This window comes from Falco cherrug, chromosome 3, assembly GCF_023634085.1.
Source record: "Falco cherrug isolate bFalChe1 chromosome 3, bFalChe1.pri, whole genome shotgun sequence".
NCBI classification, from domain to species: Eukaryota; Metazoa; Chordata; class Aves; order Falconiformes; family Falconidae; genus Falco; species Falco cherrug.
Window position 1 is genome coordinate 76225228 of NC_073699.1, and position 144179 is coordinate 76369406.

The window sequence follows — 144179 nt, forward strand, 5'->3', positions numbered from 1 at the left end:
CCACTTTTTGATAGCCTTCTACTAGCTTTGAGTATGTTTCCTGACATACTGCCGATAAAGCTTGTGAACAACTGTGAAGTATTTCCAAATAGGCTGTTACAAATAATTCTGAATAACTGTCATTCAGCAAGCTTTTACAGACGTTGTTGCCTCCTTAGAAAAAAAGAGATTGACTGAGAACATTAAATCAATATAAGCCCAAGCCAATCTTTGGCTTTAGTGTGAGACTGAAAATGGGCCTTCAAGCGTTTTGAACATCTTTGTACTTCCTTCAAGATCTGTGTAGCACAGATCAACCTTGAAAATTCTTGGTCCATTCTAGGTCCTCAATGCTATTACTTGAATATTAACTAGTAGGTCAGATAGAAGAAAATGTTTTTTACTGAAACCATTAACAAGAAAGTTTTACACTGAGGTCTTCCATCTGCCTTCCTGTTCCTTGGCAGCAGTCGGAGTCCCACTGCCCTGTCTCAACATCTAACAGCTGTAAGTAGCTGAAAAAAAATCTTTGTCCAAGAGACTCCTGCTTTGCCAACAATGAACTTCTGCCTTCAAGTCTTGGAGAGAGTTCAAATATCCACGACTTTTGCAAGCTAAAGTGCAGGCCCAGCCCTCCATGTCTACTGTTCCAGAAACATAGAAAATAGGTCCATTTTGTACAAGCAGGTCTACAGCAGGTCTTAGATTTTGTCTTCATCATTTGATACCATACATTAAGAACTGAAGTAGTACCACTGTATTCTAATGTGTCCTCTTTATATATGGAAGTACATGCACTCATAAACAGTAACATGAATTACCACAATAAATCAGGAGCTATTCTGCAAGTCAGAAGAAGTAGGATTATTCTGATTAAACACAGAAATTCTCATCAACACAAACCACTTTAGGTTTCCATGGTTCTCAGAGCTTTAGGGTGTGATTCCTTTCATCGTAAATTAGATGCCTAAAACAGGTCAGATTAATCTCACCTAGCTCTACCTATTTCTCCCTAATGACTCCACAGACAGCCCAAGGTGACTAGTTCAGACACAGACATAAAAAGTTAAGGGAGATTCACCTTATTCAAGATGCCTGCAAGCTACTGATAATCTCTCTCTCTGTAGGATAGCCCAAGAGGTATCACGTGTTTATACTAGGAACCACCTATCCTGTAGAAACTGGTGGAAAAATAATTGGAAATGCTGAGTGATCATAACTTTACACATCCTAAAAGAAAAACAACTTTTTTAAAAATGGAGAAAATAGAACACCTAATCAAAATAGCAAAACAACAAAATCCACCTCCCCACCTCATTTACCTGAAAAGACACATTTAAAAGGCCTTAGTTTGTTAACTTTTACAAAAATAAAACCTGAGAAAGTTTCCCACACAACAGATAGGCAAAATCATTTAAGCTAAAGCACAACACTGGCAGTAAACCAAATACTAATAAACTGACTTTGAACTTGCCTTAGCCAAAAATTAGAAGGCTTCTAATTTTCACAGGAACTCAGCTGGGGAACAACCAGTGTATAACAAGGCAAAGAGCCTTGCCACATTGAAGATGGACTATGACAGCCTTCTCAAAGGGATTTATGTACTACAGCAGCTGTGATGGCAAGAGAAAAGACACGATTATTCAGGATGCCCCTTCCAATCCTATACTCCTAATTTAAGTTTCTACTAAATAGCAGACGTCAAAATGATCAAAGAGCAAATAGCACCAGTGTTAATGTAATTCAAGATCCAACTTTAAATCTTTCCTCTTCTTCCTCCATCTCACGCACATCCGAGTCCCCAGTGCCTTCATCTGACCCTAAGCCACTGGTGCCAAATGGACTAAGCAGCTCTATTATTTTCTTCAAGTAAATCACCTCCACCCGGATACTGAAGAATGAACAAGACAGCTTCTAAACCCTCTCCCATTACAACAGAGAGAGTAGTATACAGCTATACAACAGAAAAGAATTTGAATTCACCCCAGCAGCACCCTTATTCATGCACTATACGATACTGCATTTCAAAGCTGAAGGACCACACAGATAGACCACTCCAGTAAAACACTTCCTTTAGGAAACTAAGAATTATTTTACATATTTATGATAAATAACCACAAGACATAATCTAGAAAACACATCATACTTCCATTTGCAAGACATGCTTATCTCACCAGAAGAGTTTGCCTTTCCCACTCCAACAAAGCTCCACAGCATAAATGAACTCTAGTACTGGCTGGTAGGCACCATCTAAGACCTGGCTGCAATGTGAAGAGGGTTTTTACCTGAGCCTTACAGGAAGGTTCTCCTCCTCTTGGGAGGATAATCAGATATCAGAATTAAGAAAGCAAAACAGCATCACCTGTGGAGGTGGCACTGACACTCAGAGAAATGGAATCCTAAAGAAACTTTCTAGGGAAGCCTGTATACTTTATGAGAGTATATCTTACTTAAGCAAAATAAAAAGCATATAGAACAGCTGCAATGTCTGCACAGGGTGTGAACTACTGTAGGAGTGGAAAAACATAGAAATATTTTAGAAAAAAACAAGAGATGAACATTCATACAGCAACAATTAAAAAAAACCCAACAAACAAAAACCTCAGATCAACTTCCCTCTCTCAAGAGTGGACAGCACCCAAATCCAATGTGGATAGCTCAGGAGAGGGGTGCAATCACACTGCTACTCCTTTTGGCACTCCATGTTGCACCACTTTATACTAGGGAGGGTAAGAGGGAAGGAATTGAGACACCTGTGGCTGCATGAAACCTGCACATTAGGAAGATGCATGTGCAAGGGGTGCTTGTAACAGCAGTAGATGTCCTATATTGCAAAGTGCAGTAAGTACTTCAGTGCTGTCTGGCAGGGAAGAGGGAAGGGTAATGGGTCCAGGGAAGCGTGGGTTGATGCTAGTGGATGCAGGGGAGTTTTGTGTAGTATGTGGTGTTGAGGTTGTTGGTACTGTAAGGGAATGTTTTTATGCAGTGCAGCAAACTCTGGAGAACTATAAAAGTGTTGTGAGGTTATGCAGGGTGAAGATTAGAGAGGCAAAAGCCCAGCTAGAACTCAGGCTGAGCACTGCCATAAAAGATAACAAAAAATGTTTTTATAAATACATTCGAAACCAAAGGAGGGCCAAGGAGAATCTCCATCTTTATTGGATGCAGGTGGGGAACACTGCCACAAAGGATAAGGAAGAGGCTGAGTTACTTAATGCCTTCTTTGCCTCAATCTTTAGTAGTCAGATCAGTTTTTTCCAGGTACCCAACCCCCTGAGTCAAAAGGCAGGGATGGGGAGCAGCATGAAAACCCCATAGTCCAAAGGTAAATGGTCAGTGACCTGCTCCACCATAGACGTGCACATGTCTATGGGGCTGGATGGAATCCCCCCAAGGGTACTGAAGGAGCTGGCAGAATTGCTCACCAAGCCACTTTCATCATTTATCAGCAGTCCTGGCTAACTGAGGAGGTCCCAGTTGACTGAAAGTTAGCAAATGTGACACCCATCTACAAAAAGGTCTGGAAAGAGGATCTGGGGAACTACAGGCCTGTCAGCCTTACCTTGGTACCAGGGAAGGCTATGGAGCTGATCATCCTGAGCACCATCATGCAGCACATGTAGGACAGCCGGGGGATCAGGCCCAGCCAGCATGGGGTTATGAAAGGCAGGTCCCGCTTGACTAACCAGATTTCTTTCTATGACAAGACGACCCACCTAGTGGATGAGGGAAGGCTGTGGATGTTGTCTACCTGGACCTTAGTAAAGCCTTTGACACCATCTCCCACACCCTTCTCCTGGGGAAAATGGCTGCTCATGGCTTGGATGGACGTACTCTACACTGGATTCAAAACTGGCTGGATGGCCAAGCCCAAAGAGTGGTGGTGAATGGAGTTACAGCCAGCTGGCAGCAGGTCACCAGTGGTGTTCCCCAGGGCTCAATGTTGGGGCCAGTCCTGATTAATATCTTTATCGATGATCTGGATGATGGGATCAAGTGCACCCTTGGTAAGTTTGCAGATGACACCAAGCTGGGCAGGCGTGTTGATCTGCTGGAGGGCAGGAAGGCTCTGCAGAGGGATCTGGACAGGCTGGACTGATGGGCCAAGGCCAATTGTATGAGGTTCCACCAGGAGAAGTGCTGGGTCCTGCACCTGGGTCACAACCACCCCACGCAGCGCTACAGGCCTGGGGAAGAGCGGCTGCAAAGCTGCCTGGTGGGAAAGGACCTGGGGGTGCTGGCTGATGGCTGGCTGAACATGGGCCAGCAGTGTGCCCAGGGGGCCAAGGCAGCCAACAGCACCCTGGCTTGTATCAGAAACAGCGTGGCCAGCAGAAGTAGTGAAGTGCTTGTCCCCCTGCACTCAGCACTGGTGAAGCTGCACCTCGAATGCAGCGTTCAGCTTTGGGCCCCTCACTGCAAGAAAGAAATAGAGGTCCTGGAGCACGTCCAGACATGGTCAATGAGGTTGGTGAAGGGTCTGGAGCACAAGTCTTATGAGGAGCAGCTGAGGGAACTGGGGTTGTTTGGTCTGGAGAAGAGAAGGCTCAGAGGAGACCTTATCGCTCTCTACAACTACCTGAAAGGTGGAGGTAGGTCTCTTCTCCCAGATAAGAAGAGATAGGACAGGAGGAAATGGCTCAAGTTGCACCAGGGGAGGTTTAGATTGGATATTAGGAAAAATTTCTTCACTGAAACTGTGGTCAAGCACTGGAACAGGCTGTCCAGGGAGGCGGTGGAATAACCATCCCTAGAAGTGTGAAAAAAAATGTGTAGATCTGGTGCTTAGAGGCGTGGTTTAGTAGTGAACTTGGCAGTCCTGGGTTAATGGTTGGATTTGATGATCTTAAACATCTTTTCCAACCTAAATGATTCTATGAAAAGGTGTTTGAAACTCCTGTTTGGGCCTGATTAAAGAAGTGTCTTCAGGCAGTTACTGAGGGAAAAAGTCATTATTCAATGGAGCAGGAGATGACTCAGGACAGCAGTCATACCCTCTCTTTTTGGTGAACCTAGATGGGTTTCAAAGACCAAAGTCTCATTTTTTTTCAGTTAAACTCTATGATGGGAAAAACTACAGCCATTCAATCCTTGTTGCAGCTGGAGCCTAGACTTAGTGTTCTTGTGAGAAGATGATGGTGGACTATTTGCATGATTTTTTAGTGCAAAGGGAGCAGTATTTGCATAAGTAACCTTTCACCTGATTAAGCAGTAAAAGACTCATGGGACCAAACTGGTGAACCTAAGTAACTTATTGAAAAAGCAAAGAAAAACAGGAGGCAAAAATTAAGTGGCTTTATATGATCCCCTCACAGCTTGAAGCTAGTCCAGAACTTAGTGAAGACTGTACTGACATCAAGGGAACCTCATTACAAAGAAAGAACATGATGTTATAAATGGGAAAGGACAAGTAAAGTATCCCCTCCAAAATGCTGCTGACCCTGGTGAGAAGGTATATACTGACTACATAGGTTATTTCTGAACAAACAATTTTTCCAAAAATACACTGTTTGAAGTTTTCTGAAATATTAAAAAGAATTATTGCTGCTCTTAGCCAAGCTGTTCCTCACTAATTGCAATACAGCTGCTATTAGCCAATTGTCCTGGCTTTTCCAGCTTCCACAGTGATCTGAAACTCTGATAATGTTTTTCATTTTGTTTCTTCTGTAGACAGAGGCAAAAGCATTTCCTTTCCAATAGCATGACACAGGCTACAGACAGCCTGACGCCAAAGCTTTCTGCAGATCAATATATTTAATGCATTTGAAGTCAGTAAATTCTCCCAGGCTAGTCCAGAGTTGCCTGAGGAAAAAGAAAGCCAAAAGACTAAAGAGCAGTGTGGATATGGATTTAATATTCAATATGCTTACTTAACGATCTCTCCATTTTAACAGAAACCCATTTAAGATACCTTAGGTTGTAATTTAGAGTATTTTTCTCAAAAAGGTTTAGTGAGTATGGAGAAAAAATTAATGTATAAAGTGGAGTCAGATACTCTCAAATACAGATTGGCAGGAGGTATGTTTATATGCATAAAGACAAAATGGTGAACAAAACCCAAAGATTGTGGAACAAATATATTATCAACCCCATCATATTAATTCTCTTTCTCCCCATCTCCCAGATTTATTTTCTTCACTTGAATATTGCTCTAGCCACTCTTGCCTTTCCCACAGGCTTTCCTCATTTACTTAAGATACCTCTAATTTTCATTAACCTTCAGTCTTCATTGCTCCAAAGCACCCTTCTTGCCCATCGATGAATTTTTACTGCCTCTTAAATACAACAGCCAGAGGCAATCACACAAGTGAGGAAGCCAGTTGTTCTCCTATCAAACCCATCAGAATTGTTCTCTTTCCATTCAGCCTCAAAAATTCCCCAGGGATTCCCATTCACTCTGCCTTTTTCCTTGCTCCCACTCCACAAAACCATATATCAAAAAAAAAAGGAATAAGTCTCGCTAAAACAGCTGCCATACTTTTCAGTCTTATTTTGGATCCATAAAAAAAATATTATTATATACTAGGCTAGCCTGTAAAACTCTGTAATACCACAGAGCAATTGCTACCTTGCTGTCAATCTTTGAAAGCTGTCAAATAATGGTACCCCAAGTTCACTATTTGCCTTAAAACAGAAACAATTTTATTACTTACAATTGGAAGAGCAACTTAATAAACTTCAGCTCTATGTACATCCTTGGGCTGCCAGAAACAATGAATAAAATAACACCTTCCACCTTAACAAATTATTAACTATGATGCTCAAACATATACTTATTTAAATTTAAATATTAATTATTTCATACTAATATTTCAGCAAGAATGAATGCAATTATTTCATCAAAGCAGATGCAGTGGGAGGTAAGCAAGAAGACTTAGCTGTTACTGCTTTGTGAGAAATAGCCTTTAGTCATTTTTTCTTGTATGGATTAGGTGGTTAGAAAAAGAAATGTTGCCTTTCTGCTACACCAAAACATCTGGCTATGAAGTTCCAGACCACTTGTGTTGGTTTCCTGAATACTAACAGTCCAGGTTAACCCAAACTCAATAATATTTGCAAAGTGTTTATATTAAGTTTTATAGGGATATTGTTGAAAATCTGGGAAGTCAGAATCGGGGTGTATCACACAATCGTCTCTGAGTGCATCCCATTTTATTACAAATTTTTATCCTGGTGTGTTAAAGTGCTGCAAGAAAGTAAGGTCCCTGCCACAAATTCCAGGACCATCTGACTCCAGCAGCTCTTGGGAAGGTCACTCTGTTCCTTTGTAGCAAATATACAAGGGGAACAGGTGAATTATATCATCTGGACTCAGCAGAGCAAAGCAGGAGAGATTTAAAGGAACAGCTTCAGTGTCTGTTTTTTGCATAATGTTGTCTTGTGTTTGAAATGGCAGAAACCAGCTGTGGGCATTTCACCCTGGGACCAGGTCTGCCTGACGGCATGTCAGAGGCGTTGGGCTACAGCCCAGCTCTCTGCATGTGTCTGCTTACCAAGTCAAAGTGCAGATGCACTGCTTCAGCCAGAAGCTTTGCGTGATGCCTAACAAAGTTTCTAAAGAACTCAGTGATCAAAAAAGTGATAATCCCCTCAGAGTAACTGTCCTCCTGAAGGTTCTGAGGCCTCTTGTGTGTTGAGGTTCTTGTGATGGAAAAGTTCAGCCTAGAAGCAAGTAAGCAATTAAAATTTGCACATGCATTCAGATCACAATGCTAACTCTCCTCTGCATAAACTTCTCACTGAATCAACTCTTCCTAGCTGCTTGCCTCAGCTATTCAGCAATGCACAACAGAATATATGCATTTGAGAAAACAACCGCAGTTTCCCTTGTGTCTATTCTTCTTTGTGATCTACAGAAAGCAGGTTTTGCCCATGCTTCTATGACGAAACATAACATCTGCATGCTAAAAAAGCAAAAATATGTACTAAGAGATATAAAAAATGACCTTTCCTACCTCAACAGGACTCCCATCTGAACAGCAAAGTTTCTGTTTTGAACTTGCATTCTCAGTGATCTTAACTGTAACTTCTGTGTCCTACACCACAGGACGCAAACTTTGCACATGATTTCCTGGTCCATGAAAATGTTTATTCTCTCTCTTACATTTAAATATGGCATATGCAATGCTGTAACTTCTTGAAAGTCTAACCAATATAGCTATAAACTCTTCAGAAGGGATAGGCAAGGAAGGAGAGGTGGTGAGCTAGCCCTGTATGTTAGGGAGTGTATTGATTGTCTAGAGCTTAACGATGGTGATGATAAGGTTGAAAGTTTATGGGTAAGCATCAGGGGAAAGGACAACAAGGCAGATATTGCAGTGGGACTCTTGTTATAGACCACCCAACCAGGATGAAGAGGTAAATTAAATCAACAATCTGGATGATGGGATCAAGTGCACCCTTTGTAAGTTTGCAGATGACACCAAGCTGGGCAGGCGTGTTGATCTGCTGGAGGGCAGGAAGGTTCTGCAGAGGGATCTGGACAGGCTGGACTGATGGGCCAAGGCCAATTGTATGAGGTTCCACCAGGAGAAGTGCCGGGTCCTGCACCTGGGGCACAACCACCCCACGCAGCGCTACAGGCCTGGGGAAGAGCGGCTGCAAAGCTGCCTGGTGGGAAAGGACCTGGGGGTGCTGGCTGATGGCTGGCTGAACATGGGCCAGCAGTGTGCCCAGGGGGCCAAGGCAGCCAACAGCACCCTGGCTTGTATCAGAAACAGCGTGGCCAGCAGAAGTAGTGAAGTGCTTGTCCCCCTGCACTCAGCACTGGTGAAGCTGCACCTCGAATGCAGCGTTCAGCTTTGGGCCCCTCACTGCAAGAAAGAAATAGAGGTCCTGGAGCACGTCCAGACATGGTCAATGAGGTTGGTGAAGGGTCTGGAGCACAAGTCTTATGAGGAGCAGCTGAGGGAACTGGGGTTGTTTGGTCTGGAGAAGAGAAGGCTCAGAGGAGACCCTATTGCTTGGTACAGCTACCTGAAAGGAGATTGTAGTGAGGTGGGTGTTGGCCTCCCAAGTTCAAGCAATAGGACAGGAGGAAATGGCTCAAGTTGCACCAGGGGAGGTTCAGATCAGATATTAGGAAATATTTCTTCAATGGAAGTGCGGTCAAGAATTGGAACAGGCTGCCTAGGGAGGTGGTGGAGTCACCATCACTCGGGGTATTTAAAAGGTGTGTAGATGTGGCACTTAGAGGCATGTTTTAGGTGGACTTGGCAGTCCTGGGTTAATGGTTGGACTTGATTTTAAAAGGTATTTTCCAACCTAACCAATTCTGTGATTCTATGATTCTAGTACTGAGTCAGACAGATGACAGAAAAAGTACTCTGCCTGCAATCTTCTGCTCTTTTATATGCCAGCAGAGTAGGCAAAAAATCCTGTATAGTCCATTAGCATATGAACCAGCAGCCAAAATTCCCCTCTGCTGTATATTGGAATGGCTCAACCAGTTGACTTCAAATAACCAGTGTCATTTCATTCCAGCAAAGAATTTGCCCAGGGGTTTCACTAACACTTTTGATCATAAACACTAGAAAGGCAGTAATCCTCAAGCTCAAATAAATTAACACATTAGGTTTCTATAGCTCAGAAGAAGCAAAAGCTCTTTGGTCTACTGTGAAAAGAAAGCATTTTTCTGATACATGAAAAAGACAAAAACCACAACAGCCAGAGTGTTGTCAAAATAAGTGGTTCTAAAATACAAATTATTCACTCCTAAGCACATACAAGGCTAAATATTGTGGATGATAGGACATAGCAATGCTCTTCTGAAAGTTTCTCATGAGGAAGGCAAATGCTGCACTCTTTAAACTCCAACTCGTGCAAGGAAGCTCACTGAAATCACTGGGACCATCCACCTCGCTGTGAGGTGACCTGCACCTGCACTTCCCAGTGCAAGACCTGAAACTTTAACCATCCTAGAGGGTAGGTGATACCACACTTACATTTTGTAACCATAAAATGCATTACATCAAGACACTTTCAACAACAGCAAGAGGTGAATAAAAGGATACAACACAATACTGCAGTAGGCCTAGATTTGTTGCACTTCTTTAATAATTATTCTGAAGGAGAGGTAATGACCAACCACTAATTAATTTGGTCAGATTTGAAGAAAACTGGCAGGAAATTTTGAGGGACCTCTGATTGAAAGGGGAACTGCCACTGCAGGGAAAATTCCAAGCTGCCAATTAAAGTTCTGGTGACTCAGTAGAGTAACAGGAACTTCTCATGCAGGTTACTGGATCTTGAACTAGCTATTATCACTCAAGAAAAAGAATTAAAATCACAAGTTTCATGTGAACAAGTCCTTCCCTAAAACACACATTTGCTCAAAACCCAGCAATATCATCCTCAAAAAATTTCAAGGCAGGCAGTACTGGAGTTATGACTTCTCATAACTTCCTGGAACAGCATGTTCTTGTTGGTTACCTATCTTAAAACATTGTGCCAGAAAAACAAACAAACAAAGAAACAACAAAAAAGAAACAATAGCTGAAAAATATTAGGGCAATGAAAAACTTGCCCAAAAGATAGAGACATACAAAAAAGACAAAATGTATAAAGAAAGACAAAATTGCATAAACATTTATCAAGAAAACTCACTTTCATGCTCTTTTATTCTGCTAGAATTCTGTGAAGATCTCTTCTTCTCAGAAGTGTCTACTGTAGTTGTTGCACAGGATTAAAACAAAAGAACCCCCGTATTTTCATTGAGACAAAGAGTAAGAAGAAACACAGCAATGTTATGCAATAGTGTGGAGATGGGAATTACAATACCTTCAACAGAGCTTAATTGAACTGTATTAATCATTGCTGTGAACTATCAATAAATGCATCTATGAGCCATGTTCAGGTTAAAAGAGTGAAGACAAGGCAAGATCTTCTTTCTTGTCAGTGTAACAGCTCTAGGCGACATTAAATTGGGTATGAATTCAAAATCCCAAGCAGAAATAAAACCCAAGCTATTTCATCCTGCAATAGTCTGGAAAATAAAAGTAGTTCTTGTGTCAAATGGCTCTAAGGGGATAATCTTAGTACCATATGTTGGTAGGAGAAGAAATCTTATTAAAGCGGGTTCTTGGTTAAAAGGTATTTTGGACTACATGCAAATGTAAGTCTGAACGTGAAAACTGTCACCAGAAATTGTTTCTTCAGTGGCTGCTGAAGCTCATTTCTCACTCTGTCTTTGAAGTCCTACACACAACTCCACCTCAGCAACAGGGTGCTTATCTCAAATTCAGGAGCCTTGTGACTCTGAAGCAACACCTAAGCCTCAAAATCTCAGATCTGCTTAGCATACACCTAACAGGCACAGGCATGTTTGCACCCTTCAGAAAACACCCTTGTTTTCTAGGGCACAGCTGGAAAAGGTGGCATCCTGCATTACAGAAGCATACAGCTGGAGCACTCAGAGTGTGAGGTAACTCATTTCCAGGCTCTCCACACCCTGAGGCAGTGTGGAGACAACATTTCCAGCAGAACTACAAGCTCACCTGGAAAACAGGAGTGGGGAATGGCTCATTAGTCCCACTATAGCCCTGCCAGAGTGAAGTCACAAATTTCACAGAGCTGGCAGAAAGCCTTGTGAGACAACAGCACAGCCCAGTGGCTGGGCAACTTGGTAAGGAAAGGAAAAGCCCTCAGTTTCACACAAGCATGAGATCCCACGTAGCTGTTGAGCTGCAATGATGACCATGAAGTCTGATGAGTCCTTTTAAAAAAAAAAACCCTGCTATGGGCACCTACCTCCAGAGAAGAGCCTGGCCTCTGCTCAGCCTTTGCTGTGGGCTATTTCAAGGCAGTTTCTGCTGTGTTTGCAGGTTTTCACCCAATTGTAGCATGCACTAGAGAGGGAGAAGTGTGCCCCAGCCCTGTTTTTATTGAGCCTTCCTGGGATTGGCTATTGAAGACACCTGTTTCAGCCCTAGATGTGACAGCAGAGAAGCACAGAGATTACATCCTGCCCTTTGTTCTTACACATAAGGCATTTCTGGCCCAGCTTTATAAATACTTCACAATTCTCCCACCAACTGCAGTGGGAAGTGTATTGCATCTTCTGTATTTTGATTTAACTCTCCTCTGTACCTTGCAGCTAAGGACAAAAACGTTGTCCTTGTGATAAATTTCCTTACCATAAGATTACAGACACTAACAGCAATGAAGGAAAGAAAAACACTAGAAAAAACAGAAGTGCATTACTTAGACAAAATAATGGAAACCATTAATCACTGCAGTGACAGAACTAAATGTGAAACCTTTAATTATACAGTTAATCATTTACCGACTTCTTATTTTCCCTGTAGTAATGCTCATGAAGCTTCAATAAGATTTGAGTTTGAAGACGATTTTATTTTACAAGTCAATTGCAAAAGCAATACACATAGTAATGGTTTTAAGAATAAAAGTAATACTAACTCTAATCTTCACCTATGTTGACACTTTTACTGAACACCTTTATTGTTCTCAGTCATAGTGGCCCTCACTTAATGGCATCACTGTGTCATTGCATGTCAAGCCCATCTCCATTGCACAGTTATTAAATAAAATAAACTAGAACTAAGGGGGAAATAAGTGGTTCAGAAAGTACACCACTGTATTAAAACAAGAGAGTGTAATTACACTGTTGAAGAAAACAGTGTGTTATTTATGAAGTATGGACAGACCTGTGCCCACTGGCTGTATCTGCTCCAGTGCCTTTTCTGCAAGGAGGCAAGAAGCAGCTGCTAGAGCAGAAAAGTGAAACCTCAGCCCCTGAACACCTTTCCCTAGATTCCAGAGTCCAGCAACAGAAAGCAGGGCTGCTGTTGCTGTTGCCGGCGGGTTCAGAGTGAGCAAGGGAATAACCTGATTTCTGTTAAAATTCTGTGCACCAGCACAGTATTTCAGCACACTCAGAACAGTACTTACAGAAAACAAAACAAAAAATCAAAAACAAAAAGAAAAAATAACAAAGTTCCCCTTCTTCTAACTGGAGAGTAAGGCAAAGCCCAGACAGCCTCCATGTTTACACAGATCACCTCAAAGAACGTACAGTAGGAAAAAGCAGACTTTCATCAAAGTCAAAACATTACTTGTATGCTAAGAAAAACAGCCTAATGTACTAAATACATCATCTAGTAGCAGTTGTAAAGGCACTATTATATGGCTAGATATTGCATTCTGTATCAGAGAGCTCTTGGCAGGAAAGTACTTGTCCTCTGGAGTACCCTTCGTTTTGTTCTATCGTGTTGCAGGCTCTGGCAAGTTGCCTTAAGGTTCCTAGCTGGAGTGAGCTGTCACACAGCTAAAACCATAGTAATTCAGCTGCTCTACATTTTCTTTAAAAAAAGTGTCCACTGGGCCCATGTCTCAGGGAAGATGGGTTTGCTCTACTTATGCAGCTCATGCTTTTTGCCCTGGCACAGAAGGCAGAAGCAGATGAGGCCTTGACAATGTTTAGGGTGCAGAAATGGGCAGGACCAAATGCAGTGGGGAAGCACACAGAGGGAGTTCTGGCCATCCCAATGGAAGAGGACAGCATTTTTATTATGTCTTTTGTAGAGGCACAAACCACCAGATGGAGGACTCTGGGGAAGTCTCCAGGTTTTCTTTGGATTTTCTGCCATGTTAGTCACATGTTTAGATTTGGATCATCTTTTTAAAAAATCAGTCATCCTCTGTACATGGGACTCCTGAATCTGTTGGATTGGCATGTTGGTACTTGACAGACCTACTGGCCCACTGCTATGACTGGAGGAAACACTCCAGACTATGCTGCAGTCTGTGCCTCTACCACTTTTTGGAACAGGCAAACCCAGAAAGAAAAGGGGATCACAGAATTAGGTTCTGCTTATCACAGAAGTTGATACACATTTGCTTTTCAGCTAGGTGATTTTTTCTATTGGTGTTTTGTAAGCAAGAAAAAATTGCCTAGAGAAAGCAGGGAATACAGGCACAGATCTATAGGAGTCTAAGTACAGTCAACACTGGGAAAACTGGTTTTCTTCCTTTCTTCCCTCTTTTGGATGTCTTTTTGCATCATGAGGAGTTTGGACTGATTCAGTAATAGTTAGATACTTCTTTTCCACCCACCCAATTTGAAAAGAGCCTAAGCAGCACAACATGTGTAAAACCCCCACAACACAGCACTGCCTATTCTTTTAAATCCATGTTCCAGGCTTGAACTGCAAATATAGGAGGTATCTGGCTTAATACTTCTCAACAAGTGTGGGTCACCAGTGTCAGAGACCTGGAAACAGGAGACAAGTTTATCACCTGTTTCTCAAAAATTACTGGAGAGGAAATTCCTGAGGCAATGCTTAAAGTAGGATCACTCTTTGTGTACCTGACAACGTAAGACTGAGATTCTGGGACATTTACTCACCCTGCAAGCAAGATGATCTGTTGGTCTTTGGAGTTTTTCTCTCTTCCCTTTCTCTAGTCCACTCATGCATCAGGTCCCTTAGAGTTATGGGACAGCCAAGTAAATTTACGTTTCTTGCTCTGGGTGTAAGATGGTTTCCTGTGACAGAGAGGATATAGAGATCAAATATGGCATATGAAGGCACTGAAACAATCGTTTCTAATCATACTATAATTCAGGTAGTTCCTACCCCCATGCCTCCAACAGTAGACAATACCGAGGAATAAAAATCCCAAGAAATGGTTTCCAAATAAGCAGCCTGGGGGAATTATTGCTTAGGAAGTGCCAGAATCTTTTATGCTGCCCTATTTAGTTGTAGAGAAATAATATGTGAGGAGAGTTTCCGGTGTTTCACTCAATAGTATCTTATATCAATCAATTTTACTAGTTAACTTGGCACATTTCAAATAAGTTTTTCTTTCATCAGTGTTAAATGCCTTCATTTCTAAGGTTTCTATCCCACTGTTCAGGTACTGCAGCAATGACCATGATCACTTCTGAAATATTGATTCAATCCCATCATGCCATGCATACACTCTTTCCTGTACCTTCTGTAAACTATCTTTTCTACTTGTTTTTCAATTCAGAATGTCTTCCTTAAAGATTATTCACTGGTTTTGTGGCATTTTTGAATACCTATAGACTTTTCCTATTTAATGATGAACTGGTCAGACCTAAATGTATTTCAAAATGGTGACCAAACATTTCTGATTCCCTCTTTTCCACTAAGTGAGCTGTGGGAGACCAGTTCAAAGTCAAGCATGATAATCATCTATGGCACTTTTTTGCTCCATTTCCCGCAGAAAATCAGTGCATCTGGTAGAGAAGCGGAAGAGGAGGATTTGGATCACACACATGAATCACGTCATCTATGACCACTGGGCTGCCATGGATCAAATGGAAAAAAGAAAACATGTAAAGCCCCAGACACACTGTACTTTAGAACATCATTAAAAGCAGAAATGGGCAAATGTCTAGCTTTGAGGATTTCAGAGCTCCCCTGAATAATGTTTTTCATTTATCAACTGAATGGCCAAGGTACTGGAATAACTTTAAAAAAAAAAAAAGAAACCAACAAAGACTAAGTAATTATTTTAATTGCTTCACAAAACCTAAAATACAAAGGACTTTCACTAGGGGTAACTTTGGAGATGAGATTGTGAACTTCTCTTCAGAGATTTTTCTATTAAAGGTCATGGGTATCAAAATCTATCATCTCACTTTGCATCAGTTATAAAGCTACTATAAATGAAGTCTTCTGTGTGGCACCTTGTCACTGATTCCCACTCCAGTGTAATCAGCACTGCAGACACAGGAAATTCTTAAAATAAACAGCAGTATTGTCTACTTACTGCACTTAAAATGGAGTCAGTTTTAAGATATTCATTGTAATTGCTCATTGAGCAGATTATTTTATTACTGTTTAGACCAACACAAGTACTATGTCAAAATACAGTGTAACCATGACAATACTGATTCATATTTTATCATTCTCTTTACCACTAAGCAAATTAAATCATTTTGCTGAATTATTTCTTCATAATAACAATATGATAATTTCCAAGCAGCAGTGTTACCATTACTAGTTCTTAGAACTAGTCCAATATCTTCCATGACAATTATAAATACATCAATATATCTTAGATAAAAACAGATCTTACAACTGGGAAATATAGTGCTTATGCTACTGAAGCTGTTAAAGAACGCACAGCGTCTGTTCCAAAGTTCTGGCTAAAAAAAAAATTTCCAGAAAAAAGTGAAAATACTTGGCACCTTCTAAGCAAACATTAAAAAAAAAAAAAAACCTGTAGCAAATTTACTCACATACAAATGAAAAACAATGCTATAAAAAGAAAACCTTGTGGAAGTACAATGCTTTTATATCCTTCAGATTACACTGCTATATCTTGCTGAAAATGATTTAGGGATGTGAGGATGGAAAGGTGAAAATCTAAAAATTAAACTCATCATTTGCATCAATTTTTTTTTACAGTTCAAATGAAAATATGTCTCCTGAAAACCAAGATGGCAAAGAGGCCCAGAAGAGCAAGCTGCTTGCTGAGGACAGCCTCCCCCATGCATAGGAACTTCCCATACTGCCATGTGGAAAGTCATGTAGGCCAGCAGAAGGGCAGTGTGGACAGAGCATGAAGAAGCTGGGAGAGTTACTTGGGAACAGCACAGAACTTCCTTGCTCTGACCTGCTTGGATCAAACTGGGGAAGCCAGACTCGAGCTGAAACTGGTGAGAGACACAAGGGGCAACCAGATGAGCTTCTAGGGGAACATCAGCAGTAAAAGGAAGACTGAGGAACACGTAGTTGGGAGAGGCTGGTGAATCTCCAACCTTGTAGACAGTCCGAACTCAACTGAAAGTGGCCCTGAGCAAAGTTATCTAAGTTTCCCTTGCTTGGACTAGGACATTGTTCATGCCCTCCAGAGGTCTGTTCTAACCAACACGATTCTGTGATTCTATGAAATACTTAATTTGCCTGCAGTTTTCTTCCCTCTGAATAGAAGAAGTGTGGAAGTAAAAAGAAAAAGTAACAATTTATTTCATATTTAATACTTTTCTAGAGAGAAGAGATGCTGAATTTGAATAGAAAATACTGTGAATGGGGTAACACTGTTAGACTGTCACCAACTGCATTTTTTTTTTATTTCACTTTATTACCTATATGATTTTGTAAGCCATTTAGCTTGTTCCGCTTTTTTTCCTTTTACTGAATTAATGCATACTGATACAAGAAGATTAACTGATGACCTAGTTCTCACCTCATTCTTGACTGATCTAGGTAAGCTCCAGGTCTAGGGAGGTGCTGGGATTGATTGGTAGGCAGCTGTCCCTGTGCTACACGCTGTAGCTCACAAGTGACGTTGTTAAGTAGGAATAGACAGGACATGGAGATCTTGAGTCCAGCCTTCACGAAAGAACTTATAAGGGCCTTTCATTTCACCTGATGTTTCCTTCAGCAGAAAGCTTCCGCTGTACCCTGGGATGGCACCAGAGTGTAGGTACTATAATTTTTCTAGGTGCATGCTCCATCTGTTTCTCCCTCTTTTCCTCTTCATGTTTACCCAAGAAAAACCAAGAATTTAGCACCATATACTTTTCAAGCCTGAGTAAGAAGCTTAATTATTCAGACAAAATACCATTGATTTGAAAGTGTCTGAACAAATGAAATTAGGGCTTCCGAGCCTCATTGAGAAGGACAGCCAAGCTTCTCAGGGAATTTCCAATTGTTACTTACAGTTCTTGTTCCTTTCTTTTATTTCAGGGGCATTTGATACAATACAGTGCAACTTCTGGTATTGCATGCACACAGCTTCTTTTGAAATCAGAGGGACTTTGCTTAAGAAGCAGACCTTCAGCTTCCTCTGAATTCAAGAGAAACTTCTGTGCACCTAAAGGCAGTATACAAATCAGGGAAGCTGAACAGAAGTGATAAAAATGAAATGGCAGGGCCGATTAAACATCCACTAAGATGAATGGGACCATATACATCTATGAATGTGTTACTCTTAAACGTAAAGCAAATCTCACACTCCGTCATTGACTTCTTACACCATAAATTCAAGTTTCTCTAATGTCCTTCCACAGGGTCATTTTCCAACAAGTTGTGCCTTTTTTTCTTCAGTCTTTCCAAGCGTAAGCATTTAAGACAATGGACAATCATCTTGCCAGTATTCACTTTTATTACAGTAGGCATGCTACAAAATACAGACCCTGTACACTATGTTTACTGAACATAGGTAGGAAGCAACTTCCCAGGCTATAAATGGACCATCTTACTCATTATGTTATTTGCTATAATATGTGAATACTAACAAGTTGCAGATCCAACAAATATAAAAAAATGGCTACTCAAAAAGCCCTAAAATTAAGTTCTTGACAGATAATAACTGATGCTGTACAACCCTACTTTTATGTTATGAACAATATGTACACTATATTTATGCAGAAGAAACCAGTATTTAAAACTCTTACATCTATCATAAAAATAGATTTTATTACAGAAAACAGTGCCTTCCCATAAGAGATTTACAATTGATTAAAAAGGATGGCTTGTCCTAAAATACTTACATGATTGCATGCAAAGAAAACAGATGGTCTGTGTAACAGTAATTTGATTTCTTCCAGTAAACATTACTCATGGTATAGAAAATGCTTATGTTGATATCTTCCAGAATGATGCGTGTGCTTTGCATCTCTCTTTAAATGAAGCCTGCAATTCTGTTCAAGAAACAGCACAGCAGCTCTGGTTTCCCAACAAATCAAATAAAATCAGGTAGTCTAATGCATCATTCCTTACTTAAGAGCCTGACAACAGAGATTGATTTTAACTTTTCACTCTCCCAAAAGTGCTTAACATAATGCCACACTCCTTTCCCATTTACTGCTTTTGAAACACTTCTTCATACTAGAAAAAGAACACAATCTCCACTTTCACCTCTGCCTAAAAGAAGTAACATAAGCCAAAACATGATGTCTATGCTCTTCTGACTGCATCTAACATTCTTCTCCTTTATATAGCTGCAGGTATATAAGAAGGGAAGAAGACCTTACTGCTAAGTCTCCATCTGTCCACCTCAAATTTTGTTCTGTCTCTTGAGACATACCAAGAATGCTGTTCAGGGAACTTCAGCATCCAAATTTCCCTAAAGTTACACTACTCAAGCTTTATGCCTCCCAAATACTGAATTAAATGCTCTGTGCCTTTATGAGGTGGACAGCCCTTATGAGGTTGACTAAATCACTGAAGTCCTTAGGATGGAACCATGGATAGCAACTCCGTCACTTGTTTCCACAGGATGACCGTCTGGGCTGATAAAGGATTCATGTTGCCTTTTACAGATCTTTTGCACGGGATGAGTACAAGCGGATCTTTCTCAAATGCACAAATTTAACTCCTAAGATAACACCCTTAAATCTGGCCCTAATTTTTATATGGGCTTCACACCCGAGTATGTTCCATCACCTGCAAGTGATAACATTCCTGCTGGGATGTAACCCTATTTGTCATTACCTTGTCTTGTTTGATTACTGTTGCTTCACCTGACTGGCCTGGACTTACCCCAACCAAATGAAGTAAGGGCACAATCCTATTAAATGCCTGCTGGGAACACCCTAAGCTGCTGCTCTTGTCGGTGAGAATTAAGGCTTCTTGGCACATTGTAACAGGTATTCAAACCCTTGAGAAATTGGGCTCTTAATTAGATATTCCCTCATGACATTGTGTGATTATTTAATGTTCTGACATAACGCCTCAGCAATCTCACAGGCCCTGAATTAACTATCCTAGAAGAGCTCTTTGCCAACTGCAATTCTGTGAAACCTTTGTCATGCTTGGCCATGGAAGCAAATTGCATTTCATGGAGCATATGAAATGATTTACCCAATGAATTGGCTGAATTATATATAACATGAACTATTGGCCAGGCTTGAGATGTCCCGTTTTAAATAGCTGTTCTTTCTTTGTCCCTTTCCTAATCCCTCACATGTGCCTTCCCCTCCACCCTTCCATGCACACTTTTTTATTGTCCCACTTGCTGGCAGAGCGCAGTAGCAGCAGCAGCCCTTCTGGTCATGTGGGATGATCCGTCATGCAGTTTACATGAGGCAGATTAATACTGCCAGCCCAGTCCCTTATTATAAATTTCCCCTTCTCCTCTCTGGCTCATCTGCATTATGATATTTGTTACTCACACATAAATTTCCAACTCAAGCCTATCCATCCAGGGGCCCCTGAAGTTTTTTAATCTATACTGAAAAGTTTAACAAAACCCCAACAGAGTAAACATTTCTGCCTTGCAGCTGATGCCATGTTATCAGACACATTAAAAAAAGCCACAGTAAGCATGAGAAAAGAAGTGTAAATAAACAGAAGAGTGCTGACTGACATAGTCTATCAGATAACAAATGCACACAACAAATGGTCATTTTTTTATCGTTCCCTATGCATAACATCTTTAGGCACAATCATCTCAGGGGAAAAGGGCATAGCATCAAATGTTTTCCATAGGATTTTAGCAATAATGTCATTCCGATTGCTAAACCCTGGGTGGAGTGTGCAAAATTATGGTCCTTAGCAATCAGCATTCATCTCCTCCCTACTTTGTAGAAATGGAAACTAGAGAAGAAGCGTTTGGACCACCCATCCTAACTCCTATGACACCCAAATACCCACCTCAGACCCAAGGACTGTGGTCAGAGTGTATCAGCTACAAGCAACTGAAACGTGTGCTGCAGGTAAAGAGTAAGAGACAATGACTGTCACAATAGGTATTAAAATACCCTCCAAAGGTTAAATTTTTAGGAAAACCTTTATCAAACATCACACTTGTCCATCCCTGCTGGGTTACAACACACTTTCTAAGACCACTGCACAGCAATCACAACACTTGCATGCTCTCTGCTAAGGCTTGTAGTTCCTATGCTTGCAACTGCTTTTCAAAAGGTATATTCAACTCCACTTATTTATGGTCACAGTTTCTACTAAGTCGAACTCAAAGAATTCACAGACATGTATTTTCCCTCAGACCCTTCCCTGCCCTCTTGCCCAGCCAAGACTCTTGCTTTACCTGCTTACCTTTTAGGGAGTCTTTTTTCATCCTCTGTTGTTAACTGTTCCACTACATTATTTTTTTTTTATGACTATTCAACACAATCTTAAATTGTGTCTCACAAGCACCATCAAATCCACTTCCACAATGAGGAACCTAACTTCAGATAAACCATTTTACCAGCTAGTTTTGACTACAACAAATACAGTTCCTTGAGTGCTTTATGCATTCTGGCATGCATCTGTTTTGCCAGGAGTGAATTAAATAACACTACCTCTCTTATTCTAATAGTGTGGGAGATAATATAAAATATTTATACCATGAACTACAGGCAAAATGCCTACTCTAAATTATGCTCCGGAAGCTCAGCAAGATCTTACATTGATAGAAAAATACCTCAGTTTAAATAATTGGGTGATTTTAGTTATTCTTTATTCTACAAATCCCATGTAATTTTGCTGTTTTCCCCTTGGGAACATGATCTATTTTAGTAAGTACTATATTCCACGTTTAAGGGTTTCCTGTATACTAGTAGCACCCATATCATACTGAATCACAGGGCCAGCATAGAGGTAACTATAAAAAAATACAAATAAAGGTGCAGATTCATGTTCTGTCTGAGCTTCTTCATTGCATCATACAGGACATCAGACATTTTTAGTACATAGCTATGAAGAAATTTGTTTAAGGCTCAATTTCCAGATGACTTACATATTTGTAAATGAACAGTTTGTATGTATGGCTATTTGCAAAGACTGTATTCATAAAACCCCATCAATGTGGTAAGTTGGCACCAGTCCGTATGTGCAAGAATAATGTTTATACAAACCAAATATCGTATTTCCCTGGAGTTGTATTCTTGATTTTATGGGTGTTTCTCCAAATCACGATGAGGGTATGCATGACTGACTTAGGATCACAGGCCCACTCTCACAGAAGTCACTTGTTTCAGTGGGCTCAAGTTCTAATTTAAAGACTTTTTTTCCTTAAAACACAACAAACGCTATGCTTTCTCCACATTTCATGATTATACAGTGTAGGGTGGTTGGCATTAGACTCTGCAACCAGCTAAATGCAGTGTATGTGTGCTTGTGCTGTTTTGTACAGCCCCAGGGCAACAGGGCATGAGGAAGAAGGGGCATGAGCCATTCCTGTGCAGAATTTTCCCTGGGTAGGTGCATTGTCAGTCAGTCTGGAGCCAGTAAGGAGAGCTCACTGAATTCACACCAACTTCGTCTAATCCCGATGATGCTTTGCTGAGCACCATCGATGAGAGGAATGAGGACATGGGCAGAGGGAAGGCAAAGCGGCACACAAGAGAGAGTGCACCGTGCCCTTTCCTTTGTTGGCAGAAGGCGTCAAAGGCAATCCCTCTGCCGTTCACATGCAGCCTTTCACATGCTATTGGCAGGCAAGCTCTTTAAAGATGGCTCTCTCAGTTAACAGCTGTCATGCAGATGTCCAAGCTAATGGCATTTTTAGTGGCCCAGTAGAGTCTTCTCCGCAGAGTGTCACATGTGGTCCTGTCTACACTTAAGATTCAGGGACCACTCTAGGTTGCCCTTGCCCAGCCCGGTTCCCATTGCACACAGTCTCCCTGACAAAGCCAGCCTCACGCTGCCGTGGATACGTGAAGTTCACCTCCTTGAGCGAATGGACATGTCTTGCCCTCCGGTTTTACTCCGGCTAGTGAGGGCAGGCATGGGCCAAGGCAGCAGGAGGAAGGGAAGCTGGCAGGAGGTGAAGATCAGGTTTTCCTTGACTATCTTGCTCCTGCCAGTTTTGCCTCAGCTCCATCACTGCCGCTCAGCAAGGGCAGAGATAGAGCAGCAAGGCCCACCCTCCTCAATGAGAAATGGGGGATTAAGCGGTGTCTGCTTTTCCTGATCACTCCCCACTGCATGGGACTGCTCCTTTAGTTTGTAGGCATCTCCCACTGCAATGTCCTCCAGCAGTCTCTCCTATCTGTCTCCCCCAAGGGCTCCCTTTTCCCTTGCCTGAACTGGAGCGCCCTCAGAGCAGCTCCTAGCCTTCTGGTTGCCCGTCCCTTCTGCCCAGGCTGCAGCTGGGTCATGGCAGTCACTGCGATCCCGTGCAGCCAGAGGAGTAAGTGGTCTGTTCATTCATCCTTTCTGGGCTGGGCAAAGGACTTAGACATCCAGTACTCTCAACTTCAGTAAATCCAAAAGCATAAAGTCAATTCCATTCAGAATCAGGATGATTTTCTAGAAAAAAAACCCAATCACATTTTTGTAGCCTGTCTTGTGCCTTATTAACTTCCCTTCCTTCAGCCACTGTATGCAAAACTGCAATAACTTCAGACTGAAAAGTTAGCCTTGAATGCATTTAAAATGTGCATGTTTCCTTTGCTGTTTATGTGGACACCACACTGACTCTGCTCACATCTATAAGGAAACATGCATTTCCTCTCACTGGTCTGATTTCTTCCCACTTTCTCAAACTGACCCTCATGTACCTGCATTCCCACCAGTCCTTTTCTCCTTTTACTGTCCCCAGAAGAGAATAAAAACACAGCTAGAAAAATGAACAATGAACATCCATAATCCAGTAATTACAGATCCCATCTGTTAGGTTTTCAAATGATTTTTCAATAGAGATTTATCAGCTGCCTTGCCAGTGGACAGTAAAGCACTCAACCAAACAGACCTTCTTTAGCTTACCACTTTAATGATACTTAAAATTCTTAAATAAAACAGAAAGACTTCTCAGTCATTCAAAGTACGTAAGTTTTACACGGCTTCCTTCTTTTGCAGTTACCTCCAACTATAAAAATATAGACATCAAAGAAATTTTGTTTATTGCTCAAAAAAATACACTCAGTAATATACTGCTTAGTAAATCGTTTTTATTAAAGAAAACATCATGACAACAGAATTATCCAAGTACCTAAAATAATTAATTTCAGATTTTTTCCATGTCTGGAACCATAAAAGCACTTCCACCAATCTGATCCTTCACCATGTCTTTGGACAAGACCCCAGGAACAACAGAAATCTCTCATCCCTGCTTAAGCTGTCACATCTTGCCCTAAGCAAAAAGAGAAGAGCATCTCACATTATTGAAGGAACCCTTCCCAGTATTCCTGCAGAAACAGCAAGGCGTTTGATTTTCACTTCCATTTTAATCTAGATACGACTTCCCTCACTGTCTAGACATAACCTCAGCATCAGGCAGTGTTGACTGTTTCAAGGTGTCTAGCCCAGACACGAAGCAACTAAAGATATGGCTGAAATGCCCGCAAGGCTGCAGCCTATGTAAGAACTGCAAAAATTTCAAGTAGATTCTAGTAGTCTGATATTTGGGAAGGGAAATATTTCAGGTATACCTGAGAGGGTCAGTCCCACAACAGGATTGCACTCAGGTGCAAAGCTGAGCTGTTTATTTTATATTTAACAACCTTGCTGACATTTGTATACTCTGCAGAGCAAGGAGGCAGATAAGATTTCAGGTCAAGCCAGGCACTCAGCTACTTAAGGGTATGTCCAAGGTGACAAAGAGGGTTGAATTTTTGCATCCTTTCTTTTGAAGACCTGGTCAACAAAGACAAAGAAGCAAATACAGACCAATCATTTGAGTAAGAACAGCCGTGTCAGACCCAAAGAAAAAAGCTATTGTTCTTTGCATTTCCTTGCCCTAAGATCTTCAGCGACATGTTGTCAGCAAGTAGGACTCTATTGATGCAATCCTCCTCCCACCAGCAAAGAACGAACCAGGTTCCTCAAAGCAAATTTTAATACTAAAACGTGTTCAGAGAGAGCCTTTTTCCAGGTTATCACTGAAAGTCTTGCTTGGCTTTATGGCTTGTCACAGCTGACATAATTCTTAATCAGTGCTCTTTTAAAAACACAGTGAATAGATAATAATATCTGGAAAACTAGGACATTAAAATTTTGATTAGCATAGCACATCTCTAGTCTTATCATACATTATGCATAGCTGTACTATATTTTGAAGGAAACCGCTGTGACGTGTTTTCAGTGGGAGATAGACGCATGACTACAGAGTCTACAGCATATATAAGAAAAAGGATTCCAATCTGTGGAAGGTGTTCAGATAATTAGGCAAAACTGCAAAACAGAAACATTTTGCCCCAGACCAGAAATATTTTGGATCGATAAAGAAACACTTGGATTCCATATTACCTTGAAGGTAACTCATGGGAGTTATAGTTTAGATGCCTCAGCAGCCCAACATCAAGAATATTTAGTTTCCCTAGAACTCCAGTTTGCCATGTGAAGACTATGTTATTGGAAATATTCATACTCCAGTTGACATACAATAAAGTCCCATAGCTGCCTATTTTTATGATGTTAGTTTTGCTTTTTAAAGCAACGGTAATTATTAACAAATTGGTATTGACTCTGATCTTTTTAACTGTTATGTAGATTAATTTTCATCCTTATCATTTACTTGACAGTGCTAACATCATATCCCCACTTTAATAATGTGACTGAATTTAAAGATTCATAAATTCATTACTACAGAACATATCAAGGTTAAAAGAGAGAGAATTTCTTTATCAGTATGAAGGACTTGTACAGTTTGCAACAATCCTAGATGAAATTACCCTTTTGTCTTTCAATAAGCAGAAATCTTCTGCAGTGGCAAATGTTCATAATGGACTGTTTCATCTTGGAAATCATCTGGAAAAGCATCTAATTTAATTAAAGCTTTAGGACAAAGTGATCTCTCCTTTAACAATTAAATATTTATGTTAACACACATATCACTTAATGGGCATAACACATGAAAGTGTATTAATTGATTTTACAGTGTGTAAGGACTGGGAAAAAAGTCTAGCAGAGGTTTAAAAGTCTTTTCTGTATTAAGCATGAAATAAAAAAAATGCCAGGCAGAGAAAGGGCATCAAAGATACAGTAATAAGCAAGAATTAAGACAGCTGAGATTTTTTTGATCATTAGCTCTATGCTACAGCTATGCTAACGGCTGGCAGTATAAGCTGTATGACAGGTCATCAGAAACGCTGTATTCACAGAACCCACATTAACTAACGGTGGAATTGAGAGAAAGAATAGGAGCAGAGATTAGAGAGATCCTAGACTCAACAGTAGGTCTGTGTATTCTTGGCCATTAATCACTGCTGAACACTTGATTCCAGAGCTCTGCCAAAGAAGCTATAAGTGGCATAATACTATCTATGTCAACATGAACTGTATAATGAAACAATATCTACAGCCTACATCATCTCAACAAAGATCAAAAGAATGTATCACATTTTATTCAATTATCTGGCAGAGAGAGACAGAATTTAAATATGTGAAAGCCACACTAATTGGAAACATCCTTTTCAGGCTTTTTTCTGCCTTTTTCTTAGAGAATTAGAACATATTGGTGAAGGGGAGGAGGTGAGAATGTGTCTGAATAGTTGCTAAAATTAACTTAAATGTGCAGTTACAGGCCATCTCTTCAGCTAACAAGCGCTTACTGATACCATTTCATTTAGTAAGAAGCTGATATCTACACTAACAAGTAGCTCAAAAGGGAACATTCAAGAAACTTCATGGGGGAAAAATCAGAAATTAACCTCTTATCTACTACTTTTTGAGGTCTTGCTGGCTTTACTGTTAAAGCCACACTTTTATTTCCCTATCAAAGGCTGGATATAAAGAAAACCAAAAATTAACAGGTTTACGCATTCAATACCAATTCAAGGGACTAGTTCTCATGTAGATATGTGTGATTACCCTGTTCTACAGCCATTTGGAAGTGTAAAAGCTGCTCAATGAAGTTGCAAATACTAGCAAATAAAGCCTGTTTAAGCTATAGTGCTAACACTTTAAGCTGGCATGAACAGATGCTGCTACCAAATGTAGTCCTGGATCTCTGTTAATGTTGCTGTCTTTGTGGGTTTAACCCAGGCCATCTCCCTCTCCAGAAATACTTGCAGTAACATCAGGGAGAACACAGGCAAAGGAATAAAGCAGTGGAGTGGAAGGAGGACAGGATGACTCCCTTCAGTGGCAGCAGAATTTTAAAGTGCTTGATCTCATCTCTGCCCTCTTTCCTAAAAGCAGAAAAAGGAAGCAGGAGCAAGAGAATATCTCAACCACAAACCAGGACTCTTCACTCTACATCCCAGAACTAGCTGCAACACCGAACCAAGGGCGTACTTCCATTATTTGCTAGTGAAAGAAGAAAATATGAAAACTTGCTAGAAATTCTAGCAACAAAAAATTTATAACTGATGCCCTCCTAATAGGAAACCATACCAAAGGATGAGAAACAAATATTTGGCAAATAAAGAGAATTATACCTGGGAACAGACAAGTGAATTTTAAAAATGGAGTGGTGTTTTGTGTAAACAAAAAAGGGAAACACAGGGTGTAAATTTGCTAGTTGTAAAATACCAAAAATAAGACATAAAGTCATGTAAGCATCACTGTTTTTGTTGTTTTGGTTTTTTGGGTTTTTTTTTTTTTTTTTCCAGCCATATACTGCTCAGAAATAGCAGTCTGTGGAGTCTCCCCAGCATTAATTTTTTAAAAAAATTATGTTGATATCTAATCTTCATCTTAAATTTCAGTGACTTTGGAAAAGCTTTCTGCTTACACATATCCTGATCACTACTGTACTTCAAAGCACTTGTACAGGAGCAGTTGTTTATGAATTTTCCAACACAGTTCTGTGCATTCATTTGGCTATTTGCAATGAACACTCTCTCCGATAATAATTATAACATCCTGCATCTGTGCAGGCCAGGGACTGACTGGATCAGGTGTACATCCTTGCAGCAATGAAACCAACCTGGGGCTTTGACTCCATCAGCCAAAGTAAAACAAACAGATAACAGATTGTTACCACTTCTTTTGGCATTTGTTAGGTTGAACTTGGAATAATATGTTCAGTTTTGGACTGTCATTTCAAAGGAGACATTGAAATATTGGACATGGTCCAGCGAAGGGCCACCAAGCTGATTAGAGTGTTGGAGACCTTGATGCATGTGGAAAGGTCAAAGGAATTAAGTTTGCTCAGCCTAAAGAAGAGAAGGGGCAGAGGGGAGTCTAATTGCATTCTCTCAATACCTAAAAGGTAGTTATAGAGAAGATGGAGGTACTATTTTCACAGGAACACAGTGACAGGACAAGAAGCAATGGGCATCAGTTGCTTCAAAAGGAAATCTCATCCGTCTGTATGATGAAGTTCTTCACTGTGAGAACCAAATATTGCAACAGGCTGTCCAGAGAAATGACAGAATCCCCCTTGCTGGAAGTAATTGAGGATTTATCTTGTTGAGCCAATGAACAACCTTATCCGACCCCCTGCTGTGAGCTGTAGGTCGGCTTATATGATTTCCAGAGGTCCTTTCCAGTTTAGGGTTTTCCCTGCTTTTACACAGGAGGGCTGCAGGCACAATGAAATTTCTGAAACAGCTTCCACAGTGGACAAGAAGCAGCAGGCTAGTGCTCTTTAACAATGAAAAAGAAATTATAGAGGACAGAGAGGGGGAAGACAGAGGTTTACAGCATCATAAAAGACCCAGAAAAGGTAAGTATGGAAGAGATATCCAATGTTTTTCACAGTACAGAAAGGAGGGGATATAAAATGAAACTTTCAAAGGGAAGACTTGAAAGACACCAAAGTACTTTTACCAACAAAACTGACCTGTGAAACTCACTGACTTATTTTTTCTGAGTAGCAAAAGAATAAAGGGGATCAAAAGGACATGCTGAAATGAGTCCATCAAGGGCTGTGAATAGAAGAGATGCAGAATCAAACTGGACAGAGAGTCACCAAGCACCGAGCTGACCAAACACAGGAGAGTATATCACAGCAAGGATCATGGTATACACTCCTGTTTTTTCTAGAAGGGTTTTCCATATCTGGAAAACGAGAGTTCACGGGAGAATGAGAATGTTTTACTGAAAAAAAAAAATCTCAAAAAAAGATCTGATGGCTTTACTGCCATGTAATAATGGTCAAACTTGATGATCTCAGAGGTCTTCTCCTACCTAAATGGTTCTATGATTCTATGTCCGAATCAGGAAAACATTCACCAGCTCAGTGGCTCATCACTTCTTTTTTTTTTTTTTAATTTTAAGATTTCCACTAAAAAGCTTAATTCTTTTCCTGAGGGCAAAATTAAATCCTGCAAAATTTACCAATTTCCTAAGCTTTTGGATAACTGACTACATAACAACCAACATTTGGCCTATTTTTCTTTTTTAACTGATGCTGGGAGCACTGAGATGGAAGAAGGATCATGCATATGATTATAGCATCAGTGGGAATTCTCCTGGCTTTACAAATGAGAACCATGGCTTACCACAGGGAAGCCACAGAATGCCTTAAGGCCCCAACTGTAGCAGCCTGTCTAAACCTGCTGTGCAGCAGGATTTGTTTCTTAAAATTCACAATTTACATCCTTTTGCTAGAAGGGAGGTTGCACATTCTCCTATTAAAAAGAAGAAGAAAAAGTGTAGATTTTATCGGTAGCCTTTGGTAAGTATTTATTTCTTTCTTTTAACTGAAAAGCTCCAAGGGAAACCTGACTCATTTAAAAGTGAAAGATGAGCTTGCCATGCATTTTCTCAGTAGCATCCTCAAAGCATGTTGCTGCAATGCTGCCCGTCAGAGCAGAGCTCTGGTTAGTTCATTTTACCTGGCACATGAGCCCAGAGGTAGCCAAGGGTAGCTGAGTTGCCCAGCCACATCAAGAGGGGTACAGGACAGGGACAGCCATAACATATATCTCCATTGCAATCAATGTCAGCATGCCGCCTGGTTTCATTTCAGTCATAATCCCCTATTCTGTGTGTTTATGTGGACTAATGCAGGGTAGACATAATGACATCAGAATTTCTTTAAGATTTTACACATTACTAACATTAAAGGACTGAGCACTAAAATTGTTACTTCTTCAAACAAAATCTTTTTCCGATCCAAATTTCACTGCTGCTTTTTGCTGTGATCAAGTACCAAAACCAAATGGCAGTATCCTACAATGATACAGATCTTTGAGCTATATTCACAGGCATCCTGGCCCACCATTTAAACTGATTTAAAGGCTGTGTATTACTTCCATTCTGTCAAAATATTGATAAGAAATTCAAACATCCAGATTTGAGTCACTTAAAGCACATGGCTCAAACGCTTCTCAAAATAAACAGCAGAGCATGGTTTTTCTTCTGCCTACTTTGCTTTTTGAAAGTTATTAAAAAATCAAAGGTAAATCAGTGAGCCTGTTCATACACGAATATCTCATTTATAGATCCATTATGAAGTATCTTTTTATTCTTTTATGATCAAATGCAGATTCTTGAAAGGATTAAATTATCTTTATATAAAAACATATACATTCAATGACAAAGAAACAAAATTTTCTTTTGCAGATGGTGCTAAGCAATTGTCCAAAAGTGCTGAAATCTGCTTTATTACAAGCCACTCGTAATTCCCTATTGCAGTGATTTGCAAACTGTAATTTATCAATTTGTTTTCATTTTTGACAGTCAACTGTGTTCAGCAAAGACATTCTCTGGGTTGCTTTGGTTTCACCATAGAAAGGATACGTTCCTGTTTTCTGGTATGTTTGGACAGATTAGAAGGCCAAGGAACTGGAATGAGAATACCCAGCAGATTATTTGGATTTTAAATACAAAGAAAAAAAGAAAGCCATCAAATCCCACCCACTTGAATAACGATGTTATTCTGTAAGATTTAATGAGGAAGCAGTAAATGTCAAGTTATGTGAATGACCGTGAAAGACTGGTGTGGGGCAATGGATTTTTACAAGAGTAAAAAAAAAATCTAGGAGAGAAAACCTTCGACTCAGTAGATTAAATAACGTTAATAGAATTCATGCACTGTTTTAAGATGTTCCTCTCATTTACGAGAAAAAGCAAACAAAACTATGAGGCAATGCTAGAACCCCCATAAAATATACTTTTTAGACCAGTGAAGAGAACAATTCATTTAATCTAAAATCAGGATTTATTTAAATGGATCACAACTCACTCTTTAAATAATTCTTTTTTTCAGAATAAATAAACCACATTATCATTATTCTAACTGAATTTCAAATATCTCTGGCCCCATTTTGTTGCTATTTGGAACACACTCAACAAAGTGGAAAAGCTTTGTTGGTCTGTTCCATCGAGATGATGAGCTATTATAAGCAGATAATCAATGAGTTTCAGATATGGTTGTCAGCTTCTTAAACAGAAACAAAAAAATCAAACTTTCCAGAAGAACAGAACTGATGTTATTATCCTGTGACCCTAACTGAAGTTGATTTTTCAATCACTATGAATATAAAAAATACAAAATAAAACTGAGTGCTCTACAGCTACTGCATTTAAAATACCCCAAGGTCCATCTTTTTTCAAAAGGCTTTTAAAATCCATCTACGCTGCAGTAATGGAAGCATGCAGCAATTAATCACAAGTTAATTTTTTAAATGGAAGGCCTAGAGGATAAAATACTGACTCCGTCATTGACATAAGCCCCACATACATATTAGCAAGTGGCATCCACAAAATCCAAAAGCTACAGAATGTTACAGTCTCTCATTGTTTTCTCCTAGGTGGTAATCTATGCAAAACACAAGCACTTATGAGTCAGCAGTTCATTCGCATGTTACCCCAGAAGATGAGAAAATTGTTATTTTTGTTTGGGTTTAGGGTTGTTTTTAAAGAGACTAAAATGGGGAAATTATAATCAGGCTTGATTACTCTAAAACAACGGGTGCATTCAGATCATACACAGATCAGTTTATCAGACCTGAATTGAAAGCATATAAAAATGTATGCATGGTTAATGTACAAGATTTCTAGGTATTTTATTTTCACAAATCACCTAGGACACTATATTGTGCATTTTGAAAGGTTTCTGTATTCACAATTGCAATAGCAAGTCAAGAAAATTCCGATCAGTGTAAATTAAAAGCCCTAACACATATATTAGGTCTGTTCCTTTACCCAATGTAACTGGAGGAACTAATCTCTGTTCAGGGCAGGTCCTACCTGCTCATGGATAGAAATCTACAGCATCTAAAATCTAACTTCAAACTGGCCTGTTTGTAACTCAGTATCCTGACACGTCTTATGGGATTTCAGGTTTTCAAACATGATAAGGTCAATCCCCCACTACATCCATAAATCAGGAGAACAGATGAAGTAAATAGCCTAAATGGGAGCATTCTTAGCTTTCCTGATTCCTGTGCAGTTTCTAGCACAATTTAATCCAACCTTGCTGCACAGCAAGAAATGACCATATGAAATAAAACAATGGTACGCTGGCTGGGAGTGCAACATTTCTCCAAACCTGGAAGAGAAAATTGCTCAGTTCCCCAGATCTCCCAGGCCAGAAACCATTAGCTGCTTGACTGTGCTTTTTCTTCAGCACTTGCCTTCTCTGGTGATCTGAGGTTGAAGTAAGACAACAGGCTAACCTGGTCACCACTATTAAAAATCATGACTGGACTCAGGATACTGCCTAAGAGATTAATAAATTGTTCTGGTCAGATTTGCCTGTCTGCTAGCCCTTACTGTGTTTTCATACCACAGAGTAACGCTATATTCCAGCTACAAATGCTTTTTTTCATTACCAATCCTTATAACAATAACACAGTGCCCTGGATGTAAACCCTTGCTTTTGCTCACCCCAAGTCATGTCATGCTCTTTAAGATAATGCCTGACTTTTGCCTCAAATTGAGTTCTGCCCTTCTTACATGTGCTGCACTTATTCCCTCCTCCTGGAACTGAGGGAGAGAAGCAGCACAGAAATGTTCCTTTTCTTCCTTTCTGCATTAAGGCACAGAAAGGAGAGCAGGGCAGAGGCCACCTCTGGTCCCAGGGTGTGGGAAACCACAGCAGAGTGGTGCCAGGCCAAACACAGCCTTCAGCTTCCCTTCCCTTGAAATATGTTTTGCTGCTCAAAGGCAGAATAACCATCAATGTGATTTAGATAAATGACTCTAAATACGGTTTTGTAACACCATTTCACAGCAATTCTGAGCTCTTATTCCAAAGAAAGAGGTGATCCTCACCAGTGTTAACCACCACACCATGCAGATTTACATGCTAAAGTCTGTGATCTCCTGCTTGCCACACAGAGACCACCCTTCTCTCTTCTTTGTCTGTTGACAATTTGTCATTAATACTTAGAATTATTTTAGTTCTACATTAGGCAGTTATCACACCTTTTAAAAAGAAAAATATGTTTTAGAATAACTCAATCTATAGAAAACAGTTTGACAAATTTTAATAATACCATTTATCTTTATCAAGCACCTCATAGTCTACTAAGAGGTTCTCTTTTATATTAATGAGGAGGAGGAAGAGGGCTTTGTCTTCCTTTGAAGACATTTATAAGTAGATTTACTTTTCCCCAAACAAACAAGCAACACATTGAACAGGGAGACCTGCTTCTGATAAGGTTACTGCCTGCATCACCTTCCTCTGTCCTAAAACTAGCTAAAGCAAGAGCCAGTGTCACCACTGAGATGAATTCATCTTTAAAAGAAACAAAAACTGGACTATATGAAGCTAAAAGCAATGGTGGACCACAAAAACTGACTGCCCTGCAGACATTGATGCAAAAATATGAAAAATGATAAAGGTGGAATTGTCTGGTTTTCAACATTATGCACCCACTGGCCAAATCCTGTCTGTTGCTCATCATTAAAGTTGATGAGATGGATCAAATAAGTAGAGTTTGGCCATATATATTCCATTCCAAAATGGTAAAAAAGGAACAACACTTATCATATGTATTTCAAAAGTCAATAACCATAACTTGACTTAACAGAATATTCAGAATTATGCTTCTAAGATCTGAACACTAAAATGTGAGTGTCCTGAAACTCCCTCAAACTGTATGTGAATTATCCCTGAGCTAAAACCTCACTGAGGTTTTAAGATGGAAGGATGGCAAGTCAAGATGTCAGGATTGAGCCCCTGCAGATGTATTTAAAAGGATATGGTGAAGTCAGTATTTCTATCAATAATTGCAATTAAATTATAAAAAAGAAAATACAGAGAATAATACTTACTCATTTTCCAGTGGCAGTAACACAGACAGGAGTTTTGCTTGAGTAAATAGTATTCTTGATTTTGCATACAAGATAGTACTGCAACTTTAAGGCTTCGTATTTACCGGGACATGTGGGGGTTTTATTAGTGACATGAAAAGTGTTGGGATTTTGTGCTGTTTAAAAATCTTATTTCAATTTGGATTTTATTTGCTGCTAGTAAATCCAGAATAACACTTTTATGTTGTTTGACAAAACTATAAAAGTGCTTGCACATATATCAACTGCTCCTCATTAAGAGGGGCTTTCACATCAGCATTCTTCTGCCCCCATAGAACAGATGTCATGCCATTTTACAATATATAATTCTAATTTATCAACATCAGTAATACCGAGTTACAAAAACAAGTAATTGTTGGCAGACAATATAAACAATTCATTTAAAGCATTTTCCCACTGCTATACCTCTAATTCCTGCCTCAAAAAAACACTTAATCTGTAATTGAGTCTCCAAACCATGGATTCAAAATCAATGTGTTAGTCCATTTAGGGAACAGGAGGAGAACAAATATTGCTCTTGGACGGTCATTTGATTTTAACATTTTAAGGAATTCAGGTCTCAGGGCTGCTTCCACTCAAGTCATTGGGAGTTCCAATTCCACTGAAGTCATTAGGAGTTCCAACAAAGTCTCTGGTAGGAGAAAAAACTGATTATATATGATTGAGATGGGATGGGTTGAGATTTCCAGACTTAGATTCTTTACTCCTGATGAATACAGTAGAAAGAGGTCAGCTCCTCAGAGCACTTCCATCGCACAGCAACATATAAAGACATGCACATATGTGCTGGTTTTGGCTGGGATAGGGTTAATTTTCTTCATAGCAGCTAGTATGGGGCTGTGTTTTAGGATCTGTGCTGGAAAGAGTGTTGCCAATTCAGGGATGTTTTGGTTACTGCTGAGCAGCTCACACAGAGCCAAGGCCTTTCCTGCTCCTCACCCACCCACCAGCGAGCAGGCTGGGGGGCACGAGAAGCTGGGGGGGACACAGCCGGGACAGCTGACCCCAGCTGACCAAAGGGATATCCCGTACCACATGGTGTCACGCTTGGCATATGAAGCTGGGGGAAGAAGGAAGGGGGTGGGGGGGACACGACACACATTTGGAGTGATGGTGTTTGTCTTCCCAAGTCACTGTTAGGTGTGATGGAGCCCGGCTTTCCTGGGGATGGCTGAACACCTGCCTGCCCATGGGAAGTGGTGAATGAATTCCTTGTTTTGCTTTACCTATTAAACCATCTGTATCTCAGCCCTTGAGTTTTCTCACTTTTGCTCTTCCAATTCTCTCCCCCACCCCACTGGCAGAGGGAGGGAGGGAGAGCAGTGTGGGGCTCAGTTACCAGCTGGGGTTTAACCACGAAAACATACTAAGACCAGAGCTAGTTATGAGCAGAAAAAGATTAAATATTTATTTATATTAATATCTCTACAGTCTTTTTCTCCCAGCAGCTTTTTTTCAGAGACAAAGTGACAAAGTGTCACTTAGTTTCTGTTTTGGAAAGGAAAATATTGGAGTCATAGTTTTTGGGGAAATGGAAATTACAATTTCTGAAGAGTTCTAGCAAGGAATAACTACCGTGCAGGCTTTGTCTTGGACTGTTAATGCCAGTCACGCTGAGAAAAGAACTTCTTAGCTTTCTTAGAGAGGAAGAATTTCATATAGAAACCACACCAAAACCTTCATCTGAAAACAAACCATCATTTTTATCCACAAGTAGGCAGTCTGGTTGCCCATTCATCATCAAGCTTGAAAGCGAGATTCCTCTTTCTTTTTTTGCCAGACTCTGGATGACTTTCATATACAGTACAAAAGAGGCCAGCAGTCACTGCGCAGTCTAATAGTATTTGGTACCTGTTCCCCCAGACCCTTTGCTTAAATTCATTCCCTATATCAAGGACAGTTTAAAAAGTATGGCCTGGGAATCCGTCTCTAAGTTCTAGTGCTACCATTTTATTTTTTTGTTTGAGACTCATTACTCCATATACTGTCTTTAACTACTCATATAAAAAAGGCAACAACATTCTCTGCCTCATACTTTGGTGCAAGTATGTGCTTTCTGAATAGCTCCAGGAGGGCTCATCAGCTGCTCTGCTAGCACTTCTGAACCACAACAACAAGAGGACAAGTGCTTCACTGGCTGCTGCTTCTCCAAGGCTCTTCACAGATGCAGGAGAAAGAACTAGATTTTGCCACATAGCATCCCATAGCTGCAAAAAAGTAGAAACACTGATTTGGAATGCTACAGAACACATGGCTCAGCCCAGCCCATACCTCTGATACATAAGGCAGGGCGAATCAAGGACATCCTGCAGTGCTCTTTTGATCTAAATGCTGAAGTGATTTATAAGTAACTATACAGTAAATGTTTTTCACAAACGTTTCCATAAATGTTTTTTGTACTGAAATTAACACATTGTACTATTTAGTAATGTGACTTCTGATGCTACAAATATATTGGGAGAAATGTAGTTGGACAGTTTTGATGTGAGATGTGTTATTGATTAAATACACAGGCATTTATATTAATTTCAAAATGCATAGACACTTGTACAGCTGTATATGCATTAAAACTTATTTTTATATCCTCCATGGATTACTGATAACTATGCAGATAATTAACATTATTGTAATATATTTGTTTTGTCTTTTGATTGCAATCGTTTATTTTTTTCACTGTCTGTTGGAGCAGCACATACTAGACCTATTAAACGTTTCCATCCAGTAACAGGCAACATCTACTGTAGGTAGATTTAATTTGTGCTGTCAGAAGCAATACTGCACCAAATGAAAGATCCCTCCATGCATTTTTGAAGCATGATAATGAATGCTATGCAGCTGAGATTAAGAACAAGCTCTCTACATAACACTTCTTCAATTGGCTCTTTTAATTGCACAAGAAATACTTTAGGTTTTAAGGACTTAAAGTATGAATAATTTGCTTTACATTTGCTAATGGGAATGCTACCATTAACATACAGAAGACTATATGGTAAGCGATACATCGAGGAAAAAGATTTACAGAACTTGAAACCATGATTTGCCTATTTGGCGTATTTATATGCCTCCCATTTACAGGGGACATATTTTTCTGAGGCTTGCATGCTCGTCTGCAACATTTACTTTTGATTTTTCATTCTTCCAGACAGAATTAATTGCATAACATTAATTAAATACTTGATCAAATATCTTTCCTATCTTTGAAGAACCATTCTGAATTTTTTTCTTTTCACATCTAGATAGTTTTTAAGTTCCTAACTTAGCAGGGGGTACAACTTCAGACCTGTGATGTGCATAAATAAATTTGGAAACAGTTGTAGATCTCAGCTCTCAGATAACAGTAGAGCAAACCTGGCTTTCTTCCTCAGTGAAAGTGGAAGACTATTTCAGTAAGTAGGTTGCAACTATCTGCAGCACTGACTGGCACCACAGGCTTCTCCACATAGGTAGCACACAGGCACATTTTTATGTCCTTGGGCTAGGCTTCTTCAGGTGTTAGCCCATGAGCCAGACTTGGTCCATGAGACAGTGCCATTGAATAAGATCACTGTTCACACCCAGCCAAAGTTGGCAGAACCTATAGAGATACTCATTGAACAGCCAAACATTTCAAGGCTCATCCTTTGGCCTACATAGTGCATATTTTCTTTCCCATCTGTCTGTCTTCCAAAAACAGTAAAAGTCCTGCACTATGCTCTGTATTTCTCTTTTTGCAAGCCAGCTTTCCTGTTTCAGCCCTGTTCTTCAACCATTTTGCTATGCAAGTGATACCACCTTAGACTCCAGCACGAACACAAGAGAGTGTTGCTTACTCCCTCTGTCCGCTCCCATTTATGTCACATCTGAATTGGACCAATTGTATCTGTTAAGCTCTACATACTATTTTGGAAACATCTCCTACTTTGCTGAGTTCAAGAAGCCTGCTGTAAAGTATTCACTGTAGAGAATGCTTCATTCACTTTTCAAGCAGACCCCTCCCACCACCTCTTTATTAACACATTTTGTAGTTGTCTCTATAATACATGATTTTTGACAAAGCGAGTTCTTACCTTTACAGGTAACTAAAAGAAGATCTAAAGGGCAGAAAAAATCAGTTTTGCCATGTCATCCATGAAGATAACAGTGTGTAATAAAGCACTGAGAATTTCTACAAGTGCCTGACCTAGCCACCATAGAGGAAGAAGTAGTCCATGGGAAACGCATGGCCAAATCCTGTTGAACTAGTCCTGCTTCACACAACTCTCTTCTGTATGAATATGAGTCTCCAGCTTTGAAAGTACAACATGTGAAATTAATGAATCATCTACTGTAAGACTTCATCTACCATCCTTTTGTCCTCTGACGTTACTACATGCTATGCTGAGAGGCAAGGGAAGTATTTCTTTCCTGGAACACTATTTTTAATGACTGGTGTGTTTGTGGTTTAACAGTGTTTTGGCTAATTGATTCAACAGGAGAAGGTTTCAGGTTTGAATATATTATATTCAATCATTATTCAACCATAACAAGTCAGGTTTTTTATTTTTTTTTCTCCAATTCCATGTGTCTACTCATCAATTTTATATTTGACAGCTTCATTTTGTTCTCATTTTGACAGCTGTTGTGTTTATCTATGTGTGTGTACGTATGTGTGTCTGTGTGTATGCATTTATATATAGAAATATATACTGTTCTTAATACTTGTGTCATTAGCCTAGATTACCAACGTATGATTTTTCATATGGTAGTATCTCAGATGTTTAGAATTATTTTCTTGAATAGAAATCTTAGTCACAATGGTGGCATTTTTCTAGCTCTATTAGTCTTGGCACTTGTGTAAAGGGACAGTATTGTCTTTAATATGTCCCTTGGAGGAGGGATTTACTATTTATTAGTAGGTATTTGATAAAAACAGTCAGACTTTTTCCTAAGTCATACTTTTACATATTTTAAATCTGTAGAAGCCAAATACAGACTTATTAGAACACCATTTAATGAAAAGTATTTTACGTGTACAACTACATGTAGTGAGCATTTTATATGACCATACACAATGAGAAATGGTTTCTGCTGCTGTCCACAAAGGCTTTTGGGGTTACTGTTTATCCTGTGGAGGAACTTTGTTCCACCAAAAGATGCTTCTTAATTTTCACTGATTTATGATTACCAAGATCATAGCAATTACGAGACTCAGTCACTTGCCTTCCTTATACTGAAGGGGAAGAATGACAAGCAGGTTAATTGCACGTGAGTCTGAGTGCTTTGATGTGTAAGGATAAAGCTTAGGTTCTTTGTTCATTCATTCTTGGGAAAAATGTCATCAAGTTTTTAATGGTTGGAACAGGTATAAAATGCAGCTATTTGTTTCACAAAATGGTGAGATAGTACATGTCAGGTGCTTTGATCCTGTGGCTCACTGAGGTCACCCACTCAATCATTTTAAGCCTTTTTCAGATACCTTAGTTTCCCCTTGAAGATCTCTTGTGCAAGCTGTAGTGAAATCTGATCTTGTAGAGTTAGTAGCAGGTTCACAGCCCAAGGTCACATTTTATGTTTGAAGGCTAAGATATAGATGGATAATGAGACATTACATTTAATGAGATGGGCCCAGTAGGGCAATTAGGAGTTGACTATAGAGCACATATTTCCTCCAGGTTCACATGAGTGTTTCTATAGAGGTTTGAAAAGTAGCAGTGCAGGGAAATGGATGCACAAAGAATGAAAAGAATCATGTGGAAGATTTTCAAAGACTTAGAGGAGACTCTGGAGCCTATTCACTGGAAACATCAAGTCAGTGAAAATCAGAGACAGAGGCCTAATTCATCTGTCTTTGAAAACCACCAATGATAATGCAAAAAACCCCCTGAAATTTCAGAATACTCACTACTTATTTGAATGAAATAATTACTCTTGGGAGAAAGAAAATAATTCTCTGGAATTTGTCAGTAATTTGCTATGGGAAATATTTTTGATTCACAACAATAAGAATAATGTCTGGCCTTATTTTGTATAAAATAAAATTGCCTATGACAACACTTTCTGAAAACTGTAAGAGGAAATGCCTGTAGTCACACTGGCTAGAGAACAGACCGCAGCTGGGCTACTTCAAAAGGCAGGTTTTAAGTGGCATGTGAAGAGTTATGGAAAAGCATTGCATTATTCCATTTTAGCAAAGAACCTGCCTTTCAAAGATTTTCAGTGATTATCTTCTGGTGCATAACTAAACCACTCTCTTCCAGAAGTGATACTAACTTTAGACAGAAATACAATCTTAAAAAATAACAATTTATAAGAAATGCCATGTATCAAGCAAACATATTGAGAGCATCAATAGGCAAGTCACACAGGCAAAGAAGTCTGCTGGGAAGGATTTCAACACAGAATTGCTCCTGCCACAAGAATTTCTTGTGGCCTCTGTGTTCCAGATTAAGCTTATTATAAGAATACCTGAATCCAAATCCTTGCCACTGGCTTACATTTAGAGTGGGATCGTTTCACATTCCTAAATTACTATCTAGGTGGACAGAATGACTGTTCTGAATGAGTAACTCCATGCCTCAAAATCTTGGGAATTGTGACATTTCAAAAGCAGTTTTCACTGCATGATGCCCTTTTCACTGCATGATACTCCCCCCCTGCCGCCCCCCCCCCCCCCCCCCCCCAGCATTTATTTGAGAAGCACAGGTAGTGTGACAGTCAGATTCTCTGAACCAAAGCATCCTGTTGCAGCAAAGCTTACTTTAAGAAGATGAACTCGATCAAGACTTCTGCTTAGGCTTACCTTGTTTGGAATTGCTGGCAGGGGACCTCAGCTACTATGAAGAAACAGCTCCAAAAGTTCATGAGCGAATTTTGATGGGAAAATGACTGCTCTGCTCTCTGGAGTTAATTAGATGGTGCATTATGTGCTGGAAGAATGTATATTAAGTGGAACAAATTATACAAAGACAAACACATAAACAATATACATTCCAGATGGAAATATACAGAGACGACTTTTGACTTTCGAGAGTCTTTTTTTCAGGGACATCCAACAAGGTGCGGGAGCTCGAGATTACCTTTTCTTTGACATGTGGCGGAAAAAAGAATGGCTGTTACTAACAGGAACTGAGTATTCTCACTGAATTCACTTGTTGAATGAGAGCATGACTGAATTACTGGCTGTTCCCTAACCAAGAAATTTTGGAGGGAGAACAGACTGGCCACCCTTTCACTGGGCATGTGACGCAAGGTCTACTCAGGCAATACATGTAGCCCCATGACTGGTAACTACCTCAAGAGTACTATTATCCCTTTATGAGGCTAAAGTCTCAGTAACATATCGGATACTTCTAGGAGAAAGGGGGAGAGGTGTTATCACAGTGTGCAAAGCATCAAAGGTAAGACAATAGGAAAAGTTCTTGGCTCTGTCGATTGTGCAGGGATTTGTTAGCTGACACATACTTGACTTGCAAGACCTTTTCCTTGCTAAACCCTGCGGGCTTTGGAAAGCTGAAATTGCTCCATACTTTTGAATGGAGAAAGCTGGAGTGAATCCTCTTTGTTTTGTGACACTTGGCACTTGGGTAGCTAGAGAGCAGCTGTCACAATTCCCTGTGATTTTGAACAATTATTTATATGTTCCTATTGCTTTCTCCCAAAGCGATTACAGGCAGTGGCATATCATTGTTGAGGGCTGAAGGCTACCTAAAAGACCTGACAATAGACATGAATACAGGTGATGGGTTTGTTGTACTGTCACCCATAAGAGAGGGATTGGTCCTTTCCATCTCATTTGCATTCCGGGAAAAAAAATATTTCAACTGTGATTAAATTCTTAATGGTAAATCAGCCACCTTTTTTCTGTGTAATTCAACATGGTTGTTTTATAAAATGAGACCTTAGATATTACTCTGAAGAAAAATACATCCTTTGGTTGACAGTCCCTTGTAGATCAAATAAAGTGTTCTTCTAAGTCCTGGACTTCTCAGGTGATAAACACTGCACAATGAGATCTGTAAGTAACAAATGCTATACACCACAACAAAGGTACAAATCACTTAGCCGTGTAAAGAGGCAAAAGGGGAAGTGAATATTGATCAAGCATTCCCAGAACTGTTCTTAAACAAAGAAGCATTGATTTGGCTCCCAGTTACAATGGTCTGGCAGGAACAAAACTACTGAATTTGAGTCCTCAGCTACCCCAGAGGAACATGACAAAAGTTCTCCCAGCTTACAAGCACTGTCCTTGAGCTATTCATTTTCTCTACCTGCCCTTCAAGGCACCAGTTCTACTCAATACAAATATATGCTGTCTTTTCAGACTGTCCTCAGTCCAGCCCTATTGGATCAGCACATCTATTGGTGGGTATTTCTCTGTTTTAGCTCCTGTTTCCAAACAAACAAACAAAAAAAAAATGCTTCCGTTTTCCCAAGCAGTCACAACACCCAAATAGGCCAGTCACCAATGGTTACCCTGGCAGGATTTAAAGCAGTCTTTTGCCATCTTTTGCCAGTTTGCCAGTTACTTTATCACATCATTTCATGCCGAGGTCCACAGGGTGGAAAAAGCATACCTTCCTGAGCAACACCAATCTGCAGGGCCACAAGCTGCTATTTAACAAGCACATACCTCCGAGTATTTTCCTCTGATGCACTCTGTTATCTGTGTATTCCTTTCAAAGTTGAGCACAATACACAGCACAGATCTACAATTATTCAGCAAGATTAAAGAATATCTTTAAGGCACTTAGAGTTACAAACAAACATTGGCTCCTTAAAAGTTTTCTACTTTGGACCAAAGGCTAGCTGATATACACTCACTGGGCAGCATATTTCTCTAAATTCAGTGAGATTATTTGTAAAATAATGCTTTTCAAATGGAATAAAGTTTTCCAAATGCAGCCCCTGGGTATTAGCTATTGTATAGACCTTACTGTTCCTCAGAGACTGGCTCCTAGAAGAAAGGACCGGTTTCATTTTCTGCAATAGAAGTCTCATGTCATTCAATGTAGGCTATTCAGATCGACCATAGCAGAGATTTTCACAGATGTGCAGTGGTGGCAGAATTATTGTCATTGCATTGTTGGTTTCCTGGCTTGAACATTACCCAAAACCGAGGCCCTTATAATGTTTCTTCTAAAGTAAGAAACAGATTATAAGGATTTTGGTTAAGTGTAATGCTGCTTACACATACATACACAAAGGGACAAAAAAAAAAAAAAAAAAGGCAACAAATTCTGTTTCCCTGAATGCAGCAGAGAGAAAAGAAGAAAACCAAGCAGTTTTTCTTCTGATCAAGTGTTCTGTTACAACAAACCCTGTGCCCAAGAAGTCCTCCCTCTTCCTTTTTTTTCAGGGTCACGCTCACAGATCCCCAGACTGGCTTCTTCTACACCCTGCAGCTGCCATTTCTGCTACCAAGCACAAGCCACAGTCTCGGTAGTTTCTGTCTAACATTTCAAAGCCTCAGATCAAGCCTTCAGAAGTACTGTTTAGCTGCATGCAGGGGCTGTTTATTCCTGCTTCCACTGAAAAAGTCAGTTTGTACATCCACGGACTAGTGTATAGGTGCACTAGTGCCCTTGGACTTGAGATTGCCTGCCTAATGGCTGGCGCAGGGCCATGAATTCCCTCCAAGGTTACCCTCTAGCTGCCCACATCTTCTTGGATCACCTGTGTAATCCTGAAGGAACTAGTCTGAACAAGATGAAGTGCCTGCTTTTGAAACAAATGCTTGGTCACCTTTGTGCACTCTTGAAAGAAAGAACGTTCCCTGGTTTCTAAGACACTTCTGGTTTCGTTTATCTTAGCAACTCTTCACATTTTCTGTTCATTCTTTCTTCTTGTTGCATAACCCAGCTGACTGTTGCAATCCAGTTTTATAGGCATAATGCTGTTATTAATTTTCTTATTTTACAAAAGATTTTACCATATGTACTTATAATGTTTACTGCCCAAATGAATACTTCATTCTTTGGTTTTAGCATGTTTCTCTTCAGTATGCATGTGCTTATTTTTCATGTCTCACAAAAGACACTTGGTATCCTGCAAAATTCCATGTATATTTTTGTTACCAGTTTCCACCTTGTCATTTTCACATACAGAGACAAAGAATAACCTAAAATTATCAATTAAATTATTTTAAATTAAATGTTCTCAATTGTCACAAGAATAATATAGCCTATATATCTCTCATAGAAAAATATTTGTGGAAACAGTTCATGGGCCTACACCTTCTAGGGGATGTTACAAATCCATACAATGCTCCCAAACATCCAAATGTCTATAGGAGTTGAAGGATGCATAAAACTGCTTACCATCAAATGCACACATCAATAAGGACATCCGTGTAAATTGTTTATTCACATAGTGAAAGAACTACAATATGTGAAAACCCAACTGAAATACTAGGGGGAAAGACAAGCCTTCACACACATAAAAAAAACATGTCTACCAGCCAGGAGCAAAGCCCCAGCCCCAAACCTACAGGAAATGTAGACAATGCAAAAGAAAACCATGATCTGCACTTCTATACATACTTTCTAATGCCTTTTCTGAGAGCAAGATGACATTCAGATATGCAGGTTTTTTATGTCTAGTTTCCATCAAGCGATCTTGCATGCATTTGAAGATATTATTTCTTACACTTAGAAAAAAAATGTTAGAGTTTAGTTTCACTATTAACACATGTTGTACTACATTATTTAACAATTGATAGCAATGACAATTGCTAAAAACACTGGAACTAATTGCCTAGAGAGGTTTTGGGGTCTCAGACTGTGGAGGTATTCAAAACCCAACCAGACAGGGTCTGGGGCAACCTGCTCTAGCTGAGCCTGCTTGAGCAGGATGGCTGAACTGGATGATCCAAAGATGTTTCTTCCAACCTCAATGATTCAGTGATTCTGTGAAATAAAAATATGTACACTTACTGCTGTAAGCCAGGTAAGTCCTTCAGTACTCCTTTTTTTTTTTTTTAATGACATAAGCAAAACACAAGACTGCTTCTGCACTTAAAACTAGACAATTGATTAAACAATTTGATATATCCTCCTATCTCATTTCAGTGGAGAGATTTAACCTGTTTCATTTTGCTGATGCATGGAAAAATCCCAAACTATAAAAGTCCCTTCAAAAATAAACCTTGTTAGCTGCACATTAAACATGATCAAATATTAAAATACAGAAAACTTTATTCTGAAATTCACCAATAATCTGCGAATGCCTATATATAGATACAAGCCGAGATAACCACCTACTTGTAAACATACACATATTGTGTCATACTGCACTGTGTGGCTGCAATGCACAGAAAGCAAAAAATATTAATTTGGAGAGAATTTAAACAGCTTAGACTAGACACTAAAAGTTGGGTGAGATAAACCCAAAATTGACATAATGCATTCAGATAGTCCTGAGCATTTACAGAATGGGCTGGGCTGTGTAACTCATATATTGTGCTGTAGCTGTGCAACAAGACCCATTTCACATGAGAAGCTTGCCTGTGTAAATAAAGGCAATTCAGATAGTTTGTAGGGGCCCCAGAATCCTGTCTCCTTCCCGGAGCTGTCCAAATGCAAAAAAAATACGCACTGTAGAGCTTAGTGGAAAATGCCTTCTGGCTCATATGGATTACCACAAGAGTCAAATAATTCGGCTATCTAGCAGCATAAAAGTGGGAGGACACAGTAATATAAATTATCTTTGGATTATTGCTTGTACTGTAATTACTGAGGCTCTTGTTGGCTTCTTATTTTATTAGTAGAAAACCAGCATTGTTACAGTGTTAAAAAAAAAGTCTTCCCTAAATGGAAAGGCTTTCAAGCAGTAAACCTAGTATCTTCATCAGTGCCAGAGGTATAAATACCAGAAAGAGTGACAGCTAATCTACATGCACTCAGAAGCAAAAATGAAAAGGCCAGCTAACACGCTTGTCAGTGCTAGTCTTACCCACACCTACTATCTTGCAAGATCTTCAGACAACCAGTCAGTAATGAAATGATTAGGGGGAGGAGAAGAACAGAGGAACAGGACAGCAAAGAGACAGAACATCAGCAAAACATCAAAGCAGATTAATGTAAAGAGGAACAGGGCATTTTAAGTGGAGCTTTACAAGGTGGCTTAAATAATCTGACTAAATATCTCTCTGTACTGTATCAGCTTCTCAGGATCAATGTTTTTGGGGTTTTTGTAACCTCCTGTCTCCTTTTCCACCTCCCCTTTCCTATTCCCCATCATTGTCAGCATTTCTGTCTTGGCAACATCAGAGCAAACAGAGAAGCGAGTGAAACAAGAGAATCGCATAGAAGAGATTGTTTTGGCAAGGCTGTGCAGGCCTGCTTTACTAATCCAGCATACGCAAGGTATTACTGACTTGTATTCTATTAAAAAATATTAGCAGAGTGAAAAAGCATCCTGTGCCAAATCCAAGGGCTGCTGAGCTCCAAGTGAAGCTCTCTCTTAGAGCCTTCACCTTTCACTTTCATGCTGCAAATGAGATAAAAAAGGAGAGGCTTTAATTTTTGCTTGCCTAATAACAACTTTAAAAAAGGCCATATGCATATGGAGCTAGTGTGCTCAGTAATTTGATCAGCCATGCTTGACTGACATGTGTTCCCCCAAACTGTGATTTAAGTTACAGGGCATCTATGCATCAAAGGGGAGCTTTGCTATCTTTTCTAACAGCTGTGGGATGAAAGTACTGATTGACAATGCAATTTTACACAGATATATAAACAAGGCACTTAATTCCTTTAGGCTCCTTGAAAAATCCCATCTGAACATACTCCTATGGCGGAATCTTTCCATGATTACATGTGAGGGATCCACTGATTTTTCCATTGAGGTTTCTGAGTTCACACAAAGCAGAAAATACGGCCCTGAAGCTTTGCAGTCACAAAGCTTGGCAGTGTTTCAGAAGCACCATTTTCACAAACTTTGTCATTATGACAATATCCATGAGCAAAGATCAACATGTGGTATTTGCAAAATGAAAAAAAAAAAAATACCCTGTCTTTGGTGAATTTGTCACTGAAAGCATCATTGCATTATCATTTTGCTCAAGCAGGCTATTATTTGGTAAATCTGAAGGCTAATGTAAGACTTCCAAAACTGATCTTCAAATCTTCACACATTTATTGAGTACTGCCATACAGGTAAGATGGAAATTTAAGGAAATATTTCAGTAAAGCCATATTGTATCATTAACATCTGACACTGTATAAAAATATAAACTGCTCAGTAGTACATATATGCTGGATATAATGCTTGGACTGACAGATAGTGGGAGAACAGAAATGTCAATTGTCACCTTATTCATCTTTATCCTTTAAATTCCCATCTTAAAGCACGACGGACACACAAATTTTCTATTGTAAAAGGTCTGTTAAAGTTGCTTTATTAAACATTTTTCAGATTTCTGGGGATTATCCTTCTGCATAGATGTTACAGCCTTTTCTGTTATTCCTGGTAAGCGTATTCTGCAGCCTTAAAGAAGACGGTACTCCTCAAGCTATTTATGAAGACTAAACAAAAGATTCTTATGGGATTAAATTCATTCACCAAACAAGCAGAAGTCACAATAGCCCAAAAACTGTTAATCAGCCTTTCCTGCACAGAAACAACAAAAACCTATAAATGAGGGGGCGGAAGAAAAAAAACCCAGAAAACACAAAAGGACATCAGTTGTGCAACTAAATTTCAGCACCATGCTTATTCTACTCTTGGCCTTTTACCAATGTCTCAGGAAGAGATGAACAACAGAGATTTAAGATGCAACCATCAACGGGTTGAACCCTCTCTTTCCCCACTTCTCCTGGGCATTAATCTTCCTGTAGCAAAGCTGCCTGCTCTTTAGAAGCTGCAGCTCACACCCTGGCGTATTAATGCAACGGCAGTTGAAGCAGATACGTTGGACTGTGATTTGCAGTTGCTGAGAGGCTGATACATGCTCGCTTCTGTTATTTCTGTGCCAGGGCCCTTGTCCACTGGAGGATGGAGGGCTCAGACCACAGGACACTAGTAACATTTTACACTACTGGAGCAATATTCAGCAAAACTTGATCTAGTTGTGACCTTATAATTTGTCATTTTATGCATTAAAACCTACAGCTGGACAAATTATATCTAGCTGTTTGTGATGGTACCCTCCAAAGAGACGAAAAGCCCCCCACACTGAGGAAGCCACCATCTGTTGGCAAAGGTTTGAGCAAGTACTCACAAATAGGTTGCACTTTGCTCTCTACCAACTTCTTGAGGAGTGTGTTTGCCTGAACATGATATAGTTTGCTGCTGGCACAGATCAGCGTGAAATGACTCCTCAGAAAGCAAAAAAAGAAGTACAAGGTGAACTAAGCTGACAGGACACATCAAATTCACACTGTCTGAAATTTCTCCCAGTCTCTGCCAAACACACTGACCCGCTGACAACACCAACACCAACTAGTCTTAAGCTCTTAGCATCCTCTTCTCATCAGTCATCCAACCTTTTCCTTTAATTTTAAAGAGGTATTTGGCCTGATTTGTTTCTTACCTATGTCACACTAAAGCCTATTCACATTTAGTGAAACAAAACACCCCCCACCCCCCCAAATACTATAAACACAAGGCAGGCTGTGTGAATATAAATGTTTTATTTTACTGCTAGACAGAATGAAAGACCAGCCCACCAAGGAAAATGAAAGATATTCCTAAAAATGTCACAGTGATTTTTCCAAGATACTTTTTTCAATGCAATGTATGAGAAATGTGTGTTGGTTAACTGCTGTACAGGGTAAAAAAGAAAAAGAAGAAATTTGTTTTTTTAATATGATTTGATTAGTCTCAGTGGCCCATGTGAGGACATCACATTAGAAAGACATTCGCTTTTTTTTACAACATGAAACAAATGCCGTGTTGCAAAAATAGTCAGCATCTTTAAGTTATGCTGCAGAGCAATCTATGGTAGTATGGCCATTTGTTTTAATTGAAAGGTACTGTTGGGTACTGCACTGCACTGAGAATTCACGGAACAACTGAATATATTGAAAAGAAAAAAATGAGTCAAAGGACAGTAACAAAAAGCTCATACGTTTTGTGAAAACTTTTACCCTCTTTGGGATACCACGTCCTACTGGTTAAATAGCGCTGCAACCTTTCTTCATGACATTCTAACAATTAGTTTCTTTTTGGCTGATTTTTCTGCAAGTCAGCAGGAATAAGGGCATTTGTCATTCAGTACTTTTTTTTTCTGTCTGTCTCCAAGGTGGTTCAATGCCCATGTAGCTGTGCCACTCATGAAAACTCAAGAAACAAAACAGAAATCTGCTTGCCTAATTTAGTGGCTCAGAGAATATTTTGATGTTTGATTCAAAAAGGAAAACAGATCCATAGTTCATCTTCTACTTTCTTCTAAATAATACAATTTTTCAAGCATTATATTCCACTCGTTTGCTGTAATCCATTCATTTACTTTTCTTATTTTTATTGCTTATGAATGGTATGATCATGAAATAAGCCCCAGTGAATAAAACTCACTACTTGGGTTTTGTATCAGTGTTTGGTGCAACATCCTCTTTTCAACCCTGCTGGACATCAAGGGCAACCACAGCAACAGACTGCTCTATCCCTGTGACCAGGAGAAATCCAGCAAGAACTGAATCTGTTTCAATTGTGTCTTTTGCCTTTCAGCATAGTTTACTAAACAATGTACCATTTATGTATGCAAACCAATGATAAATTCTTTCTAATTATTCTTTTTACAGCCATTTGCTAGCACAGATATAAACACTTTGGCCAGATATCAGACAATCAGGGAACACCAAAGCAAAGGGGAATCAGGCTGCCGTCTCTGAGCACAACAGAAAATTCAGACCTGTAGTACACGGGATGCTCACAGGATGCTCACAGGTCCTAGCAAGAAGGCTAGCAAGGGAACTAATTAGTACTAGGCAGAATCCCTCTTCTGTGGCCTGGGTATCTCTGTGTTAGGAACAGGAAGAACTGTGTCACATCCCACAGGTCCATTTTTCAGAAAAGCTCAGCACCTTGCATTTCGTGCTTCTGAAGTCCAAAGCAAGTTCATCTTTCTGACCATGTGACTGTGTGAAGAACACTTTCATGTAAGCAAAGCACCTCACTCTGCTTCCATTACAGCCCCTGTACACCCACTGAAACTTACTCCCCTCATCTGAGGGGAGAACAAAGCTTGCTTGCTCATGTTTCATCTCAAAAATATTATTTTTCCTTAGGTACACAATACATTTTCAAGGGTTGAGGGCAGCTGTGACATTGATCCAGGGTTGTACTGAAGAAATGAAAACCTAATCCTCATCTAGTGATGAGGAGGTGCATGCCACAGCAGGCAGTGTTAACAGGAAGCATGGATGGTGTATGTCCAGCCCAGGCACAGCAGTGGAAAGGTTAACGTTTTCAGCTATCAGACCCTTCACCTTCACCAAAACATTTTTACAAGCCCACGATCTATGTTAAATAAGAAAGGCATGTGCTCCTCAGCATTTTGCCAACGTGACCAGCAGTTTGATATCTGCCAGTCTATCTATGAATTGTTGCTTTTCACTTTTGTTTAGAGAAAAAATATGAATTCCTTTTCTAATTTGATTTTTAAAATCAAAGATTTTGTGCAGCATTACTCTACTCCAACAATGTCTTAATTGCAAGTCTTTTGATGCAGTATAATCTTTCTGAGAGAGAGTACCTTAAAATGTAAAAGGTGAAAAATCTCTAGTAGTTTCTAAGAACTAGAAGTCCATGGTGCCTAGCTCTGGTGCAGGGTTTCCATTAACACCTGATAGATGAACGGAGTTTCAAAGTCTTCATTACTCTGATCAGAGGACACATCATGTTTACATTCAGATAATCCTGAATGGGAAGCTTAATTGCACAGAAAAACAATCTGGGTCATCACAGTTAGCTGTCTGCTTGCAATTTATATCCCCTAGTGAACATAAATAATGCTCACAATATATTCAGGAGAGGTACCCTAGAAAGAAACACAGTGGAGGACAGAAGAAAAAGCAATGTAACCATTAAAGATGATACAACCAACACTTTCCCTCCAATTAAGTCTGAGAATGAAAAAGGGTATGGCTTCCAGAGGGCTGAGAGTCCTCTTACCAGTGTTACAGATCTCACCTTATCCTGATAATGTAAGAGGTAACCTCATCTTGGTAGATGGCTTGATGTATCTTGTAAACTGAGACCCTGACTGACCGAAGATACTGGGTACCTGGTAAGGTCACTGCACTTACTCATGGAGCTGGAGTGAATCAATATCCTCGTAGGAATACACAGTGGGGCAGCAGGAAACTCCTGTCCTGGTGATCTAATACAGACTATGAAAGGAGTAAATCAGGAGTGAGAAATGGCTGGCAGGAAAATCACCAGTCTTAGAGAGCACCAAAGTGGTTTTGGAAATTGTTGCACAAGGGACAATTCAAGTAGTAGCAAACTAACGCAAATTGTTACATCTCCTGCAGTTGGCATTACTTGTCATGTCCAAAAAGAAGCAGCTTTTACAGATGTGCAGGCCAGGACCTCACTGCAATGAGCACTCCATGAAAGAACTATATCTTGGTGACGATGATTTTCATGTGTACATAAAAGCAGGACTCCAAAGGTGATTTAGGACTCTAAAGATGCACATAGATGCATGCACAGTTTTATGCCACTCAAATCTGCCAACTTTTTCTTCCCTGCACATGCAGTGTGGAAGCTTAATTTAAAATAAATTTGCATTAATGGAAGCTCTTTAATTAACTCAAGATGGGGGAAAGATTTCACATCTCAGCTGAGCAAGACATGAGAGGGAAGTACAAATCCAGGGATCTGATTTCAAGCCCAGTGACTCAGTGAGTTACAACACAATGAGAATAAGGATTTACTTCCTCTCACATGCTTTCATCTTTGCTTTTTTTTTTTTTTTTTCTTCCCCTTCATCCCTATATCCAAGGTAATCTGGACACATCATTACCAGCACTGGCATTAACAGCATGTTGAAAATTCTGGCAAATGAAATGATAGACAGGGGGATACTTGGTGCACCCTGGCGAAATAAAACACTGTTATTATCCATACATGAATAACTCGTCTTTCCAAGGTGTACTTGAACCCTTATGTCCCTCAGTGCTGCCTTACAAATAAATGACGTCCTAAAAGCAAGTGCCAGATAGGATATATGGGAACCAAATGATATCCTACACAAGATCTATTATGTCTCTAAACTTTCAAGATGATGTGTGCTCAGGTGTCTTGAGAAGCCTTATAAAACTAGCTCCCATACTTCCTGTAGATACGGCAATACAGCAGGTCCCAAACACTTAAGTCATTTTTGTTTATTCATGATGAAGCCATGGACTAAATTGTCAATATTGCACTTCTTTTCTACCCTGTTTGATTCCTAAGAATTCATGTATAATGAAGAAGCCTTTTAAGAATGGATGTTTAAAATAGAGGAGAGCTCAAAATGTTACATACCTGTTATATTAAGCATCTAAAATTATCAAGAGTGGGTAAGTAAATAACATGAATTGCTCTTTGTGTTTGGCATCCTGGGAGCACACCTCTCCTGTGTCTGCAGAACTTTCACATACTGGTATGAGAGGACTTCCTTGTCCGTATCTGTCATCAGAAGCCACCATTCTTCCATAGCAGTGGAATTACAGTCTCAGTCGGCACTTACAGTCTGCAATTATGTCTCAGAAGTAGCAAGGTTAGTTTTCTCCAAAATTCATCCCTAAAGAAATGCTGTAGACATTGGACTGTCCAAGCCAGTCCATATTCTGGATCCTGCACACTCTGGAGACAATATTCCTTAGGAAATATCTAGGACCTTGTCTAAAAGATCACCATTTATCTGGATTGACAACAATTTGGCAATACTGTGTGCTGACTCAGGGCAACTTTCAAAAGACTGTTTAGGCATATATATTTTTCTTCACAAGACATAATGAACATGCACAGTAATTCAGTAGCAAGTGCAATTCCAACACTTCTCGTACAGAAGCAATCTTACTTGTAGGCTAAGATATAAAGTATCTATTAAGAGTTGAATGCAATTTTAGAGTCTGGTTTGTCTGTTTCTGGGATGCCTGTTGCAAGATGAGACCCCATTCAGTAAGCATATTCCAGCAAAAAGGAACCATGTCTAACAAAAGAACTGGACAATAAATAGGTCTTTTGATTTGTGCTCTCCATTTTATGTGGGTTAAGGTTGCCAATGCAAGCAAGGACTAATGAAATAGAAGATTTCACATTTAATTAATTGGAACCATGTAGTAATTCTGTTAATGAAATGCTGAGCTCAAGCTTAGTCGGGAAAAAAAAAAATCAAAACAATCTATCTACTCACCCATCTATAGAAATGCAATACTAATTCCTTGGGTACAATTCCCTGATTTCAACAACATTGTGATACCCTGTGCATTTGTCTCCACAAGGAAGTCACATCTCTATAGAGCAGCCCCAACTCCAGCTCTGTCTTGACAACACACTTGCTGAAACACCATCTGAGAGCTGTCCCCATAGCTAAGGTAGCTGGCAGAGCAGAAGCTTAAAGAAGCTATAGAGACATACCATATAAAACAGTGTATGTCTAGAAGGAATACATAATGGACGAACTTCAGATTTTTATTGTTGAAGAAGTAGTTCAATATACATTAACAATAGACACAGAAAACCCAAACAATTCTTGACCTGAAGATAAAACTAGGAGAAAAACTAGCCCGCGGTGAAAGCCCAGGGGACTATTTTGAAGCCTGATGTAAAATATATAAATTTTCTAACAATCCAGAGTCAACTGGAATATTCTTCTGTACATATTGTGCTAATAAATATTCTGATTGATCTTTTTAATGCAAACACTGTGCTAATAGAGAAAGAACATGCTGTTACTTCAGTCTGGAGCACTTTCCATTACCTATCTGATCATGGGTGGAGAATTTATTGAATAATAAATTGCCTACTAGAAATAGGCTTGCAAAAGCTCAATATGTCCTTATTAGTGTCTCAGAATTCTGCAATATAATAATAAGGCTCTGAGTGGAACAGAGACTTTTTTCTGTATTTGCCAAGTGTTGACTAACAATTTTAAGATGTTCTGGATGTTCTCAGTTGCAATATATTTGTATTTGTTAAGATCCATAGGATTAACACATGCAAGTTTTGATGAGTCAAAAATGTCCTCTATGGGAAATTTTGACGGAGTAGAGCATGCAGAATTCAAGCTGTACGCAGTGTATTACAGTGAATATTATTCATTCAATACATAATATAAACAAACAAAAGCTTCTCTATAAAAATGTAGGATACCTCAAACAGTCTCTTAAAATTATAGTATTTCTCTATGTCTGTCTGCCAGGGAATAGAACGACACGTTACATGGAGCTTGCATAAGCTGAACAGTCTGAAAAAAAAAATTATTGATTATCCAACAGAGTGAATGTGGACCATAAATCCCATTTCCAGCTACCTCACAATTTTCAGTTAGTGGTTCTCTCAAAAGGGAAAACCTGTACTTTAGGTTGGAGGTGTAAATAAATTCAGCACACAAAAGAAACCATTCCAGTATTTACAAGCAAAAAACATAAAGCCCAATTTAGTTCCAAAGTACTTTTGCATAGTCAAGCTACAGATTACTTCAGCTTCCTCAAGGCTTTATTTTGGAAACGCTGGTAGATGCTGAAATGATGTATAAGGACAAGCCATAGCTGATTTAAGCAAGAGCACATTACCTCTTCCTGTAAAGATATGAAGAGCATCCATAAGCATATCCTGACTCAGATTGTCTTTCTTCTGGCATAACACAAAACTAAATAATTAAGAATTAAGAGTCAGCCCGTACTTAATTGATTTTTAGGGTGTGGAAAACCACCTCCAGTTCCAACATCAGGCAGAAGAGAATAGCGACTGGTGATGGGAAGACAATTCCTACAAGACTCTTGCTCATTCCTCACGTCACCATGCAGTGATACTGCAAAGGCTGTGGTCACTTCTACCTGAGGTGCACTACCACTCTTGTGAGAAACACTCCACTCTGTTCCTGGCTGTTACAAGTAGCCACAACTAGAGTCATCAGTCCACAATTTTAATCAAAATTCTATGCATGCTGACACCACGTCCATCCCAAACTAATCCGCCCTGATTCTGTACCTCCATCAAATCATTTGTGAACTAGTAAAGGCTAAGGGAGTGTGCATCTCTGTCCCTGATAACTGAACTCTATAGCATACCAAATACACACATACACACACACATACACACACACAGAGGCATGTGGTTCTCGTTCAGATGATTTTCTTTCCTGAACCTTCCTCTCTCCCCTAGATTTTCACTGTTATTGTAAGGATACCATGTAATATTTACATAGCATGACTGAGCAGGCAGTGTATGCAAATAAAAAGACCTGCAATCTCGTGCTGCCTTTGACCTCCACATCATGCAACTTTTTTAAGCCTTATTTTTCTCTAAAGATAAAATGTTGTTCTTAGTAAACTGGTGTGACAGCTACAGATGAATCACGCTCTTTAAAAAGCAAAACACAAGGAATAAGCTGTAGAAACATGAACAATACAGGAAAACAACGAGCATGACACACAATCTGAATAAACTACTGCAAGATCAGAGTAATTGGGCAAAACTGGTTGGTATCCAATACAACTGGGGTTGCAGGACAACCAGGGAAAGGACAGAAGGTGTTGTTATGGATGGTTTTATTTACAGAGGTGAAACTGTAATTGTGACTTGGTAAAAAGCCAATTCTGATATGAAGAGAAAAAAGCTAATCTTATAAAATACATGCCATGCTGCCTAAATGTAAGTCAATCCTGAGGCAACGAACACTATGAAGCCATTCTTTCCAGCTTTATCATTTCCCTTTTTATCAAAACCAGGTCAAATAGACTATGCACTACATGTCTCATATCCGTAAGAAAAGGATCTGAATTACCATTTATAACAAATGCTCTGGCTTGCTTTTAACACAAAATTGTTTTCTAACTGTTCTCGTTCCAACTTTAAAGCCTTAAAATAGGTAGGGTAATAGTAGTCTGTGGAACACCTACAGCATTAACTTCTACCCATTTATCCATTAAATAGCATATTTATAGACTTGCTCTAAAGTGCAGTTTCTGGGAGAGTACATGACTAACCACCAGGAGGAGTCCAGTCCAGCAGATACCCCACAGAAATAAAAGCTCTGGTTTCTTCAAAGGCATTAAGACCCAGCAGTGGCAATGTGTTTTGAAAAAATCACGATTTTTCCTTGTATTTGACACCAGTGCAGTATGGTACATAACCAATATGCATTGTCCACTACCTGGGAGGCAAAAAGCAAATGCCAAATCCTAATCCATCACATTTTAAGGAACCAAACTACAACCAAGGCTGGGTGTGCAAGGCAGGCGGTGAAGTTTTCTGCAAAACTTTTAAAATTGGATTCAAAGTCATTCTGGATGCCGTCTAATAGATAAAGACCTGCCTGTAAAGGGGACCAGCAAAGAGCACAGAACCAGGCTAGCATTTCGTCCTGTTTCTTTGCCTTGTGTGAAAAATCAGAGGATGATTTTTTTTTTAATTTTTTTATTTTTTATTAGGAAGAATGAGCTCTACTTTCCTACTTTTTTCCACTAAATTCAAAGTTTGTTTACATTACTAAACTACACTGACAAGGCCACTCATGAAAAAAGGACAGTATGAAAACCAGGAAACAAAACTTGGGTAAATAAAATAATTCTTTGTTGTTGTTCTTAAGCACACAAACTCTTTGTTTTTTTAAAAAAAGTCTGCAACTTCAATGATTGACATTTTGGAGAAGAGATTTTTTCTTAACACTTTTGTCTCTCAGCTTAAAGTGTGAGAACTTGCAATATACATCTCTAAGATTTCCAGTAAGTATTCCAAAAATAAGAATCAGAACAAGTGTTTCTGACATTTCTTATTTTTAAATAGTGGGGGAAAATTCAGTATTTCTAAGAACCTTTCCGATCTGTCTTACTCACTGCAAGAGAACAAAGAGTTCAAATGGTTAAAAGTCACCTGACGGTCATCTTGTATTGAACGAGCATTTACAGAGACGGTAAAAGCATTTTTTCTGCTATCCTGGAAATGGATTTCCAGCAATATGTATGGAAGACCTTGAATTTCATCTGACTTCTGGTCCTAGAGTAACATAGCTACAGCAGAATTAGACTCTAAAGTGTAATTGTCAATGTCTGAATATTCTGTGAAATAAAATAGTAACAGCAGGCTCTTTTAAAAGAGGTGATATTTAAAGTGGAAATATAAGCAACTAAGCCAATTGATCCTGTTCATAACTCATTTCTAATGTTATATGAACTAATACTTGAAAACAGGTAGAAGTAGTGCTTGAAGTTATTAAGATGCCCATCAATCCATATGAAACATCTGAAGTCTTGCTTTCTATAATGGCTTATTCCAAGAGTGGTGTTAACAAACATGCTGATGTACACACATGACCACATAAGCTGACCGTGCTTATCAATGGTGTATCTTACCTTTGCTCTGCATAACAGAATTTTGCCAAGTTCCCAGGCTATCCCCAAGCAATAAGCAGTACATCTTAGCCACCTCCAAAAAGTGCCGAGGTTCTTGCCTGTGGTGATCAAATTAAGTTCTTACACCTACCACTCTCTAATGTGAATCTAATGTTTCCCTTATGATGCTTTATGTCAGGCCAAGGAAAACACGTGCCTATGGCTTTATTTGTTCTGATAATGTTGTCAAAGTGTATCAATTCTTCCACACATGGTTGTGACATTTTCCAGTAAAGTGTTTCAGGTATCTATGCCATATTTAAAGGACAACTGACCTTAAAAAAGGCCTTCTGGAAGAATTAGTGGCAATTCTTTAAAACCAGGAAGTTGGTGTAGGCTTTGGCACGGACTTGAAAAAATTCAGGACTATCCATACAAAGCTTCATTATTTAACTCTGAATACAGATTTGTATGCCAAAATGCAGGCTGAAGTAACTCCCAAAAATCATTGTTATACTGAAGCTACTGAGTCATTGTTGATTCAACTGAGAAGCAAGCAAACCAGACAAAATTAATTAGATATTCAGTCTTTGTTTGCTCAAAATGATACCATCACCCACTGCCGCCACCACAAGCCAGTACAAATGTTCAGCAGATTTGGTTTGTGGCCATTTCCATGGCAAAATGCCAAGCTATGTATTAAGGCAGCCTCTTGGTTCTGTAACGCGTGTACTATCATCCCACCCAAATCAGATGGAAGAAAAATATGATCAGCAATTTTCAGTCTGATGATCTGCTATGGGAAAGGAACTGCAGGCATTTCTAGAGTCACTGTGGTGCTGAAGCCAGCTTCACAGTGACTCATTGAAGACCAATGAACAGGGCCTGGGAAAAAAACCAAATTGAAATCCCTTATTCAGTAGAAAGTACTTATTTTAAAAGGCTTGGACAACAACCTTGGATTATTATATTCCAGCTGAATGACTGAAAATATGAAAAGTCATTGGACGTTTCTTCACTTTTGCTTTCTTTTATTACCTTGATCTTCTCTGATAAAACAAAAAGACATAGTAAAAGGGAAAGAAAAGTTAACAAAAGCCATCATCATTATATCTAATTGAAAAAGTGAAGAATTTTAAGGACCTGAAAGTTTAAAACAAATACATGAGTATGCACTGCAAATCCAACTTGCCAGTTTATTAACTGCTCACAACCATGAGTGAAAAATTCACCATCTAGCACCCATACTGATAATATACAGCAACTGCAATTAAACTTGACACTTGGCTATAGTCCCACATGTTGAAAAAATGACTGGCAATGTGATATGTTTGAAATGCCTAGCTGTGAGCACTATTTTTGTCTGCAGGTTATTCTTCCATATCCAGCTATAATAGTTTCATCTATAAATTTAAGCCTTGCAGGCTACATATTCATAACCTTTAAAGATCTCTTTGCCCTAAAAGTAGTTTTCTCTAAAGCCTCTCCTTCATCACAAAGGAAGATGTTAGGGTTGTATGCGTCAGGTCTGAGATGCCTAGAATAAGTAAAATCAGAGCTTTTCATCCTACCAGCTTACTACAGATGAAACAGATTACATGTAGCCTGCTCATGTGTGAAGGCATCCATATGTATTTAAAACTGCATTTCTTGCTTGTTCTGCAGCATTTTTCTTTAGAGGTTTATGTCAATATCTTTGGCAAGATTCCCCCTCCTTCCCACTGTTTTGCAGTATGCTATGAAACTGTTACCTACTGCCCATCTGTAAGGCGGCTGAATTTGTGCAAACTTGTAAGCAATGTAAAGAAATGAGTGTGCCAGAAATGTGCAAAATGGTATTTAAATTAATGGTATTATTCTGCATTTTCATTTACTAAGCCACACAATCCTATTTCAGCCACTCGAAGAGCTTAAGCTTGCTTTATGACAACTATGTGTAATTTGGTATTCATTACTTCTTTATCCTGCTGATCCTCCACATTTACTTTGCTCTTCAGATCTGATTGAGAACATCTCCAAGTCAAATCTTCTGTTGCCTTCTGGCACATATAATTTTTTTTCCTATATGTCATCTATCTTCAGTTCCCTATCCACAATACTAGAAATCTGTTATGTAGCTGAAAAGTCTTACAGACAAAAGATAGAACAAGATCTGTAATTTGTGAGCTGAGTTAATCAAATGTAAATATTTCAAACAGAGGTTCCCAAGCCATACTCAAACTTCAACTCTTAAAAGTTATTTTTTTTGTTGTTTTCTTTTTTCCAGGTGCAACAGGCAGAGATTTTCAGTGACTACAAGGAACAAAGGAACACTGAATATATTGCAGATGATAGTGCAAGAACTGACCTTGAAAATAAGCCTTGTGCAACCTTAACAAACAGGCTGCTGCATGAAACTTTGTGTGGTAGAGACTATCTTTCCACAGCCTCCTACAAATCTGACCCCAGTTCTGTCTGATCTATACCTGTCTGAAAATATCAACCATTCACGCAAAAGTGCTCAAGGCCACATTATTAATTACTAAGAACACCTAGTGCTGTTTGAAATCTCCGGGTTTTCATAGCATTATCTACACATTATAGGTAATAACTTGATCCAGATCCTGCATCAGAGAAGAAAATGTTGTTAGGGAATTATTCCCAGGGAATAATTTTGCTCCCTTCAAGGCATTTAGTATTGGATTTTTCCCTTGATTCCAGTGGCTGGGATTTCACCTGTAAGAGTGTAATGATTGCAATGATTAGAATACAATGAAATTTGGGTTTAATAATTAGTACTATTAGCCTCCGGTCAGTTGCTCTGCATATTTTAAATGAGAAAAAAAAAAGAAAAAGCTCCTACTTTTGCATATAAGATCATGGCTTCAGACTGCAATTAATTTGTTTTGGTTTTATCTCTTCAGTATCACCTCTTTTGCCTGTGTTTTGTTTGCAATTAGAGTATAATACAGTTACAAGTATCTACATCCCCCACCCCCTGAAAAAAGAGAGAAATGAACTTTCTTTGATATCAAAATTCCTAGTGGAACTCTTTAAATCTTGGTAAGATTTTGTTTCCATGGAAGAATATGAATTGGAGATTTTCCAAGGTGCAATGATCATTTCACTCGCATGAAGAAAATGGAATCTACCCATATCATTCCTTGTGACAGTACTTCAACATTTATTTTAGGAAAATTAACAACAGAGAACCATGTCCCTGATGCAGTAACAGATGCACTACATACAAATTAGGGAAGGTTAAACGAATGTATATATAAATAAACAGTATTATCCCCTACTGTAGGAACATGGTAAATTTTATGGCATGGAAACCTAACGGGTTACCGATTCCACTAAATATTTTGGCAACAGAAGGATCCTGCCCAGCAATAAAGTAAAACAGAATGTGGTTCGTAGCTTAAGCAACTTTAACACAGTAACTGCTATATTGTACGTCAGATTTGTTTAGTTTAGTAGTAAACATCTTTATAGAAAACACCTCCTAGAATTGCTTTCAGTTTAGCTTTCCCCTGGGTTCCTCTATAAGAATAACGCTACTAAAAGGATAAATTGTATAAACCAATGTTTCCTTATTGGATTTGGATGGTAACGTGTCCTGAATTAAAGCTTTCTGTTGAATGCAACCTGCAAAATTCCCTGTTTATTTTCTTGAAGGACACGTACCCTACGTATGCATGTGAGCCTCATTCCATCTGCATTAATTCCCATTAAAGTGTAATATCCACAACTGCAGAACTGCTGGGGGACGGCACCAGCTGCCCTTTGGGCTCAGGGTCCCGGGGGGACCTATCACCGAAAGCCTGGCGCTGTTCTCCAGCAAGCTCCTGTCGTGGTAGTCAGCACTGGGCACCAGTGCAAACCCACACGGCAGATGGATGGCCAAGAGCCTGTGAAAGACCTGCCCGAGACCACCCAGATTCCAGGCTAGATTTGATCCCTGTGTGTGTGTCCCACCCTCCCCCCCCCCATCTCTCTGACCTCATGGTCTCCAGCAGAGGGGGCTGGGACAGTCTGAAGCGAACATGCACACTGGCTACACACATGCACCCCTGGCTATGGTGATCCTGAGATAAGAGTGTATACTTACGTAAACACTATCTTCTTAAATTTTTGTCCTTCCCCCGTAAATATAAAAGTTTGGAAAGGAACTGCTCCTTCGTGAGTAAAAACTATCAGCTCTGTATTTCACAAATTCACGCGTAAACACTACTTACAATGCGCAAATTCATTTTGGAGAGTAAAAGTGCATGGCACAGAATGGGGTGAAAATGGGCATGCTTGAAAATTACTTCACATGTTTCTTTGGCTATTCATCATGCCATTGCATTTATTCTCCACAAACTTGTAGTCATCCTTTGTCATTCTACGCTGCTCACAGATGTCACAATTTATTTAACATTCTACAATGATTTTGACAGTGCACATACACATCTGACAATTTCAATATGAATACTGAGGAAATATAATAATGCATTCCATAGACCAATATAAAATTTAAAACAAATACTTCATTTTCATCTAATTAAAAAAAGTATTCAAGCTAAAGTATTACTGTTATACTCACAAAGTACAGCAAAAGGGCCAAATGAAAAGTGCAGGTTGCAAAAGTAATCAAAACAGATGCAATGAATTACAGTAATTGGAGAAGGAAAAAAAGGGATTCTAAAGATAATTTAAACATATAGTTATTAGTACCATTTCTTCTTTCTGGTAATCGGATCATTTAAAATCACTGAATAGTGCTAGATTACAGTTCTTAAGAAAAACACACCACCCTCGGCAAGGTTTTTCCATCTGTTTCCAGCTTCTGGTCTTTTCGGTGCCAATTTCTAATACTTCGTATCTCCAACTCCAGTCATTATTCAGTAGCACCACTAATATAGCCAGTGATAAAACTGATCAGAAAAAGTGGGCAGGGTTGGTAAATACATTAGGAGTGAATGAGGGAAGCCACGGGAAACCAAGTTGCTTTTGTTATACATGCCATGGAAGCTAGGACCATCCACCAGGGAGGATCTTAGCTAGCCAGCTCACATTAATGCAGCACTAGTGGCTAATGGACATGGAACAGGATTAAATCCATATGGTAATAGCACTGAAAAGGGAAAGAGGGAGTAATAAGAAAAGAAAAATCATAAAAAGAAACAGTCATGTCCTCTCAAACTATTTTAAACCTCAATCCATCTTCTGATGAAGTAGACCGATTTGCCATTGTTTTTTCTGAGAGTAGCACTGGCCTCGCTATTGACGTCTGGAATATTTACAATATATTACATAACCCTCCATAATGTGCTCCCAGAAAAAGTGACTACCCCCAAAAAAAACTCAAGCCCCCCAAAAATCCACTAAAGGAAGGGCTTCTGTCAGTGCCTAGCATACAAAATCCATCTCAGTTTTTATGTTATCTAAAAGGCAATGGTCAGGGGCCTTGGTCCAGCAGCTGAGCTCTCCTTTCCATTCCTCCTTTCAACAACAAATGCTTAGGATACCATCACATCTATGGAGGCTCCTGCTAAGTGAAAAGAAATATTAACAGAACCCTCACCATGGCACTTCTGTGGTCACTTAAGTGCTCACTCAGGCTTGATGCTCCAATACTTTCCAATATAATTAATGTTAATCAAGAAAATTCCTCTGGCTGGCTGAACATGACTACTACTAAGCTTAAAAGTTTAATAAATGTAGAATTATTGGTAGGACCAAGACAGTTCAGACTCCTCCTCTTCTCCTCCTTGGTCAAAAAGTTAATTTTCCCATTTTCTCAGAAATTGTGATCTGCCAGAATAGAGTTGTAGTGCATGGAATTTACAGGGTAATTTCTAAAGTGATTTCAAAATGTAAGGAAGGAGAAGTGCATTTTCAGTGTATTCCCAGTGAGCACAAGAGCTACTATTTACAACAACACTGAAGACTGGAAGTGCCTGATATTTTATTTCCACAGCCCAGTAAAATATCTGAGTGCCACCAACAAACAATTAGGACCTTGAATCGGCTGCTCTACCTTAGGAAAATTCGGAGGTGCAGCATTTATGACTACAGTTTCACATCATCACCCTGAAAACCCACAGATAATCTTGTACTATTTCTAAAGGGAGTGATGTAATGGCATTAAAAGGAACAAGGGCATGCCTTTTCCGGTAGCATTGCATAAAATGTAATATTGAAACAGAGGGGACAGGAACAGGAGACATTTCTGCTGGGATGGAGGAGCACTGCTGCTTTGAGTTATGAAGAGCTCTCTTTTCAGCCAAGGGTTTTTGCTGAGCTCACTGTTGCTCCCACATAACTAATCCCCTCTCCTGACAGAATGACAGACAGTAAGGTCTTCTTTTTTAATGCAGCTGCCAAAAACCTGATGGGTCACTTCCCCTAAAGGCTTGAGAAGGGAAGGGACAAAAAGAACTCTTAGTCCTGGGCAGGGAAGCACCTTATGACACTGAAATAGTGGCACACAGCCCCATGGTTCTTCTCTTCCCCTAGGACTAGGAGCCTGCTTGTGCTGTTAAGCCCCACAGATGTCTGAAAAAGCCCGTGTGGCTCACATAAGAGAACCACAAAGTCAAAGTAGAAAAACAAGCCCCAAATGAAATATCTGAATCTCAGTTATTCCACAACTCAAAAACATTTGGAGCCAGGACTTCGATTCACATCTGCCCATACTGAAGAAGCCATGTGAAACTTCTTGTATCAAGGGGATGGCAAGTTTACTGGACAGAAATCTGCTTTTGGCTTAGAGGTTTATAATGACTGACATAGTGAAATGCACACACTAGTCATTAAGTAAGCACAAAGAATCCAAAACTTCAAGCAATGATTAGAGAAGATCACAGAACAAGTGTGACAGGACACCTAAAAGTTGGAAGCATCAGGGACTTGTTACACGGTTGAATATTGGCACTGATTTATGACTATCAGATAACAAAGTTGCTAGCTCCAAACGCTATGCAGACTGGGAAAGCTCTTATTTTGGGAAGGTTGATGCAGAAAGAGCAGCAGGTTATGCACAGTGTTGTCTTCCTGACCTGAAGCTGTACCTCTGGCCAGGGTACAGAAGCACATGGCTACCTCCACTGATACGGCTGGACTCTGAGATGTACCAGGGACGATAAATCTATGGCTTCTATAAATACACACATCACTCTTTTCTCCTGTCCTGTCCTGCCCAGTCTATTTTACTGCTAAATCTTTCCCTTTTTACTCTCTTAACGAGTGCCCAGTTTGGCACACCCTGAGAAAGGCGTCCTTGCTTTGCTTTTCTGATAAAAAGGCAAGTGAAAACCAACACTTCCATCTGATTCTCAGACACAGAGACAGTGTTAAATCTTCTTCAGCTGAAACTCACACTTCCTATACTGCCATCATACCCACCATATTCTGAGACCTCCTGCCAAAATGCAACTCTGACTCACAAGACCAGAACATAAATATTTCTGTTCTTTTTATTTTCACACTTAAAATGTTTTGCTTTGTTGTTTTTTTCTTTTTTTTTTTTCTTTCTAGATACAGTTCCATGGCCTGTTAAAGAAGCAAAAGTTTGATCTATCACACTAAAAACATCACCACTTGGGCTAGATTTATGAGTAGCCTATTCAGCCATTCTGTGGGAACAGAGAACTGCAGGAAAGGACACTCTCCCTCCCCAAACTGCTGTATTTGGAGAGGCTCCTTGGATGGCTATCAGCTGCCCCCCCTTTGGAGAATGGTGTCAGCAGTTGTGACACCAAATTCTGTAACAAGATCTGGTGCAGCTACACTTTTGCTTGAAATAAGCTTTTTGAGTATCAGAAAAATTTGTATTAAGCAGCACGAACACCACACATGCTAAAAACTGAGTTATGACCCTGAAGTGAGCTCTCTGCTTTTGTGACGAGACTGCATTGACTATTCAAGCTAACTATTTAAAATTCACTCTGGTATCTCTACACAACACTAAAAACTATAGCACAGATGTGTACTCCGGTCTTCACAGAGATCAAGCTCTTCCTTACAGGTAAACCTCCTCAACAGAAACCAATTTTTTTGCACCTGTGAGTAAATAACTATTTAAAATAATTTTTAAAAGCATGTATTTTTTATACATGTATTCTGCTTGCTTTATACAGGAAGGACTCCCAAATGAAGTAAACAAGGGACATCAGTCTTCCTTGCTGTTGAAGGCAGCCCAGAAAATCTGAAAAAACCCCATGGTAGGGACTTGCATGATTTACTCAGCAATAAACATTTTTTTTTAATTATGACACAGGGAAAACTAAGCACACCAGGCAAGATTTTCCATCACCCTTCAGGTTATGTTACTGTAACGCTGGAAACAAGTGAGTTACTCCTGAGCTATGTTGCTGTGATTGATGAGCTCAGCATCAGGTGCTTATAAATTAAAGACATCTATGCTCTCCAATTAAAATAAGAGAATGTAGTAGTATTAAGATTTAAATAATAAAACAACAAACCACCCTTGTTTCAACAGTATGCAATACATACTTTAGCAGGTGAGCACATTTTAAATATTAAGTGGTGACATACTCACTAACAAATAAAGCGAACAAAATTAGACCATTACAGAACCACAGACTCACAAGCATGGCTGAGATTGGAAGCTACTTCTGGAGGTCATCTGGCCCAACCCGCTGCTCAAGCAGGTCCACCCAGAGCAGGTTGCCCAGGAGTAATCTAGATGGCCGTTGAAGATCTTCATTAACAGCTTAATAGATGTTACACTGTTTTATTCTGTAACACATGCATAGCATTTTGCTAACTGACAGAAAAGAGGAAAATTATCTCTGAACCTCCTAAGGAAGTACTTGCTTATTATAATTATCACTGTTTGGGTGGTTATCTTAAATTATACCTCTGAATGAATATTGGAATCTGCAAAACTGTCTAAAACAGAATGACAAAGTTTATCCAACAGACAATTTGGATACTGCTGCTCATTTTTAAACCACATCTCAACTGAGCAAATTGACTATTCTAGAAGCGTTTGCTAACCTAGCCAAGAAATTTATAATTTGAAAAAAAAGGGAAAAAATGGTGGTAGGAAGTTGGTTGAACAAAAAAGTTCAATGCCCACTTATTTTAATAAGCAATATTTAAACAGACCTTCAAGTCCACTACAATGAGAAGCCATAATTAAAAAAAAAAAAACCAAACCAAAAAACACAAGCAAAACCAAGTGTGAGTGGGGCAAGACTTCCCAGTAAAACTACATATTAAAGGCATGAATAGTCAGTATTGAACCTTTCTGTCTTGTCTGATAGTTACTTTAATACACACTGCTTAATACATGAGATGATGTGTTTTAAAACATTACTGATTTTTCTATAATCTAAACATAAAATCAAAGTCTGACCATGGAAAAGGATGTCTCTAGCTGTCATCACTCTTCATCAGCTGCAGCTCTGACGTTTATACTTCTATACGGTACTTCTTTAAATGGTCTACCTCCAGCATAGGAAGGAATTACAGACACTAATGACAGCTTCCTCTGCAGGATCTGCACGTGTATAAAAGATAGCCTGGAAAGGAGCTGGGGCTGAGATAAGACTGCAACCAGATTGCTCACTGCTCCACCAATGTGCTGCCGTATGTTGTACCCTCCTCTCAGAAATCGCACTGGATCTTATAAATCCTGCTGGAAGTACTTCATGCCATCATCTATGTAAAACTAGGTGATCCCTTCATGATTTTTGCCTTTGAAAGTATACATGTCTAGTAAAATGTTGAATTCCTCTTGCCTGGCCTGTGAACAAATACCTATAGCAAAGCTTTTGTTTTCTGTGCCCCTGGGGTATGTGGTGTATGTGCAGACAGATGACAGTGCCTGGGCGGTGAAAGAGCAAAGAATGAAGACCATTTCCTGAATGCACTATTTTTGTTAAGACATGTATTTATAGTTGTCTAAAGACTGAGTTGAATCACAAATTATTTAATGTATGCAGGACTTCATGACATGGAGCTGCAGTACCATCTCCTGAGATTAATAGTGGGGCACAGACCTGTTTCTCAGCATGGATGCTGCAGTTGCTCTGAGAAAGAAAATATCTCCTTTTCCCAAGCCTTTGCATTTCAATGCTGTCTTGTCCCAGTTACACTCAAATGTGTTAGGCACGTAATAAGAAATACGGAGTTGTTGAAACTTTTATTTTGAGATGGGCAGGATGGCAATTTGAAGTCAGGTTTAAAATAGAAAGCACGCTGATTCCTTCAGTGTGGAAGCATTCCTGTGACTGTAACAGAGATCGCTGTTATGTGAACAAACCTTACTGCTAAAGAGCCAAATTATGCCATTGGTTTAAAGCAGACTCCCCGGCGAGATCAGTGGAGAGGTCTGCTTAAAAGCCACTGGTACAACACGGCAAAGATATTTAACAGAATGAATTTCCCATCTCAGCAGCAAATCCCCTAACAGGGTGTTTCTGGAAAGGTACCGGTAGTTTGAAATCAATGAGGTGGAGTGCAGAGGAAGAAGGGGAAGATGCTCGGGAAGCAAGTTGCTTCCAAGCAGCGGTGCAATCGCCTTCCAGCTGTGCAGTGGCACTGCCAGCCTCACCGTCCTCGCGCCCGGACAGGAGATCGTTTGCAAGTGGTGGTCTGTGGTAGCTGTTGAGTATAGATACAGTGGCTGTGGTTTGAATAAAAAGAAACAGCACTGTGCCGGATCATTTGCTGTTTTGAAAATAAAATTTGTGGTTTGAAGTGACTCCAAAGTCCTGAGTACTCTAATTAGTTCTGAGGAAGATGAACTGGTAATACAGGAACAGATGAGCTGGCGATAGTAAAAAAATAGAGGCTGTTCAATAGGTCTGTAATTCATCACCTGGATGAGCACCAACTTCCAATGTGTGCAAGGCACCACACAAGAGATGAGGGAGAAGGAAGGGAGGGAGGGCGGGAGGGAGGATGAGGGTAGTATCCAACACACCCAAGCTTAAGGTGGCTGTTCTCTTTCATCTGTCACCCACAGCTAATGGAGACAGACACATTTCTCTGAAGGACTGTGATGGCCACCCAGTTGAGTTTCCACTCTACACAACAACCCAGAAGCACGGAGCAGTGCCATTTAAGCAGTGTAAAATACTCTGTCCTAATTTCTTTTTCTGCCAAAGAGAGGGGAAGGGAGTGAGACATAGCCTTTCACACTTTCATTAGAAACTCTGCTCTGTTCAACATAGTCATTATGGAAAACAGTAACTAAAACACCCCACCAGTTTATTACTATGAATGCAGCTTCTGAAAAGAACTCTGGTATATTTCCTGGACTATATGCCACTCTAGACTATTGCTACAACTACACAGCACCAGTAAATCACAAAATAAGACAGGAATGTCATGGACCTTTATCTTTTTAGATACAGCAGTAATATTACTGTGTTTCACACATTATTCACCGTGACACCACATAACACTTCCAAAATAGCAAAAAGACAAAGAAAAGGAGATAATGTTTTGACTTGTAAAAGACATTTTCTACTTCCTAAAGTAACATTAAAAATATCTAATAAGTGTTTTTGTAGTAATTTTAAAAAATATGTGTGGAATCAGTTTTCCAGTTTTTTTTCTGTAACAGGGATGGCTAGAAATGTGTTTTTCTAAAGAAAGCTGAGGTTACAACGGGCATCAGACTAAAAATCATGAAACGCGGCAAGACTATGTCAGTTTACAGGACTTAAACACCAATGTTGTCAACAGGAGAAAAAACAATGCAGTACCTTTACAGAAGCTGCAGAAAGGAAAATGTTAACACAGAAAGAATAAGGAAAAAAATAATCAGAATATAACAGACAAAATAAGCTGTTTGGCATGGGATGAATATATTCAAACACACAATTTGGTTCAGTTTGATTAAACAAAATGTTTTGAATTAAAATGAAATTATTTTCTTCTTCCCATTATGTCAACTGCGGTTTGAAAAAAGAACAGAAAACAAAGCAATTTCTGGTTGAGCTGAGGTGATGTTTTGCCTTTGAAATTTTGTGGCTGGAAACAGAACTCAAAAGAAAATCTCTCTTACCATAGCTTTCTAGTCGATGGCCATGAACGAGACCTCAAAGGTAGCTTCTCTTGACCCTTATCTTAGGCTCTTCAGTGCATACAGCAAAGAAAGTGTTCAGTATTCAGCCCTTACACTGTTAGAAAAGATGCCTTTTTACTTCAGGATACGGAATTTAATTTATGTCATTATTCTCAGTGTTTCTTTTACAAGATAATCTAATGATTCAGCAAGTAAGAGAATCTGTTCCACTATATGTCACAAAGAGTAATATTAGCTATTATTGTTCATGATACGTTAGGACGTTATCTTACTGAATGTACCTAATTCAACGTCAGGCTGCTGCCTCTCAGGAATTCTGCAGATCTCTTCTAAAGACAACAAAATAAACATAACAAAACATAATAAAATACTTCCTAAATCAGCATCAAACCAGTAGAGCATACATCTGAGGCTTAGGCTATCTTTGGTAACTTTTTCACTTGCTTTTCATTTTATCTTTCTATCTTACAACTTGGGAGTATGAAACAATTAGCTTTCTTAAACACATAATGAAACATACAGTTTACGACAAAGCTTTTTTCAGCTTATTCCGGAAAGCAAATATGCTTCTCACTATTATGGAGGCATGTGAGTGAGGGACTAGCTGAAGTGCAGATAGGTCTCTTTGCTCCATGGTTTTGAAAAAAAACCAAACACACACACACCTCCCCGAAAAAATAACCAACCACCACAATATTAAATAAATTTTAAACCATACCCTGAGATGCTAGTGTAGTGATGACTATCTGAATTTGCAGAAATTTTGGAACAGTTGCTTTGAAGTCTGAATGTGCTACATTCTCTTAATAGATGCTAACTTAAATGTTACTGATGCAAAGCAACCTTCACACTTTTTTATTTTTTTTCCATCTGGGACTTGCACAATGAGGGTCCAAGAAAAACAAGAACGGCAAGTATTCATAATCATACATAGAGCACTGACTTATCTTTTCTTTAGATGCATCTTTTTGCAAACTACCAATAGCATGCTTTTTAGTACTGCAATTATTATTATTTCTCTGTATTTTCCTCATTACTCATGTAGGTGATTTTGGATTGTGGCTTTATCATCATAACAATGTTTTGTAAAATAATCACCTTCTCTCTGTCCCAGTTTGTTCACACCTGCAGGGGTTAAAACTCCCAAAAGAATGAGATTAACCCTTATTACTAGAGTTTTTAACAGAAAAGTTTCAAAATTTGAGTCCTCCTTGTGAAATCCTTGTTCACCTGTGCACCACAGTATCTAAAACATAACACAACTATAACATATTTCATTCCCCTTCTGAGGTAGCTTTAAGTGAATTTGAAATAATCTTCTTGGGTCATATAAAGTCTTTTTGATCTACCAACAGTACTTGAAAGCTGGCTCATATCAACAAAGTCTTTTTACTTCTCAGAAGGTAGTCAAAAACTGGGGTATACAGCATGGAATACCATTGGGTTAAGATAGCTCCTGAGCAAGTATTTATTTACTTCCAGCATCTAAATAAAAGAGATATAATAACAAGGCATCCAGGAAGATGGAAGAGAAGAGAAAATCCACAGGTGAAAAAAGAGAAAATCCACAAAATTTTATTGGGTGGCAGAGGGAAATATTTTAGAAACTGTATCCAACAACCAACTACAAGGCAAATGACCAAGCAAAATCCAAACCATGACACAGCAATAACCAGATAAAATGATCTGATGGATTTCATAACAACTTTTAGCTGATGAACTGAGTAACTTCTTTGTGTTGCACCTAACATAACAGGGCTCCTGCCAGTGGTACTTCAGGCATGCCCAACATCAGGTTGTTTCTTCAGTAGAAACAACTGAGCAATGACTGGACTGACAGTGACTAACATACTTACAGACAGACCACAGGTGGGACATGCCAGTAGAACACACTAAGGAAGCCCAAATTACATTCATAATTTTCCTGGGAACTTCACAGATGGTGATCATGCAACATGCAAGTATAAACTTTCAGATCAGTAGTCCTAAATCAATTCTATAAATACAGATTCTAGTGATGAGTGTGTACACAGACATTCACCAAATTCAGAAATACTCACTCCTCTTTAAAATTGCAATACCAAAATTTAATTTTACACACTCAGAAGTTTCTTAAAAAAATACACTCCCTGAAATTTGTCACACATTATGATTGTGCACGTTGCCTTCAAGATAATAACAGTAATAATAATAATAATAGTAATAACAACAGCAATAATAATACACCTCCACAAACAGAAAAAGGCTATCCATTTTTTGAAAATTAAGATGGGTTAGTGTTTAAGGAGAATTTTGCTAAGAACTGATTTTATTAAGATACTTTAGAGCCTATGGTATAGTACAAAAAGTATTAAAAAGGCCTCAAGAATTAAAAACTTTGAAGACCACTTATCTTTCCCATCTTGGGATATCAGATCCACCCAGTAACAACAGATCAAGCCTTATACAAACACCACAACCTTCATGTTAAAACTATCTGGGATTTTTTCTGCTCATATTGGAAGGCTTCTGCAATAACCCATTCCTCTGATAGCTAATAATCTTTAAATTTATTTATGGTTCATACCTACTTTTTCTTTGTGCCAATGCAGTCCCCTAGTTCATTCATCTCAAATGTTTACCTTCTTGATGCTATAACAGAGAATAATAATGTCTGCTCTCAGCCTTTGTTTTTCCAGACTAAGAAGCCAGGCTCTTTAAATCTCTCCATAGAAAATAACTTGTTTCTCCTGCCATTTAACCTAATACCTCTTCCAGACAAATTCAGATCTTCTTATCATGCCCTAAATGCATAACCTTGCAATTCTTACTATTAAATTCCATTCCACTGATATTACTTCACCCCGTAAGGTGATCCCATTTTCCTCCTATATTGTGATCTTTTTTTGTCATTGTTAATCTCTGCAAATTTAGAGTACCACCACCCCGCCCCATGCGGTAGGATAGATGTTTAGAACATTCCTTAGTAGTTTCTAACATGATTTTAAGAGGTATTTATTTCTACAAAAAGAAGCGTGCGAGTGCTTACTAGAATTTTTAGCAGCACTTAAATACTTTACTTGGATTACATTCTGTGACTATTGTACTTTTGGATTCCCATTATGGGCCTACCAGTTTCTTTAGGCACTTCACACGTCCTTACAGTCTGGCTGGTTGCAACTTGAAGTTCCTTTACAAATAAATTTTTGAAGGTTGATCTACCACAGATCTAAACCGTGCAAAATCAGTAATCAACAAATTATCTGAAAATCTGATCCTGAACATCCGGAAAACCTTCTTTGTCTGAATATTTTCTGAAATGCTCTTTTTAAAAAAAATGCTTTGAAATACACTATAGCAACTTGCCCTGTCACTAGTGCGTTTCATAACCTGGTCATCCAAGACTTAATATGAATAACTTTCAAGTGATTAGCCTGTCACATGCAGCAACCAGAAACACAAAAATTAGTTCTCTCTCCAACAACATATGTGTTCTGAAAGGCAAAACCTCCCTTAAAGACTGCAGTGTGCAGATGGTGTGGCTACCACAGCTACTACTCAGAAGCAAAGGGAGCCCTGATCCCACAGGGCCAGAGCAGAAATGACAGCATCTCTTCCACAACTGAAAGAATAACTTCTTTCCTCCTCTACATTCTTGGGATTTTTCTGTGAAACTACACATTAAGTCCGCTTGCTTTTAGGCATCAGAGTGGTATATCAGTCTTTGACTTGCTAAATGGATTCTAGATTTAATGTGGAAGGCAACTAACTTTTTTACCCAGCAAATTCCCCTCAATAGGCATATAATTAAACTTTCCAAAACCCAAAGGGAAAACAAAGACTGAAATACGAGAGCTTCATTCCTATCAATACTTTTCTTGTTAGCATTATTGTTACCCTGATGGTCATATTTCCATAAATGCTCAAGTAAGTCTTCCGTGAAGACTGCCACAGCCCAAGCTGCCACCAAAACCTGCAACTGTGATAAAGTACTGGTTTTTCACCTGCTTTGAATCTGCCACATGACAATTGTTTAATACATTTTCATTCATCATCTGCTCTCCACTTAAAGACCCATGTGACAGTGACAGACTTTCAAAATTTAATGAATTTTCATATAGTATTATTCTTCTCTTTCCTGTTTGTGCCAAAGTGCACTTAGCAGTGATGCTGAAAAATTGCACTCTTGGAATTATGCCAGCTTTGAGTTTACAGGATATTTTTCTTTAAAGGCTCTCTAAGAGATAGGTAACATGAGGGGGTTAGGCGCCTACTCTTCTTTTTGGCAAAATAATTTTGTTTGGCTTTTCACCTGGCTGATAAACCAAAACGGTTTGGAGCCAGTTAATTCTTGGGCAGGAAGAGCTGTTACAAGGACCCTTGTGCCTGTATTACAGTCATGGCATTCGTCTTTCATAACAAGCCTTCAGCACCCTTCAAGGCAGGAATGAAGAATGTTTCTTCTATTTAATCCTACCTCTGAGTTATTTTGTTGGCAGTGGCTTTGACTGATAGGAATTTGGCAGTGGTGGGAGGGGAAGAAACATATGAAGGGAGGGTCTATTTGTTCTCATTTTCCAGTCTGTCTTGACTATATTTGGTCTGCCACCTTATTCGGATGCTTGTAATTTTGTTTGTAAAACAGTGATAAATCCACAAAATGCCTCAGATATGAAGCAGCAAGAAGGCAAAAAGTATATTACAAAAATTTCTTATTTTCTTGTACAGTTTCTAAGGAAAATTTACTCATACACGGTGTTTATGGTTTGGGTTTTTTTCCCTCTCCTTAAAATCCAGTGTCAGTGCTCTGTAAAGTTATGTACTTGACCTGGACTTTATTCCTCCTTCTGTTGTGTCACCCCCCAGAGTAATACAGTTTAAAAAAAATAAAATAACCAGTACCAACCAAGCATAACAAACCGATCTAGGCTTTAATCTTTTCAGCTCACACAAGCAAGGGGAGGCTGTGTCTGACCAGAGCCTCAACAGAGGCCCTCAAAGGAGAAAAAGAAAGGAGATGTACATACTATCATTATGCATCCCAAAGGAGATGTTCTTTGCTCTGCAGCTTCTTCCTGCAGTTTTGACAAAACTGTTTTTTCTTTGACTCTGTTTCCTCATTAAAAAATATAAACCTGGTTTGAAGCTCCTTCCTTCAATTTCAGGGAAAAATGAATAGATTACATAAGTAGCACACATACAACAGTCAGTTAAAAATGTCTACAGTAACTCTGACTTGGCCACAGTGGAGAATTGCTGCATAAACTTCAGATACGTAGTTTAGATTGATAAATGAGGTTCCCCCCTGTGGCCAGTGGAAATACATAGGCTCCTCCAGAAGATTCAGAACATTTTGCATGGAGCTTCTCTCCCTCTTTTTTTCCCCGTGACTGAAGAGATAACCTAAATGTCAACAGTAGCAATGCGCTTCTGTCTGTGTATGTATCACAACAGCGCTCTCCTTATCAGCCAGTTCCCACTGGTCATCACCAGTCTTGTAGGGTAGCTTTCACAAAGGACATCATGCCCTGGTGATCGAGGAGGCTCCCTCCAGACTGTCAACAAGGCAACTCCAGAAAGGCAACTGGTCTTTAATATTGCTGAAAGGAAAAGGATACCGGCCTGCCACCAGCCTGCCCCTACTACACAATATAAAACAGAAGCAAACTAGAAAGTCCCAGGCTCAATCAGTCTGTTTATGCCTCAAGCTCAAAGGAGCCTGCAGCTTGGGGGAAGTTGGAAAGTTAAGACGAACATCTGATTACAGTTGCAGAAAACATAAGCTGGTGCCTCATTTTAAGATCAGTATATCTCAAGCAAATAAGGGAACTTGAGGGAGCCCAGCATCTTTGTAAATAGAGCCATTAATTTAGATGCTTAAATATGAATTTGAAGTGTACCATGGACACAGGGTTCCAAATCTGCTGGACTGCAACTGCTTCAGCAGTTCTAATTCCTTTTCTAGGGCTCTGTAAGTGTGTGCAGAAGTGGGTGACATAACAGTTATGTTATTCAAACAAAATACTGCACACATGTAAATGAGCTCTGCCAGGACAGTAGGCAGACATTTGGAAATCTGGAGCTTAAAATGTAACAGCATGACTCTGTCGTTTATAAAAGGAATTTTCATTTGCTATCATTATCCATGGTTACTTGCCAAGAGTCACTTGATAAAAATCTGAGGTACTAATGTATACATAGCTTGATTTAGAAAATCTAGCAAGTCATTAACCTTAAGCAATATATGCTTATCTTTGCTGGTGATGCTGTCAATGTTTAATTTCCTGTAGATCATAAATTCAATACCGAGTTGACAGTGCTGCCTGGAGTAAGTAGTGAAAAAATTCCCTTTTTAATATTTCATCCTATTGATCATTTTCTTTACTAGTGAAGCTGTCTGTAAGCCATTTGGACAGTAAGATCATTCCTGAAATTGTCAAGAGGCATATGATTCATTGCATCTCTTTGGTCAAAATAAATGGGGGAAGGGAAGGAAATGGGTTTTCTTTTCTGTTACCCCCCTTTCTTAGATTCCTTGAGTTTTCCAGTATTTTTTTTTATGAGCAAGTCCTACATTTTTCTGAAGGATTTATCTGTTTAGGAAATGCTTTCCTCTGAAAAATCAGCTTACTAACATAATTTCTCCTTCACTACCGGGAATTTAATGCAATATTTTTGGTTCTTTGTTTTACTCAGACTGTTATCCAAACAATCACTCCTACTCTGCATATTTTAATGGCCCCTTAGATAAACTACAAGATTATGTAAGATCTGATCCTGTTCTCAAATAATCAGATGTCTACCACCAACATGGGGAACAATCCAGACAGATGGTCCCTCAACAAAAGTCTATGAAGGTGAACAGAAGTCACTTCATTGACTCAGCCCCCAGGAGGCATGAGCTACAGCCTCCTATCAAACATGTGCTCCACTGAAATATTAGCGAACGGTCCATATGTCTAATGCTCTTGTGCAGGAGATCTTGAAATTGGCATATGGCTCAACTTGGAGAGTGGATTCAAGTTTCCCACAAAGCTATTTATGTATTTCATGTAAAGTCTGGCAACTTCAGAGCAAATAGCTTCAGAGTAACTTCAGACTTTTAGACTAAGAAATGTGCATTAGTCCTCTCAAATTCATATCCAACTGGGAACTGTATGGATACTTTTGAGTTGATATATCTGTCAACTGAAAAGAAACATCAAAGAAAAAAATACTGTGCTGTGTTCAGAGACATCAGAAGTATTGTCACATTCTTACGGGGCTATGTTCATAAACCTATGGAGTTTTTATTTAGCAACATATGTAGTTTTAAAATGTATATAAAACAGCACTACTGCCGCAGTCTACTTCAGTATTCAGTACCGTACCGCAAAGATCTCACAGATATTGGAGGGGCTCTGTTATTCTAAGACTTAGCATCTCCAAGGTTCAAAGGTTGGCAGTTAAAGCAAAACTCTGTCTGGATGGCAACAGTCAGCTGTTCTCCATGGGCAAGGTAGCGCCATGTAGCTTTATTACTTACGTTCTATATTCTTTGTGTTGTGTGAAATGAAAATCTCAGTAGAAATTCATTGAGAGGAAGTTTGGATCACTTTGCCATTTGCTACAAAAGCCTACAGTCCAATTATGCTCCTGGGGAGAAAAACGTGTATTATAGGCTTCAGCAGCAGGAAAGCAGTGTTTAACCAAGAGCAGTTCTTACTGCATCATCCCGGTGTGATTAGTAGTTACAAAAATTTCAGACAGGACTGAGATTTTCACTGTAGGAGCAGAACTACTATAATGATCCAACCTAAGGATAATATCCTGCAGGGAACCCCAGATCTGCCTCCAGAGCTATGTTTATTGTGTACTCTGTCTTTGAGTAGAACCAGAGTCATCAAAACACCTTTTTCACATGAGTGAGCACCATACCATGACTATGTTTTGTATACAAAATAACTGGTTCTTGCAACTTCAGAACAATCACAGGATGCCTGTTGCAAACGTTGTAAGCAATGTCCTGGGTAGGTATGCACCGATCTTCTACCAGTTTGGGCATTCTGGTTCTGCAACTGGTATACATTGACTAACCATACTGATTAGAAAATGCTGACAAGTATTATCCACGTGTGCAGCTAAGATTACATAATTTATTTTTTTTTCCTATCAGAATTCATAAAGCAAATGTGCAACTGATCCGCAGGAACCTGAGGATCAGACAGTCAGGAGGAAAAAAACCTCCTTGCAAGAAGACATATTGGGAGGTCTTCAGAATGTGTTGGGTTTTTTTTTTTTCCTCAAAAAAAAATTACTTCAACAAGAGTTATGCTTTTTTTTAAAAAGAGAAGGATTCAGCAGTCAGTCTAAAAAGGAAGCCTAAAAGCTCTTAAAGTAAAAAGGGCAAAGACAATTTATGTTATTTAGCTGCTGGAGTCAGGAAATGAGGATCATAAACCTCATTGCTGCTACAGCTGGGCAGTGGGGGAATCATCACATTTCGAAATGCTCCTTGTAAACAAGTGTATGCTTGTTTAGGCACTCCAGATCTAGGGTTGCTGCTTTCAAAGGAACAGTAGAGCAAAGGGACTATGCTCTGTGGGAACGCTCCAGCTTGGAAACGGTTGTGAAGCTGCCTGGAAATGAAGGACAGGGTATGTCAGCCAGGGAAATGTCTTTCTCTAAGGACTCTTCAATAACAAAAACCCTACCATACAGGACTGAAAAAAAATTGATTGTGCAATCCCTATTCACCATTACTCCTATTCATCCACCCATGAAGATGGTGGATTGTGTGTATTGCCCTCCTCAGTGACTCGTCACAGATGGCCAGTTATGAAAGAGCTCTGTTCACTGCTGCAAGCCCACTGTCCTCTGAATCATGAATAAAAACAACAAGCGTCAAAATCCCAGAAGCTAGAGGAGATAACCTGTAGCACGACAGATCACAAGGGCAAAGATTTACTGCCACAGCAACAGAAACATGTGCAAAAAGAGTGATAAAAATTAAGGTAGGAGCGATGCTGCCCCTTGGTTTGTAAGAAAAGTCATATCCTTCATTTTTTAAACTGATTGGTTAGGATATATCTTGCTGTACAGCAATTTGTTTTGTTTGAGGGTGATTTTTTTTCTCCTGCTGTTTTTAAGATGGTAAAGTATGAAAAATGGAAGTTATGTAAGGAAAAGCATCTTATCATGGCTCCTACAGCATTTCCGACAAAGAGATTTTGGAGCCTAAAGCAGTGCTGAAAATCTAGAAGGGCCCATCTACATCAATACAGAACAAATTAATATCTCCTGTCAAAAGCTGCAAATCCGTCATGAGCTGTAACAGATGCTTTTAGGACAGCAAACCTAGCTGACCTTAACTGAAGAAAACAGCACCCTGTCACACCCATGATATATAGTTGGTCAGGGTTACAGTGTTCTCCTATTATCTGGCCATTCTGTACTTCTTTTAATCCAGCCTATGGAAAAGGTCACCAATACTCTACCGTGCTCCTTACATACAACCAGTTTGCAGATTCTGTGAATGATGCAAGCTGAAATAAGTAAACATAATAATAAACCCACGAATAGCTGTAGACAAGAGTAAACCGCTGTACTTTAACAGAATCTGTGTGCAACGTGTTCTCTGCTTGGTGACATGTGCATCCGCTTCTTTTACTTGTATAATTTCCAAAACTGACACTTCTGTGTGTAAAAACCACAAGAATTCTCCTTACTCTGTAAAGAATAGTTGCCTCTTCATAAAACCGAAGCAAACTCATGGATCTCATATAATTGTTATTAATTTTTATAAGTGGTTTTGGTACATCAGCGAGTGTTTTTTGGTCACAGATTTTAAATAAATTTAATTTTAATCTTATGATTTTTTTGCTAATACAATGGTAACTGGTTATACCTTATTTCTTTTGAAAGCATCTATTGCCAAAAGCAATTGTTTGAACTACCCACTTCTTTTATGTGTCCAGAAGTTTTAGGATCAAGAAGTTATTTTAGTAATGGTCTCATCTACAAAATAATTAATCCTTTAAGAAAAAAATGTTCTGAACTAGTAGTTAAACAGCTAAACAGTCCAGAAATCAGAACACACATGAGTCTCATCCAGCTATCAACAAAAATAATCTGACCCACTACTGCTTTATGCACTTCTGGTAAAACTATAACTCAGGACGTCTAGCGTTTTCTTTGCTCCATAATCACCAAGAAACAAGTGAAAGAGGAACTGAATTTCATCCTGTCCAAGGGATGGCAAGTTCATCCTTTAATTAAATCAATAATTGTCTTTGTTAATTGAATTTGAAAAAAAAAAAGGTTACTCTTCCTATGAAGAATGCTGACTCTTCATCCCACTAATGATTAAGTTTACTTAATTCAGAAAACTGTAGCCCTGTCAACCCATCAACTGATTAGCATTGATTCATGGACACCACTGAACATAAGCTAAAAATACTATATTCAAACATTAAAACATCAGCAAAGTTTATTACTATTATTGTGATATTTAAATTTTTAAAGTCGCACAAGCTATCCAACCACCCACACCCGCCCTGCCCTACGGCTCTCTCTTTCACCATGCATGAGGCCTTAAGTATGTCTGTAGCTTACGTACAAACAGCAATAAAGATGATGTTATGGGATATGTTCCCTGGGAGTAGATACTTGTACCACTTGTATAGATTCCAGTAAGTCTGTTTTAATACTCTCCTACTCTCCAAGGTGGGCCACTGAACTGGAATGTCCCTGACAGAAATGTGGGGTTTTGTCCGTATGATTAGCTAAATAAATGTATTGAAATGTAAATAGTATTCTTCTGTATGGTTTGAAGAAAAGGGGGAAAAAAGAAAATCAATACATTCTGAACACTCCCTTTTAAGGCCTCTTTAGTACAAAAATAGCAGTGAAAGACAGTAAGGCTTTGAGGAGGAATGCTGCTCACTGAGCGCCACGGCTCTGGCTTGTCTAGGGGTACTGAAAAGAGACAAGATACTGCAGAAATCTTTGACAGACTCAGGGGCAAGCCAAGGTTTTTAACAGAGCAGTCAGTATCTCTATTATTATAACCTCTCAGCATGCTCCCTCTGCTTATCCATGGGCTTCAGGACTGCTGCACAGCTTCAGCTTACTCCACAAAGGCTTGTGTGAGGCAGCAATTAGGTGACTCATGGAAAAGTTCAGCAAAAGATAAAGAAGATAGAGGTTAAAAAATGAAAATCCTCAATCACTAAGAGAACACATCTTTTTCTACGTCCTCTACAAGGTCAAAATGCCATGAACTAAGTGCTTTTTTAAATGTTTGAGAAGACCTGAATTAAGTATTTATCTCTACCTTCACATTGTACTTTGCAGTGTACGTGTTTGCAGGCCTGTGGTTGTCTATGGCGAGACTACACCTGAGTAAGTACGGCACTTTGCTCGGAAGGCCAGAGCAATAGGGAGCGATGCATTTGCAGCCCATTTGCAGGAAAGAAGATGTGGCCTCTGCCTACCTGAGGCTCATGTTTGATGGAGTTACCAAAATGCATCTTGAGAAAAAGCTATGATCTTTCAGGAACAGTGTTATTTGGAGTAACTTGGACCTGCTCCATGAAGGGTTTTTAGATCAGGACCGATTAGTACTAGAAGACCAACGGCTACAACCTCTGTGTATTACCCAGCAGCCCTGGACCTTGTCACCCTGAGAGACCAGCACAGCCAGCTCCCAGGTCTGTGGTCAGCCAGGACAGTCAGCTAGCAGTGGGCCTTCCCAGCATCACATTGCCAAGAAACAGTCCTCCTCACCACAGATGGCAACCTTCAGGACAGCTAACTGTCTGTTTAACACCCTACTGATCAGAAGGCGGCTGAGGCTGAAGCACCTGTCTCCATCACTTTGAAGCGCCTTCCTCATGGCCATGCTTGATGAACCTCAATTGTCTGGCTTATTTGTTTTAGAGGGGCTCATCTGCACCTCACAGAGACATTTTTATAAGCTAAGCAGTGGACTGGAGCTCCTAGGATCTTACTGGAGCTTTTCTACATATATTTTGCAAATTTGACATTTACATATTAAAAAAGAGCATTTTCTCTCATGAATGCAAAAGCATCACAACAGGAACACATATTGCTTCCTGCTGCTCTATGAAATCTCTCCTTAAGCACTTTAAAATACATTTGGTCTAGCCATTTAATGACAACTTTATGAAATCATTATAAAGGACTACTTTTCACAGGAGAGATTTGAAAGCAAATGAGCTCTGGATTGTACATATTTCATAAATAAACCATGTATTTTTAAAAATAATTCTGGCTGATATTTTTAGACAAATTTAATAAACTTTAACGGCCCTCATCTTGGCGTTACAGTGGTCTCAGTCCTAAATTAAGCTGAGTTCATAACCTGGTTTTGGTTATCTGTTGGCATAGATTTCCAGCTCCTTCTTCACATCTACTATTAGAAATTATCTTTGTCATGCACAAAGAGCTAAAGTTTGACAAAATTTAGCTTATATGATGCACCTAAGCAATCCACTCAGGAAATACTACATAAAGATATTAGATGTTTTCTGTACATCATGCTTTTTATTTCATATCCAGCTAAATCTCAGTCCTTTTCATTAACAACAAAGAATAGAAAAAAATATTTTCTGAACTTCTCAATGTCTCACTTTGAAGACACCTCTACTTGCTGTCCTATTTGCAGCTGTAGTTCTAATTGTGATTTTGGTTGTAATGTGGCCTGTAACTTCTGCAAATTGCCACGTTATGTATGCTAATTACCTGTTAAAGACACAGTCGCCCTTAAGTACCTTCACTGCATAGGTATAGAAATGATAAATCTTTCTTTTCCTTCCCCACCCCCAAGTAATTTATTTGAATTTTAAAAGGACTTTATAATTTAAAACGCTTAACCCCACTAATACAATAGAATATTCTCTTTATGGTTTATGATGAAAACCATTTCTTTGAAATACGGTGAATCCCAGTTAAAGTGGTACAAAGTACAAAGCACAACCATACAATTTTTCCCTAGATAGTATCTTAAAAAGGCATTTCTGTTCTAAGACTCACCAGTCTCCATTTCACACAGTACAAGAACTCCAAAGACTTTCTGAGCATCCTCCCTCAGCTGTCACGCAGACTGGGGTGGAATTACCTATTGTGCAGAGCAAAGTTGGTTTCACAGAGAACCAAACACAAGAACTAAGGGTTTTAACAGGGACAACTTTACCTTCCTTTCTAACAAGGAATCTGTTGAAAAGATAGCTGGGTAGAGGACCTAGCTCCTCCATTCCCCAAAGTAAACTGGCCACTGATTTTGAAAGCACACAATGCTCTTGAGTAGCACTTCAAAATGCCATATATGATGTCTTTAAACCATAAAGCAATTTGTATTTGCAAGTTTAAAGGTCACTATGTCTAAAAAAGACAACTCAAATTAGTTTTTAAAACCACTGCTAAGTTTACTGCAGTTCTGTGAAGCAGCGTCTCTTTGCAAGCACTTCAGAAGTCTTCTTCCCATGCTACCCATGCTAAACCAATTAGCCACAGCAGGAGCGATGTGCATGCCTGAAAGGAAAAAAGTCCCTGAATATGGATTTCACAGTAAGGCCAGCACTACAGCAAAGTGGGCAGAAAGGTGCTGAATGGATCATGCTAAATTTCTTGTACCAGCCAAATTCAAAGGTTGCTTTGCAAGACCAGAACGAGGCTGAAAATTACAAGTCTTTTTTCTTAAGCTTTCATGCTCAGTTCAAAAGCTCATTCAATCGTTTGACTTCTAAACAAGGTCCTAACTGTGGGTTTCTTTAAATGTCCTAGGCACCAGACACAGTGAAAGACAATGGAATTTGTCTGTTAAAAACCCAAACCCACTTACTGTAATGCAAAAGGTTTATCATAGACTGTGTTAAGTATACAGTGACAGCAACCATTTTTCCAAGACACTTTTCCTGTGAATCCCTACAGGAACAATAACTTCTTCAGCACTCAATGACACCTTAAACACTCGAACACTAGATTGTATCACAGAACCCTTCACATACAAACACCGTGGCATAAACCAATTAGGTAATAGCCAGTAGCAGAACCGAGCTGTTTCTTGGAAGACATACCAGTAATCACTTATTCCAGTCACCTGGTAATAGATCTTGCAGAAAAAGGCAGGCAGAGAAAGAAAAGCTCTACTAAATCTCTAATGTAGCCCCCGGAAAGCGTCAATACAAAAGTCTTCCCTTACAATTGTTTTGATCCTGAAAGAGATTAGGTGCACCATGCGGAGGGAAAAAGAACAAAGCTTCCACCTGTCAGTGCAGCATGACAGAAGTGGTGCCACTACAGCTGGACACCAGGCGTAGCGGGGTGTTGAAACCGCTTACACATTCAGTCCCTTGCAATCCAGAGTGCAAAGCAAATGAGCTGTAGTACGCCTACTGGCAATTAGTGGTTCTTCTGCATCTCAAGAGATACTAGCTGTAGTGTGATTCAGAACAGAAGTCCTTCTCAGGCCCCCTGGGAACTGAACGGATGATAGCAATTTCCAAGGATTTTATACTCTGGCTTTGCTCCAAATTACAGCAGAACTGAAACAGTTCAAATAATCTTGGAAGTAACAATCCATGGCTCTTTTGTTTGTTTGTTTATTGTTTGCACTTATTTCTAAAGAAATCAAAATAGATAAAAAATAAATTGAAAGAATCACTTAAAACTAAGAATTAAAAAAGATGTATTCCAAAACATTAAAATGTGTTCTGTCTGACAGCCTTTTTTATTTTTTTAAAACAAAAGTCTACTGCAGTTGACCTGCTTTTGTGAAGTATTTTGATTTCAACAGAGCTGCATTTTCCAGGAGAGCTTTCACACCCCCAAAATTTGTAGATTTCTTCCATCTGTCTCTCACTTAGTCAAGATATGCATTTAAATTTTATTCATTTTTTATCTTCAGCTCATTAAACAACCTTCGTCATTCCCCAACTGACTCTAATTTTTCCATTACCCACAACCAATCTATTTATCCATTGCCATGTGAAAGTGCATGAGGCTGTTTCAGTGGGATACCGCACCTCTGCCCAACAAAAACAGCAATGCATGTAGCACATACACAGTTCTGAAAACCTCCTTATAAACAAATATCAAGGGTCCAGGTCACACCTAACCATTCTCAAAGAACTCCACTGGTTTGTCAACACTGCAGCTGGCATAATACAAGACAAACCCCACTGAATTACATTCCATGTGTACCGTCAACTGCTACCCCCTGCTCTCCAGTCAGGTAATTTCTTCCTCCCTGCTATTTATCCATCCGATCAAACTCTACCCTCACAGATCTATGCACAAAATGTGATGCTCTCCATACAACCACAGAAATTGATCTGAGGGCAAAATTTCTCAGGTCTCTCCCATCACTGTGAGTGTGCAAAGATTCTTCCCTGGGGGTAAGATCGGGCACCAACTACAGAAGCAGTCAGATTTTTACTAGCTGCACATGCCAGCTGAACACTGCGTTCCCTGCCACTAACAGGAATTTCTGTCTCTTGAGTATCTCAGGCTGCTGTTGAGCAGCAGAAAATTACTTCCCCCACCATCACAAGAAGTCTCAGGAAGCATATAAAGTTAAGGACACCTTTGATACACAGAAAATTATTGGATAATACACAATGAATCATAGAAATGATGGCTGGAAAAAACCTCTGGAGGTCATCTAGTCTAACCTCCCACTCAAAGCAAGGACTATCACTAACAGGAGATGTCAGCTGTGATTACACTTAGTTAACTGTGGAAAACTTTCCAGGGACCAGCAAAAAAACCAAAACCAAAACAAAGCCAGACAACAAAACCATCAGACAATTCAGAGTTTAAGAAAGGGCAAAATATAGAAAACATAATAATGTACATTTATAATAAATATCATACAATCACATTTCAAACAGCACTGCCAACATTTAAAATTAGGCTACTTGATCACCAGCACACTTGAAACCCAGTCATGATAAAACCAACATGCCTCTAAAACGTCTAAAACCAGAAGATGTCATGGAGGAGGCAGACCATAAGAAAGTAACGAAAGCAATGAAAAGGAGACCGGGTGGCTTAGGTATTGCAAGAGGATACGTACCTCTTTTCATCTGGGTCACCAGTTTAAAACAGTAAGAGTATAAACACATTCCTCACTGTGGAATAAAGATGTGATAAAACAATCCTGAAATAGGGTGAGCAGACCTTCCTTTCTTTTCGCCTACCTTCAGAAATAATCTGCTTCATGGAATTCACTCTGACATGCCTACACCAGCACTTTGTGCATGCAACCAGGATACCAAAAAGTTTAGTCAGGAGTTACATCTTCCTTAAGTCCCACTGGAAAATACTTTTCCTGGAAATAAAAGGAACTCTCTATCTCTATCTCAATGCACAGAAACTGATCCAGATGGAAGAAGGAAAGAGACCATGAGCAGGATTTCTAGTTTGTCACGTGTCTTCTCTTTGCAGCAAGATCACGCATGTGCAATTGTTCTTATGCACAATTCTCAATTCAGATGCTCATTGCATTTCAGAGATGTTTTATTTGTCTACAGGTTTATCTGTAGGAGGGCAGCAAGCAAAGGAAACCAAGAAGTGAGCTGTCTGGTGGCTACAGACACTTGTAGAAAAACTCTATAGATGGTGGACATACATTTGACAGTGTAGATTCAGTGTAGAAAAACACTTCATGAGACGGTGCATAAAGGAGTTTTGAAGATAGCAAAAAAATGGCACTTATTAGAAAAGTTTAAAACATATTACCGATATATTTTCATATTTACAGAAGGATCTAAGTGTTGCATCTTGCAAAAGAAGATGTGAACTAGAGCTTTATGCACATGTAAGGAGACTGGAGGATCTCAAGCACCCAGCAGCCAAAACCGATTGCAATTGGGCACTGTAGTTTGCAGGATCCGCTCCATTCCGAAGCCTTCAAAACTACTTTTATTTAATTCCATTCCTCCTGTTTGGTTCAAACTACTGATGAGAAACACTCAAATCTTCACATCAGCCTTCCTCCTAGAATTCCAGTGCATTAGCCATATTAAAAAAGAATTGCTGGTGACCCCATTTCCTAAGAGGCAAGTTTGGTGTTACACAGCCTTTAGGTTTATGGTTTATTCAGAGCATAAGCCTTGTGAGCAAACAGTGACAGACCCGCTGGGCTGCAAGGACCATCTCTCTCAGTTAGGGCCATGAGGCCTCAGCAAGGCATGTCTGGGTGAAAGCTCATAAGGCAGCTAACTGGTGAGCCTGTCCTATCAATAGATCAAAGATCTCTGCTTTCACAGGAAAAAACCCCAACAAACAAAACAGCATGTTTTTTATCAAAAGCATGTATTTTAAACATAGCAAATAGAACAAACTTTCAAATAACAAAACAGAACCTAATAACATCATGACCAATTGTCTTGAATGTGTTAGCAGATATGGTATTCTGTTATTTTTTCACAGCATTTTAAAAGCATTCCATTTCCTTCTGGTTAGAATAGAAATCTTAATCACAGAGCTGGGAAGCGCTGATTGTATGATATCTGCACAACTGCAGCCATGCTCTTCTGAATAATCTCTCAGTTAAAAAAAAAAAAAAGCTTTCAAATTTATATTAGATCATCCTTAAGAAATGCTAATGTTAACCGATGTAAATGAAGAACTGCCCTGAATACACCGAATTGTAATGACATTTCATTTACATCTACAAATGAAATGCTTTTCTCCTCTCTAAGCTTAAGTGTTATTATGCCTGATTACATTTTCAGATTTCCCCCCCCCTCTTTTGTTCCTCCATTGGACTGTCTGTTTTACAAACAGGTTTAAGCAAAAACGGTTAACATTTCCATCACGTGGACACTCATCTCACTTAATTGTGTAGAGTTCAAACATTTCTGGGATGACGAAAATGTATATGGCTTTGCTTAGCAATGCAAACTTCCTTGATCTGCTTGAGCACAGCCTAAGACACAATAGTGGTTTTGTTCTGTGCTTTTAACGAAGACAAAAAAATTAGACGGATTTAGGTCAAAGGAAAAAGAGCATGCTAAAATGCTGTAGAGTTAAAATTCAGCTGCAACGGTAACAACATATCCTAATTAATTATAAACTTCATGAATACTAACTCAAAGATAATGCCAGCTATCACAGCATTTGCAACATTTTTCTTCAAAATAGTACCTCGCTATTTTTGGTGCCTAACATTGAAGTGAAATATCCTGTTTATTTTACCTCCTAAAATTTTTCCTTTCCTTCTTGTCACAGTGAGAAGTGAAATTATCATTGTGGTGCTGTCAGGATGTCCCATTTTCTGCTAGTAACAATGAGGTTGACTTCAAACATCAGGGGCTATACATTGAAAATATTCATCCACTTCCTGTTCCACTACTTTACTGTCAACATGCAGTTATTTTCCAAAGTATTTTAACAACAAAGAATCACTGCACATGCTAGCTTTCATACTGGTTCTCTCACAGAACTTTTTCTTTCAAAATCTGTTAGTCAATGACAAGTCCACACATACCATCATATAAACATGTAACCTTAGAAATGATGGTGACATAAAATACTTTACCGACCTTTGGATTTGGGATTTGTTTGTGAGGGAAAGGAGATATATTATTAAAAAGGGAAGGAAAAAAAAAAAAAAAAAAGGAAGAAGCAAAAGAACACTGATCTCAGCTAATGTTCATACTTTGCTGAAAAGTCTATTTCCAAATCAAACCAAAGTAGGAGGAAACGTGTTTATTCAGAAGCTCTTTCTGGAAAATATAAGCAGTATTGTTTTCAAAAAGAAAAGCAAAAAGACATTATGGGAGTGGAAAATAGCTTAATGATCTGTGCAATACCTGTAAATTGTACATCCTCCAGACATGTCTCTGGGCAGACAGGTTGCCAGCAAGTGGCACACGAAATGGAACAGGAGTTAATAAGCTGCATGGCTTATCAGCTTAGGAGCCAGGCTGGGGTTACTGCCCTGCCGTGGCCAGAGGCAGGCAGCTGGAGAGGCAGGAGGCAGAACACACCAAAGCAAGAGGAGCCAGCGGCAAGGCTTCAGCTCCAGGGGAACCTGCAGAGGAGAGGAGCTACCCGTGTAACATGTGGTAGGAGGCACTACCTTCATCAGGGCAATGTGCTGCAGAGGAGACCCTTTCTCCCTGCAACTTGTGAGATGGTGAGTGCTGCAAAACCAAAACTCATTTCTTGCCCCCGTTGCCCAAATGCACTGATTGATGGGCCAGCCTTGGTCCAACCAGCCAGTGAAAACATGACCAGTGTAATGGTCTGGTCATAGCATAAATTGTACCCAACCTGTAATTCCATGTTCTAGCAAAGGAAATACATAGAAACTCAAAATATGCTTTAGTTAAATACACAACATTTAGAGACAGAGGAAAAAAAACCTCACGGCTGTTCCTCTCCCTCTCCTGAGATACTCCTCAGATCTCCAAAGACAGATTCACACGTGGATCTCACATGTGACATCAAGGACTGCAGCATACTCCTAATCAATCCAGCTGGCAACGTTAACTCCTGGACAAATCAAAAGGCAGACAAATTTCATGTTATGCTATACACCTAGGAATTACGCTGCTAGTGGTTACAGTAAAGTACTAAATCCGTGAGATAGGAAGGTGTTGTCATTAACTATACTGCACTGTGATGCTCCTGAGTTTCGAAAGTGTCACTGAGGAGTTAAAACTTCCCCAGAATGGAAGATGAAGAAGTGTTCCAAACGTCAGCAAAAAGCATCAGCAAGCAAAGAGATACGTGATGAAGGATTAAAAGGGGGCTATGCTTAACAGTCATTCTTTCTTTTCAGTGGATGGCTAACGTTTCAGAGAAAGGATGGAACTGAAAGACCTAAATCAGTCAACAACTCTACCCAACAATACATCTCACAGAGGCTTCCTTCAAGAAAAGTCTATGCTTTCTATGTCATTTAAAGCACAGGACATCAGTAATAACTTGAGCACAGTGGGCAGGAAGGATGAGTTTAACAAAGCTTGTGTCAGAGGTTCAATCAACCATTTAATGGTTAACTATTTTTTGTATTCTTGACAAAAAGGATACCAACTTCCTCTTTTAAGTCTTGGAACCACTATATAATTTTCAGTTTCTTACAAGAAAATGAAAAAAGGAAGAAAATCGAACCAAAAATACATGAAAGTAGTAACCCTATCTGGCTGCATTCACCAAGGGAGTCAATGCAGCCCAACACAGAGGTATTACTTGCTAGCCGCATGAACAAGGTTAGTGAATGAGCTCATTTATCATTACATTGTTCTAGCCTCTGGTTCACCTAAAATAATGTTTTCCAGGATGAATCACTCGACCTAAACTACCACTTCAAAGCACTCAGATGGATCATAACTCTGCACTACAGCAAAACCTGATTCTTAACCAACAAACCCACCCCAGGTATCTGATACTGTCACTACACCAAATAAAACAATAAAACCATTATTACAGATAAAAGTAACCAAGAAAAAACTTTAAAAATAAAGATACTCTAGGTTTTTACACTTTACACTTTATCTCAAACATCATACTTGGACCTGATCTCTTGCTACATTAATCTGCTGTACACTGAAAAGCTTTGAAGTCACTGAAATGGCATCTGATAGCACAAGAGTAGGAAGACAGGTTGCAAAACCTCAGATGAGGTACCTGACCAGAAGTTAAATAAAACTGAATGAGAACAAGAACCCTAAAAGCCAAATCTAACAGCTCTTCTTGAACTGCCAGTGAAATCTACAGCCTCAGCATCACTATCACTGAATTGTGCTACTGAGCCAAATGTACACTGAAAGCAAGCATGCTGGCATGAATTATTCATAGTCAAAGTGCTGTCCTAATATACTCTGTAACCATTACACTGCCTAAAGATTTGGAATAGTGTAGGAATATGGAGAACAAATATTTCTCCTTTGAACAGAGGTTGAACATAAATTCAGGACAGAATAATATCTAGTCAGGTACACCAGGAGAAAGTCACTGTTATTAAGAAAGGAAGAGCAGTAACAGTAGTGTGGAAGATGGAATAAAAAGCCCTTGGTGCAGAATTGCAGAAGGGTTAGTTTGGAAAGGGAAATAACAACTTAAATTTATATTCATTCAAATTAGACTCTTCTCAAGATGTTAAAAATGAGAAGTATATGAAAAGAAAAAATGTTATTCAAGCCAATGAACCATTTTGAAATGTTTTTAGCAAAAAAAAATAAAATATGATTCCCATCACCACCTTTGTTCTGATAGAAACAGTCAACAGGACACATACTTATCAGCTTGACTGACAGTTCAGGACTGGACATGCAGCTTCAGTGCATCACAAACATGAGCTATCTCAACTATACAGGACTGAGCATGCAAAAGAGTAACATTCTGATGTAAAGCAAAAAAACCCACAAAACCCCCAAAAAAAGAAACCAAACCAAAAAACACCCCACCACAAAACAACTTAAACAAAACATCAAAAAAATCTAGATCTATATATCACCTCTGAACATATTTAACCAGATGTTTGCCTTTCAGAGGACACACTAGATCCCAACCAGAGTAGGGTTTACACAAGAACAGGTAGTGTCTGGTGCATTCATCAATCAAAACGTTGGCACACTCCTGATGTCACCGGAAAGCTTGGAATTGCTGCCATAAATGCTGAAGAACAGCAGTCCTGATTTTGCCTTGAACCCGAACATGAAACTCCTTGCCTATGTAGGGTTCATCATGCAGCAGAGACACCAACTATATTTTCTTTCCTGCCAGCACTTCAGTGTAGTGGCACAGTTTTCCAAACATTTTTTTAGGTTTAGCATAGATAATTGGAGAATCATCTCACAAGTAGGGAGATTGCAGAAACTTTCTGGAGGAACAACAACTGACTGCAAAGAGGTCACATCTTATAATTTGCAGACATAGGGACAGAGAAGAGGTGACCCACATGAGCTCTGACTTTACTGTTCTCTTTTTTTTTCTAGCATTACATATTGATAGTCAAAGAGAGGTCTCTTAGAAATGAGAAGGCAAACTGGCCAAGAACAGTTCACTGATTTAATAGCTTATAGAAACCACTTCCACGGAAATCTAATGGGTTGCTAAAGTGCCACCCTAGAGGGAAGTATCTGCTTCCTAAAGGTTTTCCTGGGTCTGTTTCTGCAGAATCAATCTATGGAACATGCTTTCATACCACTTGAGACCCCAGTTTGACTGCTTACTTTGATGTCCAGCTTTTTATAATAGCTCACCAGAGTGAGCCCTGATCTTAGTCTGTGACACATTAAGAGGTTTTAGGTCTTGAGCTTGTTTGAAAAAACTGACCATGTGCACTTAAACCCTGCCACACATCCACACCCACTCCTCAACAAATTAATGACTTGCTCAAAATTCAAGCCTACTGACTACTCCTATGGCAAAAGGGAAGGAGGAAAAAGTCACCAGCAAAATGACAAATCTCTCTGTCATTTCCAGTTTTAAGAAAATGCAGGGGGGTTTGCATCACTTTCCTTACCTCCATTAAGTTTCACTGCTCATACATAGTGTGGTTTTACTCTAAGAAGTGATTTTATTGAGGAAGTCAGAGTAGTTGATCAACGTTTAAGGGAAGAGATTAACCTGAAGAGAAGCCATTCCAAATGACCAATCTCATCTCCCTCTGCATACTTTTGCTCATGTAATTAATATGGTTTTATAAAAAACTGTAAGACTACTCCATGGTGTTTGGTTATTATCAGATTACCATACCACAAGAGCACTTCATAGAAAAGGCAATCTGGTCTTTTGGCATAATTTGAATGGCATATCCACGTATTATGAAGACAAGATATGAATTTGAAGGTCCCCATTTATTTCTGTACAACTAAACAGCCATTTAAATACGAACCATACATAAAGCCTGATTCATATTACAATATCAAACACTTCCCATTTTCCAGTTATTAGACATTTGACCTCTTAACACAACTGCAATTTCATCAAAAATGGGGGGGGGGAGGGACACGGGGGGACGGGACGAAAAGAAAAATCACACACCTTTTCAAACTTAGTGCTTGCCATACTCAAACACTGGAGATGCTACATCTGGGCATGCTACCCTGCTGTGCACCTAAAAAAAAGGCCCATGGACATGCCCTAGCAAAATTCAGCCTGAATTCAGTACAAAAGCTTGGCTTTTTTGGTCTGTATATGAAAAGGAATCTAGACAGTTGTAAATTAACCATTCTAATCATTGTTTCTGGGTAAAACTAGCTGTATTTCTATCATATTTTTATCTATAAACCCACCTGTATTTCCATTGAAAAGTTTAAAACCCAAAATGATGCATTAGCACAATTTTCACTTCAGGTTAAACTAAATGTTGTGAATCCGTGTTCCTCTCAGAGTGTGCCCTCAAAACAAACCTCCTGCAACACCTGTTTAAATGTTCCTGTTGCTTTCACTGGCTGTGGTCTTCTGAGTTGAGCTGCTTCTGTGTCTTTACATAGCTTTCTACTAGTATTCGTTACCATCAGTGTGAATAGAATGAGCTCAAAGAATCAATCTCTTGAAAGGTTTCACTCTTCAGATGCCACAGACAGTCATATGGACAACTGCAGGACTTCACACCCCCCATTCCTCTCTTACAAATACATGACTGGAGGAACTGACTCAGAAGCACAGACCTGCTTCAGGACAATTGGTTTTAGGCGAAATGCAGCTTAAGTTTGCCCTGTGAAAAGGCAGTCACACGGGAAATGCAGCTCCCAGGAGGAAGCAGTATAAGATCATTACCATTTCTAGACGTGTCAACAGAACACCTTATGATTTTGAGATATTTAAGGAATATCCTTTCTTGCATCATAACTTAGCATGTTTCCTCAACTGCTAATATCATTTGGCTCTGATGCAGCAGCTCTGTGTTTTTCAATGTTTTTCTGGTCACATTCCCCAATAACTTTCTGATGAGTTCCTGGATCCCTAGATAACAAAATAAAATTTTCTATCAATGCGTTGCTATTGTTAATTACCTTTCACACATCTCTCAGGATGCCTGGGGGTTTGTAAGATACTATCTGAAAACTATTGTGATCCATGTAACAATTATTATTTATGCTCCCACAGAAATGTTTCTTAAGTCTTTGCAGGTCAAATTAAAACATTTCATTTACCAGGAGGCTATCACCCTCTTAAAACTCAGAGTAATTCAATCCGTTTAATAACTGAATGCCCTGCTGGAAGTTCCCAGCTCTCTACATTGACTAAGAGATGTGCTGAAGGCATCTGCTCAAGAGCTTAAGGAAGGGAAACACATGATATTTGTAATCAACAGTCGGCTGAAGAGGCTTCCCACCTTATGTTGCATATCTCATTGATGCTAGAAGAAGCCTTATTGTGATAGGTGTTGGCTCGCAAAATAGTATTTCAGTGCAATGGTTGCTTCAAAGCTTAGGTGCATCAGTTCAAGTTGGGTTATCAAAAAGGCAAGACTGAGATCCTCAAAGTAATAAAAGTGAAGGATCAGAAAATCTTGTTGGAGTTTGGTGCCTTTGAGAGCTTGAGTCCTGTACGCAACTCTTTAGGTCACTCTAAATGGGCAAAAATCTGCATTTCTCACATGGGTTACGTTCAGCACTGATTCCTACACAGATTTCTGTAGGCATCATGTTAATCAAAACAAGCAGTTTATTTTGTATCTGAAGGTTCAAAATTAATGAATATTGACGGTTGGACATCAGTCTCTTAAGAGAACTAGCTACTTGACTGCTCATGGCACATCATCTGTGAAAACACTACTAGGAACTCTGCTTTTACCTGGGAAGAGTGCAGAGCAACAGCAAGGGTATGAAAGGCTATATGGCCTTATCAGTGGCCCATGTCTCAAACTATTCATGCTTAAGGTCTTAAGTTTGGGTTGTCTGGGTTTTTCACATTTGTTTTTTAAAAAAGGGAGCAAAGCACTCTCTTTCTGTGTTTTCTCCCCCTAACTCCCTCAGGTGCTGAGCACCAATACATAGCAGGAAATGGATGCTGAGCAATACAAAGCAAAGACTCTGGAAAGGATACTGAGAGGGTTTGAACCAGTAGTTATTAGTAAGTCTGCTTTATGTATATATATATATATTGGTTAGACATTTAATTGCAAATATTGTTTTAAAATGGGAATGAGAAGCTACACCTACATATACTGCAGCAAGGCAAACCTTGCCCAGGGTTTGTCAGCTCGGTAAGTATTTTCTTGTGGAGCTAACAGAATGTGCTTTGGAGTGCTAACATGCTCTCTCAATTGCTTTTCTTCCTTCTAGCTCTATTGACAGTAAGATTTGTGTAGTACTGCTGTACCCCAAATGCCATTACTTGAAACATTTTTATGTAGCCCCTACATTCAAAAATAGAAAGTTATCTCAAATAATATATGCTAATGCAGCTTCTTTGCTAGCTATTGTGCCACAAATAAAAAACAATTAAAAAGTAAAACAAACAAACAAACAAAAAAACCCAGATGGAACTGATTTTTCACTGCGATTACATTTTGCTTATATCCATACAAGTATTTGCAATGAAAATGACCACAACAAGGTTACATAACCTAGCAGCACTTCTCACATATGACCCCTTGGCTTCTTGAAGGATTAGTTGCCAGAAATAACGCAAACAGAAATGTAGTCTCTTAACTTCAATATTTATACAACCATTGCATTATTCACACAGAGACCGGATTGGTAATTGTTGAAAGTTGTTATTTTAGATTTCTTGCATTCCTATGAATTTGACAGAGATTTGGGCTGGGAAGGCTTCCAGGATTATGAAGACAATTATGGAGAGACAATACCTTCATCTTCACCAAGACGGCTAGCAAGGTGTTGTTTATAGCAAAATTGACACTTTCAGTGACCAAAGAAACTGCAGTACATTAAACTACAAAAGAGCTATGAAAAGTTGAGCCTTCTTTACATCCAACACAATCCAAAAGGAAAGACGTAAGACTCAGATTCTGACTAAATAAATAGCATAGCAAGAACATTCTCTCCTAGCTATGGACTAAAAGGCAAGTAAAATTGCCACCACTGCACCTCTGAGGACATGCTTGCACAACTAGAGTTGGGCTGCTGCCCAACACAAAGCCTGCAGTTGAGACACACGGGCACTGAAGGTGAATATGCCTTCTTCATGATGATGATGAAACAGGAAGGCATGAAAGCTTGGCCGAGGAAAGAGAGAGCTAGAAGCAGATGCCCTGCTGCATAGCTTCAAAAATAAATACGGAAGGAAAAACAAGAAAGTAGTGGCCCCGAGCAGGATGTCTTGAGTGCCTTCTTGCAAGCCTGAAATACTGGGATTCACTAATCTATGAAAAACCTTCTGACAACAAGCCTTGAGACGGCATTCTCTGTGTAGGCGTGACTGTAGGAGTTACTGGGGAACCCTATGAATGAGCTTCCAGGGCTCACAGGATGAAAACTCTTATTTGGCATGGAGCACTGTGTGAGACTCTCCGGAAGGCTGTAGGAGGAGGACAAGTGCAGACACAAGAATACTTGTTTCCCTTTGATTTCCCATTCCCCCCTTGCTCTTTTCTGCATTTGTCATACTTGTGACAAAAATGGGAGATGTTATTGGGTTACGTGAATTGCTGTGTTCACTCTCCCCGAGTTTCTTTCCACAACCTCTTAGGAAAACTCAATGCAACAAAGATAATCTGTTCCTTCAAGTTGTTTCATCAAGTCTGCAATTCATGAAGCCTGAGGCAGAGAACACCTGCCCAGCAAAGCTGAAATGTTGCTGCCTGGTTATATTGTACAACTGGTGGAACCCATCAACTCTCATCTGAAAGTACTTGAAAGAAGATAAGATGGTAAGTCAGATGTGTCTTTCCACACCTCACTAAATAATGGAGGAGGAGTGAGACACACAGTGCTTACAATGCAGAAATAAAATATGCAGACCCAAAAATTCAGCATCTCCAGCTTTGATGCGATTTTTTTCTGTAGTAATCAAGCAAATATTTGGGACAGTAGCAGTTTTCCTGAATTATGAAGCTGAGGGTTCGGTCCACTGGTTTCAGGAGGAATTGGTGGCAGCTGAGCAATGTTCAGCAATCTACAAAAGTGAGCTTTCAGAGAAGTGTTGAAATCACACCAGTGAGGCTGATTTTTCACGTTACGAAGTATCCTCTACCTGTAATCTTTGCAAGCCTGAGGCTGTTCTCATTCTGGTTACAGAAGCGTTTTCCAACTGGCTGGAGTTTGTAAGTCAGGTTCACAGGAAGTGGAGTGAGGGCTGGTCACCGAGCCACAAATGTGCCTTCTAGGAATCAAATCCCACAGCTTGAGCCCAAGGTTTAAAATGCAGTTTTTCCATGGAAAATTAGCTTTAAGGTCTTTTTATGAAAAGCACTTCCACTGGATCAAAGCATGGGACCCTTCCTGGTTCTAACTCAGCCTCTGTTCCTAATTCCTTGACATACTGAAAACGGGTATCTTAAGCCAAGTGGGCCCTGCAAAATCCAGTGCTTTCTAAAGAGCAATAACACTTATGCTTAATCTGAAGTTACATTAAAAAATTTGAGTATACAGCTGTAAGAGATGCATCAAGAACAGCTATACATATCTAACAGCACCAAATGCTTTGATGACTTTAACTCGAATCTGCATGTAAATTTTACATAGCTTGTTCATAAACAGCCATCTGTAGTCATTTTTGAGGATGGCTTTCTTAAATAACAAAACAAATACCATCCAAACCAGAATACCCCAAACAGACTGCAGTTAGCTGCTGGGATTAAACAGCCACTTTATGAAACAAGAACATAGTTTTTAGGAAGGTACAGTATTTTGTTTCCTTAAAGACATTTGTTCAACAAAAATGCTATCACTTTTGAGTTAACTAACAAAACCAGTGAGGTAAAAAATCAGTTATTTATACACTGAAACTGAAAACTAAAGGGTTTCTAGTGTGCTGAACAGCAGAATATAGGTCTTTTTTATAAACAAACCCTACTGAAAAAATGACAGCTCTGGCACAACTCACAGTAGGAAGTGGGAGAGGCAAGACATTTTTCTGTTGTGGAGAAATGTAGTCTTGCTTTGAAGAATGCATGTCAGAGAGATCATCCTTTGAACTTCTTCTAACAGCCATTTAAAATATTTCTGTGCAGCGAGAAACTTTGTAGTAGAATATGTTAAGTGTTCAAAATGGTGAAAAAAATAAGAGGGATTTCAACACTGAGCTTACCCACACAGTTCAGCCTGGAGAAGAGAAGGCTCTGAGGACACCTTATAGCCATCTACCAGTACCTAAAGGGGGCCTACAAGAAAGCTGGAGAGGGACTTCTTACGAGGGCATGTAGAGACAGGACAGGGGGCAATGGTAAACTAAAAGAAGGTAGATTTAAATTAGATATTAAGATGAAATTCTTTACCGTGAGGGTGGCAAGACACTAGAACAGGTTACCCAGAGAAGCTCTGGATGCCCCATCCCTGGCAGTGTTCAAGGCCAGGTTGGATGGGGCTTTGAGCAACCTGGTCTAGTGGAAGGTGCCCCTACCCATGGCGGTGGGGTTGGAATTGGACGATCTTTAAAGGTCCCTTCCAACCCAAACCATCCTATGAAAAATCTCAGTGCTTGTGCACATTAGCTACTAGGGTGGACTCCAAAGCAAGTATACCAGCTAATGGCAAGATCTTAGTAATGCTTTACATTTTATCCCACTGGTTAAAATTTCAGTACAAAGTAAACCCAACATTACTTTGAAGTTTACAGATGAGATTATGCAGAAATAGTTGAGACTGGCAGTCTACCATGACTCTTAATAAAATCCCAGTAAAACTTTCTGTGAGAAGTTCTACAATAAAAATCAAAACCACAGAAGACTAATAACTATATAGGGGTTCGGATAGGGAAATTGAAACCTGATTCTCTACACAGAATATACCAGTGCATTTTCATGCAATATCATTGCAGAGTAATAAAGTACACAGTGCCTACAAAGTGCACGTATGCGCATTTCTCAAGCTTGAGTCTTATGAAAACTGTGAATATCTAGGCAGATAGCAGATTGAAAACAATCTCAGTTGTAACTGAGCAATTACTAAATACTGGCCTGGATTATTCTTCCTCATAATAAATCTCGTAAGACTGAGCTCAGGAGGAAGAATTTTCTTTAAGCATTTATATGAGGCACTCTTATTCATTAAGTCCCCAAGTCATATAAATTTGACTACCCAACCTAGTTTCCAGCCAGCAGAAAATATGCTTCAACTATTAGAAGGAATCTCTAGCAGCTCAGGCAGGATGGCAGCGCTCCTTGAAAGAAATGCTAATTAAAATAAATTGAAGTGACTCCTACACTCTCCCATACCCAACTGTATTCTTATACTAAAAAAGGAGGGACATTGCAGATAACGTTGCTTATCACACAACAAATATTTGAGACCAGGGTGTTTCACTATCTGTTCTCCCAGCCCCAGTGTAGGTGTAAGTTGCATCAGCAGGTGTAAATAATGGCATGCAACTAGATTTTTTGAGTGGTCCCTCATTTTCTGCATTTCCTTCTAGTATTTCTGTTTGAGAGCTACTTATTAAGAATGAGATCTTAGCCATTTTCTCACTGCTTATTCCAGTTTGTAGTCCAGCTCTTTAGCCTGCAATAAACTGCACTGCAACAAAGGGACAGAGTTTTAACACAGAACTGTACATTTGGCATCTTCAAACAATTATCAAAAATCAGTACCTTCAAAACTGGTACTGGATGAGAAAGTGTACCTATAAACCAGTTACTTTATGATCATTTCAGAGGCACCTGCCTGGCCTTTTTAGTTTTTCTTCAGCCAACCTTTAGGTCATGTGACATAAAAAATAATTAACAAGTGCTGTCCTCTTTTCCAGTAAGACCACCACATAAATCCCAAACTCTTGTATTCTATTTTTTCATATATACACCTGTATGAACACATATATAGTAGCTTAATGAGGGATCATATTCTGTGAACCCCTGCTACCTGCTGGCATATAGTTCTATTACACTCAAAATACTTAGTCATTGTTCTCATTATTGTTCTCAAGTATTGCACTACATTTAGCTCTCTGTGTTGAAGTTACAGATAAGATCCAAGGAACCTTCTGTGTCTACTAACAAGTGCCCAAAAAGATGTGTAACTGAGGTTTTGATCGCTCATCTTTCTCATGCTGCTCATGTGGTGCTATGGCACAAGGGCTAGATTGAACATTTTGTATCAGGAATTCATTTCAACAGAAATATACTTTGGTGATAATACTCCCTGCACATCACCTGCCTTTTTCACCCCACTCTGGCAGAAAAACTTGTCTCCTGTGAAAAGTCTGACAGAAAAGCTTTTCCAATGTTGGTCAAAGCTGGAACACTTGCACTTGAAAGTAACAGTGTTTCTTGCATGTGGTTTGACAAATATATATATTCCCATTCCTTTCCCTGACTTGACTAGGTCTTCCATGATGCCATTGGCCATCAGGTTCCCATGATCCACTAAAAAAATGGATAAGGCTGCTCCTTATACCAGGGGACACTGGTTTGTCAGAAGTCAAGTTCATAGAAAAACATAAGTCCCCTGAACTTCACGCCATGGAAACATCTCCAAGCTGCCACATTGTAGGGTTCAGGCATATTTGCACTTTTTGACCATCAGCTTCTGATTTTCAGTTCTTTTTTGAAAAGTGATCATTTCTGAAATGGCTGAATGAACTTGAGCATAAATACTGGCTCCTGTTGCACTTTTGGTCTTGTACCATTGTCTCGGGATTTGAGAAGGGCAGAAAAGAAATTGCCTGTCTATATGGTCTTTTGTGCTGATGATGCAAGCAGGACAAACGAGAATGGAAGGCATCTTTGCTGAAGATGGAATATCCTTCTATAATAATTAAATTTCACTTGTGTATCAAAAGTGAGTTTAAAAGGATATGCAAAAAGTCTTGGTATATGCCCAACATGAATAAGCATACAAAGTACCAGTGCATTGAAAACTATGTTCTTCATTCTTTCTAATGTTCTTCAGGACAGTGAAACTTCATCAATGAAACTTGAATCCCAATCACAACATGAACAATATCTATGTCAAAAGTTTGTCTACAAATGAACATACCATACTACGTAAAGCTAGTGACCCACTGAGAAGCAGAATCATTTAGAAGGCTAAGAAAGGAATTTTATACAGTCCTTCCTTATGAGATCCTCCCTAGAACCATATTTTTCAGTTCAGTGGAAATTAAAAAACCCTCAGATAGCCATAAATAGAACCTTTTAAGTACACCTTACAGGTAAAATAAACAACATCAACACCAGGTGATCTAAAGTCTCTCATTATTCTAACCAGATTTCTTTGATTTTTAGGCGTTTGCTGCTGGGGGAACAAATAAAGGACAACAAATTGTGGCTTCCTCTCCTCCTCTCCTTTCTAATTCCCACACACACACATATCCTGGCACAAAACCACTATCTTTTCATTATTTAGAACACTTCTGATATTTCATGGAAATAAGATAAAGACTTTATGCTATTCATCCACAAATTTATTAATGTATACATATTCTAGATACCATTCTACCGTCATCATTTGTGGCCTTGAAAAAAAGATAAATACTTTAATAGTTATACTGACCATAGAGTTAACCACATACTTAAGTACTTACATTAGCTAAAGCCTAAAACTGTAAAATAAACTCAAATCCAGCTGTACGTCAGGCAGGATACTTTATAAATGCATGAGATCCCTCAGCATCATACTGGTTTGCCCCTTCTGACTCTTTGTAAAGATATCGATAAAGAAAATTCAAAAGAACAGATATTCAGAAGTACACCTTCATTTCAGGTTACTACATTTTTCTGATACCTGATTTTGCCCGTATAAACATTTCATTAGCATATCTGAAAAGCTGCTTTGCCTCTTTGCTGTTCCACAGTACCATAGTATGAACAGATAATTTGACATATAAAATAGAGTTGTATCTCCCGTAATACCTGTACTTGCCTTTAAGATATTTATCTACTCTCTGAACCACTCAGATTAGTTGATAACAGCAAATTTCATGTGGCTGATCACATTTCATGTTCTCCAAGGCATAAACATTTCTGGCATAATTCTTTTCCTTTAAATCAAACTCTACTTTGCTTTATTTCCAGTGCCCTTAAAGTGCCTTGTACTGGAATTATTAACTTAAATGAGGTCTAAGAAGAACAGGACCTGGCTGTCTATACTCTCCACCAAACCTACCAGGTTTCTCCAGAAAGTTGCAATAAATTATAGTTCCATGACAACAAACTCCTGCTGTGTGTTTAAAAACAGGCATTTGTTGAAACTGATACATTCCCAGGAAATATTCGGTGAATTGGTAAATTAAAGTCCACAAGCAAGCAAAAGCCACTCTTTACTTGTATACTTCTGATTAATTCTCCCCCTAACCACAGCTATTTATTTTGACCTGAATGATGTTCAACTGGATGAGATACAGCTGCTTTGGTAAGAAGGGCTTGGTTTCAAGTGCTGTATGCACCCTGATTAGATGAGATGCTCTTGATCATCATCCCACAGCAACTGCTTTCAGCCCTAGGTTAACAAGTTTCCCCCAGAAAATGTGTGGCTGTCACTGGACTACCAAAACTTCTTTTATGCTGTTACCCCTGATTTTCACTGCCTATGTAAAAAAGCAGAAATTGAAAGCCCATCTGGAGTAAAGTGACACAGCACCAACAAACCGCAATTGCTGACTTGTTCTCTGTGGCTGAAGTGACTCAAGAGCCTGTTAGCAGACTTCTGTAGGACACAACAGCAATGGTCTTTTCACCACAGGCCAACGCATTTGCGGGCCCTAAATCTAGCATAGAACAGTGCCATTTCCAAGCTGGCAGCCCATGCAGGTAAGGCCAACAGAGCACTGCTTGTATAAATTTTGTTGAAATGTCATCTGAGTGTTCCAGAAGAAGTTAAAGCATTAACCAGAAATTGTGTATAAATCACATTTTGCAGGAATCACTCCGTTACAACAGATTGTGCAGCACTATTCTTTGCCACTCTTTCTGAAACAAGCACCCTAGGCAAACTTTCTAATTAGAGCAGCAGATGTATGCAGTACCATGTCTCTGTGAAGTTATTATGCCCAAACCAAATTTTGTCACTAGCAGCCAATAATTCGTTTGTCTACTAAGGGCCTGAAGTGGCCGTATCAATTATTTAAAAACATACTAAGAAGAGGAATCCATTTAAAATCTTCTGGGAAGCCCAGTTATAAAACAGTGCATGTTCAGATTTCATTCACAATATTGTCTTTAAAAATACAATATTACTAATTAAGGCTTAGTGCATTAGGCCATTAGAACTTGAGTGATTCATGACAGCATAACGATCTTGCTTATCATTTGTGCTTTAATTTATGGGGTAGTAAGAAAAAACAAAGGAAAAAAACCCTATGCAATTTGCAAAACTGAAACTCATCCAGAAATTGCTTGCTGTAATTTCTCCTGAAAAGTGATTTCACTGTGTTTTAAGTGCTATGCTAGTAAGAAAATGCTTCCTATCAATAATTAAAGTATAATGAAAGTTTCATGTGTCAGAAGACACCCTCAAAACAGGGCTACAAAGAACAACGTTGCTTTTCATTCAGACCTTCCACATTTTAAATCTCACAATAGCACTCTTCTCAAAGAGGCATTTTAAATAAACTATTTAGTGAAATATATGTCTATTCAAAATGCACCAACATCCGTAACAACAGTGAAAATTAACACAATTCCAACAAAAGTTGCAGTAGAAAACAAAGGTCTGCGTAGTGCCAAGCACCCCTAAATGCCAAGAGTAGCCATGAGAGATGTGGGTAGTTATCATATGTCAGGGTTATGAACAAAAGCATTAGAGAGAGGGCATGAAAGAAGCCTCATTTTCTACAAATGTGTGTTGATTTCAAGTACCTTAGTTGTCTAAGAAGGTCCAGCCACTGACCGACTGCTGCGGTTGGAGTGTGACAAAGGCACGCTTGGAGCCCACCACAGGCAACCTGTGGCATCCTCCTTGGCGCCAGCGGCCTCCTCATCTGCCCGGGCACGTATTTGGATGAAACATCTAGGAACTGGCTTGAATTCTGAGCTTTTCAGCCCCACGGCAGATGTGGTTGATATCAGCAGACAGACACAAGAGTTACCGGAGACAAGAGGGGGAAGGCAAGAAGCAGACTGCCACCAGCCTTTCAGAAAAAGTCTAAATATCACAGTAATTCTGCACAGTGATTTAAAATATCCACGTCTAACACCAACAAAGACAGAAGGTTAGCAGGATTTTCAGAGAGGTCCCTGGCATAAAATCCTCTTTAATATTGACAGAAACATGTTAGAGGGGGATTTTCCAGGAGGCCTAAGTTTTCAGCCAGCTGATCCCCCTGCCTCCTCACTCCAGTTATTATTGCACTCCACTGTCTTCACACTATGTGAAAGCACTTCTGCTAGCAGGCGGGAGGACCATCCAAATGCAGGACAGCCAGGATTGCTGGCCTTCAGCAGCATCCCTCAGGAGGAATACAGTCCCTCTTTTGCCAAGGAGGCACCTTCACTGTGACTTTGCTGTTTGGGAAGTTTGCAAACCAGCCTGCAAGTGAAATATGGTACATTGGATCAAAACATTAAGCAGGCTAAACAGCAGAAAGCTTACTCTTGAAACACGTAGGTCAGTCTGAACAACAAGGTTACTGTAAGCAAACCGCAGCCAGGACATTTGAAGGCAAGCCTGCCACATTGCTAAAACACTGGAAACACTATTGCAATGCAAACTCTGCAGGATTCCAAAGGGATGCTGGGCTCGGCATGAGGCCACTGACTTTGCAGCTGAGGAGCTGCCTGCTTCAAAAATAACTGAAGTCATTGTAACCTGAAGAATTAAGTAAACCTCTGACTAAACATTTTTTGATACTTCCCATTTTAAATGGTTTAATATTATAGAGCTACTCTTCTACATGGCATTTAGTTGACAGTTTAGAACAAGCAACATCTGGATCGATGAGACCATTTATATAAAAAAAAAACCCTCAAGTTTGTGGTGAGAAACATTAAATTTGCACTAAACTCTCTTGGCTGATCTCCCTAGTGCTGGCTATCTAATGGACAGAGGTCAGGCTGGAGTCTCCTGCGTTCAAAGCCTGTAACTCGGGAAAGGACCAGCAGTCATCTGAAAATTGTTCCCCCACCATCCTGCTGCAGGAATGGGAGTTAGCCTTGTCGTGTGGCAAACCCACTCTCTTCTAACACTGAATAAGGACTCTCTTTGATGTCTCAATCTTCCAGCAGACCCACTGCCTGTCATCTCCTGTGGCTTCAGCTACTTGGGCAAACTTGTAGCCTCCAATCCCCTCTCCACCTCTTCTCATGCATATAATCAATCTGTAACTACAGCTACTATTGAAAAAGTGTACCAAGTAGAGCTTCATCTCATGTGATAAGCTTAGCTTACCACATTTTGAAACATAGGTCACTTCTGCTCAGTAAATTCAAAACTCTCTTCAACAGGATCCCTGTTTAGCAGGCTGTGGTACACAAGTACTCTTGGTAATGGAGTTGCAGCAATTAGGTCTGGAACCATCTGAAGAGGCCACCTGTTTTTCAAGACTCCAATATTTTGATCAGTCTTTACCATGTAGGAGCTTGGCATGCCATTACAGGCCACAGCTGGTATTTCCAAGTTTTTGTACTCATCCCATTTTTATCATGACTTGATTCCTAAAAGTTTAAGTGAATAAACCTTGGGCTACATTCTCTCTCCCTGTCCCCTTGCAAAAGCTGGAAATCTCTAATTATGCTTTTCTTAGCTTCATTGCCATTACGCCATCACATTCACTTCCGTCTCTTTTTTCTTTATATTTTCCCTCCTGATTTATGGAACATGTAAAATTTTCTAAGGGAGGTGAGAATTTGTTCTTAATTAATACAACCTTATTGATAAAAAGGTTGCCTTTCATGATTTCTTTTGTCCATGCAGAAGTAGACCATGAATAACAAGAGAGATGTCACCCACAGTTTGAAAACTTTTTTGACAGGGCTTTAGTAGAATTAACAAAATGCAAAGCTCTAACAGGTTATTTGTTATGATCTTATTTGTTATGATCCCTCTCCCTGATGTGCTGATTCTTACCATAGCAACAGTGTGGAAAAATAATTGGAAAATCAAAAAAGCACATAAAGCATCCTAGCAAAACAGGCCACACGCCGCCATGACATATCTTTTTTTTTCTTTTTTGCCAGATCAATAGTTCAATTTGTAAATAAAAAAAGTGTTGCTGATTTTTGTAAATAAGACCAACATAAACAACATTTCTGCGTGCATTGCTGCATTCTTCTCAGCCACCATAAACATTCTAGTTTTCTGAATAGAGTTAGTGCAAAGGATTCCAGGATGTTGCAGCACTCTCCAACTGGCCAGCTGCAACAAGGTCTTTTACCACCACATACCACCCTACTTTTCATGCCAGTCCCTCTGCTACCTTCTCCTCGCCTGCCTCATCTGGGGCATGTGTTCTCTCCCTCCCTCCCTCTCCTTCTCCCTCCCCTTCTCCCTCCCCCTCTCTCCCTCTCTGCTTCTTCCTCAGCTGCTCCCTCTTCCTTGGCTGCCCAACCCCTTAACAGAACCAGCCACAGCTGCACCTTATCTACATCAGGCAACCCGCCACCCCTGAAGCCAGCCCACAGTTGTGTATTATCAATGCTAACTAACCCAGCTTCATTCCTCTACACCAGGATTCTCCCCAGCCCCATCCTTTGTGCATGCACACACTGGCAGCCTATTACCCTACATAGATACTGAATCCACCAGCTTTGTTGACCTCCTCTGGATGCATTTGAGTACTTTAACACCCTGCTTTAATTGTGAGGCCCAGAACTGCACACATTACTCAAGGTGAGGCCACATCTATGTTGATGCCCTTCATTTTTCAAAATAAAGCCGTTTCAAATAAATTCTTGAAACATAAAAAGGCCTGTCACTTGTATGTCCTGTCCTCTGCTTACATTATACTTCAAGGAACAAAAATTAAATGTACGTGTTCCTTTTCCAAATAATTTTAAAATTAGAAAATGACTCCAGAATCCAAACTTACTAATTTCCAGCTTCCCAAATGACATACAAGTGGTAATTCCAAATGAAATCCAATGCATTCCTGATTAGGACTGTGAGGTAGCCTGATTTGAAAATATTTTTGCTTAGAACATAATGTCTACCTCCTATTTGAAAGATTAACACTTAGAATATTTTATCTGTTTAAACGTTAATCTCTCACTAACTGAAATTTAAAGCAAAGGAGAAACAGGATTATTTTTTTTTTCCAAACTATAAACAAAGGTTCCTTATGTCTTACTGTAACTATTTATAGTAAGGAACCAGAACTAAGCCAAATGAGAATGAGTCTGCAAATACCCCACAGAACACTATGCGCTGGAAGATTAAACCTACTCCCAAACAGAAATGTGGGTAAGGCACTGGACACATTGCTCACTCTCTGAAGGTCAATACTGAAGACTGCTTTAAGATTTCTCATCACATGAATGAGAAGCATGACCAGAACCCTATTGTGTCTAACTTTACACCATTGTTTATCCTCCACAAGAATTCAGGAGTCCTCACCAGAGCTGAACTCTGTCACACAAGAACTTTGCTTTTTAAGCCTAGCACAGGAAGACAGCGAGCAGGCGCTCCATACTTTGGGGCAGTAAACACTGTACAGAAAAGGCCGCTGAAGCTCAAATACAAGATTAGACCAAGAGCAATGTAATATAAGTGAGCCACAAACATATTTAAGGGGAAAAGAAACCAGAATACTGAGACAGCCTCCAAATGGTATGGGAAATAAGAAAATCTCTAAACAGTTGTAAGAAGGCGTTTCATTAGTACATGAAATGAATTATATGATATCTCTAGCTGCAAGAGCAAGGGACTGAACTGGGTAACGCAGAAGAATCAGTCATACCTTCTTGCGAGTACATGATTCTCTATAGGCATGCTTAAAGAAAGAAAAAGCAGCATTTTAAAAGTATGTTATGAAAAGACACCAGAACCCATAGAACATGATCAAAGTAAAATCTAAGGCCATCAGCTAGCACTGTGATTCCTTAGAATTTTAAAATATTTATTTAAATAAGTTAGCTAAGATTTTTAAAAATACATCTTTTATTCTAGTCTAGACAGTGTGACATCATCTGCCAGCATCTTATTTCTCACAGTGCTGGGTAAACTGTTCTTTTTCAACCCTTCCCTTCAAAGAGTGGAATCCATAATGCAGTTTTGCATGCGTGTGTGTGTATTTGTGCATTATCTAATATTTTTTAAAAATCATTTAAAATATAGCCAATAAGACCTAAGTGCTTTATATTTCATTTATTACAAAACATATTCTAACCTTTGCCTCCTTTTCTCTGAAGGCATTTTATTCTGAATTTCTTTTTATTTTTCTATATTGTTTCTTATTCCAAGAGAAACCTGAAGCATGTATTACCATTTAAAAGTAAGCTTAACACATGCTGCACATGTATAGCACATTGCAGGTGCAGCTATGAGGCAAAAAGAGGCAGAAAGATGTTTTCTTTGGGATCCATAAATACCGGATTAATAAACAGCAGTACAGGTCAGTATGAAATATGCTGGCGCCCATGAAGGAGATGCACAGGAAGGGTGTGAGAGGGAAGCGTGAAGCTACTGGTGGGACTGCTGAGAGCTGGATTTTGTCATTCATGATCCAATGAGGTGAAATAAGCCCCAAGTCACAGGCACTGCTCTGTTCAACAGGGATCACGAGGGACAGGGTAGGTACTTGGGAGGGGTATAGTACTGCTGGAGCCTCTGCCCCCCTACCTTTCTGCAAGCTGTCCTGAGGGAAAAAAGCCCCACTTGATCACATAATTAAAGACTGCATCAGCAGGCATGACTACGGATGCTGAATTAAATGCACAGGCAAGATAAATACCAGCTTTCTGTAACTTTTAAATGCTTGATTTTGCCTAAGTGTTTTGAGCATCTTTTTTCCTTTGCATTCAGCCGTCTAAGCTGCTTGCTATAAATACTGTCCCAGGTGGCTTCTTCCTTTCTTTGTCTAACTACTCCAAGTCTTCCTAGCCAGCCTCTCTTCTAAATAATTTCTAACTCAGAACCTCACCAGGACTTTCTGACCAAGAGCACATATCTGTCATCAGTGTAAGTCAATTTTATGCTGCCCTTTCCTATGCCCTCCCCCCTACCTCTTTGCCTTGAGGCAGCAGTGGCGTTAATATGAGCAGTTAGTCAGCTGGATCAAGGATTGGATTGGGATGATTTTTTCTTTTTTCATATTAGCAGTTGCAGCACATAATTTGGAGGAATGAAGGAGTGTTCAGGACTCCTTTTGCAGAAGCAGCTGGAATTTTGCTCAACTGAAGCTGATCTTGAAACTACACTTTAAATTGATAGTGTATACAGCTCCCTTTTAGCCTGTCTTTTTGCCTTCTACCATTAGTTGTGCTGTTTTTCTCCCAATCCAGCCTCCATCTCTGACATCTGTCTTGTGCTTTTTCTCTCTCACATTTTGTTAAATCTTATTAATTCCACCTCTGTGCAATACCTTTCCCTCTTCCATCCTCTCTCTTAAGGACTCCCCCACACTTAACCTTTTCACATTTTTGCTTATAAATGGCCTTTGTTACCCTTTTGCTAAATCCTTTCCTTGATTCCAGCTTCTTTACTATCCCTGATTCCACCTGCCATTGCTTACGTCTCTAGGGTGCACATACAGGTGCTACAAACAAGCAAAATCTGAGTGAGACTGCAAATTTAGGAGTTGCTTTTAAGATTTTGGCCTTCAAGATCTAGCCTCAGCTTGTCTTTGCAATACACACTGGAAAGATCTCAGAGGAGTGGATGATCTGATATTATCCATATGGCGCTGCAGATTTTACCTTCAGACTTGAAAGAATCACAGAATTCTCCCCTTCCCAGATTCTTCCGTACTGCCAGGCAGGGGACTCCTGCCAATCCCAAATGCTAATACTAACACTGATGCCCACTCAAAAAGAATAAGGAGTCTTAAAACTAAGCTGGTGGCTAGGAAAAGTCAGAGCTACAATTCTTTTCTAGTTACTACCCCACATTACCACTGAAAGCCAACTATAAAAAGAGAAGGAAAATAAATTATCCTCTCCTGGTCTCTTATTTTACTATTACTGCTGCTTAAAAAATTTAGCTATGTACTACAAAACCCAAGGTGGGGTTGCTTTGATGGCTAATTAGTTGATGTCTATAGCATAGAATCATAGACTGATTTGGGTTGGAAGGGACCTTTAAAGATCGTCCAGTTCCAACCCCACTGCCACAGGCAGGCGCACCTTCCACTAGACCAGGTTGCTCAAAGCCCCATCCAGCCTGGCCTTGAACACTGCCAGGGATGGGGCAGCCACAGCTTCTCTGGGAAACCTGTTCCAGTGTCTCAGCATTGTCTCATATCTGACATGCAAAGAATTACCTATGAAATATTTATCTGCTTCTAGAATTCAAAAAGTATTTTTAAATCAGATAAAAATCCAAATATAGACAAAATAATTTCTTGCACGTAGATGGACATCCAGAAACATACAGCTAAAACATTATATTTAAACTACTGTATACAATTAATATATTTTAAATGTTCCTATATTTAACAGTTCTTTATTTAGATCTCAGATTTTAGAAAGGACTTTTAATTTATTTCATCCTGTCACAGAATCAAGCAGTGATGCGTTGCTGAAATGAAGTGAAAGTGCCAAGGAATTTTGGTCTAGGGATGCAGACTGCCTGGAACATGAGCCAACACATACAAGATAAGCTTCTCTGAGATAATAGTAATGATGATGATACTTCACACCTTCCCTGTTGTCACTGTTCTAGGAGCCTGTTTCTGAGTCTCTTGCTTAGGCAAGCAATCCCACTGAAGTCAAGGAACTATTTAATGCCAATAGAAATTGCTGAATTTAGCCTTAACTATACTATCCCATTTTACAGTTAGGGAAAGCATCACACAAACCCCACATTCAGTGCCACTTAGGCAGAGCTGCACCATGTCTCTGTAATGGTTAAGTGCAAGATAAATCTTAACTTTGAATTTCCACATTTTTCTAGTCTAAATCATTCCCCATTCATTACTGTAAGTCAAAATGTATAAAACTTTTCAAAAGGTACGTAAATGAAACAGAACATACTTCTCCATTGGTTTCACAACAGGAGAAGGAACCATTCACATTCTTATCTAAATATAAGTACTACACTTGTGAAGTTCTCCCTTTCTGCTCCTGTTACAGCCTCTGCAGGATTATATACATTTCATTAGGATTCTGAACTGCTGGTAAACCACTGGGATTTTGTCATGTGTAGAAACAGCCCTGAACTCCAAGGAAACTTAGAAGTACATCACGGCCACGTGCAGACTTCTCCTCCAGAAAGAGATATTTTGTGTTTTTCTTGAGGGATTTTCTAAGCCCACCTCAGGGCCCTATTTACTTCCCAGCTGGTGCTCCCTGTCTTTCACCATGTTGTCACTGAGTACTGGTGTATCTCTACCCAGACCGCCAAAGTAGCATCATAACCTTAAGGCATTGCCCCAAACTGGGGCTGGCCTGTAGCTGTTTTATACTGAGCTCGCCCAGATGAAAAGATGGCAACAGTGTGACTGATAAGGGAACTATACATTCCTGGCTGTTCTATTCTACCGGAGCTCAAATAACTCTACCACTTTGATTTGCTTAAAATTTTCATACTTTCACTGCAGATCAAAAAAACCCCAAACCAATCTTTACGGGAGTTCCAGATGACTCATTATAAAAGACACTGTTGTAATGCAAAGTGCCAGTAAGTTTCAAAAAGACCTTGACACTACAGAAGTCATTTATATTAATGAAAGTATTGTAACAAGCAGTCATTAAGAGGGATAAGTTCTCATCACACCTCAGTGGCCTATCCTAAAATCTTGTTATGAAACTAAACATTTTTTTTAAAATGCATGAAGAAGAGAATGCCCAAAATCAACAATAATAAATCCTTTTGTAAGTACTTTTAAGAAAACCGAGACAAATTTTAATCACAGAAGGTGTCATGCTGAACCATCCACACCCCCCAAAAACAATTAAAAGAACAAATTAAGGACTTTATCATCATTTACAAAAGATAAGCATTTTGCTTCCTTATAGCCTATGAAGTGTCTACAGCCTTTAAATATATCTAACACACAGATGAGAAAGTCATGGATGTTGCAAGGTAAAGAGATTCATAATCAAAATCACTGGATACACACACACACCCCCTGTTAAAAGCATTGCCCATTAGCAGAAATCAATAGCGTGTTATATATTTTGCCCTATAAACAATGCTTATATTTTGTTACTGATACCACTACAGCACTGGAATAGGTACCTAGTTACAAGCATTCAGTTACAGTACTGGATCGAATGGAAGAAACTGGCCCCACCAAGAATTAACTGGGCTGCTCCAAACAGATCCGGCAGGACAGAAGTGGTCATGGGCACTTACTGAAACTGAGTCCCATTCTGAGAAGAGCATTGCATTTGAATTCCATTCAAAAATGTGTCTCCTCTCATGAAGTATGAAATCTCGTGTTTGCGTCAAGCAATTTCTGAATATTCTATCTACAACACCACAACTATTCTTGTATTTGGTTGGAGTTGGTGGAGCTGTTACGTTGTGTTGTCCAACATTAAAAATAACATTCTTTTTCCCCTTCCTACAAACACTTTCTCCACACAAAGCAGCCTCCAGCCTACACAGGCAAGTAGGGTATAATAGCTGGATGTAAATCCAGGGAAAACTGGTGCAAAAAAAAAATGTACCAAAAAGAAGAATCTCTGTCGCTGGAGACTCCTATCCACAACGATTTTCCATTTGACCTCTTACAAACAGTTGTCATCAGAGAGGTGTGTCAGCACTATCAGACTGTAATTAAGTCTTCCATATCTGCTCTAATACAAAGGGAAAACCAAGCAGATGACTGCATGCAAACTGCAAGATAGAAAAGTTTAACACCGTTAAAGGTGAGAAAGTAACTTGCTACTTTAGCCCTGAAGCACACAGCTGCTCCAGCACCAGATAGTTAGATACTTTGCTTTCACAAGAGCCATGTTCTCCCCCTCCCTGCCATGCCCAAGCACTTGTTACCACCGACAATCATCCACATTCACCAAGACTGGGACAACAACTGCTTGTAGCTCTCTGTTCAGCACCTGGCTCTGAAGAGTTAGTTACACATGGTCCTCAGGAGGAAATACTGATTTTCTTCTATGTGTGAGCAAGTACAGCAGAAAAAAAAATAATCTATTTTATTACAAAAAGTATATTTCTAGAAGTCAAAAAGCAAATAAAAGTCAGCTTTGCATAAAGTAACCCATTCATCGAAACACTTTAAAATTACAAATATATTCTCAGATTGAAGCCCACACAGACTACCATTTAGGACTAGTAAAGAAAGACAGATTTACATAGAAAAATCGATTCATTTGTTTTCCAATGGATTATACTACTGCTTTTTAATGTATATTGTGATTGCATTCTGCAAGGATATAGATAGCACCCCATCCACAAAAACCCCAGGCAACACTGTGAAAAGTTTTTGTTTTCTTTGTTTAAAAATTAAGAAAATCCAGGACCAATATAGCTTCCTCCAAATGAAACAGCAATTTTACCCTGCAACAAAACACTACCAAAACTGATGGGTAATTGTAGTTTAGGAGAATGCAAATTACACATGTCCTTCATCTGTGGAAACACCACATCCACAGAATAAAAATTCCTCGGACAAAGTATTTTAGATTGATATTGCAGAATAATAAAGTCCAATAATACAAGAAAATCATTTCAGCTGGCTAACAGTAGAGAGAAATCCCACCTTACTTTTACAGCAATAAGCTCCACAAAGAGTGACTTCTGAACTCACTCTCCATTACTCTGTTTATAGCAGTTCACAGCTTTGTAAGGCTTGTTTCAAAAGGAAAAAAAAAAGGCTTTAGAGGTGAATAAATCCAAGGTTTGAGGTTTTATCCAAGCCTAAATTAAATGTACCTTTAATCTAGGTTAGTACATTATAGAATAACCTAAGTATTGGTGTGCTGCCATTTGTGTCAATAGGAACGATCACCAGATCAAACTCAACATTAACCTTGTTTCAGCATTTTCATATCCAGCTGAAAGCACTCTAGTCTGTCAGTTGTTACAATAAAAAAACCACAACTTGCTTTTTTTTTTTTTTTTGGTACAAATATTCCATCTGTGGAGGTTTTTTTCCTTCCACAATGTCAACATCTAATCAACTGGTGTAAGGAACTTGGTGCACAGACTTGTGAACGCTGCTCTTTCACAAACAGCTAAAGGATACCAAGAGAATTCTCTTTAAAAGCCCATGAGAACAACAATGCTAAAAGTTTTCAATTTCCCGACATATTTTAGTGTTGCTGTGTAAAAGAAAATATTTAATTGTAAACATACTATATGCACCCAATGTAAAATCTAAACAAATGAGACATTACAGATCTGTCGGCAATTGTATCCTTTGGAAATGTCATAAATCTGACATGATGAGGTAAAAAATCCTGATGAGTGCTGAATACAAGTAACACCTAGTGACTTCAGTAGGACTTGGGATATTTCAGCCTTCTCTGGATTAAAACAAGAAGGCATGATTTTTGCCAGCAGAACAAGAGCTCTCCTGTGCCACATGTGATTTTAACAGCAAACTATCAAATCAGAAAAAATGTATCACATCGCAGTGCTTACCAAGGAAATGTGTTTAACCAGTAGTCAGGGTTGAGCAGAACAGCAGCTGACAAGCTTAACATGCATCACCCTTATTTATTTATTTAAACTGCTAGTGCACTGGTTTTCCAGCTCTTTTTCTCAGTCCTGCATACCTTCAGGGATGCTGTACAAAGTACATCAGGTGTTTCTCCCCTCACTGCTATCAAGCATTAGGAAGAGCACAACTCACTCAAGGCATGCTTCCTGCTTTCACAACATCAATCAGCAACAGCAGAAAAAGAATCCCAAGGCAAACTTGTGTAAAATATTTTAATTTAGGCTAACAAGAAGAAGAAATGATGAAATGACTCTTGATAGCGCAAGACTACTTCCATTACTGCTCATTTTTGTTGAACGTCATCTACGCAGCATGTGGAAAGATAGGTTAATTTTGAATTGCATTAACTAGACAGGCAACATTAATGTTCCTGTATCCGTACAGCATGAAGGCCTCCAAACACAGATGATCACAACCTTTTTAGTGCATTTGTAAACTTTTAGATGCAAAAATGATTCAACCTGTTAGAAAAGTATGTATACAAAGTACTCTTTCATGTACTTTGGATCCCCTAGATTTCATAAACAAATTCAAGTTTCACCGTCAGACAAGTGTAATAATTTTCAGCTCTGAATATTTGAAACCGTGTATCATTACAAAGCCACTTCTCCTTCCAAGTTCTTAAGCAAGATCACTAGCTTGTTTTGAAACAAGGAAGATGAGAAAAATCCATGGAAAAGAGCTAGGGGCTGTTATTTTGCTTTATATTAAGTGACACTTTGCAAATGGCACCCTGGAAGTTACGCCTTAACTCCTTGTTAAAATGCAACTAAAATCTATATAACCTCACACACAGGTAAAATACATAGTTGAAAGCACATTAAAAGACTGGGGTGAAATCCGTGAAACAGATACATTACTTGATTGCCTCTGAATAATAAAACGTTTCCCAGAAGATTTTATAATAGACTGTTTTACTGTAGAAACACATTTCTGTCATCAACGGGAACAGTTAGCTGAAAGGCTGAATAAAGAAAAACAGTCTAAAACAACTTTGGAATTGGGAAGCAAACCGGGCTGCAACAATTCTGCTGGCTGGCCAATCTAATAATGTCTCATCTCTCTTTTTCTCACTGAACACTAATATGTGACAGCAAATGATCCATTTGCTCTGGATCACAATGCAATTTTCCCCACTTATCCCTGGAATAACACTGTCTCAGGCTGCTGGAGGAAAAGAAACGTTATCAATTCACGTTAGCCCTAAAGTTTTCCCTCTCAGCATTCCTCTACTAAGAAGCCAGGAGAGGAATGAGAGCCATCACCATGAAGGTGCCAGTAATGATCTATGGAAAGATGTCCTGGAGCACAAGGGACCGAACTCTGTGAAGAGGTCTGTAGCCTTCCTGCATCCCTGACCGATTTCTCCATCAGCAGCTTCTGCCATGCTCCTCGCTCTACATACAGTGGCTCTTTGGAAGCTTTATCACTCATCATCCCATAAACACAAAACACAAATGCACTTCACACATACATACGAGTGTACACACACTCAAGACACACGTGCACGCACACACACGCGCTCCCCCGACATCACATGCAATTCTTTCCAGTCCCCCGTGTATTGCTTAAAAACAGAAACCAAGCACACACACACAAAAAAAACCAAAAACCAAAAAAAACCCAAAACCAAACCAAAACACACACACACCCCAAAAAAACCAAAACAAAACACCCACCCAACCAAAAACCACCCCACAAAAAACCAAAAAAAAAACCAACAAAAAACCGCCAACAAAACACAGAAGGGGGGCCGAGAGGGTGGGGGGGGGCAAAGGGAAAAGGAGCTTGTTTTTTTCCTGCTGTTGCTGTGGCTCCCAAGCATGCAGAGCTAAGGAAGAGTAGTTCCCCACTTTCATCAGCTAGCTACATCCTTGGGATAAAAGGGAGCAGTCCGGAATGATGCTGAGGCTGCAGAAGGGAAAATAAGGCTTTGCAAACATGCCTGACTCCCCACGAAATTCTCTCCTCCACATCCCCTCCTCCCTAAAGCCTGCCTTCAAGGGGGGGAAAGAAAAAAACAAAACCAAAAAACCAACACACAAGGAAAAAAGTGATGAAAAGACACAACTCACCTTAACAAGGGGTGTTGGATGGGGTCAGAGAGGAGGAAGGGTATATAAAAAGATCTATTTTTAGCGGAGGTTGTGATAGTATTGAAACAGACAGACAGAGGGTTTGAAAGCAGGGAGAAGAGTATAAAAAAACGAGGGGAAGAGAAATTATCAAGAAGGTGCAAGTCAGTCTGGCAGGAGAGAGGAGAATCCCCAAGAAAAAAATAAAAAAAGAAAAAAAAAGAAAAAAAAAAAAAAAAAACCACCACCAAATGCCAAGCGGAGAAGGAGGGAGAGCGTGGCGGTCCCGGGGTTTTGTTTTGTTTCTCTTCGCTGGGGGCGGGCGGAGGCGGCGGGGCGGGGGGTCGCGTTTCGCCGAGGGGCCCTGGCTGCCTCCCCGCGGGGCTGCCGCGGCCGCGACCCTCTGCCGGCGGCTCCGGGCGGCCGGGCTGCTCCTCGCCCGGCTCCGGCGGCTGCGGCGGGCGCGGCGCTCCCGCTCCCGCGGCTCGCTGGGGCTCTGCAGCCGCGTTCACGCCGCCGCCGCTCCTCGGCCACCCCCGCGCCCGCGCTCCCGCCGCCGCCCGCGGGCGCCCCCCGCCGCCCGCCGCTGCGGGCCGGGGCGCGGGGCCGCTCCGGGGCAGGGGCGGGACGGCAGCGGCGGGGAGCCGCGCCCGCGGGCAGCACTCCCGCCGGGGCGGGGGGGGGGGCAGCGGCGGCACCGGCGGGGGCGGCCGGCTGCCGAACGGGCCGCGGAGCGGGACCCGCGGGCTGCGCGGGAGGGGTGCCGGCGCGGGCTCCCGGGGACGCGGGCGGCACCGGCGGCGGGACGCGGGCGGCCCTGCTGGCTGCCGTGCCCCCGCCTGCGCGCCGCCCCCCGGCACCCGGGCAGGGGGCTCGGTCGGGGGAGCCGTACTGGGGCACTGCTGAAAGGCGGCCGGCGGGTGTGCGCGGGGCGTGCTGCCTGCCCGCGGCACCCGTGTCGCTCGGTGTCATTGAGGAAAGCGGCAGCAGCAAGCGGGGGGGGCTGAGGACGGCGCTTATTTTCACTAAAAGTAGTAAAACTGCACCCAGCCTCGCCTGTCACGCAGCAGCGAGCGGCGCCGGCGGGTGATGTTCCTTTGCGATCCGAATGGAAGCCACTCGCAGCGTGCTATAGTTGAGAACTATCGAGGGTCACATTTGTCTCAAACAGCTGACAATCCAGCAAACGTTTAGATGTTACGGAAGCAAGCTCTTACCTGACTTATCACCCCCAGAAATACTCTGCAACTAAAAATAAATCCTGCAAAAGTTGTTTTTAAGCAGATAAATAGGAAAACTTTGGACACCCTTTTACATTCTCATTGTCTAGACTGAAAGAAGTCACAAAGTGGACAATTTAAGTGCAGAGAAATAAATGACCTTTTAAAAAATATTTTGTTTCTATCTACAGTGCTATTAACAATTGTAAGTAAACACGTCTATGACTTGTGATTTTGAATTGGCATTGTCCCATGAATGATGAGAGCAAACGCAGGCCAAGCTGTTGGATCCACAGCTTGCCAGTGGTATACAAGCTGTGCTTCAGCATCACTGTTGCACTGAGATAAGCCAGAGTACATATAGTAAATAGTAGAAGGATATGCTCCATTATGTACACCGATGCTGAGAAAGGCACTTAAACTAGTATCATTTACTGATAAACTGGCTGTAGATGAAGTTCTATCTGGAATGAGAATTGTGGAGGTACCAAGGTACATAATGTTTGGTCTAAATACTGGTCTTGGTACGCACAGGGAGGACGGTGCAGGACCCAGCAGCCTACGTGGGGACTGCAGGCAGCCCAGCTGAACACGTCATGGTGGCCCAAGTGCCTGATACCGTACCATGGGTGTAATACGGCAAGGGGTGTTCATTCTCCAGTTAAAGAGTAGCTCTGGTTTTGCAGCCACCTCTGGAGCCCTCCCACTTGGGCTCTCAAGAACATGCCGGTTATCTCTGTGCTCTGGCTTCCCAGTCACTCTGAAATAGAGTGGGTAAAATAATTTGCACCCAAGTGTTGATTGGAACTGGAACATCTTTGCTAAATTATTCATTCATTAAATAGAAAAAAGACATTCTCAGAACCAAACAACAATTTCATTATCCTGTTTTTTAACTCCTTTTCCTCTTCCAGAGGAAGAGGTGCTTCCTACGGGTTTACAGCAGAGGAACTGGAGGAATGATGAGCTTTCCAAACCTGTCATATGAAGCAGAAATAAAATCAGAAGTAGTTCCTTTAGTGAGCTTCTCACAGGAGTCAGAGGAAGAAGATCCTTTTCTGTCCTGTGGCAGGCTCAGCTTCTGCCTGTCTTCTCTGGTTTCTTCTGTGAAGCAAATTGTTCAGCAGTCCAATGACTGAACCCAAGAGTTTAGATCACGTCTGTTTTTTAAAAATCAAATATATACAAAATTATTCAAAGCCACACAAAGGGGAGTAAGGACATTGGAAATAAACTCTGTGCTGCTTAGAGCTGTGATTTCTGCAAAAACTAAGTTATGGAAATGTTTTATACATTGAAGTCAGGGTAATGTTTTATACATTATGTTAGCAATTATTTTCTTTAATTTCAGTTCATTTTCAAGAAACTGCATCTCAGTTAACATGTATTTACATGAACTGTCATTGGTTTCTAATAGTTACGAATCATTTTGCACTGTTACAAAACTGCCAATTTACTGTAAAATACAGGTCCATCCAGCACACAGTGCGAGGCTGTGACCATTACCAGTTCCCACCAGTACCACCGTTGCCACTCTCTACCCAGCAATAGCAGGGCAGTTTTTACTGTCAGTTAGAATTCTGTGGCCCTATTGACTTTCCCAAATTTGCACAGATCTATTATTTTTAAATCCACTTCTCCAGTAAAAAAAAAAAGCCCTTTGATGAATGGCTTTACAGTTGGATTATGAAAAGCACACACACTGGTGGTATTCAGGAACACCTCAACACAAAATGCTTAAACGCCAGCATATCTTTTTTAAATGTACATTTCAGTTGCCGTGTCACAGGATCTGCATATTTGATATCTGATTTACAAGCAGAACTTGGCACTCAAGTCATTTGCATGCTGGGAAACAGTCCGTTTTACAGCTTGAACATACATTTAAATGGAAGGAAATAATGACAAGGGTTAAAATCAGAGATATTTATTATGTAAAAAGCACCTGTATAAATCCTTTTTTCCAGAAAACAGTATACATACATTATAGATAATTGTCTAAATTGCTCAAAACCCAAAGGCAGTCGGAAAGGTTACCGAGAGAACAAGACAGAGCATCTAAACTAACGTAAACAAAACCACTCCTCACAGGTCAGTATATTGCTTCAGGGTGTCACTGTTGCTGCAAACAACTAATGCTGGGCAGCTTTTCTCCAGTTTTCATTCAGGCAGTTCAAAGGAAGACATATTTTGTGTTCAGTTCACTATGAAACACACAAATCATGTAGGCTGACAGAGTAGCAAAGTAATCTTTGAGGCAGAGATATAAAAATTTTGGTTTGGGTAATGCATTCAGTTTCCTTATACTGTTGAAAGGTATGAACCAGGTCACCATGAAGCCTTGTCTGCCAGTGATATCTCTAAAATTCCTGTTCCAGAGTAGACTCAGCTGAAGAAGACCAACTTGCTTCCCTCTCAGCCCAACAGAGATGTCTGCAGATCTCCATTGCTGCTTAGTACCGTTCCCCCGAAGCCATGCTGTAGCCAACTTGAGGTGAACCTTTGGTGTGGCCTCACCTTGAGCACCGTGTGCAGCTCTGGGCCCCACCATTTAAGAAGGGTGTTAAAGTACCCGAATGCACCCAGAGGAGGGCAACAAAGCTGGTGAAAGGGCTGGAAGGCATGTCCTGTGAGGAGCAGCTGAGGACTCTGAGCTTGTCTAGTTTGGAGAAAAGGCAGCTGAGGGGTGACCTCATTGTTCTCTGCCCCCTGAGGAGGGTATGTGGAGAGGGAGATGCTGAGCTCTTCTCCCTGGGATCCAGTGGGAGAACACGGGGGGGATGGTTCCAAGGTGCATCAGGGGAGGTTCAGACTAGGTATGAGGAAGCATTTCTTCATGGAGAGAGTGTTCAAACATTGGACCAGGCTTCCTAGAGATGCAATCGATGCCCCAAGCCTGTCAGTGTTTAAGAGGCATTTGGACACTGCCCTTAATATCATACTTTTAACTTCTGGTCAGCCCTGAATTGCTCAGACAGTTGGACTAGATCATTGTCAGTCCCTTCCAACTGAAATATTCTGTTTTCTCTTCTCTTCTTTGTCATTACCTGTGTAGGGACATAATGAAGAAAGTCTTTCTGAATCACCAAGTATCAATTGAATGGTGCATGTTCACGATATGTCTGAAAGAGGCATGATGCCAGTCTTTCTGTCCTTGCTAGCAATACACACAGATGTTGTTTTTATTAGTGTGACTTAGAAAGTTAATTTCAGTCAAATAAGCAGATTTTTAAAATAATATTATTTCACACAAATTCAAATATATTTATTCTTTTTTTCCATTTGAGATCCTTTGGCTGACCCTCTCACCTAGGCTTTTGTCTGCTTCACCTGAGAATGGTAAAGTCCATGAGTCATGCCCAGGTGTGATGGGCACTTCACAGTTTATGAACATTCTTGGAAACTTTTCACAGAGCCTGTCAAAACACTCATTTAATATACACTCTCAAATTTAGTACAGATGTGCAAACAATAAATAGCACTTCAGGATGGTTTGGAAGTCCCCAGAGATTACAGATATGCCAATTACTTCACACTATGCCTTTTAAGAAATGATCTCTTGGTATACCTATTATTGTGTAAGAGGTGTAACCTTGTAACTTTTTCTATTGTACCACATGATAGAGACATGTGTACCATGGATTTTAATAGTATGATTTACTGCATTTGTGAAAGAAGGTATTTCACAATTGTGTGATGTCAGAATTCCAAAAACGTAACTAGGAAATAAAAGATGAAAAACGTTTTTTTGAATTGAAAAATTATCAAACAACACTGCAGTGAAACACTTCAGTCTAGATAACCAACCTGAATTGTCTCATGATTGTATATATTACAATCTTGATAGTTTTGTTAATATTTGTAGGTGTTTTGCCAATTATTATCAAAGGTTTCTTTTAAAATGTTTGTATTACACTAGCCTACATGTCTTTAAAATGCTGAACATTCCTAATACTGTGTGATGTTGAATGAGTTGTGCTTGCCATTTGATTGCAGTTTGATGCAACTGTCAGCTATTTTAAATATCTAACTACATATTAATAGAAATATGATGTCCATTATCATATTTTCCCTCTAAAATTATTAGAATTGTGATAGATCTGGATACAATTTTACATACCAATTTGAATTAACATAAACCAGGCTAATAATGTGCGCTTGTGAACAAATCTTTTGTTCCAAACTGAGGCAGAGCAGCTAAGCTGGAAACCAGGCAGACAAGTGATGGAGTTATGGAGGGAAATCCCTTCTCCTTCAGCACGGAAGTAGCTGTTATCTTAAGTTCCCTATTAATATGAAAGTTTCTACCCTCTGTCAGAAGAAGTGCCTATTGTGATCACTCCTCCAGAGTCACAGCTGTATTTAAGTGACTGCTTCCTGTCAAAACTGCTCAAAGTATTAAGAATTGCTTGTGATACCTCGGCTTGTAAGAGGTTTTGTGGAGAAATGTCATACCAAACTTTGTCAACATTCATTTATACTGCAGCCACTTGAGTCATGAACAGTCCTTTCTGGGATAAATATGTATCTCTAGATGACAGTCATGAGCGGACACACACACCTCCTGCCGCACCTGCCCCCCCCCCCCCCCCCCCTTCCCCCAATTAATTGCTTTGTGTTTTTGAGTAACATCATCAATTTCCTGCATCCTTCCAAGGATGTCACACAGGCCAGGACTGTTGGACTTTTGTGAAAGCCATATTACTCCAGTTCACTTACTACATTTCAATGGCCAGAAGCTATGCAAAGTGACTTGTCTCCTGTCACTGAACTTCTTCCAGAAAACAATCAACAAGTTCTCAAAATTACATTCCACTTCAATGATTTCTGAAATCACAATTAAATTTTAAAAAGTGAGCATGCTTCTTGTTTTGGCACCTGGCACCCAACATACAAGGCTGACTGACCTCTACAAGCTCTTTCCAATGCATCAGAATGACACTAGCTCTTCCCCCATACTATTAGTTTATTTATTAAACTTTGGTAGGCTATCTGTTCAGACTTATTGATAATTCTTATCTGTCCAAGAATATTACTGACAGGTTCATCCATTTTAAAAGGAGACTAGAATGGATTTCTCATTTGGCTGTCAGTCCATGTTCTTCATTTGTCAGAAAAAAGTCAAAGCTCGCTCTTCATTTGTCAAGTCTGTCTTTCCCATCATATACAGTGGGTCAAAGATTACAACTCATCTCAAGTACTTATAGAAAATATGTTGTGGACAATAAGAATAGGATTGCTTGACTTTGGAAGACATGTACAGTAGCTCATAATGAGTGCTCCAGGACACTATTGGCAGGATCAAGCCAATAAAATAGAGCAGCAAAATGTAGCAGACTCCTGCTCCACTCACAGGTACGCAGACTTTCTCTGGTTTTGCTTTGTCTCCAATGCTTGTGACAGACAGACATGAGGTTTCCCCTGTTCTGACATTGTGCATGTGAAATACTATCAGCAGGATTTTCTTAAGGAAGCAGTTGTTCCTTTTTTGAAATTCTGGTGAGCTTTTAAAATTTTTGCAACCCAAGGATATTATTTAGTCATAAAACTACTATTTTTTTCTTTTTTTTTTTTAATGGAAGCAATTTCTTAACTTCTAGGATAAAGCTAGATTTTGTAGAGGGTAAGAAATGTCCTAAAACTCAACAGACAGGTGTTAAGGAACAGCAAGGACCACCACCTCCCTCAAGGACATGGAACAATGAACCCCTTCCAACATCACAGCACTCATCCCTGTTTGTGAGGTGAACAAAAGAGGCCTAGAAACCACGGTCAAGTTCAAGCAAGATTCCAGATCATCAGGCAAGTTTGCAGTGAAATCACCCATCAAGTCAGGGACAAGATCAAACCCAGTGACTGCTGGGCAGGTCCATCATAACAGAGCATGTCTGCAATTAAGCTGGAAAATCAGACAGGAGATCAGAACCATCCATGTCTAGGCATAACTGTGGCTAAGCTCAAGACCAGCACTCCTACAGCATAGCCAGAAAAGAGATGAGGCCACTGGGCTTAGCTTAAAAAAGCTTCTTTGTCGATGGGCAGTGGTGTGGGTTGAGTCCCAGGTGAGGCTGGTTAGTGCCAGGCTAATTGCATTCAGAGCCAAGAGATGGTAGTGATGTGAAAGCGGAATTAACAAAATAGTTCTGCTTCCTGCTTTGTGCGGTTTGGTGCTAGCAGGAGGGGCCAAACAAAAAAGAGAGGAGATGCAAACTAGGTGTGTAGCAGGAAGCCAGGCTAGAAATAAGAAAAAGTGGGGGAGCAGGAAGGGTGATTACAAACTGGAGAACAAGAACACAAAAATAAACAGAGTGTGAGAACTGGAAGGAGAAAAGAAAGGATGACACAAGAAAGGAATGTAAGGACAAAAAAATGGGATTCCCATGAGAACAATGTAGTTACAGAATACTAAGGCTTTTATGGAAATAAGGGGAGAAGCTGGAGTACATGCGTTTATTTTACCTGGTTTTGCCATTATGACTGTGCCAAAAAGGGAAAAGCAGATTTTATTAAGTCATTATATTCCATGTCTTTGTTTTCTGAAGTTACCTTAATTTTTTCTATTACTTATTATTCTTCTCTGTGGTGCAAAGGTCTCTGCTTCCCGTGGGTGTCTGTAGAGTTTCGTATGAAGAAGGCTATTTTTTCTTTTGTTTCTACCTTCTGTTTTCCAACTTCTGTGCCCTGAGCTGTGCCAAGAATTTCCTATGGCCAAAGTAGGATCAGGTCCATAGCTGACTGCCTTTTGCCTTCTCCTTACTTAGATATGTATTTGGCTCACTGTTTACTCTGTTAGGAAGGGGCTACTGAATTACAGTGGATTAGACTTTGAACTTACTTGCAGTGATGTGAGTGTGGTTTTACACCACGAGAGCTTAGATCAGATCATTGTTAATTGTCTCTAGTAATTTTGCAATCCATGTACTCAACTTAAAATGCTTCTTTTGTCTTAATGATGCCACTTCCCATTTCATGCATCTTCAGCCCTTCCATCATCAGTTCTTCTCATGTTTTTCTGTCAACTCAGATTTTCTTTCTGTCATTTTCCTCCTGCTTCCTAATCGCAGTTTTAAGCACAATTCTCATTGTCCTTGACAACCTTGGACCAGTGAGCAATTTCACAAAATGAGAATCAATTGCAATATCATTTTATATTCACACATTCAGAAATATATTTTAAGATAAATGTAAATTCTTATCACCTTGTTGTGTTAAAATATCTAACAGCACCTTATTATTTCAAACCAATGTACCTTTTTAGTATTTCATGATCTAAATCCAATTAATAAACAGAATATTAGGAAAAAATAGAAAACTTACCTTGTCCTTTACAACAGAACAAATTATTTCTAGCCCTGATTTCAGATTCTTTTTGCACTGGATTTAACATCCTGCTTTCAAAATAATTGAACCACAGCATGAACAAAAATGTAACTTACTAGGAGAAGTGAAGTGAAAATATGAAACAGAATAAAAATATCTCAGTGGAACACCCATATTACTTAATGGTTGCATACTTATATCGTGTCCACTGCATGGACAGTCACTTCTGACTGTATTCAAAAAGAGATAGCTATCTGTGAACTAATCAGAGTCAAATTCTGCTGTATTAAGTGTAGTTTACCCTTATGCTCAAAAATCTGACCCATAATCTAATTTACTCCCACTCCTATATTTAAATTCATGCATGATCTGGCAGATTTTATTATCTAGGTTACCATAATGAATTTCTCCATTCAGAAAATAATGTATGAAGCATTGGATTCCTGGAATTGACCTAAAAAGTTTAAATCAAGTCTCACATAAAAATTGTCAGGAAAAACACATCTTTTTATTTTTAAACTGTCATGTAGAAGGTGTGTTACTATTTCTGGTATGTGATAACAAGAACAGACAGGATGTAGTCCTTTAGTATGGAAATAGGAGGCACATACTCAAGGTACTTTGTTTTTAACAGTAAGAAATTATATTTATTATTTGAAATAGTTAAATATTGAGTGTTGCATAGGGAATTTTCCAAACGGATTGAATTAGTGTATTTGTTTGTATTATTTGATTATGTCAAAAAGGAAGGAGTAGATTCATTCTGTGACTAATTTGAATCTTTTGTATTTTTGCTTCAACCAACAATGAAAATCGTTGGGTTTTTTTTCCACCTGACATACCAAATTCTATCAATATTTCAGGAGTCTTTCCATCCTAAGCCCCATTCCACAAGAACTTTTATCCACCAATTTGACCTTCTTCAGAAGGTTTTTGCTGGCACTCAGTGCCGATTGTTTTCACCTGTGACTCCTCAGCACAAACATACCTCTGGCAGATGAATCAAAAGCCCTTTAAATAAAATGTCCTTTAAAACAGGGACTGTCCTGGATCACCTTAAAAGTGTTTTTCTACCTAAATGTTTCTATAATTTAGGAATATTTCCAAAAGTCTTCATTTTACTAGGGCTTCTGAGTCTGCCCTGTGAGATTTCAACACCCAGATCGAGATATGGGAAGCAAATATAGGCTTCCAAACATGTCCCAAACTTCTTCCATTGTGGCCCTTAACTGGTGGCCTCTCCCAGTCCCAGGATGCTAGGAGACAGGGTGGGGACAGCAGGCACCACCAGTGGGGGTGAGCACTCCCTAATGTGCTTCAGGTAAGATCAGCTGGGTTAGTGTAAACAGTTTAAATGCATTTTCCCTCTGCAGAGGTAGAGCATGCTCTTATGAGCTTTTCCACCTGCAGATTACTAGCTGTAGGAACATCTGACTGGGAGGCATTGCTACAATGGGGGTTAATGAGGAGCAGTTCCCTCCTTCCCTGTCAAAGAGGGATCTAAAGATGGAGGTTACTTGTGAGTGAAGTGAATGCACATTAGTGCAGTGCAGTTGTGGGTAGGACAGCATGACTCCTACTCACCTTAGATTGTACTAGGGCTTTTAAGGCTCCTGAGTCTTCCCTGTGAGATTTTGACACCCAGATTGAAAGATGTAGTAAGCAGCAGGAAGCTCAACACAGCTTCAAAATCACTGCAGATGAAGATAAACCATAGTCAGCATTTCATCTGCTGAATTTGATAAAACTTTGAAAATTTAATTGCGTTCTAGCTTACCTTTAGTCCTTGCTCAACAAATTGTAGGGGTATTCTTTTTCCCTTCTTCTGTGTAGGGTAATAAGCAAGAGATGTTAGCTATCTCCTTTCTTTGGGAAAGTCAGTGGTGGGAAAACATAAAAAGCTCCTGAGAACACATGACGCCTCAAACCTGGATGGCATAGACTGTGACAATTTCTTATCTGGGAGAACCTTTGTGAGTTTCTGAATATATACATGAAAGCTATTACGTGGGGGGTGGGAAGTCATAAGGAAGCAATAGTGAAAAATTGATTTGAAGGTTTTCTTAAGACACAATTTTTCTGTGAAGTTTCCATGCCTTTCCATTTCCCATGGGAAATGTATTAATGTTATATGTGGAAAGAGTAGTATTTGAGGTGAAGCTATTTTACTGCTTTAAAACCACCACCATCAAACAGCATAGAGACCTATTCAGAATAGTTTCAGAAAAAAATGTAATAAAAATGCAGCAGCTCTACTATTACAGAGCTTGTAGGAGCAGTAGAAGTTTCTTGTGTGAACTGGTGAACAGGTTATTGTTTTATGTAGAAACCCATAATATACTGTGCTGGTCTGTTGGAGCTTGGATGTGGTAAGAAACATTGTTTTGTTAAAATCCTTGGCTCAGTGATTGATGGACAGCATGTGGTGCCAGAGATAAAGGAGATTTGTAAAAAATGCCTACCAGTAGTGAAACTCTGGAGAACAGCACTTCATTCTGTATCTGTAAGTAGGGGCTGTAAGGAAGAAGGCAGGTGGAAGTAACTCCACTTGCAATAATAGATTCTGAAGCAGCAGATTTTTTTTCATAGTTTTCAGATATCGCAGACAGAGGAGACTGAAACTGTATTCCAGAATTCTGAGGAGTATTGTTTTCCATCTGAAAATGTATGAATACATACATAGAGAGATGCATTTTAGCAGAGATTACAAAAAGGAGAGAAAAACAGAGGACTTTTTGACTGCTGTAAGACTGAAGAGCTAGGCTTGCAATTTTGAGTACCTGTATCTTAGATAAGAGAACAGAGCTTGAAAAGAACAGGCACAGAATTAAGCTATGATTAAAGCAAAACAGTATTTACCAAGCAAAAGAAATAATGTAATACAAGCCTTTAATTTGTGGATGATGTGCAGTCTGGACATGACAGAAAATCCAAAACATTAAAGGAATGGAGAGTTTAGCTAGAAAGGCATGAAAAGCTGAAAGAGAAAGTTCACAAATAAATGCTGCAAGAGCAGCACAAGCTGAAAGTAAATGGGACATTTCTTATTCCTAACTGCAATAATACAGGAGAGCAATTAATGAGCTGTCAGAAACAGTTACTTCCCAAGTGAAAGAAAAGCCATATGTAGTAGAAGGTAAGGAAGTGAAAGTCAAGGCTTAGGGAAGGAGAATTACCCCAGTAAGTGAATTTGTTTTCTGAACATGTGGGTAAAGGAATTCATGAGGATACAGATTTTAATAGCACAAGGGAAACTTAATATGCCTTCCTGTATTAAAAAGAGCTGATCCCTCAACCAACACATGAGCTAGTTCTGAGCAAGGTATCTCACATGCCCTGCAGTGTCTTTGTACAGCAGAAAACTGCTTTTTTTCTTTTTTTTTTTTTTTTTTCGTTTTCTTTCAGCAGTAAAGCAGCTCAAGGCCTGTGTTCCTGAACTGCTTAGATATGGGCTGGTCATCTTTGGCATAAGCTTGGGAGTCACTGGATAATTACTGAAATTGGGGTATGATTGTTCCTGCCTTGGCAAGTATGAGGCCCAAGGAGGTGGCACAGGGCTGGGCAGTGGGAAGTACAAATTGAGGCCAGGAGCCGAGTAAGGTCATTGCAAAGGAAGCTTTTGCACCTTCTTCCACCTCCACATCAGTAGCTTTACCTGGGGCCACAGACACAACCAAGGCTGCTTTTCCCCTCCTGAACATCTATAGCATGCTCCCTTCTTCCTCTGAGCTTCAAAAGGAACAGAGACCTAGAAACAGGGGTTATTTACAGCTACTCTGATATACAGGCAATAGCATTCTTCTTAGTCAGAGAGTCATTGTTTTCTTTTGCAGAATTAGTGTTCTTTATGCCTTTTAATGCAGTTTTCCAAGTGTTTTACAAATAAATACATTAATTGGGAACAGGATTTTATAGAAGTGGGATAACAAAATCCATGAAGAATTCAAAACAGCACAAATTATTTTTTGATGCAATCTGAAATCAGGCTTCAAACTTATGGCCACCACAGAAGGAGTCAATGCCAGAGTAATACAAAGATGGGAGTGAAGGTGTGTATGGGTGTCAGCTACCTAGTGCTAATCTGAATCTTCCAGCCTCTGTCGCTGCCACAGGATGGAGTTGATACCTAAGCAGATACCTGAGAGTACCACACTGGTTTGGAGAACATGCAATAGTCTCAGGTCAGGAGAGAACAGACATTCCTCAGGCAGTGGAGTGATCTGTATGAAGGTGGGATGCAGGCCACAGGCCTTCCAGTTACAAACGGGCCAGTGGAAACTCTGCAGACTTGTCCTGCAACCTGCCTGTGTCAGACGTGAGACAGTCCTGTGGTCAATGTTCTAGCAAGTCAATGGAAGACACAGCCATGGAGCTGAGGACCCCAGAGGCAGCACATGCTTAGCTGGCAAGCATCATTGCTGAACAATTCATAGCAAACTAAAGCAGTCAGACGCAATGTTGTGGGAAGCACAACTTGCAGTGGTTAGGACCATCTCAGGTTGTTAACCTTAAAAAATGGCTTTAGGTAGTAATTCTGTGCTGATTTCATTTAGAAAAATGCCAGAAGTGCCCAAGCACCAAGCAAGCAAACTTGCACTGTTGCCTTGAAAAAATCCTGAAATCTTGTTACGCTTCCTGAGGAAGACAGAGATCAAAGCAGAAAGCAGGTATCCCATTGCACAGAGTAGTACATACCTGGGATATTGACCTAAAATAATGAACTGGCTATCTGCATAAGAAAGGCAATCCAAACTCCAGTTCTGACTCGTTATTCTCAATTCATATTTAGCATAGTTGCAACTTGAGGCATTTTTAAGAGCTCTTTTTATCATTTGCATTCTCACTGTTGATTGGAGGCTGAGGTCCCACTGTCCTCAAGGTCCCCTTGCCTTATTCCAGGACAAAAGGCAAAGGGCACAGATGGAAACACATTAAAATCCTCCTCAACATCAGAAAACACTTTTTTTTTTTTTTCTGTGAGGGTGGATGAACACTGGAACATGGTGCCCAAAGAAGCTGTGGTGTCTCTGTCCTTGGAGATAGTCAAAAGCCATCTGGACACAGTCCTGGGCAACCATCTCCAGATGGTCCTGTTTAAGCAGGAGTCTTGGACTAGATGACTTCCACAGGGCCCCTCCAACCTCAACCATTCTGTGATTCTGTGTTTTTTTCCCTTGGAGCTTTCTTTTCTAGATGACTGTTTATGTATGTGAAACGCACAAACTTTATTTCCAAGTTGTTTACATTTCTGTCAGATTTGATTGCTACTGGTTGGTGCCTTCAAAAGTTACTAAGACAAGCCACAGGACGTTGCTGTGGAGGAGACAACCATAACAGAGTAAGATTTTGTAAAGTGACAACACTTAGGAAACCAGGGTAGTAGACAACCAAAGAAAGAGTCTGCTTTAATCCAAACAGTGTTTGAACTACTGATTTCCCCTCCTTATGCCCTTGTCTGGTCACCTCTGTCTAACATGAGTCAGAAAGCTTGAGGTCACATTAGAAATGGGGCAGATATCTCCAAAGTTCATGGTGGGAGAAGTGCTTCTTCCACCACTGCTGTGCCACTGCTATAAACCATGGGGGTTTTAAAATAACTTGTATTCAGACTCCAGATAATTATCTTATAGCTGCAACTGTTTGTTGGTTTTTTTCAGAATGATGATTCAAGCATTTTGCAACCCACATATATATTTTCCCACAACTAACTCAGCTCCTTCAGTTTATACACCTCAGTCAAGTGTAAAATTAAACAAAACCAGGAAGAAAATTATGCTCAAAGAAACAAAAACACATCTGGAAAAATAAATCATTGTATTGTCTTAATGCATTGTAGTCAAAGGCTGAGAAGTGGAAAATAGAAATCACATTCCGTTTTGTGAAAGCTCACTGCTAGCAAAGCTGAAACTAATAAGGCTGGTAAATCTTTATGATAAATATTTAATAAAGCTTCATAGGTGTATGATTTACTGCATTATCATTCCTTGAAGAAAGGAAATAACTAAGACCTTATATTTGCAAAGACTATGCATTTCTTTTAATATTGCAAACCACAAACGTCCTCACTGGTCACAATTTTGTGGGTGTAATATGGAATTTTCCTTTTTTTTTTTTTTTTTTTTGTTGGCTGTAACCCATACCAGACCAGTACTTCCTAATCTAAAATGATGAAAGTGATGAAAATTTCCCCAATTAGAAAGAAAACAAACAAAAAAAAATCCTGAAGAGTGTAGATGTAAGGAAGTTTCTTGATGGAGAGGACAGCTCACTTGTAAGTCATAAATCCCATTGCTCCTCTCAGAGCAGTCAGAGTTGATGGAGTCAGCACAGGGCCTCATTTCTATTTTAATAGATCTTTCCCATGTGCTATAATGTAATTTGCTTAGATAACATCACTTTATTAATTCGAGGTGTATATAAACCTATACATTTTTGCATGTAATTAAAGAAATCAGTGAGTATATTTATTAAAAAAGCCTACAAGATACTATATCTCCAAGTAAAGACGTTAGCAGTTGCTGTTTTGAGCTTCATTAAGATTTTTATGAAAAAGTGCTTCTGGCATTATACAGTTCCACAGAAAAACTTTGATATGCATGTTAGCATCAATTTATGGGTAGGCTTTAGGTGTCTGCATATTTAAAGGAATATTTCATATGCTTTTTTGGAAAGGAGAGTCTATTTAAGAGATTAACAGAGAATTTTGCATGGAAGGAAGGATCATTTGGTACCTTCGCAAGATTGTCTAAAAGAGACAGCTCTCACCAGTGATTAAGCGCATGAATTTGCCAAAAGTGTGGCAATTTGTGGAAACGGCTTGTATTGCTTTTTTACTATACCACTCATTTCCATGGATTGATTTATTGATGGTTTTGAGCCCATTAATAACTATATTTGAAAACCACTGCCTTGTGTGTATTCACGTTGTATGTCTTAAACAGGGCTAAACGCACACAAAAAAGCATCCTCTAGTTACTTCCCAGCAAGATAGGGCTTGTCACATTCCTGAACAGCCAGAATGTTGTGGGGAAAGTAAAAAGTAGTACAGAAAAAGAATAACTGCAACTTATTGGTTTGTTTCTTTTTTTATCACAGTGTTGATAGGGCACAAGTCTCTGTGTTCTGCTACAACCTTGAGATACTGTGAGAGAAAAATATGGGAATGATAAAAATAACGCGAAGTGACATTTTCTCCCAACGTTCACAATAAATATACTAGTTGTGCAGTAAATATACTGGTTGCAGAATAGCTAGGTGAGACAAGAACATGTACAGTACTCATCTGCTGTTAGAGAAAAGCCCATTTTTGTCCCACAAAATGGAGAAACTGTACAAGAATAGTTCATCTATGTGAAAATATGACTTAGGAAGGCCTACCAAGCAGTACATCCTATAATGATTCGTTAAATAAATTCAGCCCCAGGGAGGCTAAAGTGTTGACAGTCACTTTAGTGAGCACATCAGATCTCTTTGCTCAAGCTTATCAAAACAGCATAGGATGGCACAGGGCATGAATAAGCAGCAAGTCCTTTCCCCGTGTTTAACTGGAGGGGACAGCACCCCTACTATCCTATTCCAGACAGTTCTGCATTACATACTGGCACATAGAAGGAAACAGAAAAGATGTAAAAGAAATCTTCCAGAAACTTTTCCTAGTTAAATATGTTGAAAATTGAGGCCTAGGTTTTTAGGAGAATACCAGATTAGTTGGACTCTTGACTGCTCTTTTCCCCTTTCCCTGAAGTTTCTGTCAGAAAAATGTGTTCCTTTTGCTCCCATATGGATTTTGCTTCGGCTGTTAAAAGTCGCATCCTAAGCTTCAAAATAAATGTCAGTCTATGCTGGCATTTGCAACGAGGCAGCAGGTTTGGAACAATGATCCATAAAGCTCCTTTTAGCATTCTTTTCCTATTTTAAAGCAAACCTTCCCCAAGAATTATGATGAACAAGTGGAGAGCTGCATTCAGCAGCAGGGAGTCACTCAGGGAGTCGCTAATGACCATTTCTGTCCTCACCAGTAAATACCACAGCAGTTAATGGAAATTACTTTTTAGTATTTCTCAGGACAGCTGAATGAAGAAACCAGACAAAGACACATTTAAATCTCCTCTCCCTCAATTAACATGCATCTGGCAAATATATAACACTGTAAATACTGTATTATCTCTGATACTGTAAAAGAAGAACAGTGAGTGGATTGATACTGATACAGATGGGGAGATAAATTAGCTTGATAAATGGTCTCCTGGTGTTTGTCACTCCCAACCACTGTAATTACAACTACATTTGAATACTCAGCAGTATGCAAATCACAAATTAAATAGTTTAAAATACACGTGCCTGAAGTAACTGTTCAAACAACATATTCCAAGAGAGTCAGAGAAAGGAAAAGAGAGATTTTATGCACTCATCATAAATAAATTTGTTTTAAAAAACAGGTTAAAAAAATTACTGTGGGGAAAGCAATGAGACAGTGCTGCAAAATTTTTGCTCCCTCTTCCTTTTTTCATTTGCCCCTTTTTCAAAATTATTTTTAACCGTATTTTTCTTTCTGTAAGAGTTGATTTCTAAGGCAGATCCTCTGTACTTTCAGAGCAAATGAATTCTTTATAGCCTTTTTGATTAAGCACACATAAAAATGAAACCTCAAAAATCACAACACTTTTGGAAACACAGGCTTATGACTGCTTAACATAAAAGACCTTCAGACGTGACCTTCAATGCAGTGTAAAACTGCATTGATTTTCCAATCCAACATTGCTGAAATGCCCTGGGCTTTAAGAGAATTAAGTATGCCACAAAGTAAATCTGGGATGGTGCCATTTTTGGAAGACTGTACTGTGGGTTTTAGTCCAGGCATGTTGTGAGGAACTGAGCTGGAAACTTACCGCTGGCATGAGACTCACAGCAGTGTGACGATCAACTCCGTGTGGTAGGAAGTCCTGAGAAAAGGAGGGACTTGAAAAAGTGCTGAGCATTCCCAAATCACATGAAACGCTACCTATAGATGGGCGTAGATGGACATTGCACTAAGGTACTAAAACGACTGAGCAAGACTATATGTAACCCTGATCAACAATGCACTGTTTAGAAGAAGGAACAGATTACATGCAAGTCATTTTGGAAAGTCCTGTGCTCTTTCTGGACCAGAAAGGGCATAAAAAATAATTAGCTTCCATTCGGTGGTTGTTCAAAAACTATTTTTATTGTGTCTGCCAAACTGCTCTGGGCAGAGAAATCCTTCTACCCTCTATGTATGTGTAGTGTCATTCAAAATGGAAGCAAGATCTCAAGACCTTGGTATTGTGGGACTGAGGGTAGGTCTGAAGAGCATGTTGGTAGGTACAAGGTGATGACAGAGACTGAGATGGATGTAAGACCTGCTCCCAAGCCTCTGTTCAGGGATTCCCAGCAGTGCCTTTCTCCGACTACAGATCCTACAGAAACCCGACTGACTTCCCCTTTCTACTGCCATGCTATAAATGCCTTGGTATCCCTACACAAACAATGCTGCCATACTGATGATCCAACAGTTGACCTCCAAACCTCTGCCTGACCAAGTCACTGTCTGGGTCATAGTGGCATTGGATGAGTGTATGAACATCTTTAGGTGCCCCTGTTTCTGGGACTAGCAATAATATTCCCGTTGTATTTTCTCATTTGCAATTACACTCTCCTGATGATGTGCACTTTTCTTCTACCTTACACCACCTAAAACTTCTGTGTGTCCTGTGCTGGGATTTTTTTCTCCTTCTCCTCAATACAGAAGCTAGCGCTTCAGTCATGTCCATTAAAATAACCGTCTCCTAGGCTACCTGTTTCTCTAGATGATGTCAGGACCTGTGTAGATAGTTTTTTTCACATGGTATTTGCAATGCATTCACTTTTGAGTATGCAATCAAGCCCCAACAGATCAAGAAATCCTCTTGGAAAGGGAAAGGCCAAGGACCGTGACTCTGGGGCAATTCATGTGACTCTCTGACCCATAACTGAAGACCCTGTGGCCCTTGGTGTTCCTAACCCTTAGCAACCTTCCTGTCTTGTTTCCCCAGATTCACATGGGAGTTGGAATAGCTAAGTGCTAAGGAGCTGGGCACGCAGCAGTCTGCAGGTCAGTACTCTTTAAACTTCCAGGTTTCTGGCTGTCCACCATTTTGGTGAAAGGTTAAGAAGGCAGCTCTTCTCCAGCTGTCCGGCTGGCACACTATAGGTGAGATGGGAGTGCAAGACCTTACAGAGCTGCTCTCCACACAACCTGCCAGGAAGCCTTCAGAGAAAACAAATGAAAACTTGAGACCTAGCTCCCAGTAGGAAGCTCAAAACAACAAAAATCAGCGCATGTCTAAAATACAAGTTACGTGGACATGCTCCTTTAAAAACAGCTCGCTTAAGGAAGAGTTAGGCAGCTGTAAGACCAGAGTACTGGTAGTGTGGGAACTATCGCAGCACCATCATCACCACAGGGTTTAGCTGCATCATCCCACTGCTGGAAAACCACATTTCTGATGGACCACTTTGCCTTTCCTGCATTAAGCAGGATAAGCCTACCACCTCCATCTGCGCTGAGTCTGCATCGTTGTTGCAGTGTAATTCTGAGTTGAGCCCAGACACAGGAGAACAGAATTCCTATCTAAAAAGCAATGGACTGACACTGTTTCCAGCATTCCTTTCGTTCCTAGTTTACTTAAAAGTCTCATTTACATTGTTTTTAACTCTGCTGACTAGAGGTTTTTCATCATGTTCTTTTTTCCTCCTTTTATATATTTTCCATAGCTATTAGTTTCTAACTTATATTCTTTATATTAATTTCATTCTGGTCATAGAACCACACTGCTTCACTTAAAGGCTTACTTTTGGCAAGTGAATGCTTATTTAATAAATATTAAACAGAGAAATGAACAATATTCTCATCAAAATCTTATTATGAGCACTATGTTGAGAGTTTACCCCATGTTTATACACATTTTAAAATAATGAGCTGCAGTCAGAACACTTTGAGTAGTTACGGATGTATTCCCTCTGTTCCATTTTTAATATATATATTCATATGTATATAAAATGAATATAATGTTGTACCTGCCTTTTTCCCTTACTAAGTCGCTTTTTAGTCATTGTGGATATTATTCCACTTCTTTGGACTGTGGATGTTGAATATAATGTAAAATAGTTCCAGTCATCTCTCAGATGCTTCTGTTTATATTTTTTCTCTTGACATACAATTCATAATTATTTTCAGCATTTCTAAGTTGGCCTCATTAAAGCACCAAGTCTAGAACATACCGGTTACACAGTTACATATTTGATTTTGTTTCCACATAAGAAATGTAAATTAGACTCCATGTCTTCCATTGAATTAGGCACCACTAGCCTGATAATCAAGCACTTTCTGTGGTACACAATGCCCCCAGGTCGAAGACACTTACAGGTCAGAAAATACTCATCTATAGTTTTACCAGTTCTAGAGGCAGAAGCAGTTTTTTTCTGAAACATCTGCCAGTCAGAGAGAAAGGCCCAATGTTAATTTCCCCCCCGCCTCTGCACATTATTAAAGAGTACTTTTGGAGATCACTCTACACTCAGATTTGATGGAAGGAAGAACATGCCTGCTGTATCCATATTGTGATTTTTCTGTTGGAATGGTGGTGCATGATGATTTAAGACCTTTTGGTCCCAGGCAATCAATGTCTTGGGAGTGGTGAATGCACAAGAACACCCTTCCTCCATTGTTTTTGCTGTTTCATTCCTTCTAATATATAAAGTTTTTAAACATTTAATTAATATGCCCCCTTCATGCCTCTCTATGCCCACTTCAGTGAATAAGTGAAATGTGTGCTCATAAATATGCCGTCGGAGTATCTCCTGCCTGTTGCCTGTACATCAGCATATAAAAAGTCTTTCTTTCTTTTGGTATTTTGATTCATTTTGTTCTCAACATTTAGATTTTGAACTGAACAGGAGCTGATCTTTTCTGTCTCCTTTTGTCGCCCATTCACTGTGACTGGCGGTAGCTAGGTTGTTCTGAAGACCACTTTCCTCTGTGCCAAGTAGGTTGTCCACACTGCTTGCCTGCCTGTGTTCACAGAAGGGAAAACAATGTTCCACAAGCCCCAAATCGTCTATTTTCCCATATATTAAAATCTGTTAAAATATAAGACTGTGCTGGTTGTTTTTTTTTTTTCAAAAAAACCCCAGTCATAACACATAAAGAATATTTCTGTATAAGTATATTGTTTCTATAAAACTGCATACATGCAGGGGTCTAGATCTGTATTTCTTGTGCCTCCCAAACTTGTATTCTCTCCTTATAATTTATGTATCCAAGAAATGGTGATACTTGTACACAAAGTGCCAAATGATCTTCCAGAATTTTCTGAACTGAGTGTTACCTATGGGGCACACGTTTGGGACACCAAATGCATACATTTCTTAGAAAACAATGTTTTAGATTTAGGCTTATTTAATTAAAATCTCCTTCGAACTGTTTACAAAATGTCTTCCTAAATGCAATGAAGTCAGAGATAATGGATAATGAAGATCAGGGACACGCAGAGCTTTCCTCTATATTGACAAAATGTTAAGCTAAAACTAATTTCATTCACAATAGCATGATGCTGTCTCTGTTCATGAAAACACCTTAATCATTTGACATTTTTGTATTTCCTAATAAAATCAAGATCCTTGCAAAATCCTAATTACTTAGACTTGAAAGATTTTCATAGGCCAGCTCAGATAGATTAGCATTGATCATTTATAAAATATTAAGCATTAGGAATGAAATTATGTAACAACTTGCAGTCTGGGGGCTTTCTTGTGTGGCATTATTTTAAAATGTGTATAAATCTTAACAGTACTTAAAATGAGATTTTGGTGACAATTTTACAATACATTTCAATCTTAGCAGTTATGAAATGTGCATTTACTCAACAAAAATAAGTCTCTAGGAAATGCAGTGTGGTGTGGTGGCCAGGATGCAGACCTATGAGTCAGAAGTTTGCATTCTATTTCTGGACGTGCCAGAAGGCTTTTTCTATAATTATCAACATCTATATTTGTCTCTTTTTTCCTCACTCTCTTCTATCATATATTTGGAAACTCACAAGAAAGACAAGAAATTATTTTAGAGAAAGGGTATCACCATCCATTTTGGCCTGCATCCTGACACTTGGAGAAAGTCGTACAAGTTGCCTCAGTACTTTCAAATCTTGAGATATTATTACTTTTTGAATCCTGTTCATTCAACTCTGTCCACAGAGAATAAAGGTATCAGTGAATAAAAAATACCCAACACCCTGGCCAGAGAGACAATATTTATGAAAATATTTAGCCAAAATATGGAACATTCCAAATTTTCTTCATGCAATTTTTTACTGCATCACCAATTTGGACAAAACCAATCAATTAATTAACCAATCAGGCTTCAGGTGAGATTTTCTAAAACCTGAGAGGCAAACGTTGGGATTTGGGTTTCCCTGCTGTCTCCTGTACCTTCAGCAACTACTTCCTGCTTTCACAAATTTCTAAGTCAGGAAGATTCCAGTAAGTGACAGTACAGTATTTCAAGTGAAAATCTAAGAAAACCTTCTATTCATAAGTCTCATGTTATAATAAACATGTTTTCACCACTGGTTTAAAGAGGGAGAAATTTGTATTTATTCTTATTCCAGGATAGAACGAACTGCTGAAAAGTCCAATGAATTCAATTAAATTCTATTAGGGATTTTTACAAAGTAGTGTTTATTCAATAAGGGAAATCATATGATTATGATTTTTAAATGGGATATCTGGTGGCAGGGGAACAAAAATCAAAATATCAGCTAAAAGCAATAAACTGCATGGTGCTAAACTGGAAAAAAATCTATGACATTACAACAATCAAATATCTTTCTAATGATGCCAACACAATGAGAACAACAATGTTATACCCACTGTTGCATGAAATAACACAATTTATGGAGGCAATTTGTCTTCAATCTGTGTTCTATGAATAATATAACGATAACAAGATGGGCATAGGCAGCATAGCTTCAGTTATATTTTGGAAATTTCAAACATCTACATCAGAACAGAATAACCAGACAGGAATAATTTATAGTGAGACACTGGAATACCTGGGTTCACTTTTGGTACCCTAAGCTTCATATACAGCATAATTTTTAAGATATTAGTCCTAAAATCAAGGTCAGTTACATACAGTGGAGCATAGGAAAGATGACCAGAGCCAATTTACATAATCTTTCAGGATTTTGCGTCCCTTAATAACCAGCTTGCAAATATTCACACTAGAAGTAGGCTTTCCAATGTAAAATGTTAGATTTATCACCTGTGTTCCACATGACTAGGTTTTCTTTTCAATTTTTAATTGTAATTTTGATGTGGACTTGATGCTGACTGTCTAATTTAAAATTAACACATGCTCCATTTATATTCAAGGTACTATTCAAGTTGCTGGACTTAATTCTTCCACTAGAAAATCCTTAGTTATGCTATTATAATGATCTTGTTTGTTACTGAATCCTTTTCTTTCTAGAGAATATATACACTTCTGTTCTTATCAGTCCATTTTATTCTGCTCTACAGCCTTTTGGATAATGATTTTTTTTTTTCAAAAATATAGCAACTTTGTCCAAAAGCAGGTTACTGTTTTGGTCTGTGTTTGTTGCCGCATTCTGCTTCTGCTCTGTTTTTCACTCTGCATATTAAAACGTATTACCAGTTACCACTCTTTGCTGTGGCTGTACCCAGCTTCATGAAGATACCAAATTCTTGTTTTGACCTTTGTCTGCTTACTCCTGCAGCTGTAGGTATTGTAAACACACCAAATTCCTTAGTTGCTCCACCTGTTCTATCAGCTTTTTAATTTTTTTTTGTTTTGTTTTTCTGTTTCCAGGTACCAAGTGTAGTTCTCCAGTGGCAGATAATGAACATTTTCTGTTGAAGCCTATGGATGAGACATCTCCATAATCTTGGAGTTAAAGCTAAAAAGCAGACAGCAAGAGTGAGACTTCTGGTGGCATTCTCCATGGATGCAAAGCCCAAGTTCTAAATGCCTGCTTTGCAAAAATATCTCCATCTCCCTAATGGAAGTTATACAGTACTCAGAACACAGCATTCTTGAGTCAGTCTCTTCAGTCTTTTATTCCTTCACAGTAGGTCCCAGGGTTTAGTTTCTGGACAGGTTTACCCAGTTCATTCCTTGATGGTGTCTGATCCACTGGGTCATTTTTGGCCCATTCTGATTTGCTATTTGTAGGCTTGGAGTGAAGCTTTTTTTCTTCCTTTGGAGACATATCTGAGGCAGCCTCCTATTTCTCCTGCTGATGCACCTCTGCTTAACAATTGCTGCAGTAAGTGAGCAGGTAACGTCTTCCAAAGAGACACTTGCCTTTTGCAACCATGTTTTGATATTCTTTTTATATTCACTGTTTTATGGATGAAAAAGTTTTAACTTATGTTACCTTTTATCACATAATCTGCTTCATTTTCTCATGGTTAATAAAATTTTTCTATACCCTTATTAGCAATAGTGACTACATAAGAGACTCTCAACTTCCTGCTGAACTGTATGAAAGTATTTTATGCAATTATTATAACTGTTCCCTGAAACTCTGTGGTACCAAGCAGGGAACTGAATTTCTTTCTATGGGTTTTTAAGTTTTGTTTTTTGAAAATTTTAACACAGCTTTTATAAGGGCAATTCACTGTGGGTACCCCGGGCACTGGAGTGTTTAAAACCATGTCCTTCAGCAAAGCATCAGAAACACTTAACAAATCATATTGTGGTCCGTTATTTGTCACTATCTCACTTCATATGCCGTATTTAGCAGATATTGATTTTACATGTGAGAAGCAATTGAAACAGCACAGTTTCAGAGTGCTATTTCTGGGTAAAGAAAAACATAATTTTTAAACAATGTGTAATATTTCCCAGTGTAAACAGACAAATTAATGCCAGCCTTTTACACAGATGTGAAATTTCCTGTAATATACCTGAATTATAACAGAGTTTCCAGCTTCAGTGTCCTCCTCTCTTTAGTTATTTATTGTTACAAGCTTTTCTTTGCTGTGAAGTTTTTTAACTGTTCCACAGCACTTCTTGTTTCCTTTATGCCATTTTTCTATTTCCTGGGGAATTTAGATTTTCCTGTGAAAGTCTACAATTTTTCCCTGGCTCTGGTTTTTTCTCTTTAACTTTTGGGCACCACTTTTCTAAGTCCTCTACAGTGTGAATTCTATCAGGAAGATGTAGTATATGTGAATGGAAATTGTTAACGTACTGCTGGGTCTCAAGGTAACCATGCTGATTGTCTGCAGATAACTCATGTTAAAAGGTGTGTTCAGCTGTGCAAGAGTTAAGAAACTCACTTCTGTGTTTATAGCAGCATTTAAAATGTGTATTTAAAAGGAAAAATATTTGCAGCGAGGGATGAATTGACATTTAAAAGTAATTACTTTGTTGTATTTTTAAAGTAACCTTTCTAATGAATAGATGCCACAATAAATTACATTTACTTTAAAAAAGAGTCAAACTACTCTTCATAGTGGGATAATGGATGCCCTTAATGACAAGTCATATAACACGTGCATTCACAAATGAATATTCATGCTGCAAGTGTGCACAGATTCTGATAATATTTCACTTATTCTATAAGCGACCAAAGTAATCACGTACCACATCTAGTGAATAACCAAAGAGCAAGTAGATCAGAGGCAACCCAGGGGATGCAACTTTTTCGGATAAATCATTTGTTAAACAATTACAACTAATGAGCATATTCATAAAAATCAGGCTATTCATTGATAATACATCGAGTGACTAAAAGTCTGTGTTTGATGGCTACATTATTTGCTATGAATAGTTCATCCATCTTCAACTGTTAAGGCTTTAATTTGTCTTTCAAAGTGTGAACAAATATGGCTGAAATTATCTCTGACATTTGGAAGAATTGAGCTTTCTTCCTTTTTGTGCCAACAGGTTTCCTACTTGACTTGGAACCAAACCATTTATAGCCAGAGCCTACTGTACTTGTTCACAGCGGCCAAGATTCCTCCACTATTTTGACACTATCTGTGGTTTTAAAGGAGTCTAGGAGCGTGTGATACCCCTCTGATGGCTGTGGAGGAAGGTGGCTTGCGTTCCTTCAGTTGCCTGAGCAACTGGCATGCAAGCTATCCACTCTAGCTTATGTGGGGTCTTATCCCATCTTGTCTACACCATCCTGTCTCAACCAACCTAACTATCTGAGACCCTTTTTCTCCCGTGACAGAGTCCATTAGCATTCTTGTCTGGCTCAGTTCATTCCAATACAGGGATCTAATTTTTGTGGTGAAATGCTATGAGTGGGATGGTACGGAAGCAGAGGCCAAGCCTGCTGGGACACCCTTTGAAGACTGGGTGACGCATCATATTGAGCATGGCCAGTGCCAACTACTTGTCAATGCATCTTTCAGACTTGAGGCTCACCCCAGACTCTCCTTACTTGGACACCCAGCTGACACATGCTAGTTTACAAATCAGCAGGTAAGTCATGTGGGTGCTCAGCTCCAGTTTGTGTGCTGGCCCCAAATTTAAATGGTAGCACTTACGTGTCCTTAAATCCTAGCTTCAGCTGGAAGATCTATCATGTTGCCTTAAATTCACTTTCCAGAACCATGATCTTGTCCTCAGTTTGATCTGGTTTCTGCTAAGGTCAGCTAGAGAGCCAGCCTAAAAGCCAGAGCTGTGAGCCATGTCCTTCCTAGCTGTGTTGCCGCTAGCCCGACTGCCACTTGCATTGAAAACATCTGTGCAAGCCCTTCCTTTGCATAGAAAATTAGTGGTGGACTGGGTATAGCTAAGTTGTTTGAAACCCTTGAGCCAATTCCCATCAGGGAATAACGAAGCAAAGCTAGCGGGAGAACAGGACCTTCTGGGCACACACATAGGCTTGGACTGAGAATTGCGGGTTGAGGAGAAATTAAATAATTTAATTCTCTGGCCTTGGGAGGGGTATTCTCTCTCCTCCTGTGTGATGTGAGGCCAATGATTGCCGACGGGGGGTCACCCCCTTTTTCAGATCCTACTTCAGCCTATGGGATCTGATTTGCAGATGTGCCGAATATTTGTTATTGCAGCGCAATCAGTCATTCTTGATTTTGAATATCTGCAGAGGGAGCTAATAGGTACAGGCCTCTATACAGAGGATGGGATGTTTAGTACAGAGTCAAAGGCAGGATGTTTAAAGGAGGTGAGGGTTCAGAATGGGAAATAAGCTCATCTGTACTGGAAGCAGCAAAGAGTACTGGTCGGATACGCTGCATGTTACAGAATACAGGAGGAATTGACACATGAGTTTCTAATATTCATAGCAAGGAGTTTGAACAGAGCTATTATGTTGTGGGTTTCGACCATATGACAGTATAATAACAAACATAATAAAAATCTTTGAGACAAGTGTGTGGTGGGGGAATGGGTGTTATAATGAGGTTCATGTGTTTGTCCTAGGCATGGTACGTCTTCACAGAAATGTTCATGGGAAGAATATCTAAAAGTATAAAGTAAATGAAAATGGGATAAAATATAACTTGATTCTGTTGAAGATGCCTCACAGTATACTGACTTCACACCTTTCTCTGTTGGGGAATTGATTTTACAGCTTAGAGATACTGCATTTTCTTAGCCTGTCTTTTCTTCAGCCTGATGTCATATAGGAAGCTATTAGTTAAGCTGTAGAAGATACAGGTTTTATAGAAGAGTTTTAAGATTAGTCATGAAAAAAAAAGAGAGGGAGCTTCATATTGTGCTGAAAGAGCATCTATCTGGTTGTAGAGTGATTACTTCTCAAAGATCTGTCCTGAGACAGAACTCATTAAATATTTTTATTAATGACCTTGACACCAAAAATGGTGGTGTGCTGAATGTGCTGATAACAAGCAGTTGTGAAGTACTGACAATACTCAAGAACAGTTAGAATATCATTCATGGTACACTTCAGAATATGACTGACAACTGGACCAGCACAAATAGGGTTGATTACAGTGGCCGGAAGTGGGATTATGGTTGAACAACACAAATTTCATCAATAAATTTGAAATCTGTCAACTCTTAAAAATTGAAGAGGATAGAGCAACTGGGAGTATTAGTCCATTAAGGGAATATGAGAGACATCAGTCTGACATACATAGCCTCAAAACTATATGTGAAAGCTGAAGACGTAGCATCTCCAGTACAGAAAGGAAAGTATTAGTGCTAATGTCGAAGAGCATGTCTGCAATATCTTGTTCTATTCTGGGTGATTATGTTTAATGAAGAT

The 144179-nt window shown here is 39.5% G+C and overlaps 1 long non-coding RNA gene across 1 annotated transcript; it reads right to left on the minus strand.

Annotated features, from left to right (window-relative positions):
• Positions 1–35190: 35190 nt before the first annotated feature.
• LOC114017141 (uncharacterized) lies at positions 35191–116969 on the minus strand. The gene is made up of 4 exons (XR_008731232.1): positions 116351–116969; positions 69471–69585; positions 40774–40900; positions 35191–36223 (listed from the first exon to the last, which is right to left on the minus strand). It is a non-coding gene; the product is annotated as an uncharacterized LOC114017141 (long non-coding RNA).
• Positions 116970–144179: the final 27210 nt, after the last annotated feature.